The 143362-nt window shown below is 45.1% G+C and overlaps 4 protein-coding genes across 7 annotated transcripts in view; 3 read left to right on the forward strand and 1 right to left on the reverse strand.

The window, feature by feature from the left end:
• The window catches only part of LOC111141152 (glycine receptor alpha 1), an 82031-nt gene extending 75563 nt beyond the window's left edge, over positions 1-6468 (forward strand). The window contains exon 9 of one of the 2 annotated variants that reach the window (XM_022493512.1): positions 6154-6468. In XM_022493512.1, the coding sequence (XP_022349220.1) occupies positions 6154-6468 (315 nt within the window). The remainder of the gene's footprint in view (positions 1-6153) is intronic. The other variant, XM_022493513.1, reaches the window with a different exon arrangement.
• A 13415-nt stretch (positions 6469-19883) lies between these two features.
• Positions 19884-56998, reverse strand: LOC111140890 (G3BP stress granule assembly factor 1). Of its 2 annotated transcripts, none has more exons than XM_022493139.1 (12): positions 56892-56998; positions 44222-44334; positions 39652-39733; positions 38995-39168; positions 36676-36766; positions 35004-35097; positions 33619-33820; positions 32113-32214; positions 31566-31677; positions 31235-31363; positions 30398-30507; positions 19884-27053 (listed from the first exon to the last, which is right to left on the reverse strand). In XM_022493139.1, the coding sequence occupies exons 2-12, from the start codon at positions 44314-44316 to the stop codon at positions 26847-26849; spliced, it is 1398 nt and encodes a 465-aa protein (XP_022348847.1). In that variant the 5' UTR covers positions 44317-44334; positions 56892-56998; the 3' UTR covers positions 19884-26846. The 2 variants fall into 2 exon arrangements, with proteins under 2 accessions (XP_022348847.1, XP_022348848.1); XM_022493140.1 differs by lacking the exon at positions 56892-56998 and adding an exon at positions 56245-56333.
• Positions 56999-70445: 13447 nt separating this feature from the next.
• On the forward strand, positions 70446-82067 carry LOC111141070 (antioxidant 1 copper chaperone). The gene is made up of 4 exons (XM_022493399.1): positions 70446-70550; positions 75907-75982; positions 78922-79090; positions 81936-82067. The coding sequence occupies exons 1-3, from the start codon at positions 70446-70448 to the stop codon at positions 79044-79046; spliced, it is 306 nt and encodes a 101-aa protein (XP_022349107.1). The 3' UTR covers positions 79047-79090; positions 81936-82067.
• Positions 82068-118550: 36483 nt separating this feature from the next.
• On the forward strand, positions 118551-141867 carry LOC111141017 (secreted protein acidic and cysteine rich). Of its 2 annotated transcripts, none has more exons than XM_022493338.1 (10): positions 118551-118681; positions 128660-128729; positions 130017-130082; positions 130636-130723; positions 132231-132352; positions 134784-134904; positions 136780-136913; positions 137599-137747; positions 140051-140199; positions 140664-141867. In XM_022493338.1, exons 2-10 carry the CDS (start codon positions 128673-128675, stop codon positions 140690-140692), a joined length of 915 nt encoding a protein of 304 aa, XP_022349046.1. In that variant the 5' UTR covers positions 118551-118681; positions 128660-128672; the 3' UTR covers positions 140693-141867. The 2 variants fall into 2 exon arrangements, with proteins under 2 accessions (XP_022349046.1, XP_022349047.1); XM_022493339.1 differs by having other exon boundaries at positions 118609-118681; positions 130020-130082.
• The last annotated feature ends 1495 nt before the right edge of the window (positions 141868-143362 follow it).

Raw genomic sequence — 143362 nt, forward strand, 5'->3', positions numbered from 1 at the left:
CAACCTTGTGTTGTGATACTTGTTTCAGTACACCGTCCCTCTCAGTGGGCAAGGCAGACGTAAAATAGTGATGAAGTCCTAGAACTCCTAACTTCCTCTCCCACCAACAATGCCTTGTTGGGTCTGTAGGCAGTAAGTCTTCCAACCATGACACTATAGAAATGATCAGGTTATACCTGAAGACAGAACCGAGGGAGCAAATACTGATTGGCTGACATAATAACTAGCTGTGACCTGGAAGCTTGGCAGGCTGAAAGGTGGTTATTGGTGTTTTCTGCAAGGCGGCATTATTTCCAAGGGTTTGGTTCCAGAAAGGAAGTGCATCACAAAAGGTAAGATCTTTGAGTAGAATGGCCAGAGCCAGGCCTTTGCTTCCCACTTCCAAGAGAAGAGCATTGTGCAAGATGCTCCTGCAGAGTGAATTCTGTCACTTTATGAGGGCGTGAATAAAGAACTACTTGGCCAACCATCTATACGAAGTCACCAACATCTGTTAACTCAGAGGCTGTGCTCCAACCAGCAAATGCCACTGGGGAGAGTGCCATCTGTGGGAACAAACTGGTTGCACACCTTGGTCTATAAATATTTCCCCCAAAGTCTTCTCCCCTGGAGATCAGAGAACCTGCTTTTCTTTCCAACCTCATCTCCACACCACTTTCTCCTTTGCTCTCTGAACACCAACCACCCTAGTTTTTTCTCCTTTTGCTCAAACATACACATAGGACTTCAGATGTCTTGTTCTCTCCTGGAATGCCTTCCCAGGGAAATTTGTTTAGTGTTAACCAATCACTCATTTTCTGATTCTCAGCTGAGGCATCTTCCCTGATACCTAGGTGGAGGGATAGGTCCTGTAGTGAGGTTCTCATGCACAGCTGTCAAGTATGGCCATGCAGACTGTATCCTACACAGGTCCCCTTGCCAGTGAGGCACTATTCTCTAAGTCCTGCCTTGGCATGGACTGTATCAGCCAGAGGAAGGGATTCCAATTCCTATGTCTAGAAAGGAGGGATGCCATTTTTCTAATCTGCCCAAGGATGCTGTATGAGCTAGCAAAGGTCATGCTCTACTAAAGCTTAGTTTCCCTTCTTCTGAACATTCATTTTGATTTGTAATTGTACATTCATGATGTAGCTGTTTGGTACTTATCTCTTCCACTGAATTATGAACTCCATATGGGTGGAGACCATGCCTACTTTTGCTCGGCACTATGTCTCTGGTGCCTAACAGAATGCCTGACACATAGTGAACATGCTCTAGGAACCAAGAGGAGCCCTTCCGGTCAGAGAGCCTGCACAGGAGTTTTTCCAGCAACAGATTAGGGCAAACAAGAACCCATATATTATGACCTGTCAGGCCATACCACATACCTGCCACACACCAATGCCCTATAAGCTTTAGACCATCCTACTTCCGCTAGCCCCCTACCTAGCTACCATGTACTATGTCAATGGACCCTGTTTCTTTATCACTGGTTAGTATGTGACTTCAAGCTCTCCTTTTTCTGGGCCCAATTTCTCCATCTGTAAAGTGGACTAAATTGGCACCCTGGGGGACTGTGGTAAGGATTCAATCAGATTACAAAGTAGCTTTAAGTTCTGTTCCTGCCACAGAAGTGCCAAGGAACCAAATGATGACACATGCACATATTTCCATCAGTGTGTTTCTTAAACATCAGCAATCTGATGCAATTAACTTCTAGCAGTTTACCATAGGCAGGAGGCAGACATTTCAAGACGGAAGATGTCCATGGGAGTTCAGGTATAACCATCCTTCTAAATCTGCATTGAAAGAGAAAACTATCTCAGGTACAGCAAGCCAGACAGGATTTCTCAAAAGACTTCTAGTTTTAGTCCTCACTGCCCATTGGATACTTGGCCTCTGACTATTAAAATAATCTAAGCAAGGAAATGACCACACATAACAATCTTGGGAATTCATTATTTTTCCTTTTCCCACTGGCTAGCTGCTTTTTTGCATTTTCCTCTGTGAAATGAGGGTTAATACATTTGTTGAAGAGACACTTACTTAGGGAGACTATGTCCATGATATTTGACTAGCATCAGGCTACTAGACTGTGCACTGCACAACTCGAGGGGGCACTATTTGCAGAGACTAAAATGTAAATGGAGCCCTTGCAGACACATAGTATGGTGGGCCTACTATACCTCCGAAGGCTGCCTCCACCCTCACCATCTCCCTACCAGTTTACACACCAGCAGAAAACTAAACCTTCTCCAGGTGAAATGTAAATAAAGCCCTATGGGATTTGATCAGATATCCCTGCTCAGTTCCCACCTGGCTCTCTCACAGCATGTTAGAGCCCTGTACAGGGAATCCTGTCCTCTCCTCCCATGCCAATGACAACAGCAAGGAGGAGCAAGTCACTAGGATCACAGAGGTGCTGGTGGCAAAAGCAATGGAGGTGCTCAAGGTCCCATGGCTCCCACTGACCATACACCATCAGCTGCTTACCTCTTCACCAGTGTTTCTGTCCTGAAGCAGATAAAAATAACCCTGCTGTTTATTAGATCAAAAATAAGAACTGAGACTTACTCCCAGGCAGAGGTCAAAAACCAGTAGCCAGAGATGAAATTCAACATGCAATTGTCTTTTTTAATTTCACTAGCAGTGTCTTAGAAATCTAGAATAAGGTACAAGCATTCAAAAAATCACACTTTTATCTTCAAATAGTCATAGCTCTCTGGTCCCATTGGATTCACATCCTGCCTGATCCCAGGGCACTGGAAGAGCCTTTAGGTAGGGGAAGCATTCTCTGAGTCCCTTCTGACTGGAGATTTCTTCAGCCCTGGCTCATTTCTTCACTCACATTTCTCCTGCGTGGCCCCTTATGTGCGGTTGAATCAGTGTGACCTTGTTCCTAAGAGCTCTGATATTGGCTCAAATGTCAGAAACTACAAGGATGCAGGATGGGGTTCACCATAAAGCAGTGCTTCCTTTGGAGTAAACCCCTCTTCATGTGGCTTGTACAGCAACAGCGTATAAGCTTGGGCTGCAGAAACTTCCCTTCAGCAGGAAGTTTGCAGAAGGGGTTTTCAGACCCAGATGGTGAGTGAAAAGGAGCTACCTCCATGCCTGAGCTTCTCAGAGCCTGTGATCTTGGCCGGGGTCCTCAAATCCCACCATCCTCCCATGTTACCTCATTTGTTGGGCACAAAGCATCTGGTCCTCAAATTCCCTGGCCGGCCTCATTAGTCAGATTATTAGGAAATCTGCAAGCCATACTGGGCAGGCACACTCCCAACCTCCCTGGATTCTAGAGGAGACGACCGGATTGCCCCTGCTCCATCCGCAAGCTTTCATTTCCTGCCATCTGCCGGGGAGAACAGGAATAGCAAGCCTCTCTCCCATCATTTCTCGGGAATTTTCTTTCTCCTAGCTACCCTGTGAAACTGATGATCATCTAACCAGATGGGGCCTCCAGGCCACACCTCCACTCCTTCTACTCCCATGTTTGATTGATGAGAAAGGCAGAGAATAATTTGCCCAAAGCTGTATATAAAATTAATTTGGTGCTTCCCTTGCATAACTAGAGCCTGGTAAGAAAACATTTTCAAGCATCCCATCCTGCAAGGACAGATTTATACTGGTAAGCAAGAGAGTTGGACCCGGACCCCCTCCCAGGCACAGGGTCCAGTAATTTGAACAGCTGCCCCCAACTCCTTTCCTTGGTCCTGGCACAAACCCACTACTGTTGTCCTACTCACAGAAAAATATTTATTGAAATCTATTTGCCAAGCACATGTTCTTTCCCCCTTTCTGCAATGAGGCTGTTGGACCAGATTCAACAATTTGCCAATGATTTCTTTTTTTTTTTTTAAGATTTTATTTATTAATTTGACAGAGAGAGAGATCACAAGTAGGCAGAGAGGCAGGCAGAGAAAGAGAGAGGAGAAAGCAGGCTCTCTGCTGAGCAGAGAGCCCGATGCAGGGCTCGATCCCAGGACCCTGAGACCATGACCCAAGCCTAAAGCAGAGGCTTTAACCCACTGAGCCACCCAGGCACCCCTTGTGCCTTGATTTCTTGAGCATTTTTCACGTCTCAAATCCTCCTGATACCAGGAATATAACCCCATTAAAAAAAAAAAGAAAAAAAGAAAAAGAAAGCTAGGAGTAGTGAAGATATACTGGTAAACATTTACTTATTCAATAACTATTTACTGAGCTTTGAGCTTATGTCCAGAAACCCTGTTCATATGTTCAGTGTTGAGAGTGCAATGAACATGAATAAGACTGTGCCTTCATGGAGCTTAGCGCCTAGTGGGAGAACCACCACGTGGGGAGCCTGGGTGGCTCAGCCGGTTAAGAGTCTGACTCTTGACTTCAGCTCAGGTCACGATCTCAGGGTCCTGAGATGGAGCCCCGCACCAGGCCCTGAACTGGGCATAGAGCCTGCTTGAGATTCTCTCTCTTCCTCTCCCTCTGCCATTCCCCCACCCTGCTCTCTAAAAAATAAAAAGGTTTGCATGAAGTAAAGATTAAAATATATTTTAGAAGAAACATGTGATAAGAGCTTTAAAACAACAACAGAGAAGGAGGCACAGGGAGCTCATGAAGCACACAGCAGGGGCACCTTGTCTACCCTGACCCTCAGGGACGGCTTCTGAATCAGACGTTAGTTCAGTGAAAGAGAAGGCGCTGGAAGCAGAGGTTCGGAGTATATCCAGGAAGAGAGAACAATTTGAGCAGAGCCTGCAGTTAAAACAGAAGGAGCATGACACTTCTGAATATATGTAAATATTTGGGGGCGCCTGGTGCATACAATGCCAGAGAGAGAATGGCACAGCTGAGACTGGAGAGGCAGGCAGAGTTCTGGTCATCTAGGGCCTCGTTCACCACGTAAGGATGTTAATTATCCTGAAGCCAGCGGCAGCCCGTGAAAGAGTCCAAGCAAAAAATGACCCATAGGATGTGTGTTGTGATAACTCAGCTGGGTCGAGGGGGCCGGCCCGGAGACAGTAGGAAGACTGGGCTGGAAGTTGTCACCATAAGGCCATGGGGTAACCTAAGCAAGGGTGACAGGAGCAGAGCTAGCAAGGGGCTCCTACACAGTATCGCCTGTTCTCAGTCAGCCCTGCCCGACACAGGAACAGGCGGGAGACAGGTGGGAGGACAATGTGAGCTGCTCCAAATTCCCCAGAGCCACACATGCATCCACAGTCAGCGGAGCCCCTCGGTGCCACCGCAGGGCTCACATGGGAAGATCACAAAGCTAGACGTGATGAGAGCGGACAATGGTGTCTCCACGAGTCAGATCAGGAGATCACCAAGAACTGGGAAAGGAATTAGAAATTAGGAATTAGAAATTAGAAGAATACAGGCAGCAGGCCTGTTGGTGGTGAGCATAAGGGAGGGACAGAGAAATGCACAAGCGGTGACTGGCAAAGTGCAACTGACTGGCAGGTATGCCAAGCATAAGGTAAGGGGAAGGGCAGAAGCCTGTCAAGGTAAGTTGGAGCCATATGATAAAGGGCTTTGAATGAGCTATGTCTGAAGTTACAAGTGCCAGGGCTGTGGGAACGTGGAGAGAGAAAGCAGCTTTAGCTTCCCTGCAGCGTGTGAAACAGAGCTGAGGCCCACAGCGTTTGCTCTCTCCGGGGCCATTCGCCACCACCCCCAACCCATGCCCGAGAACACACCCACTGGGGAATGGGGTGGGGGAAGAGGGCAAGGAGGCAACAGAGGCAAAGCAGGGGATCTCTCCAAATTGTCCCCTTGGTTTCTAACAAAACAGCATTCAGAACGTCTGCTCATCTATAACCTCTGATGGTCAGAAGAACGTCTTGATGTAGTGGGGTGAATCTTTCCCCACTTATAGGAAAATATGAAGTAAAAAAAACCCTGAGACTCAAATAGAGAAGGGACTTACCTAAGGCCACAAGGCCAGGAAGTGACGGAGCCGAACTTAAACACAGGTCTGCAGACTCTCGGCCCCACTCCTATCCCCTGGTTTGCATCTGTGTCCACGTGCAAGTGGCGCCCCTCTATAAGGCATCACTCCCCAGCCAGCCTAAGAGCCTTCAGAAACCTGGAATGGTAGCAGCAGGGAGGCAGAGAGAACCAGATGGGCCTGGCCTGGCCCCCAGGGGAGTGCCTTGCAGGGAGGGTGCCCAGCCCCTGTCTTATTTTAAGTAGAGCCCCATGATGAATCTGTTCCAGGAGGATGAGGCCGGAGAGGGCCGCTTCAACTTCTCTGCCTACGGGATGGGCCCAGCCTGTCTGCAGGGCAAAGATGGCATCTCTGTTAAAGGCGCCAACAACAACACCACCACCAACCCTCCTCCGGCACCATCTAAGTCCCCAGAGGAGATGCGAAAACTCTTCATCCAGAGGGCCAAGAAGATTGACAAAATATCCCGCATTGGCTTCCCCATGGCCTTCCTCATCTTCAACATGTTCTACTGGATCATCTACAAGATTGTCCGCAGGGAGGATGTCCACAACCAGTGACGGGTCTGGGATGGAGGGGCGGGGGGAGGCTGGGAGAGGGCAGAGTGGGAACAGCACAGGAATCTGAGAGCCTAGGGAAGAGGAGGAGAAGAGAGGGCGGGGGCACACATACACAACTCCCTCTCTCTCTGCTCTCCGTGCAATAGCAAAATGCAGTGATGCATGAATCTTAGAATGTGGCACTATCTATTTAACCACGGGTGGGCTGCTGGGGGGGGAGGGAGGGGCTTTTCTAATATAGGAGCTGAGGGATCGGGAGGAAGGGGAGGGCTAGGGGCGGGGGGGTTGGGAGTTGGGGAATAACAGCTTTCAAAAATTTGAATCCATGGGCTGGGCAGTTTTCCTATTTGGAAGGAGTGCAGTCTGCCCCAGAGCAGAAGGAAAGCAATGTAATATATGATATATATTCATGCTTAATATTAATGCAAAAACCACAAGAACAAAAGATTTGTTTCTAAACCTATCAGCCTAGTAACTGCTTAAATTTTTAAAGTCACAGAAGTGATGGACAATTTTTCCCAGAGTGGAAACAGTCACAAATAAGCTTGCTCTGGTGTGTGTCCCATATCACAGCCCTCCAAATGCCATGCCTGTCTTCAAACGGGCCCGGGAGGACACATGCCAAAAAGCCATCCCACCTCTGCTTCAAGAGGGTAATGCAGCCTGGTCATGGGTGGTGGAAATGGGGAAAGGTGGAGAGAAGAGAGGGAGTGACTAAGGAGATGGGACATCTCAGAGGCCCAAGGATTGATAATCAAGACAACTCCACCTCAATCCTCAGGTCTCAAGGCTAAGGACCACACCGGCCCCTCTCCAAGCCCTCTCGCTTCTGTGCTTCAACACCACCCCACTTACCTTCCACTGCCACCCAGAAATGGCCGCCATGGTTTTCCCATTATATTGCCAATATGCAATCTTTTTTATGGTTTAAAAAAAAAAGTAATAATCTCAAGAAGTTATGCAGATAGACTGAGTATAAACAGATGCACTTTTTTCAAATGTCTATTTTTTTGGAGAGTGTCTTTGGAATTGCAAGTAGGTATATATTTGGGAAGGTGGGGTCAGTGGGCTGAAGTAGATTTATTATATAGTGGTTCTACAGAGGAAGTTCTAAGAGGTAAAAGGGTAGTAATGAGGCTGCTGCAGATCAGATACATATAGGTGGAAGGAGATAGTGATGTTCAGAAAGTCTGTTCATTATATTTTGACATTTCATATGCCACAGATAATGTGGAAAGCATGGGGGGATGACCCCATGATATTTTTATAAGTCTTTTTTTGTTTTCCTTTTTGGTGCTTTGCTTAGCTTTAACAGTTAGGGAAGTTAGACAAATATTTCTTTCCTTCCAACTCTGATATGCCAGAACTATCCCAGGTTAGCTAGGGCACTCCAGAAAAAAGGAGAAGGACTAGGAAATAAATGGTGAGGGGTGGGAGATCCTGCTGAAGGACACGGATGTTCACTGATGGAGGGAGGGTCTGCAACGGGGACCGCTACAGACAGGAGTAGTCTCCAGTAGCCTCGGTCCTCTCTGCCAACAGCATAATGCCTGAATCACGGCACCGCCGTCTGGGGCGTGCTCCCTGCCATGGCCTGTGATCAGTATACTGGGTTACATCTCTTCCTTTCCACTCCAGCGTCTTGGCATTGGAGCTAAGTAGTGATAAGATGGTGGGACACAGCGGACAGTTGGTTTGTCCTGAAGCCTGGGTTTCACGGTGTTAGAGTACCCCCAGCATGGGGGAGGGGAGAAGGGAGACAATAGGAGCCTAACTCTTCCCTAGAGCCTTCCCCAAGGGACATTTCTCCCATTCCCTGTGGCACAATAGCTAATACCTCTAGAGGCCCAAAACACCAAACCAAGACAAGGACCTAGAGTGATTTGGGTAAAGAAAATGCACTGTGCAGCCAAAAAAAGCATTTGGCTTTGAGGCTTGAATGAAAAAACTGTTTACATCCAGGGTCAAGGTTAGTAAGTCATTGCCTTCCCTTCTCTTGGCCTGTGTAGACCAGAAAATTAAGTTGTATTCTAGCCTTGGATGATGCGGGATCGAACCCAGAATCCCAAGTGGAGTCTCTCATCCACGACTATCCTTTTATCCTTTTCCCCAGCACAAACTGTGTCTAAGGGAGGAAGCGAAACAGATCTAAACAAGTACCGCCAGTTCAAGACTAGAGTATCGGTCTCTGAATTGCCATTAGCACGACATTCACTTTATTTAAGGGAGGACGTCCTTACTCCTGCAGTGGTGCCTGAGTCACTGGAGAAGCGATTTGCCCCTTTCACTGGCACTTTATTCACTTTAAGGGGAAAATTGTTTTTTAATAAAAAAAAAAAAAATTAAAGAAGCCCTTTTCTCTAGTTTACTCATTACTGGACGAAATTCAGAATGTCTGAAGTCTAGGTGATCAGGCAGCAGAGGCGTTAGGCCTCTGTCAGGGACTAAAGGCAGTACCAATTGTTCCAGCACATTCTGTCTCCACTCAAACAGCAGTATCTGCAGATTTCAAACGAGGCTCCTTGTATGAGGTGTCTGGACTCGCTCCGAAACAGAGAAATCACTGGGCCGTTTGCCCAACCTCTGCTGGGTCCTTGAACTTCTGCCACCATATTCAACTTGTGGGCCCACTGGGAGCTGCCAGGTCTAGTCAACAGTATCTGACAGATAATAGAATCATCTTTTTGAGACACAGAGAGGGAGAAGGTCACTGATATCTTTACTCCAATTATTCCAGACTTGGTATTCCTCATAGAAAATAAACGTGAGTGAATACATTATAGCAGAAAAGAATCCGAGTTTTAGTCCTACCACTAATGTGTTGGGAAAACTTTGGTAAATGATTTTGCTCTAGTTCCTCTACAAACACAATGAAGAGAGTGGTACAGATCTCTAATGGCTTCCAGCTCTAACTATCCCCTGTGCTTGAACACAGGAGGTTCACACAGAAATTGAATGTCACTTTGCTTTCTGAACCCTCATATATATGAGCCGTGCACATATATATATGCACATGTACATGGACCCACACAATCCTTGTCAGCAGTCTTTCTTCTCTGGAATCTTTGCAGATTTGTTCTTATTTTTGCTCTACTTTCTCAAAGATGAGCAGTCATGATAAGGAACGTCATGATAAAGTCAAAAATACCATCATGAATTAGAAATGGAGCATTCTCAAACAGAAGGCATTATCATTACTGTACAATGTAGAAAGGAGTTAGCCATGAATTACATGGATTTTATCATTATAAAAAAATCAAACTAGACAATTTAAGTCAAAAGCATTTTTTAGGTGCTCCAACAGACAGGATGATGCTTTCATTTCCTTTCTAGTCTGTGCACAGAGCCTATCACACGTGGGGGCCACGTATGCCAGATGTTTTGGCGGGGGGACCTGACAGAGGTGTGATGAGTGGTTTACTGGTTTTCAAACTCTCTCCATGGCCAGGCCAGTGTTTTTTCATGAAGGCTACTGGGAGAGAGCAGATAGTGAGTTCATCCATCTCCAACACCACAACTAACCCTAGGAGTCAGATTTAAGAAATATCAACTACGCAGACAGATAATAATACCAATACTTTCTCACCTTAGTTTACGACTTACCTAGATTCCTTTCAAGAGCAGCCACAGTAAGTAGCTCCACTCTGCCACCCTCTGGTCCTTTCAAATATTCAAGAGTCCAAACTTGGCTAAGGCAACAGGGAGTGACCAAGGACAGGAGTGATTAGAAAGATGCCAAGTATGTGTGAGAGAGACAGAGAAAGGTAAAAGAAGGTCATCTGACCCAAACTATTTCTTCTTCTAAACTGTCAACAAATAAGAAATGCATCCCTCTAAGAGGACTATCAATATTTTTCATAGACTATTTTTCATACAAGGGAGAAAACAAATATGACAGGAGCTGGTTCCTTCCCCTCAAAGTACACATTAAAAAATAAAAATGCAAAACAGAGGACACACTGTTACAGGCATCATTAACAAGAGACTGTGTTTTGTGAGGCTCCACGATACTAAACCACAGAGACCAGTGGCCCAGCTGCGGTGCCACCGTCACGGATAAGCCAGTCTTCTGTGCAAATGAGACTCCTTAGTTAACTGCACGACACTGAACCCGAAGGGAGCTGAGTTCTCGTCGTGTCTGCAGTGACTGCCCCTGAGTAGCAGCAGCTAGCGGGGAAGGGGCCTGCTGGTGGTATAATGTGTATCAGCTTGAGGACGGGGGTCCAGAGCAGAGATCGGCAACTTTTCCCCAGTCTGACTGGAATCCCAGCCCAGGGATGATCAGTACCATTCTGGAAGCTATCACATGTATCACCCAGGCACCTTTGGTACGTTCTGCCCACCCTCCACCCCAATGCTGAAGCGGCGGGCAAGGCCGGGTTTTCTCTATGGGCTGTGTTTCTCAGACTGACTAGAAAGCTTGCACTCGGAGGGGCTGGTAAGGCCTGCTGAGGAAGATCGAATGGGCCTCTACCCTCTGATATAAAGCTTCTCTAATTCAGAAACCAATCAGATCAAAAATTCTCTAAACAGCATGTTGTTAAAATACTATTGATCTTTTCTTCCTCCACTAAGCCCCTTCTCTCAGAAACCAACTCCAGAAACTTGAATTGAGAACCTTCCTATTTTCCTACAGAAATAGGAGCTTATCCTGACCAAAGGAAGGAGTAAAAGAAATACACCTTGTTTTGTTTGAGCTGGCTTTTTAAACTACTTGTATCAGTGTAAGGAAAAGCTCGTGATGGAAAGGCTTTGGTTTCGCAGTATCCCGAAATCCCAATAAATAAGGAGATATCCTTGGACATGTCGAAATCCCAGCAAAAATAAGAGAACTTTGAAAAATCCTGAACTGCCACCCTCCCAACCCAAAGAACCTAAAATCTTGAGGGCCCAGAATAGATGATGCCACTACCAAATCAGGATCCTGTTGCTTCCTTCAGGATTTCTCCAGCTGTAGAGACAGCAAAGGCAGGAGACAGGTTTGTTCAGACATGGTGCTATTACACGCTGTTTTGATGGAGCTGTGTGGTTATTTAAAGCAATAATTAAGGTGCTTTATCATTCTTTCCAACAGCAAAATGAGTTCCAAAGTAGAAATTATTGCCCAATAATTTTTAGGATCATTAAGGCTTCTTCAGCTAGCATCCAGACCATTACTTCTCCCTCTTATGCTTTTCCCCAACCTCCTCCCACTGCCTCCCTGCCAGCATATCCTGTCTCATCGGCTTGTGCATCTTGTTTTGTGAAACCAAACAGTTCCCGAAGATGCTGGTTTATTTCTGAGAGGGTGGGGGGTGGTGGTGGGAAGGACTAGAATGGACACAGTAGCTCCTGTCTCATTTGTTTTAAGGCCGCAATGTCTATTCTTCCTCTTGCCTCTGCATTTTGACATTTCACTGTTCTGGAAAATTTCCATTGGAACACTGGGTCGAAAAGCCAGAGTCTAGAGAATGGCAAGCCAAAAATATACCCTTCAAGAGCCCAGTGATGGAAATTATGTTCTACATAAGGCCATTAACCAGCTACAGAGCAGTACCAGCTAACTAACATGGGGACAAAACACATTTGCTGTCTCATACAGATGCAGGCATAATGGGTCCCCATTCCCACACTTGCCCTGCTGCACAGTTCCCTGCACGGCCTTGTTCTTGGCCTGCCTTTCTTCAGATTCCAGCTTTCTTAAGCAACTTCAGAGACTCAGTATCCTGTATAACCACACCTGCCTTCTGGGGTGGACAGAGTTCAAGAGGAAGTGAGTCCTTGTTCTGGTGCTCCATCGGGCTCACCATGGGAACACAGGTAAGCTACTTGGCTTTTCTTGGCCTGCTCACTACCCTACAAAAACAGGAAGTTGAAGGAGATTTTTCAAAGGCAAACCCTGGATACTTTGATGGGTTAAAGAAAAGGGTATACCATGTGTTAGAGAAGGTTTCATTAATTCCCTGTTTCAGTGTCAAGCTGGGAACCCTCTCAGGCCTTTTGGTGGTCAGGTAGGGAGAGGTTAAGAAAGAGGAGAATCTTGGCCCTCAAAGATTACAATCTTAATAGCTTTGTTTTGGTGTGGGGTTTTTTTGGCCATGGAAGAGAAGGTATTTCACAGCACTGACAGACTTGCCTCTCAGACTGGCTTCTCACCTGAGAATCCTATCAAACACCAGGACAACATTCCACTCTGGTATTTTAGCATGTATGTCCTGTGAAGGCTGTAACCCACTTCCCATGGCAGCTGAGTTCTCTCTGACAGAGCCTCTGGAAGAATCAAAGAGAAACACATCAGAGCAGAACTTGTGAGATACCCCTAGAGAAGTATCTCACAGGGACTCCGAGCCCCCTCCAGCCTGGTCCCCACACATACAACTTAATCATAACAAGAAACTTCCAGCAAGTTTTAAGAATATTTTCCCCTGCTTGTCCATTATGCTAGCTGCAGTTCTAGGCAGAGACTCCAGACCACTCAAGAGATTCATCTAAATTCATACCATTAGCTAGGCTATTCTAATAAAAAGAAAAAATACTATAGCCACTGTGGCTGGCCTGCTCACTCCACGCTGTACTGGCAAACAAAACCTCACGCTGGCAATGATGTCTCTGAAATTGCTTCCACACTCCTGTAGCTCCAACAAACACTCCTTATAATCAGAAAACACTGCTCCTATCTTTCGCAGCAAGGACATATTTAGGCTTTACATCAATGGAATCTCTTCAAAACGTTTATAGGTTGACATTATGACAAATGGTCTTTGCTCTCTCTTCACCTGGCCCTGGAATTAATGAGAATATTGCAGACTGAAACTTTTTTCTTGTTTCCAAGGTTAAGAATTAATAGACTTTTTTTTAAAAAAGGCAATATTTAAATTTCCCATAATAAAATAGAAACCACACTGTAAACCAGTCATTTTCTACCCTACTCTAGAATGGATTCATGTGTGATGACACAGCTACAGTGAAACAGTGATTGAATTTCTAGGTGGTTACTATATGGTCTCCGTAAAATTGCTGTTAAGATTTTATTTATTTATTTGACAGACAGAAATCACAAATAGGCAGAGAGGCAGGCAGAGAGAGAGAGAGGAGGAAGCCGGCTCCCCACTGAGCAGAGAGCCTGACGCGGGGCTCAATCCCAGGACCCTGAGATCATGCCCTGAGCTGAAGGCAGAGGCTTTAACCCACTGGGCCACCCAGGTGCCCCTGGTCTCCACAAAATTCTTACTATTTTCCCCTCCAAGCTTCAGCTTTCCTATCTGTACAAAATTACTGAATTCACTGAGCTTGAAGGGGTCCCCCCGCAGAAAAGTTTTCTGTTAAAGCTACTTCTCCAGTTGTCTTTTAGCTGCTGAAAAAAAACAAGAGCACTTCCCCCAGACTTAAGGGGGACCCACTCCTCATGCTACCCTCTGTTTTCCTCTCTACACACATTCGTGGTTTTCTAGGGTAGCAGAAAGGGCACTAGCTTCCAAGAAGGCAGAGATGCATCTACTCTAGGCAAGCAATCAGCTTCTTTATGCATTTGGGGACAGTAACGCCCACATCACAGGTCCCCTGTCTGGATAAAATGACACAATACGTGTTAACCCCACCCTCTGACAGTAAACAACGTAAAGCATTTATTATCTCTCAAAATTCTTACCATGTCTTCTTCTGTTTGCCAGAAGAGGTCATCCAAGAGATTGCTTTCAGAATGGAGGCTGGCTCCCCAAAAGCCCAATGTACCTGCCCTACAGAGCAGCCTATTCGGTAACATTTCAGGACAAGTCCCTCCGTGCTTACCTCAGAGTTCCTACATGCACTGAGGAGACCTGATTGTACTTATCAAGCATCTACACCCCTTTTGCCCAGGTATCTTTTGACTACCACCTATATAGAAAGCACGTATAGCTCTGAAAACAGCTGTTACTACACGGAGACTAGTAAAAGATTGTGAATGAACCCTGAATATCACAATACAGCTATTGGGCACCTAATATAAATCAATTTCTTAAATTACATAATTTAATTCCCACAGTGGCCCTGATCTTCTCGATTTATAGGGGAAACAGGCTCAGCGAGTTTATTAGCTCAAGTCAAAGTCTTGTCAAAGTTCAGATACGATTCTATAGACAGCAGGAAAGCTAAGTTTTGGAAAGAGACATGGTATGTGCTTACCTCTTTCACTTACCTGTTTCTGACCTTTAACAAACTATTTGGCCCTCTGTGACCTGTTACCCCTCCCCCTGTAAAAGCTTTATCTCCCCAAACTATTGACTATAAAATCAAGTGATTGATGTGGTAATTTATTCTATCATTTTTTTTAGAAGTATATAGGTGTTTATTAGTTCACTTTAACTTGAATGAATCTTGTAACTGGACACTTTTGCCTTGGTACATTCTACTTACACAAAAATTTATGCTCCTATAATCTGTTAAATGCCAAGGAATACTATCTTGTACTAGACTAGAAATCCAACTACTTCTTAAGAACCAAACAAGACAATCTGTGGCTTTCCTCTTCTCAGAACTTGGATATAAACAATACCAGCCCACCGTAAGTTGAGAGCCTACTAATCTAGTTTTGGCGTATGAGGGATTTAGAGTTGATATGGGGCAATTTTCTGGCTGTGAAATTGTGGAAAGAATAAAATGAGTAAGCAAGAAGGCCAGGTAGAAAACATGCTACTTGGAGGAGAGTGAGAAAACACTGGTTTGTAGTCCTGCCTGAGGGCAGTGGGTGCGTGGAATGGCTTGGATTTGGTCAGCATCAAGAGGAAGGACTAGACTTTTTCTGGAAGTCTTTCCGAAGTTCAGAATTCCTTTAAAACATCCACTCGACTAAGAACCTACTACAAACAATGCCAAGGCACAGGAATGAAAGATAAACACCATTCCTAACTAAAGAACTTAAAATTTAGTGCAGTGATATGGGATACGGATATGAATAACTCATTCAAGGGAAGATACAGTAACAGAGGAGGCAGTAGAGACAGAATTCAGACACATGATGTCTCAGAGGGACTATCCAAGGTCTCGTGGAGAACAGGATATGAGAACTAAGCTAAAACAAAAGGTTATTTTCCACAGCAGTTTGCTACCCAAATTTACGTTAACTGTGGTTTCACCCACCTTTCAAAGGGTTAACACAAGTAAACCACTTCCTTCAGGCAGGTATTCAGGTAAAGTGGGAGCATCTCTTCGTATGAGATACCATTGCGACAAGAGTATTAAAAATGGCAGGCTGACCAAATGTTCCAGTAAAGGAGGGCCTTCTAATGGTTCTTTACTTCCATCCAGGCTCTGGAAATAAAGTGGGAAAATGGAATTACAGGGAAATGTCTGGATATACCCTCCTCCCCTGCAAAAAATTATTCTAAGTAGAAACGGCAGCTTGTCTCCAAGTCCGTTTGTTCCGGACTTAATCCCCTGGGTAACTGGGTGTGAGCTAATTAGCCAGACAGGAGGTCATGAGCCAAGGCCTCTGCTTACTACACTTCCTAGGTCCCACTTGGCTTCATCTACGTCTCCTCAGCTGTATCCAGAAGCTACAGCAGTGACACCAGTATTGGCTTAGCTACTTCTCTGAGGACCAGGGCAGCTCCTTCCATACAGCCCTGGATGCTGGTGAGGAAAGGGGCACTCGGCATGGACCCTGTTTAGTGACCTCAAGTCAGATTCAGTGCATCTCCAGGTAGCTGCTATAGACTTGCCTTCCGATGACTTTTTGAAATGTCCCAGAGCCTAGAGAAAGCAGTTCAGCATTTCAAGGTCTGAGTTACAAGTGGAAACTCAAGGAACAGGTCCTAAAACCTAGTGTCAGGCCTAGAATATGTACGCTCCTTCCAGTCTATCAGCTTTGTTTTTAACCTCCCTTGCACCTGCCTATTTAATCTATTACGGCCAGGCAGTATGCCTTAAAAGCAGGGCATCCGAATGAAACCCAGCCTCTTTTCTGGGTTTCCTCAGTAGAGGAGGGGATGATGAAAGTGCCAAAATAATCACTCATGTGTGAGGCAGAAAGTATTAACAGAGAAAGGAGGGTGCCAGGGAGCAGGCAGAACAGAAGCCATGGAACATTTCAAGGCTTACAGGCCATCTGAGCAGTGGTACCTTAAAGAGGAGGCTTTGATGGATGGGGAGACTATTCAGCAAAAGGAACGTGAGTAAAAATATGGAGGTAAAAAATAAGGGGCATATACAAGGTACAGGAATTATCTGTTTGGCTAAAGTGTAATGAATGCTAGGCATGTTTGGAAAGATGGATTTGAAGTATATCATAACCACCTTACATATAGCATAAGGGATCAGGACTCTGGAACATGGCAGTTCTCAAAGACCAATCAACACAGTATCCCTTCATGGGCAGAACCCGCTTATTCTATCTTCTTCCCATGAGCTGACACTTCCAGCCTAATTCAGATTTCCCTGTACTTATTTAGGGAGAACTTATCTTTGCCTTCATCTACAAAGCAGATATGGTACCCTCTAGGAATTCATATCTTCAAGGGCATCGATCCAACCCAAGTAATTACTAAGCGTTTAGTTGTGTTAGGTAGGCACTAGGAAGGGGATAAGAGAGGTATGGTAAAGTCATGGTTCTACAGTGAGCTCACTATTCAACAGTGATTCTAAAAAGTTACTTCTAGTTTCAGCTTTGTCAGCTATCAAGCCAATACTTAATACAATGCACATGTTTCTAAAGGAGAGCTGTGGTCCAAATACTATTACCTTTTGTGATCTGAAATATTAAACAGAGCTGACCTAGAAGGAAAATACAGTCTAGCATGTTCTTTTTATTTCTTAGCTGCATCTGAAATGACTCCTCCCAACCCAGGGAGAACTTCCCTATTCAACCCATGAGATCATGTCCACAAAAAAAAAAGGGTATGGGGAGCAAGGGGGAAGGGTAGAAAAAAATACAGATGAAATGCCACTGGTTTTTAATCAAGTCATTGCTACTGGAAATATGTAAAAAGAGTAGTTTTTCGTTTGTTTTTTCAGAACGATTTACCTTTCTTAGGCAAATTCTTTAGAAAGAATATTATGGAGCAATAGGTATTACCTACGCTGTAAATGAAAGACTTCCCCAAATCTTGCTTAAAAGTAGTACTTAAGTATCAAATAGGCAGTTTACTAAAAACTGTTTCCTTATTAGGTGTATTTCTACCTCATTTAAAGGTGTATCATGCTCAACAGGCCTGAACAGCATGTTAAGAGCTAAAAAACTGTTATGTTCCTACAATGCACTTCGGAGCACTTGAAATTCCTATTTCATACTTTCACGGTCCAATCTTCCAGTACTTAATCCGCTGTAGTATTTTTAGCACTAATGACAGCTAAACTGAGAGGACTGTTAGTCCCCAAGGGTGCATCCTGCTACTTAGCATATTGGACACAGATAAAATGACTACCTAAGGAAAAAAAAAAAAAGGCAAACAGCCAAGTTCTACTTTCAAAACTAAGATACAGCAGGTACCTCAGAGGCCTCCAAGTAAGTTTTAAAAGCTGGACACGATATAGGTCTTCAACGGCTATAATTAGCCTTGAAATGTACAAAGCGAACCACAAAATGACCAAGACAAGAGGCTTAACACTTTTAAGCCCTCTAGGTAAGAACAAGACTGCCAAAGGATGTCCATGTCTCATTGTGTAGATCAGCATCACAACTGACCCGTTGGCGAAAATCCCTTTATCTATAACTGATGGAATTATTGCAGTGTTAACAGCTAGCATCATCTTGGGTTAAGAGCGGCTGGTGCATGATTGGGAAGACCAGTGAGTGCTCACTTCCCAAGTGTTCAAACACACTAAAGGGCTTCCAAATCAGTCTTTTGTCCTCTCAAGATAGGCCACTTCCAGAGACCTCATTCTCAAACTTGATGGGCCCAGGAAACCGACAGGAGGAGAATAAATTACCTTGCAGCCATACTGTTGTAAACATGCTGGAGCCATAGTTGAAAAATGGCAACAAAAAGGACTACTAGTGATTTCCAATTCACAGCTAAGATAACACTAATGAAAAAGCAGTTTTAGACGAATTTAAAACATTCTAAAGGAATTATAAATTATCAAATAAAGGCTCAGGCACTGGGAAAAAGGGTATTTTATTTACATAACTTATCTTAGACTTCGTAACCTTTTTACTCAAGATTTATCCACTCAGATGGGCCAATTTATGCTGAGAGAACCAGAGTGTGCACTCTTGAGGGTCATACCCCAACCTTGCCAAAGCAAATGACTTCTGCCTAACTGGAAGTCATCTCCAAAGGACTTGCCCATAGATTTTCCCCATTTCACGCATTTCAATATTTGCACAACAGACCTACCCTTTGTCTTAAAAGCTGCCTGATTTGATAGAAGAGCAAACCCCATGTTATTTTTCTGCAAGTGATTTTACACTTCCTTTTTTCCAAAAAGGAACTTAAAAGTATGTCATGACCTATAGGGGGTAAAAGTGTTAATTTTCAACAGGTCCAGGGGATGTTACCTTGAAACCTCACAATCTGGCTCATTAAACTTTAACTACTCAAAAAGTTATTTTAACCCCAAAGAACAGGCCCTGTGTAGTTCTTCAGGTCACAATGCCAGCATTGGCTGTGGAGCCTGTTACAGGTAAGACGAATCCAAGTTACAATTCCAACTGTGATTCCGATACTTTTGGGAGATGTAAAAAGATATGTTGCGCTGGGCAGTGTGAGTTAAACTACAAAGTGCTTCATCACCCATAATGGAAGAGGTTCAAAATGACTCATACTTCCACGTAAGAGACTACAAAAGTCACAAGCCCACATAAAAGCAACTGTCAGCTAGTCAAAGTAGAAGAGATTTAGAAGGAGCCTCAGGACATTTTAAACAATTAATTGGTCTGGAAAATTGGGTCAGAATTACTCATGAAGCTCCTCATCCTTTCCCACAAGAAAATGTGATAGTATGTCTTTTATATGGAAATTTCTTTGTATATATGTATAAACTTGGTATGGCCTTAATGCTGCAGTTCCTTAACTGTTTGGCTACCACCTTAAGCAGCGTGTTAAGCAATCGCTTCCTTAATGTAACATTTTTACTTCTTACTGGACTCTTCACCTGAAGCAACCAATTCCCTTGTACCCCTTACTCTTCCCCCTCTTTTGCATGAAATCATAAAAGTTATGGCAGTTATTTTTTGGCTTATTAAAAAACATCTATTTCCGCAGTTTGAAGATATAATGTAAAATTTCTGTGATACATGTATATAAATATATATTTATTGAACCATCCATATACACATATCCATGCTGATTCCAATGGAAAAAAATTAAAGTTTTCTGAAATTTTCTCTGTGGTTAACTCATAGTTGTTACTGTTTAACCAACTCTGTATGTGAAAAAAACTTCTGAAGTACTGTGATTACCTCAGAGAACCACCTACGTTTAATCTGAAAACATCATTTCACTTAAGACAAGGCTTTATGTTGGTTCATTCAAGAAATATTTATTGATAGGTACTATGGGAGATACAAAGATGACTCCGACACAGATCCTGCCCATTAGGAGCTTACAGTCTAGTAGGGGAGATAGAACACATACATGGGATACATGGTCAGAGCTATGTTTCAGTAAGATGAATCTAATATTGTGTTTAAGGTAGGGTGGGGGTCAGAACAGGTAAAGGAAGTTGAGAGGCCGTTGAGATTATCTGAGTGAGGAGGAAAAAGAAATGAAAGACTTGAGGTAGCACTGACAGGACTTAGCTGGAGTAAGAAAAAAAAACAGCAGAGGACTTAGACTTGTGGCATGGTGATGACATGAACTGAGAGAACAGTGGACTTGGTTTGCGAAAAGAAAGTTGGCACATAAAATTCTTCTGCATGGAACAAAGTGTCTGGATATAATGGGCACAGAAAGAAATGGCCTATCACCCAGACCAAAGATGGAAGTACCTCGGAATGACCAGTGACTTCCTCCCTCCTCTGCCCACCCCTCCAAACTCCCCCCAACAAATCCCTCCACTACGAATTGTCATAGCACCTACAATTTATTAAGTCCTATCTCTAGACATGCCTCACTTGTGAGAACGAAACAGAAATACATTTATTCAACCTAAAGAGTCATGTTTGAAGGACTCTTTCATGGAAGTCACTGTACCTTCTGGTGAAATAGAGGGATAATCCCCCAGTCCTTTTCCTCTAGGACCTTATGGTCTAATAAGGTAGTAAAACAGATACAGGTCATTCTATTTGTAGGTTGAAGGGGTAAACGATGAGCTAGAAGAAGGTATAAGGTGCTCTATGAACACACACTTTAAAAAATGAAGGTTGGGACAGAATCTCAAACAGGAAGGGACAATGTAGAAGGGGAAGCAGACAAGAATGAATTTGCTCCCCACTTCAAATTCTGGCCAAATCAACCCCAAAAAGGGGGCTCTCCACTCCTGCTGCAAATCTTTTCTCTTAGGAAAAGAAAAATGCTCTTGAACTGGGTCTTGAAAAAAGTGATTTTGATGGCAAGAGATCTGGGGAAGGGGGGACATAGATGCAAGTCTATCTTCAGGGAAGAAAGAAGGCACTTGAAGCCACAAAAATCAGCAAAGCCAGGCTTATTAGAAAAATTCTAAGTAGTTTAGCATGGCTGGAGCATCACACCTCCATGAAGAATGGGAGAAATCACTGGGAAGGAAGACCAGGACCCTGGCGCAGACACGGCGCCACCAGGCACTGACAGGTGCGCGCCTGAGACCAAACTGCCGCCCCTTAGGAGCTTACGGTTACGACAATACAGGTGGGGAAGCACCACAATGTACAGAATGCAAAATGCCGACGGATTTAGGAGAAAATTACAGCTGAGTTTCAGCTATTAACACATTAGGATACCCAATAGCTTTCGGACAGCTAGTAGTAAACCCATCCCTGAGGGGAGCACAACATCATGTCCTTAGACAAGAGGCCCTGGTGGAACTAGGCATTAAGATAGTTCTAAGAAAACAGAGAAAAACTGGGTATGAAAACTGAGCGACAGAAGCAACTGAATAAGCATATAAAATGTGGCTCCTTCCCTTTTCTCCCACATCCTGACCTCTAACAGTCCTGGCTTCCTACGGTGAACCTAGGGCAGAGTAGTGACCCTGAAAGGTACTTTATGTTACTTCTACAAGCCAATTTGGGACTCTGTGCTAATAAGCCATTCTCTGAGCCATCGATCTTTTGAAAAATGAAGGGCATGTACAAATTCTTTATTCCTTTCCAGCATTAACATTCTAGGATTCGAAGAATTCTAGGAGTCTCTCCTGCCTCTTATGGTTAATAATCAAAATGGGAAGAAAAACTTTAAATATCTGATGTTTCTCACTTAGAATTATGATTTTTTCCATATGAATCACAAACGATTATTCCCCCATCAGCTAGGTTCCTCCTCCACCCATTCTTCAAAATCAAACATCTACCTATATAGACTTATTTGTAACATGATGCGTTCTACATAATCTACTTAAGCATACACTGAATCTTTAAAGAATCTTCTCCCCTAACTGCTTTATGTCGGTTTTTTAGTATACTGTCTTCATTTAAAAGAGCCAAATCAGTGTATACACACTTCATAAAAACATTTAAGAATTTATACCAAATCCAAAGTCCAACAGGTGACATCAAAGCTTGGGGGGAAAATCAGTAACTAAGGTAGTTAATTATAGCAATAGTTAAAACTGCCTACATCCAGAATGAGAGATATAATCATCTCTCTAATTACTACCAAAAATATAGGCAAACATCCCATAAGCAGGTTTCTGAAAAATAAATACTTATTAAAGTCAATAATGAATTTTTGGTAAACATCCCTTAATTTGCTTTTTTAAAAGATAAAGACACACTAGATGGCTATAAATCCCTTAGGAATCTGACACTGGCCATATTCTGGAATACTCAACATGTACAGATTTCTGTAACTGGCCAGGTCACATGGTCTATGGAAGTGTAACTGTGAAACTGATTTCCCATACTACTTTCCTCTTGTAGGGAACTTAAAAACAAAACAAAACAAAACAAACAATAGACTACCAGGTTCAAGTGGAAACTGGAGAAGCAGAGACTGTCCAAGGTTTTCAAGGCAAGTCATATGATCAGAAAGTGGACAAGCTTAATTCTAAGCCAATATATAAATATAACCAAAACCAAAACCATGGGTTTTTTAGACCACTGCTAATCAACTTTTTACTCATTCAGGCCATAATGAGAGTTTCATAAAGCATGAGCAAATCAGACTAATTTCAGCATTAACCTGAGCTACATATTCACTAAGTAAGTTAGTTTTCTCTCATATGTGCTACCATTTCTTCTTTAATATAGTCTTGTAAGAGTTCATAAGCCTACCTATGGTCCCCAGAACCTCGATATCACAGTCAACAAATACAAATCCCAAAGGTATTACTACCTTAAAACCTGAAATCTTTACTGATCTAGTGCCACATGGCCTTTACTTGATCAGCAACTTCCCACACAAAATGTTGCTAAATTTCTAACACATTCTTTAAGATTTCTAAAACATTTGTGGAAAACTCTAATCGTCCACCACCCATCTGTGGTATATTATTAGGCAGTTATCTGGAATCCCATATTCAAATAAATGTTGAAGTTATTTTTTTTACAAGGTTCAAAATTACGAAGTCATCTCATTTGTATGCAGTTCCTGCAGAAATTCTTTTAAGTAGGAAACTTCAAGTTATCTGTAGATCAGTAGATTTGACAAATGCAACTATATTTACTTAAAAGGAACAAGCCACTCAGCATAAACAATGGTCTATAAATTTAAACCTCATAGAAAGATTATTTCCATATAGATTCTGTTTTCTATAAAGTGCCACGTTTCCCACTAAACTATTAAACTCTACAAGGGTTTTCAAATAAAGGGATGAAGAAAAGTATCAAGGATGGCAGTTATAAGAACAAAACACAACTGCTATAAATCCACCTGGATTAAGATATTATAAAAATATTGTTACCTTCTACATCCAGATTTCAAGGTTGTACTACACGTATTAAAACACAAGATGAGAAAATAACCTAAGAACAAGTCATTGTTACTGTGTTACCACCATCTATACAAATCAAAAGGAGCCCTGCAAAATCCGTTGTTTCCTTTTCTTGTTTACCTTAAAGGAAATGGAGAAGAGTAATATTAACTTGCCTCTGAATGTTTTACAGCCTCCAGTCTCTGTACTGTATTAACTTATTATGATCGTGTCCTATTCTTCAATATTATCACTCAAACGTAAATAGGTACACATTAGGGTTCTAGAGAAAAAGCATCAATTTTGGAGACCAATCTGCTCCTTGCTACATGGATCACTTCAAGGCCTAAAATTTAACCGTTCCGATGCAATTTCCTCACCTATTACTTTGGGGGAAAAAACAGCACCTAATCCACAGGGTAATTGTGAAAATTAGTTTTCCAACCTAAAACCAAAGTGCAGTTCAACCAATACTGTGGTAGTAACCTACCCACCACCCAAAGCCAATCAGTGATTTTTGGATTACCCTTTTCACTGTTCCCAGCAATAGCTCTAAAGTTGAGAGCACAGGAATACACAAGTAAAGCCCAACCTCACCACAAAAGGAAACAAATGTATTTTATTAAGGCCCAAGATCTTAAAAGATGAAGACGCATTGACCCAAACTAATCTTACTTAGCTAAAATACTCATGGGTGAAGGGTGTAAAGCTCAGCAGAAAATAACTGCACATTGGGTCATTCTTAGAGACAAAAAGTTGTATTTTAAAACCCTGAAAAGGTTGAATGTGATGAGCTGATGCTGCCTATAAAAAATCTTGCCCTAACCTGTTTTCACTTTCTCCATGTGTGAATACACAGTATCTAGGGTATCATGTTTATTCTATCAGCAATAATGTAAACAACGATACTGGGATTCTTCACAGTGTTAACCATGATGCTAAATCTGACATATAAAGTCCAATGCTATTTAAAACTCCACAAGCATCCCATGCTTGTGGGTTGAAATTACGTGAAGCAACCCTTTGTTTTCTAAGCTTAGGCAACAAGTTACAAGAAGCATCTAGCATATTGTTACTACCTCTTCAAATATTTCTTTAAAAACCACACATGGGTACAAATAAAGGAAAATGAGATTATCAATTCCCTGCAGATGTTACTTTAACTCCTGAAAGAGATTTCTATTTGCTAATTCATTTATCTGAGGCTATTTTTCATAGAATTGAGTCTTTACTCCAGTTGTCCCCATCCACCGCTCCATCCTCCATGTATTATAGGGAATGAGGAATATCCATGATCTCAATGGAGTTTGCTTTATTTTTGTGAAACATTTGAAATTGTCGGCCCCACCCACTAAAAGCCAGATGTAGGACTCCTCTTCCCTCCTCCCCAAATCTCACCCATTTCCGAGTGCCCTCTAGGATGTATTAACAGCCTGGGTTGAGAATCACTGCATCCAGTTGGTGCCCCTTAACTACTCAGTGGGAAAAAATGCCTAGTGAAATGTATGGATTAACATTTACTTGTGAAAAATGATTTCTAGGTTATCCATAATTTATGACCCTTACAGTTACTAAAACTTAGTATTTTTTTTTTAAAAACAACTCCAGCTAAGTTTTTTTTTTTTTTTTTAATTTCCACCACAGGCTTAATATAAGCTACAAAAGTACAAGCTGAATGTCTTCCAATTATCACTGGCCTGGGCCAAATGAAGTGGTTACCAAATAGTTATTTAAGCTGACCCAAAAACAGCCATGTGACTCAGTTACAGAAGTTTCTTTATGAAGGAGATGTTGCCAATTTTCAAATATTTTAGGTACTGAGGACTGATAATATCAAACTTCATTTTAGTTTAAGACTACACCCTTCAGCAAACCTAGAGTTTCCCAGTAACAGCAAAACAAACATTCCTATTCCTACTCATATACTATCCTCAAACAGTCCTAATGATGAACACTGTTAAGAAACTGTTAAGAAAATAAATAAGTTAAATTTGACAACCTTGTTGTCCTTCAATTAGTATGACAAGTTATCACACAAAGGCTTGCTTCACAAATGTGTAAACAAAACCTTCACCCACCTCACACACAGCACTCAAGAAATTAACATACTATGTAAAACGAATATTAGTCTATATTGCCAGGTTAAATTTTCTTCCAGAAATATTTTAATAAAAATTGGCCATTTCCAAGAAACACCCACTGCATGCCCATCAATAAAAGATAACCACTAACAAAATAGAAAATTTACCATATGGCTATGATTTAAAGAAAAAAAACGGGCACTCAAGCACAAAGTCCAATATTAAAGTCATATTCCTTTTTATGGGCTATGATTAGGATTCTGAATAGATACCAAAATAAAACTTAATACAAATGGTGGACTATTTAGGTCAAAGGACCTCTATAGAAGCATATCTGTCCTTTAAAGGCATTCCAGTTTGAAACTCAATTTTAAAAATAAGGCATAACAAATGAACAGAACACATACCAGGTGAAAGAGGGATTCTTCAATCCCCAACATACTCTACACCTGATAAAACAAATCTAGACTTTTTTTTTTTTTTGAATTTTTCTTTAAACAACTGCCAAGGCTGGAATCAAAGATAAAGAGAAGGCACAACAGTTTGCTCTGGTTTTGTGTTATTTGGATTTTGGGGTTTCTTTTTTGTTTTTTGGGTTTTGTTTTTTTTTTTTTTTTTTACAAATACAAATTAAACATGAAAAACACTCTACTTCAAAAGAAATCTAAATCAGTTGCATTCTAGACATTTAAAACCTATCCCACAATTTAAATGGTAAAAACAGTAGGCTTATCATTGTTTTGTGATCACATATCAAAAGGAAAAAAAATTCTACTAACACCTTTTATTCAGTTTTTAACCATACCAGCAAGAATCAAAACTGTCAATTTTTCTAATGGCAATTTCTACACACCAGAAGGTAGTTGTGACTCTCAAAGAAGAAACAATTTGGATTTTTCCTGCCTTCAAAATGTTTATCAAAACCTGTGTTTCTCACAGGCTTTTGAAACACATAGAAAATAAGAACTATTCCGATGAATGAAACATACCAAATGTCAGTAATAAGCCAGACACATTCCTTTGGGGAAACGGCTGTTAAAAAAAAAAATCCAGTCTGTATATGCAAAGTAAAGCAAGGAAATTCAGTCTTTTTCTCTTCTTTAAAAATCTGTTTTTCCTAAAATATCATTCCACAAAATTGGAAGTGAAGGACTAAAAGGTGAGGAAGAGGGAAGGGCAGGAGAGGGAGCACACATCATTAACACAAAAAGTAAAATTGTACAAACTTAAGCAGTTTATAACAGACTTGGGTCAAACTCCAGGATACCAAACGCTGGTGTAGTAAGAAATTCACCATTCTGCAGGAGCTAGTAGAAGATCTGTACTGCTGCGTGAAGATCAACGAAGAGCAATTCACTGCCTTGGCGCAATTCCCCTTCCCACTCCAAATCCTGGCTTCTGCACCATGCCTCCACGGGGAGGGCCTCTCATTCCACCACCCAGCCCACCTCGAGGGCCTCCAGGTCCCCGCAGGCGGTTATCTCGACGGTCCCCTTCCCGGGCAGCTCGGGTCTTCTTCTCCTCGACATTCAGCCGGACCTCACCTCTGAACATGATGGGCTGTAGGAATCAAGGTAAGCAGACTTACACAGGGCTTATGGGCTATCAACTACCAAATATAAAAGAAACAAAGCTATTACAAAGAACCAGCAGCTTACAATTCAGCTACATTCTCAGTTGTTTTTATCTCCAACTCAGAACAGGTAATATGCAAGCTAGTTCGAAAGAAGACAATTTACCACATGGCAGTACAAGTAAGTCTCATTGCACTTTTTAGAGCAAATCTTATTTTCCCACAGAATGACATAAACAGAGTAATATAAACAAGAACTGCCACCTTCCCCACGGATTTGAGGGCTTAGAATAATCTTCCATCATCACCTAAGGTGAAGACTGCTGTACATGATTTATGAGAAGTACATATCCATCTTGAAACATCATTAATTTCATCTAAACAGAACTGTAACAAAATGCTATTTGCGTTTACAAAATTTTGGGAAATACTGAAGACTAAATAAAGATAAGAGCTTAGCGAAGGTAAAAAAGATAAATCCACACTACGTCTTGGGCCTTCCTTTTAGCCAAACAGATCTAAAGTAGAAAACAAACAGTTACTCGAGATTCCAATGAACTCAATTTATGCTCTTCACTGGCATGCACTGGTTTTCTAAGTGACATATTTCTTTAAAGTATCTAACACTGCTTACTCTGCAAAGAATTGTTCTGTATAGTTCACACCTACTATCTCATTTAACACTCACAACCATCTGAGGGCTATCATTACATCTACTTGAGAGATGAGAAAACTAAGGGCCAGCAAGGTTAAGGAACTAACCCACAGGTCACAACATCATGAGCGATGGAAGCTGAATGTAAATGAAGGCATCCTTGGAGGCAAGTATACACTTTACACCACAACGCTACACTACAGCCTGTCAAACACCATAGTCATCAGTCTTACAGAAGCTATTTCTGTACAAATACAAAATTACCGAAGAGAGTATGGTAGGAGTGCCAACACAGTGAGAAGAGGGAAAGGCACGCTTCACCTGAAGCTCCCAAAGGACAAAGGAGTGATATGAAAGTACACATGAAGAAACCTGCATAATGGGAGGGAGGAGGAAGCTTTTTTTTTTTTTTTAAGATTTTATTTATTTATTTGTCAGAGAAAGATCACAAGCAGAGGGAGCGGCAGGCAGAGAGAGAAGGAGGCTCCCTGCTGAGCAGAGACCCTGGAATCACGACCTGAAATGAAGGCAGATGTTCAAATGAGCCACCCAGGCACCCCAAAAAGGCCTTTTTAGAACTCTAATAGTAACACATTTAAAATTTTGATTAGGGGTTCCTGCGTGGTTCAGTTAAGCAACTGCCTTCAGGTCAGGTCATGATCCCAGATCAAGCTCCATGTCGGGCTCCCTGCTCAGCAGGGAGTCTGCTTCTCCCTATGCCTCTCCCCCTGCTCATGCCCTCTCTCACACTCTCTCTCTCAAATAAAATCTTTTTAAAAAAATAAAATTCTGATGTATTTGTACTTGTACATTTATAAATATGTTAATACTACAATATTAAAAATATTTATCTAACTTTTTAATATTCACACTACATCAATCTCTTCACATATTAATCTGAAGCCCTGTTCCAGGCAGTATTCTATATACAATGAAAAAATAAAACAATATTAAAGTCTGAAAGATAAGGGGAGAGAGGTTGGGGCTGGGTATGTTTCAAAAGGTTGTAACTAAAGACATCTCTGAGGTGTTATCAAAAGGGCAGAAGCAATCTGAATGAGAAAAATGTACCAAACAACTCCTTTCTGAGTAAATTTTATTTCAAAATATTCTCATGCACAAAGATGCACGGGCTTATCTGGGTGCATTAAATGAAACAGACCCCTTACCTTGGACAACTAAGAGGCCAGTTACCAGGTCTGACCTCTTTTGGCCCACTGAGAATAACAGATCCTCTAAGGATGAATTCAAGCCTGCACCAAAAAGACTGGCCACTGGATCTTTCTTGCATGCTGAATAATGGATTTACACACAAAGCCTATGAGACATTTCCAAGTTCAGTATTCTGTGGCTATGCTAAGATAAGCCACCATTCTCTACTCAGGAGATGCTTCATAAAAACAGTGGTTGAAGAGTTTGAAAGATAAAATACACAGTCACAGATTAAGGCTCACATAATGTTAGAACCACCACATTAAACCATATACCATATATAACCATCAACACTGTGAAGAACATCAGATTCTGTGGAACCTCTGGGAAATAATGATCTACATGGTTAATAAAATGTGTAGTTTTAATCTGCAGAGACTGAAAGATTAGCTGTTGCCGAGCGCTGGGGAGAGAGGATACGGGAAAGGACTGCTTAATGAATAAAGAGTTTACTTCTGATGAAAATGTTTTCTAGCAAGACAGGTTGCACAACAACGTGTAAAATTAAAAGCCCTAATTTTACACTTTAAAATGGTTGATTTTATGTTATGTGAATTTCACCTCATTTTTTTAAAAGATTTTTTATTTACTTATTTGACAGAGAGATCACAAGTACAAAGAGAGGCAGGCAGAGAGTGAGAGGGAAACAGGCTCCCCGCTGAGCAGAGAGCCCGTTGCAGGGCTCCATCCCAGGACCCTGAGATCATGGCCTGAGCCGAAGGCAGAGGCTTTAACCCACTGAGCCAACCCAGGTACCCCATCACCTCATTTTTTAAAAAGTGAGATTTTTAAACTCTCACACACCCATCTCAGTAAATAAATATTTACACTTTTGTTCTTCTCTACTACTACTACTACGACTAATACTAAAAAGTGATTTTTTGCTAATGAAAGATGTGGGGGGAGGAAAGGGCTCCTTAAGAACTACACAGTAATAAGATTCCAATTCTACAAAATCCCTCTTATTATTAGAAAGTGACTGGTAAGAAGAGATCTGTTAATAAAAGTGGTTCCAGGCAGGCTGACTCCAACCTAGACAAGTCAGAGAATAAAAGGAGAAGCTCCTCATAGTTAGGCCCAGAAAACAGTCATTTATCAAAATTGCCCAGAGAAAGCTGGCTCCTAAGTTACCCCCGCTCAAAGTTAACACTGTATTTCATCTCCAAAATCAGAAACGCACTCAAGGAAAGAGATCTGCATAAATTTCAGTGCACTGGTAACTGTTAGTTATTTCAATCTTTTCATTCAATGGCTCCAAAATTAAGTTATTGTAGACAGAAGTTTTGTTAAACTTTCAGGCAAGTCTTTTAAGAGTATGGCCAATCATTATGGAATTTATTACCCAAATATGTGGGAACTAACTGTACTTTACTCCTAAGACACAGTTTGAAGGGTGAATACATTCAAAGATCCAAGATACTCTTGTCAAAATAAAGAAAAAAATCAAGATGAAAAACTGCTTACCCTGTTGCTAAGGACCTTCTGAACAGGCTCAGAGTCATCAAACACAACAAAACCAAAATTGGGTAATTTCCCGCCACTGTTAATGCGTAGCTCCACCACATTCCCATAACCTGCGAGAGAAACACAGATTCTCAAATAACTGATTAGAACACAATTCCAAATTCCAAAATAAGAAGTGCCATTAAGTATAATACACACTGGACTTCAAAGACTTAATAAAGAAAAACAAAATCTCTCATTTTCACATGTTGAAATGTTTTAGATACAATGGGTTAAATAAAATATTTAAATTCTCCAGTTTCTTTCTACGTTTTAAAATACAACCAGTAGGGCACCTGGGTGGCTCAGTTGGTTAAGCGACTGCCTTCAGCTCATAATCCTGGAGTTTTCAGGACTGAGTCCCCCATAGGGCTCCCAGCTCCATGGGGAGTCTGCTTCTCCCTCTGACCTTCTCCCCTCTCATGCTCTCTCTCACTCTCTCAAATAAATTTTTTTTTAAAAATCTTTAAAAAAAAAGAAAATGTAAAATATGTCCACTAAAAAACTTAATATTATGTATGTGTCTTATGTACTTCTATCGGACAACATTGCATTAGATGAATCAAGTGTTTAAAACTCAACCTACTTAGGGCATCTGGGCGGCTCTATCAGTTAAGCGTCTGCCTTCAGCTGGGGTCATGATCCCCAGGGTCCTGGGATGGAGTCCGAGGTTGGGCTCCCTGTTCTGCTTCTCCCTCTGCCCCTCCCCCGACTTGTTCTCGGTCTCTTGTTCTCTATTAACAAAATCTTAAAAAAAAGAAAAATGTATAAATCAAAAATAAATAAAACTCAACCTACTTTGAAAAAAATCTTTAAGCTCCGATTTGTCCACTTCATGTGGCAGATTGCCAATGAAAAGTTGGTGACTATCAGGGTGTCTCACAATTCTTCGGGGCTCAACATCACCTTGCTCACCAGCTTCACGGACTTAACAAAAACAGCAATGAAAGACAGAGAAAGACATTTTTCAGTGACTATTTCATTCAATAATTTTTTTCTCCACCCCTAAACCCAGGTAATTCCATTAACTCCAAAATTTTTTAAAGTAGAAAGTATCAACCACCCCTAAGAAACAAGCTCTCACCTCGTATTGCCCCCACCTAGAGAAGTCACCCTTCTGAGCGCTTACTTGGTCTAGGTCCCCTCTGGGGAGGAATATTTATTCGTTGTTCTCGCACTCTCTGATCCCTCTGAGGTCTCTGCGGTGGAATCTGAGATTCAGGCTTAGACTCCGGACGAGGCTGAAAAATGTAGAAGTCAACTTCTATGTAAAAACAAAGCAAGCTGACCTTTTTTCTTATAAAGTTTCTTCGCTGACAATTACGTTTAAAAGAGAAAATGACAGGGGCGCCTGGGTAGCTGTCAGCTGAGCATCCGACTCTGGGTTTCAATTCAGGTCATGATCCCAGGGTCCCAGGATGCAGCCGGATGCGGTGCTCCGAACTCAGTGCAGAGTGGGCTTGCCCGTCCCTCCCCTCGAGCACAAATGCACACTCATGCTTTCTCTCTCAAATAAATAAATCTAAAGGAAAAAATGACAATTCTCTCACAAAATTACTAAAAAACCACCTCTTCTCTACTCTGTGTACCAGTTCCAACATTCTCTAAACCTACAATGAAACCTGATGACATGAAATACAGGCAAATGTGCCTAATATACAAGCTTAGAAACTCACCTGTGAAGCTGGTACTTTAACAACATGAGGTGGTATCCCAGTAACTGGAACAGCTCCACTGGGTGGAAGGTTCTTACTGGTCACAGATGCCCAAGAAAATGTCTAAAGGAACAAAAACATTAGTTGATTACCCGTATCAAAAGAACATAAAAGCTGTTAGTTCTTCTTTTCTTATATATAGTAATCACATTTTCGCAGGTAGAATAGAGTAAGTATCTCAAGATTCCTTTTCTCCTTCTACTTACAAAATTTAGTACTAAAATTCCCTAGGACTAGTCATCAAGTATAGCAAAAAATCAAAGGTTTAGCATCTTAAGAAGCTCCTTTTAGGGCGCCTGGATGGCTCAGTTGGTTAAGCGTCTGCCTTTGGCTTGGGTCGTGATCCCAGGGTCCTGGGATTGAGCCCCACATCCGGCTCCCTGCTCAGTGGGAAGCCTACTTCTCCCTCTCCCACTCCCCCTGCGTGTGTTCCCTCTCTCGCTGTGTCTGTGTCAAATAAATAAAATCTTAAAAAAAAAAAGCTCTTTTCACTCAATTTCAGGTTTGTGAATCAAAGAAAATTCTTCCCTCCAAAACCAGTTCTTCCTCCCATGATTCCCCCAACTGATGGTACAAGCATCAATTCAATGACATCAACTTTCGAATTACCTTAACACCTTTTCAATCCATATCAAATTTACCAAATCTTCCTATTTACCTTGTATCTTCACTGCCACAACCTTAACCCGAGGTTATCAGTATTTCTCACCAGGACTACAACGGCACCTTCCCATTCCAGCCTACTTTTCTACCTGCAAGTTGAAGTCATTTCACATTTCTCTTTCCTACTCCCCTAATCACTGCCAGAGAGACACCAAGAATACTATGTTTTACCAATAGTTCCCATACCTAGAATAATGCCTATCACAGAAGCACTTGAATTAACTGATAAATGGCATACGAACCCTGATCCCACATATAAAGCATTAAAACATATTCCTTCATAGAGCATCAAATGCAAAGGTTCTGTGATTTCAGTTATGAGGACTAACTGCAAAGTTTCAAATTTTTGAAATCAAGTATTCTAATTAGAAGAACAGCTACATTTCACAGTTTCTACTTCTACTGTAAAGTTATCCTCAATTAGATTTCAGGAAAAAAGCAGGAGTAAGTCTATTGTGCCATAGTATTTTTCAAAAAGATACACTATCACTTACTGGTTTTAAGAAACAAGTTACGGTTTGAAACAAAATATTTAAAAAATAAGAGGTTAAGGATATGGTGATAAAAGAGCATCTGAAATTTCTGCTCTAATATAAAGTATTCAAGTTGCCTTGGGAGGGGAGGACAGTTACTTACATAAAATGATATGCAACTTACTTCTTATCTGAGGTATGGCTCAATATGTAAGAAATTTCCCTGAACCATAAAATGTGCCTACAAAAGCCAATGTAACAATAATAAAGGAAAAGAAAGATCTTTAAAAATAAACCAGAAACAGAGTAAGAATAAAGACACATTGCATACCCTCAAGTCTTCCTGTACTGTCTGAGTTATGTCTGTAGGTGCTGGGGAAGAACTCTTCTGTGCATCCTCAGGAGCAGTTTCTTCCAGTACTGGCTCAGACTTTTCCTCCTGGATTTCAGACACAGGTTCCTGTTCTTGTTCTGGTTCAGGATCTGGCTCTGGTTCAGCAACAGGTTCCTCTAAATGTTCTTCTAAGTCATTGCTTTCATAGGAAAATTTGAGAAATATCATTCTGCCTCTACTGATTTAGCAAGAAATTCCCAAGTGTTTATTAACTATAGAGACCTGAACCAAAAAATAGCTCCCTCTCTCCAAAAAAAATCTAGGAATTCCATATCTGAATATTAAAACAAGACAACTTTTTAGTAGAGCACTCAATGACCAAATCTTAACTGCAATCAGATTTGCTAAATTCTGATAAGCAAATACATCAAAATAAATCGAAATGAACCAAATTATGATTTCTGTTACAACACAAAAACCTCTCACAATTTACCTACTACATATAACAAAAGATTAATAGGCTGTAGGAAAGGGGGAAAGAGTTTTCCAAAGGGTATAGTTGTAGTTTTGCGAGATGAAAAGTTCTAGAGATCTGTTGCACAATTATATGCATATAAACATTACTACACAATTCACTTAAAAATGGTTAAGAAGGTAAATTTTATATTATGCAATTTTTACCATCAAAAAAGCCTCTCATTATAAAGAAATTTTAGTTACGATTCAGAATACTAGCTCTTAAAGCACAAGCAATGTTAATGTTGCAGTTTTTCCCCCTGAAATTCTAATTTGGCATGTTTGTGGTGGGACAATAGATTATTTTCAACTAGCAACCCAGGTGAGTAATGTGGTTATAGTCCATCACCACACCTTGAGAAATACATAAAAATATCCTTTAATCACGAAATACTAACACCAACAGTTTCATATCACATGGCATCTAGTAGATATTCATTTCTATTCCTATCAAACAAATTTCTGTTCTGGATACAGAGGAAAAAACACAGCTTAAGACAGTCACACGTTTAGTGTCTGAGTTAATTAATGAAACTAACTGCTATTTAATTCATGTCTGAATTTTTATCAATTTATGCCTGATCTTTAAGTCCTTGAACAAATTTATGCCCCCCAAAGCACTTAATCCAATGCCTTCATGTATTAAATACTTGATAAGAAATCCCAAAACCTATTTTTCACTTACTGCCAAGCAAGTTATAGCATTTTTCTCAGCTCAGATAATCAAAAGCAAAACCTTTTTTCTAAGAAATTACTGTTCTATTCTGACATAATTCTGAGAGAATATGACCCCCCTCTAACAAAGGGGAAGACAAGACAACCAACTTCTCATGCAGCTCCTGACAGATGAACAAAGTTTTTCTTACCTGACGGTCTGATCATAGAAAGTTCCAGAATCATCGGGTACCACCTCAGGTGTCTGCTGTCTTTCTTCAGGTTCCTCTACCTCTTCCTCAGATTCTATGTAAGAAAACAAAATTCAAGTAATTAGTGCTTATTTAATTCTCAAATAGAGATGACCCTTGCACAAGAGGGTTTGAGCTGTGCGGGTCCACTTATACGCAGATTTTTCTGGACAAATATATACGCTACAATACTATAAATGTATTTTCTCTTTCTTATAAAGGTTTTTAAATTTTATTTATTTTACAGAGAGAGACAGAGACAGCTAGAGAGTGTACACAAGCAGGGGGAGTAGAAAAGAGAGAAGCAGACTCCCTGCTGAGCAGGGAGCCCGACTCAGGGCTAGATCCAGGAACCTGGTATCATGACCTGAGCCAAAGGCAGACGCTTAATGACTGAGGCACCCAGGCACTCCCCCTTATAAAGATTTTAACAGTACTTCCTTTTCTTTACCTTAAGAATACAGTATATAATACATATACAAAATATGTGTTTATTGACTATTTGTTATCAGTAAAGTTTCCAGTCAACAATGGGCTATTAGCAGTTTAATTTTTATAGAGTGAAAAGTTACACTGGGATTTTCAATTGTGGGGGGGCGGGGGTGTGGAGTGCTCCTAACCCCCATGTTGTTCAAAAGTCAGCTTTCTATTTACTTTCACAATGCTCATCATTATCAAAAAAGTAATGAGGTGGGTGGAAGAATGGGTTAAATATGTGTTGGGGATTAAGAGGTGTATATGTAATGAGCAATAGGATTATATGAAATTATGGAATCACTTATCTTACATACGAAACTAAAATAAAAAGAAGTAATGAAATAAATAAAATAAAGCAAATGCTGCAATTTGGTGGTATCATGGCAAAGGCTCTAAGGACAGAATTAAGGCTATTACAGTGTTTGGGTTACGAACATGGGAGTCTGAGGTCATACTGTCCATAGTCCAATGCAGGCTCCACCACCTAACTAGCTATACAGTATCAAGCAAATTACTTCTCGGCATCTCAGTGCCCTAATCCATTAAATGAGAACAGTACTTAAAGTACTTACTTATAAGCCTGTTGTATTACACAATAAATATAAAGCACTTAGACTCATTTCAGCCATATAGAAAACACTAATACACTGACTATTATTAGTGTTTAGAGACAATTCGTCATGGCTTTCTCATGTATCTGCACATCTTGTTACGAACTATCTTTTAAGAACATTTATACAGCAAACAGCCTCAGAAAAATAGTGTCTCCCTCCAGAGCACAGGGCAGGTATGTTTACTGCCCATTATAAAGATTTTGATTCCTTAAACTTAAGGTTCCACTCCTATAATGAACCCCACTCCAATGCAGGTATCATCTGGACTTCATGGTGTCCTGTGGAAATTGTGGCAAAAATGCTTAACACTGTTGCAGTGAGTAATTACCTATTATTAAGGAGTTTTAGGTCTTCCATGAAAAAAGCTAACCTATCAGTTCCACATAGGTTCAAAAACTCAGACCCTTCCTCCATCTTGACAATTAGAAGTTATTAATGAAGAATATAGACTGTAATAAAAACATTCAAGAAACCCATACTCTCTTCAAGTCAACCTCATGCCATCAAAAAAAAAATAATAATTATTTAGACAATTAACTTACCCTCCTGAGGCTCAGTTACAAAGCCACCAAAGACCTCATCTTGGTATCTGAAGATATCATTGTGAACGTAGAATTTATTTGCAACAGAGCCCTGCAATGCCAACAAAAACTTTTCATTTATTCAGCAGACTTTCAAAAAGCCAAACCACCCTACACCAGTGATTCTCAGCTACGGAAAATATGCACCAACAGAAGACATTCGACAGTGTTTGGAGAGATTTCAGTTTTCACATGGGGAGTGCAACTGAAGCTTGAGAAGAGAGCAAGGGTGCTGCTAAACATCCCACAATGCACAGAACAGCCAGCCACAAGAAAATTATTTGCCCAAAATGTTAATAACACCATGAAAAACCCTGCTCTACATTACAGCCATTAAAAACCACAGTCAAATATATTGCTTCCTTAAAATACCACCAGACGAATATCCAAACATTAGTAAAACTCTAAGTATATAAGATGCCACACACCTCAAATCATTTTTTGAACAATAAATACATACTACCAACCGCAGCAGGTATTTAAAATTCCCTTAATCTGTATCCAACAATATTGATATAAGCACTCAATGATGGTACAGCTGAAAGGTTTGCCCACACTAGGCAGAAGACACATCAGAGTATAAATCCAACTATGTCATAACTAGTTACTCAGTGTCTAACACTGTCTCATTTGTTCAAAAAAAAAAAGATACCATCTTACAGCTTTGAGTATTAGTATTTGCTTTGAGACAGTTCATGTAACAATGCATCATACTAAGATAATGTTAGATTCTTCCTCTTTAACAGGAGAAGGAACTTTAACTGGAAATAATTGGTAATCATATCCCACATGATTCTTTGTATAGTTAGAAGTCCATCAAGTTTTACTCTACAGGTAATCTAAGCCATCCTCTAAAATTCATGACTAAAAACCTGTAATTTTTCAAAAAGATAGTAAGTATATTCTAAGAGTAAAAAGATTGGGGCTTTAGATTCATCATTCCAGACAGAAAATTATCTTAAGGATAATGCTAGAGAAAACATCTAATCACTACTGAGCCACTTCCACATGCTTATGGAGATAGGTGCCCTGACTCTATTCAGTCTGCACCAGTCAGAAAGACAGTACAAATGTAATTACTCAAATAAACGTGTGGCCCTTTCGTGACAAGCATGGTTAACTAAAAAGAACCAGGACTCCTTGAAGAAATAGCAGATGCCAAACAGGAGCTGGGGCTGGAGCAGGGAGAGTCCAAGATGAGACTGAAACATCTTGTTTCACAAAAGTTATGAAGTGGTCCCTTTGCCAAAACAAATAACAGAAGCCAGCTTGAAGGAGCTCAGACTTAATAGACCTGGGGTATTTTAGACATTAACTAGTGGTTCACAGACATTAATTAGTGGTTTAAATCCATGAAATAAACAAAGACTCCACAAATAACAGCAAACAGAAGGCAGAGTACTGTAAAATGCCAACTAATGAATACCAAATGATAGAAATAGATAATCACCATTTATTACCATCAGAGTAGCAGCTGACTCCAGCAACAATGATGCTAAAACTAGCAAAGTCTGATGAAGAACAAGACAGTCTCAAAGACAGCAACCACAATTTACTAGTAAGAAAAATAAAAATGCTACCTTCACAGTGGCAAAACGTGGTGACCATCACCTTAACTTAGTCATTAATTATTAACATCACTAATAGATAGGAGTAAATGACATCCAGTGCCTTCCTAATGTGAGGCACTAAAAGACTAATGTGTGTATAACCTAAATCTAATCATAAAGAAATAGACAATTCAAACTGAGGTAGTCTGCAAAGTACTTTGCGCTCTTTAAAAATGTCAATGCCATAAAAAACAGAAAATTAAAGAATTATTGCACGTTAAAGGAGACTGAAGAGACATGACAGCAATATTATGTGTAATTTTGGATTGAATCTTGGACCAGGAAAAAAAAATACATTGGATATTCCTGGAACAAACACCAAAATTTAAATATGGGCTACAGAATCCTAATTGTATTAACATCAGTACTTCCTAAATTGTTAACTGTACTGTGGTTATGAAAGAGTATACCTTACACTTAGGAAATGCTCACTGAATTATCTAAGGATGACTAGGCTTGATGCCTCCAACCTATTTTCAAAATGATTTTGAATTAAAATGACAGGTAAACAGAAAAAGAATAACAAACATATAGGCAAGTGCTGGCAGTGGTTCTAGGTAAGGAGTATGAATTATTGTACTATTATTATAACTTTTCTCTAAGTTTGAAATTCAAAATGAATAGTTTCTTAAAAGATATGCACAAACTTTCATTGTTTCTTTTTTCATACCTCAGGAGCAAGGACAAAAGTCTGCATGAATCTCCTCAAAGCCTGGTTGTTATTAGAGAGCAACCCCATCACCTGGACCACTACACCATCATTCAGAGTGGCATGAGCATCAACATGGCGAATCTTAGTGTGGCAATTGGTAAAGTTTTGTGACATCACTTTCCTATGGATCTCCTAAGGAATCAAAGCAAGAGTTAATGACTTAGGTAACATTTACACAAATTTCCAACAACAAAGAACTTCCTGATACAACACAAGTAGAGTTAATTTGCATACTTAAATTACAAACTACACAGCCCATACTCTAAATTTGCCTTAAAACAGTTCATTCCCAGTGACCACCTTGAACTTTTTAAAACTGTTAAACTGAATTGACATACCTAAAAAATGTTTAAATGAATGATCCTCATGCTAAAATAAAATAACCTCCTAAACAAAAAACCTTCAGACTACAGGATTCAAAATGAACAAATATGACGCTCTAAGCTTTCCAATGGCTATATTTACCAAATCATTACGAATACCAAAATTTCTAAAAAAGAAATTTGGAAATTTGATCTTTAAGTATCAGTAAATCTACCAAATACTTATCTGCCTCAATTGTATGGGTTATTTTCTAGTTGCGTTAACAAGCTGCAGAAAGCCTGGGATGCTTACTTTCTGTCCATAGACAGCATCTGCTGGCTTTCCATTTGAATCCAATCCCCCATGGACATAAGAAGAGTTCTTTCCATAAAACCTGAAAAACAGACAATTTTCTTGTCAGTTTCAAGTAGCCAAAACTAGATACTTATATTTTGTTTGGTACCCACTTGCCTCAATGGCAGACTCCTGAAAGCAAGATGTGTTTTCTTTTTCATCTCTGTATAGAATCATAGATCTACCCCCTTACTTCATGTCACTCAAGATTTGCTGAACAAAACAGATTTGGTCAATGAGGCAGAACACTTATTTTACAAGATGTAAGCTCCAGATTTCAGAGTAGGATGACTGCACCGGCAAAGATCTTTTAGTTCATGTCAGGACGGCTACTTACTTAGAATGAAACAGAAGTTTCTGTTTTCACTCTAGAAGCCAACAGGCAGTTTGGATACAGGTAAGGCCATCTATACCCTCTCATAGGCTTGGAGAGTCCAATCCTTCTATAGATCTGAGAATGCACGTGAGGGGTTTCCATGAAAAACCCAGTTACTAGACAGCTGCGTGGCTCAGTCATTTAAGTGCAACTCTTGATCTCGGCTGAGACCTTGATCTGGGTTCTGAGAGTTCAAGCCCCACGTTGGGCTCCATGATGGGCACAGAGCCTACTTAACGTGAAATAAAATAAAAACCCAGTAACTCACGCAGTTGAGGTTTAAAAGTAATTTAACAATTCTGCTGATGCATTAAGAACTTCAAACTTTAAGTTCCCATAGCTATAATTCATCTATACCCTCAACTGTTTTGTTTTCATTTTAATACTGGATCAGGAAAACCTGACACAGACATAACCAAAAGTGCCACAATGCAGAGATAACTGCTATTAGGATTTCTTGATAGCTACACTACAGGTATACAACTTTTCACAAATGAACCCATACATGTCATTCAACATCCTGATTCTGCCTGCCCTCCCAAAAAGAAAACAGATTTGGGCCCACAGTTACCCCAAGTATACCCTGAAAATTTTAAAGTTATAAAAGGCTGTGAGTCAGCCAGTGAATCAGTTCACTGATGGCTAATCCACTTTTCCCTGTCAGAGAGGGCACACACAAGTAGGGGGAGAGACGGGCAGAGGGAGAGGCAGACCCCCTCCTGAGCAAGAAGCCCAACGCAAGACCTGATTCCAGGACCCTGGGATCATGACCTGAGCAGAAGGCAAACACCTCACCCACTGAGCCCCCTAGGCGTCCCTGGCTAATCCACTTTTCATTACAGGCATTATCTCACAGACATTTCAAGTTCGGTTCCAGACCACAAGGAAGAGAATATTGCAATAAATAGAGTTGAAAAACTTTTTTGGTTTTCCAGTGCATATAGAGTTATGTCTACACTATAGTCTATCAAGTGTGCAACAGTAATTCTATAAAAACAGTGCACATACATTAAAAAACACTATACTGCTAAAAATTGCTAACCATCACCTGTGCTTTCAGTGAGTCCCAATCTTTTTGCTCGTGGAGGCTCTTACCTCAATGTGGATGGCTGCTGACTGATCAGGGTAGAACATGCAGAAGGCTGGGCGGCCATGCCAATTTCTTAAAGACCACAATGAAGTTTCCCCCATCAATTGACTCGTCCTTTCACTAACAATTTCTCTACAGTGTGTGATGCTGTTTGAAGCATTTTACTCACAGAACTTCTTTCAAAACTGGAAGTTAATCCTTTCAGTTAATCCTGACATTGCCTTAACAACTCAGTTTATGTAATAACCTATCATGTTGTCATTTCAACAATCTTCACAGCGTCTTCACCGGTAGATCCCATTCAAGAAATCACTTTCTTTGCTCATCCATAAGCAGTTCCTCATTGGTTCAAGTCTTAAAAGTTACCGCAGCAATTCAGTTCCATCTTCAGGCTCCACTTCTCATTCTCATTCTCTTGCTATTTCCACCCCATCTGCAGTTACTTCCGCCACTAAAGTTGTGAACCCACGAAAATCATCTATGAGGGCTGGAATCAACTTCTTCACTCCTGTTCTCTTGATATTTTGACATCTTCCCATGAATCACTTCCAGTAATACAAGGCTGTTTCATCTACCCTGAAAATCTGTTGTGTGGTGTAGCCGCCTTCATTAATTCCCTTAGCTAGATCTGAAGAACTCGCTGCGGCTTCCACATCAGCACTTGCTGCTTCGCCTTGCACTTTCATTTTATGGAAAGAGCTTCTTCCCTTAAACCTCACGAACCAATGCCTGCCAGCTTCAAACTCTACCGCGGCAGCTGTGTCACCGGTCCGCCTTCACAGAACTGAAGAGTAAGGGCCTTGCTCTGGATTAGACTTTGGCTTAATTTCCATTAAAATAAATTTCCATTATGTTGTGGCTTGTTCAATCTTCAAACTACTCAAACTTTCTCCATATCCACAATAAGGCTGTTCTGCTTTCTTATTACTTGTGCGTTCATTCCAGTAGCACTTTTAATTTCAAAAACTTCTGCTTTGCTCTCAGAACTTAGCTAACTGGTCCAAGAGGTCTAGCTTTTGGCCTGTCCTAGCTTTCAGCATTCCCTCCTCATTAAGCTTACTTGTGGCTTTTAAGGAAGAAACATGGGACTCTTCCTTTCACTTAACAGTAAAAAGCAATTGTAATAAGGTTAAATAACTGGCCTAATTTCAATATTGTTGTGTCTCAGGAAACAGGGAGAGAGATGGGATACAGCCATTGGTGGAGGAGTCAGAAGACACAAAACATTTATTGAACATTAAGTTCATGGTCTTATATGGATGGGCATGAACCCCAATATAACTATAATAATAACAAAGATCAGTGATCATAGATTACCATTAACAAATATAATAATGAAAAAATTTGAAAAATATTTGCAAAATATCTGCAAAGCACCATAAAGCAAAACACAATAAAATGAGATATGCCTGTGTATCTAAGCTGTACTTCAGAGATAAAATGTGAAAAAAGAGGTGCTGACGTCAATATACATCAATATTGACAAGAAACATATTGACTCATTTAATTATCTTTCAACTCCTGCTCCTTTTCAAATTTCCAAACTTATCTAACCTGAGGGCACAGAATCAAATTCTGACATAAAACATAAAAAGAAAAAAGGAAAAAGCTTTAAAACCTGTTCAATCAGTTAACAGTCATGTCAACACCAGCAAATTTTTAACCCCTTACCATCTTTATCTGAAAAATAAAGCTATCCTAACAATGCTTTACTAAAGGTTTTTGTAAAGACCTATAAGAAACACGTAAAACTGGAAAACTATAAAGCCTTAAAAGAATATGAGGTATTTTCCATTTTCAGAGCAAAATTCAAAACAAATTTATAAATTTCCTTTTGCACCCAATAAGCATGTAGTACCTAATACGCAAGCTCGTCAACGTATAGAGGAAAATAGTCTGGTCCAGCAAATACACATTTTAGGAACTCTAAGAAATATTCTAGGAGCGCCTCAGTGGCACAGTTAGTAAATGTCCAACTGCTGGTTTCAGCTCAGGTCTTGATGTCAGGGTCATGAAATTGAACCCCACATCCAGCTCCACACTCAGTAAGAAGTCTGCTTAGGACTCTCTCTCCCTCTCCCTCTGTCCCTGCCAAGCACATGCACACTCTTGCTCTAATAAATCTTTAAAAAAAAAGAAAAGAAAAGAAAAGAAACAAGAAATCATTCTAACAAGTCCACGTAAGTAGACATATTTATAGTCCTGTATAATGCAAGACTGTTTGTAAGAGGAAATAATGGAAGCAACCAAGAAAAATTCATCAGTGGGGATTAAAGTATGCTACATCTCTATAAGATGCTAAAATTAATGTTAATACATGCAGTACCCTTAAGGAGGACCCCAGATTATCAAGTAGAAAAGCTAAAAGACAGTATGTAAAAAATCTGCATATAGAGAAAAAAATTGCAAATATGGTTTTTACTAAACTTTCCATGTTTACTTCATAAACTTAATTTACAAGCCTATACCATTTCCACTGAAGTTTCCCCAATTTTCAAAAGCACATCAACACAACACAAAAGTATTATTACAGGAACAGTCTTCAACACATTCACTAAATATTCAAGATTCATCAAAAACAGCACAAAAAAACAAACAAAAGCATAAATATACCTTTATATTCTCAGACACTATTTTTCTGATAATGGGTAAGTTTAGGTAACTTAGTCTAATTTCTTTCTACTTGTATATTCTATTTAAAATTATGATTTTAGGGATACCTGGGGAGCTCACTCAATTAAGCATCTGACTCTCGATTTCAGCTCAGGTCATGGTCTCAGGGTCGTGGGACAGTCCTACCATGGGCTGCACACTCAGCAGGGAGTCTGCTTGGGATTCTCTCCCTCACCTTTTGCCCCTCCCCCTGCTAGCACCTGTGCAGGCTCACGCCCTCAAATAAATAAATAAATCTTTTAAAATCTTTTTAAAAAATAATTTTAACAGAAATTATTTACTGGTTCTTATGTACCAAGCACTATTATGCAACAGCCCTACAAGGTGCATGATGCATTAAGAGACTCTAGTAGTATTAAGTACTCACAGGGTAAAAAATAATGTCTTACCTGTGTAGCATGTCTGGGGCCTGGTTCAGCAGCGTGTAATACTGTCTCACAAATTCCCGCCCGACCAGCAGGGGACTAGGCTTCTCCATAACCATTGCTTTGGTCAATTCAACCTGGGGGGAAAACAATGTCAAGTATGTTCAAAGTGAAATATCAAGTACAAGGAGGAAAGTGGCAGGGGAGGAAATATAATCATTTAAATAAAACTCGGGGGACACCTGGGTGGCTCAGTTGGTTAAGTGGCTGCCTTTGGCTCAGGTCACGATCCCAGCATCCGGGGATCGAGTCCCACATCGGGCTCCTTGCTCGTCAGGGAACATGCTTCTCCCTCTGCCTCTGCCTGCCTCTCGGCCTACTTGTGATCTCTCTCTCTCTTTCTCTCTCTGACAAATAAATAAAATCTTTAAAATAAATAAATTAATTAATTAAATAAAATAAATAAATAAATAAATGAAACTCGGGGTGCCTGGGTGGCTCAGTGGATTAAAGCCTCTGCCTTTGGCTCAGGTCATGATCCCAGGGCCTGGGATCCAGCCCCGCATCGGGCTCTCTGCTCAGTGGGGAGCCTGCTTCCTCCTCTCTCTCCGCCTGCCTCTCTGCCTACTTGTGATCTCTGTCTGTCAAATAAACAAACAAAATCTTAAAAAAAAAAAAACAAGTCAAAGTACAACAAGGCACAAGAACAGCTCTTGGTTTTAAAAAATAAAAACCATAAGAACAAATAAAACCCACACAGACAGGATTTTTAGTCAAATTTATTGCAATGAGATGAATAGTAAGGGGAAGGGGACGATTCACGATAAAGAATTCATTATTCCCAACAGTCAATTTCTTCAAAATGAATATAAGAAAATCAAAGGTACATATTTCTAGCATGCACCCTATAGTTAACTTCTCCGTATTTTTAAACCCAATTAAGAGTGTTCTGGTTCTAAGATTCCAAACACATTCTTTTTTTTTTTTTTTTTTTTTTTTTAGGTTTTATTTATTTATTTGTCAGAGAGAGAGAAAGAGCAAGTGAGCACAAGTAGGGAGAACAGCAGGCAGAGGGAGAAGTAGGTTCCCCACAGAGCCGGGAGCCCTACGTGGGACTCGATCCCGGCATCCTGGGATCATGACCTGAGTGGAAGGCAGCTGCTTAACCGACTGAGCCACCCAGGCGTCCCATCCAAACACTTCTTATTTGTGGCAGTATTAGATTCAAGAGTGATAAATTTTGACACAGAGGCATATATGATCACATTTTTAGTCTAACTAAATCAGAAAATTTTTTAGTATCTTTAATCAAGAACCACAAAATCTAAAAATTCTGAGCTTACTTCATGATGACACCAAAAATAATCTGAAAATGGGTGAGTTAAACAAAATGTTATTACTCAACAAAATAATCTCAACACCTCAAAATCATGATGATTTAAAGTTAGTATCCTTATTATCTGTGAGTATTAAGAGAAGCAGCTGGCACACACACAGTAAGTCCTCAATTACTGTCAGTCATTTTCAAAACAAAACTTTCTGGAAAAAATATCTGGCATGAAATAAAATCCAATTTTTCATTTGAGGAGATAAAATCATCCTGAAGTTAAACACACAGGTAAACAGAGACATGTACAGATCAATTTCAGTATAAAAAACAGGCAAGAAATTTTACTTCAGTTTTCTCAAAGGACGGGCAAAACAGACTGGTCAAACCTGAACAATTTGTGGAGATCTGTTTATCCTTATCTAGTGCATTGTATTATTCTTCACCAAAATCTAAGCAATTAGTTCAAGGCTAGTCTGTATTTTCTCCAGATTACAGGCACTAGATCAATACAAAATACTTTCCCAGTCATACTGGAGACCAGTTTACCTGTAAGCATGGTTAAGAGAATATCAATAGCAAGAATCTGGATTTTAGGTCTTAAACTAATGTACTTAGACTAAGGCAGAATGAGAAATTGTTCTATTTCTTGTGTGGCTCAGAGTCCCAAAGGGGAAAAAAAAAAGGTAATTTCAGATGTTCTTACTGATCCTTAATTTTTCAGAACTTCAAAGCTACGGATGGACAGTAGAAGGTACTAACAGTTATCTAAGCCTATGGTTTTCAAGTTTTAATATTTCCCATTACTTCATACAAACCAGAGCAACTGCGCTTTTTAAATATATTTTACAGTTCCCATATAAATTTTCCTTTCTTAAAAGGGATTGGCTACTCTGAAAATCACTAACATCTGACCCAACCTCAAATAAAAGGAAAAATCCAATGTGATTCCTTCACACTCCCAGATCCCACTAGTCTCACAAATGGAAGATAGCTCTCCCAATTTCTCAGAAACCGGTAGTATCATTTTCCTTCCATTAAGTTGTGCTTGCATATTTTCTAATACATAAAGAGGCTGAACAGAAAGTTTTGCTTCCCTCTATTATCCAAAATACATAATACATCCACACTATAAAAAGCAATTTAAGGGGAACCTTCACAAGACAGACAAATCAAATACAGTACACATTAAGCAAACCCCTATTTTTCTATTCCAGTTGCACTTACTTCTCTTGAGCACCATCTGCTCTTGAAGCCAGCGGCATTACAAGTGTCACTCCCAGACCAGTAATATCACCTAACCGCGTCCTTAGACACTGCCAAGCAGTCTCATCGTAAGATAAATTACTAAAAGACATTTTACCAAATATTACTTTCTCACCCAGTATTACTATGCAATATAATAAAAATCCTCCAGATTATGTATCAAACAGAAGAAAAATTATAATCTGTAGACCACCTCTAAAACTTCTCTTTTTTTCCCCTCCTTCGAGATTACCTATGTAATTCAAATTAAAGGAAAAAAGAAAGCTTATTGGCTTGATTATACCATTACAAATATTTTATTTCTGGTTATCCCCCTAAAGCTAAGAAAAAAGTAAAGCTAAAAATTTATATGCTAAATTGATCTCCATCTCATTTGTAGATTTTTCTTAACAGTTATTAAACTGAAGACAATACTAAAATCCCTATCATTTACCAAGTTTCCAACATTTCCTTTATTATCTTAATGGTTTAACATAATTGAGTATTTGGAGACATACATTAGAGAAATGTATGTAAAGCTGACCTCAAATACCCACCCTCCCAGTTAGGGGCAGACACCCACCCCACCCACAGTTGAAATTCCATAACTTTTGACACCCCAAAAACTTAACCAATAGCCTACCGCTGACCAGAAACCTTAATCAGTAACAATCCAATTATGCATATTTTCTGTTATATGTATTATATACTGTGTTTGTACAATAAAGCTAGAGAAATGAAAATATTAAGAAAATCATAAAGAAATAATACATTTCCAACACCATTCTGTATTATTAAAAAAAAAAAATCCATGTACAAGTGGACTCCAGAATTTAAACTCATCTCGTTCAAGGGTCAACTGTTTCAGGGTGATGATTATAAATACACAATAGAAAAACTATCCAAGCTGAATCTTGAAATTTCATAATTACATCATCTGTAAATTACAAGTCAAAAATTCTATATAGAAAGTGCTTTCAGGAGTGCCTGGGGGGCTCAGTCAGTTAAGCGTGCAATTCTTGAATTTGGCTCACATCATGATCTCAGGGTGATGAGACTGAGGCCTGCCATCAGGCTCCCCACTCAGTGCAGGGTCTGCTTGAGATTCTCTCCCTCTGCCCTTTCCCTCCCCCTGCTTACAGGTATGTGTGCACACCGTCCTTAAATAAATAAAATTTAAAAAAGAAAAAGAAATCCTTGAGGGTAAGATACTAAACATGACCTTCAGTTTGCCAGTTTTACTGAACCATCCAAGTCTAAGGAAAATCTGAGTGCTCTAGTTTAGAATAGTGAAAAAATATTGAGATACAATAAAAAGAACCCCCCTAAATTTCTTTAACCAATTTTCACTGTGAAAAATTCTCCAACATCATTCACTTGCTTTGCTCCTGGGCTATAACTTAATCTCTGTGCCCCCAGTTCTTTCATCTGAAACTGAAATTGTAACAGCAAGAACTGTCTATTCAATAGTAAGCACTGAATGTGACCTATTAATATAAAATTAACTCTAATTAAGGAAAGCTTTTCCACATTCCACCCTTTTCTGTCCCCGGAAGACTAAGTATTCTGCTAGCAGTACTAAAATACAGGATTCCTGTGAGAATAAGAATTTTTGTACAGAGTACCTTAGATGCCCAAGCACTTAATGTAACAATAACTTTTCAGAGAATTTCTAAGTTGACTTGATGATTTTTTTCAAAGATTTTATTTGTTTGACAGAGAAGAGAGAGCATGCACAAGCAGGGGGAGCAGCGAGGGAGAGGAAGAAGGAGGCTCCCTGCTGGGCGGAGAGCCCAACCTGGGTCTCAATCCCAGGACCCTGGGTTCATGACCTGAGCCAAAAGCAGAAGCTTAACCTGCTGAGCCACCCAGGCGCCCCTATTTTCCTTTTAAACCACACTATTTTATTCTAATGCTAGGTAAACAAGTTGCTGAACTAAAAAGATTTCTGAAACAATCTTTACTCATCAAAGCCATGAGGAGTATTTCCCTTGAGAAAAGCTACTAGAAAGTAAGTCAAAACGTTCATCTCACTTTAATCCCAACACTAGCAAAATAAAAATAGAGCACTAACCGTATCTGGGGTGGGGGAGGGTTAATTTTATCTTACAGAACTACCCATGCATAAACTGTATTAAAAAATTAAAAAATAGCAAGACGTAAAAAAATTTTTTTAATTTAAAAATTAAAAATAAAAATAAACAAACATAGCAAGGTGTAAATATGCAAAACAAACAAATATAAAAACATACATAAATGAAAGGAATAAGAAGTACTCACCTTTGTAATGTTATGGGAAGTTACATTCTATATAATGTATATAATGGAGTGCTATGGTAAAAACAATAAAATTGGGGCGCCTGGGTGGCTCAGGTCATGATCCCAGGGTCCTGGGATGGAGCCCGGCATCCCCGCAGCATCCCCGCTCAGAGGGAGCCTGCTTCCCCTCCTCTCTCTCTGCCTGCCTCTCTGCCTACTTGTGATCTCTGTCAAATAAATAAAATCATTAAAACACACACACACACACACACACACACACACACACTAAAATTCATACACCTCTGTACTGCTGGAATGTCCTGGGGAGAATATGCATTATTTTTAAAGTAAGAAGAAAAATGTGACAAAAGGTACCAACATCCAATAACTAGTGGCACATTAGTTACCTTAGTTATCTTACCTATTTTACCTCTCTTGAACAGATCTTTAAAATCAGTTAGAACTGTAATTTCATAAACTAACTCCACTCTGTGATTTTTAATTAGTATGAGTGGGCTACTTCACAAATCTGAGGACCATACAACATCTCCCTCTATTTACTAGCAGGCAATATGGATGATCCAATTTCAACTTTTTCATGTGCAAGGAGTTTTATCTGGTTACTTTCTCAGAACTTCAGGGCTAATGTCTAAGAGCTAAGCATTCTCCTAAAAAGTTCTTAGCTTCACCTTCAAATTGGTCTTAGATCTATTTACTTTGTTGTTGTTGTTGTTTTTTTTTTGAAGATTTTATTTATTTGACAGATCACAAGTAGGCAGAGAGGCAGGCAGAGAGAGAGGGGGAAGCAGGCTCCCCGCTAAGCAGAGAGCCCGATGTGGGGCTCGATCCCAGGACCCTGGGATCATGACCTGAGCCGAAGGCAGAGGCTTTAACCCACTGAGCCACCCAGGTGCCCCAATTTACTTTGCTTTTTTAGTGGACTGTATCAGGGGCACCTGGGTGGCTCAATCGTTAAGAGTCTGTCTTCAGCTCAGGCCATGATCCCGGGGACCTGGCATCAAGCCCCCCTGTTGGGCTCCCTGATCACCAGGAAGCCTGCTTCTCCATCTCCCTCTGCCCCTGCTTGTGTTCCCTCTCTCACTGTATCTATCTCTGTCAAATAAATAAAATTTTTTAAAGAAAAGATGTCAAAGATTCTTTTTAAAAAAATAACAGGGGTGTCTGGGTGGCTCAGTCAGTTGGGCGACTGCCTTCACCTCAGGTCATGGTCCCGGAGTCCTGGGATCGAGTTCCGCATCGGGCTCCCATCTGCATGGTGAGTTTGCTTCTCTCTCTGACCTCCCCTCTCATGCTCTCTCTCACTCACTCTCAAACAAATAAATAAAATCCTTTAATTAATAAATAAATGAATAAATAAAGGATTGTATCAGAAAACTTTCTGTTGAAGTTTTCCAATTTTAGGAAAGAATTCACTTTTGGCTTGTAACACTATCATATTTCCAACAACACCATTTGGTGTTGGCATTCAGATTCCTCAGAGCAAACAATGAAAGCGTGATTATGGTACAGTACAGAAAAAAAAAAAGTTTAAGGTAACAGAATTATTAGTTACCTACATGGAATGAAAAGTTCAATTTTCATCCTTTTCTTACCTGATCCGAAAAGCACGTAACACCACTGATAAATGTTACAGTAAAGTACCACTTAATGGAAATGTCAATGATCTCTCAGATTAACATAATCACTGATGAATATTTTTGTAGATTGACCCTGATTGCTGAATTACTCTTAAATTTCAAAATGTCTACTTAATCCCAAGTTACCAAATTGCATGACAATTTTAAAGAAATTTCCATCAATAATTTTGCTAAAGTTCACAAAGAATGTCAAGTGTGCTTCCTTTAACCGAGTCTAAAAAGCTGTGAGCATTTATGTTCCAAGAGCAGGGAAGCATGAAGACCAACCATAATCCACCTCGATTAATAGTACAGCTTACTCTGGCAAAAATCAATGATCTCAGGGTCACGGGATCCAGCCCAGAGTTGGGTCTCCCACTAGGTGTGGAGTCTGCTTGAGATTTTCTCCCTCTCCTTTTGGCATTTTTTGCACATGCTCTAAATAAATAATCTTTAAAAATAAATTTTAAAAATTAAAAATAAAAAGATAAAATTTATCACTTCACACGGAAGATCCCCAAAGTATTAAAGTATCAGTGGGTGGCTCAGTGGGTTAAAGCCTCTTCAGCTCAGGTCATGATCTCAGGCTCCTGGGATCAAGCCCCTCATGGAGCTCTCTGCTCAGCAGGGAGCCTGCTTCCCCCTCTCTCTCTCTGCCTGCCTCTCTGCCTACTTGTGATCTCTCTCTGTCAAATAAATAAATAAAATCTTTAAAAATAAAATAAAATATCAGTCAAGAAGACATGGGCCTCCTGGGCGACTCAGTTGGTTAAGCGTCTGCCTTCAGCTCAGGTTATCTAAGTCAAGGTCCTGATATTGAGCCCTGCTCAGTGGGGAGCCGGATTCTCCCTCTCCTCCCAGCGAGGATTCGCTCTCGCTATCTCTGTCTCTCTCCCAAATAAATTAATAAAATCTTAAAAAACGTGTATCAGTCAATATCGAACACCGGCAAGAAGTCGGGAAAAGAGAACCTGTGAAACTGAAGGGAGTGTCAACTACTCCCACTACAGGGAAGAACAATTTTGCAGTTATCTTATAAAATCCAAAATTTCAATGAATCTAGCAATTCTCTTCTAGATTTGTACACGAGAAACTCACCCGTATACATAAGACATCAACCTGAGAAATAATTTCTCAAATAATTAGCCACCTTATCTCTAAAACATAAGACAACAACCTATGTGTCTGTCAAACAGGTAATGGATTAAGGTGCAGTTTATCCCTAACATTCAAACTTCTCTAACATAATCATATGGGGCACTTAGAAGATTAAAAAGCAGTACTATTTATAATTACTCCAGGTTAACTGGAGTGAATTAGGGCTGTCCCTGGGAAACCAAGACATAAAGTCATCCTATTTATAGCAGTCAAAGTCAGCATGAAATAGATCTCAAAAATATTACATTAAAAAGTTAGTTGCCAAATACGTACTGTATGCTTCTGAACATGTTTAGAAGTGTTTTTAGTATACACAAAAACATCAGATATTGTTCACTGGTACAATTATTTTTAAAATAGTCTAGATGTAAAAACAGACAAATAGAACCACATAATAGAATAGTTATGAAATATACAAACACATATATGGACAACTAGGATTTTCAACGTTAAATGCAGATAATCCAATAGAAAAAGGATATTCTGTTCAACAAATGGTGGAACAATTACACATCCATAGCTACAGAAAAAAACGAGCCTTACTTCATGCATCACATCATATTAAAATTTAACGAGGTGCCTGGGTGGCTCAGTAGCTTAAGTGTCTAACTCAGCTCAGGTCATAATCTCAGGGTCCTGGTATCAGAGCCCCCAAGACCTCAGGAGTCAGGCTCTCTGCTCAGCAGGGCGTCTGCTTGTTCTCTGTCCTTCCCCCTTGTCATGCGCTCGCTTGTATCATGGTCACTGGATCTACTGTTCAATCTATTCTCTAAACTCTTCACATTTACCACCTGTCACTTCCCTTCAAAATTCTTCATGGTAGATCTTTGGAGAAACGGTTGACTCTAGGACTGGCAAAGGCAAAATACAAGTGAGCCTTAACTGATAAAGAAAATGCTAAAAACAACCACAACAACAAAATAAGAACAGGGAACATGAAAGGACACAAGGGCCAAAACGGGAACAGTGTGAGCAACAGAATTAGTAAAAAAGCAAAATAAGTTAGATACCCCTGGATTGCAACCCAAAGAATAAAATAAGCATGACTCACTCCATATATGGACGAAGCAGTACCGTGCAAGCCAGAGAGTCCACACACAGGGCATACTTGAGACACAGCCTAACAAAGCGTGGAAAGTTAAGTAGTTGTCACACTCGTACCTTCCAGATTCTAAATCTTTCAAACTTTTCTGAAAAAGGAAATAGCTAGCAAATAACGGTCTACAGCCCCCTAATACATACAAAAGCTTTACAAAACAGTTTAGACAACTACTTGGGTTTCAGAGCTTCAATTCTTTTTATAAGCAAAAACATAAGATTACTAAGCTATGTAAGAGCACTTTTAGAACATTAAAGAACTATACAAATACACAATGATGCTGTTACACAGCCACTCAAATTAAAAGCCACAAGGATGACAACCCTACAAAGTAGAAGTGTGTCCCATCTAGGAAGCCCCTTTCTCTGAACCATCTCTTAACATCTACTTTAATAATTATTAAATACCTGGGGCACCTGGGTGGCTCAGTCAGTTAAGTGGCTGACTCTGGGGTTTTGGCTCAGGTCCTGATTTTGGGGTGTGAGACACCAAGCCTGAGTGGGGCTCCACTCACTGTGGAGTCTGCTTGTGACTCTCTTTCTCTCCCTCTGCCCCTCTCCTCCCCCTCCATGCCCCCAGCTCACTCACACTCTCTAAAATAAATAAATCTCTAAAAATAATTATTATAAAACAACTGAAATACAGCTGAACAGCTAAACAATATTACAACATGACTAACTACCAGAAGACAAAACAAGAAATCTATCAAAGTTCTCTAAAGACATTTACTAAGGCCACAACCTGTGAAAATTTTTTAATTATTTTCTGTCTTATAAAGCCCCCTCTTCATGCGCAGATTATTCCTAGCTCTTTACCACCTGGCTTGCAATTCAGCTTTCCCCACCAAGGCCAAATACAAGGTCCAAGAATACTTAAAAAAAGGAATAAGGTGACTTTTGAGATTTAAAAATATATAAACCTAACTAACCACCAGTATGATCACCAACTACAAGTGCGATTACAATTGCTGAGTCTAAATTTAACTCCATGGCTAGAAGGACAGTGTTGCAACTAAGGTTTTTCCCACTAGCTGTTGGTAAGTAATTTTACTAAACTGGCAAAAAAAAAAAAAAAAGATTCATCAGGAATTCAGGTTTTATATTAAATTTCATCTTTTATTTAGCATTGCTCCATCGATCCTTTGAACCCTATACAATTCACAAACATATAAAAACTTAAACTGGGCGCCTGTGTGGCTCAGTGGGTTAAGCCTCTGCCTTTGGCCCAGGCCATGATCTTAGGTCCTTGGATAGAGCGCATCCCCCTCACCCCCCCCCAAAATCGGGTTCTCTGCTCAGAGCATTCCCCCTCTCTCCCTCTGCCTGCCTCTCTGCCTACTTTTGATCTGTCAAATAAATAAATAAATAAATAATTTTTTAAAAACCACGCCTTAAACTAACCTCTACCCTTTACTTTCAAGGCAAAGTACTAAGATAACTAAAATCAAATTACAAGAAAAAGAACTACTGCGAAATAGGTCAGCAACAAACATTACCAAATCTTCTGATGCACCCTTAGCAGACTGTCAGCTGAGAACAGCAAACAATGTGAGTTAAATAAAGAACAAAGAACTGCCAACTTTTCTGTTTGAAGTACAAAAACTTAGAAATGATTTAATAACAAAAATAACCTAACGTGGCTAGGCAGAAGGAAGGCACACCAGTCTTACATTATTACAGTCTGCTTCATTTGTTCTTAATAAATGCATGCAAAGGAGATATGCCAGGCTACCAAATGTAAAGTACCACAGTTTTCATATTCCTACCCAACTGATAACCATTCACCTGAGGGAAAGAACATGCTAAGAAATATCTGAAAAGGAATCAAAATTCTATTATTGCACAAGGAAATTTCATTCTGATGTATTTTACTTTCTGACATATTTTACTCCAAGCAGTAACACCATTAGTGGACACCAAGTTAACAGTTTAAACCTATGTCATTATGTTTTAAAAGTTGAAGCCTAAAATGCTAAGTCAATAAGGTAATCCATCTAAATAAACATAACTAGAATTGCTACATGAAGGCCAGGTAAAACAATGTTATATTCTAAACCAATCTGTTATTTATGGCAACACCAACTGAAGAACTTGGGCCACTGAATATTCTGATCCCTAATCTATTGCTACTTTCTGTTAAGAAACATGGAAACTACTGGGTAAATGGAAACACTTACAAATATCAAGCTTCCTTGTAGTTTTTTAACTTACTTGCAAGGATGGAAATTTTGTGTTCCCTCTGACTGCAAAAACTTCTTAAAAAACTAATCCTAAAGGCTCTAAAAAGAAAAAAAAAAAGGTTGAAAGCCAAACTAATTCAGAAGAGCTAGTGCCAAAACTTCTTAGTTTTATCTCAAGTAGAGACATTTGTGATATTAAGTAATGTCCTGGACCTGCAACGATTTTCCAAAGCCAGGGAATATACTGGCTTTTAAAAATCGCAAATATATGCTTATCTTTGAAGGTATCTTCCATACTCGTATATACAGAGGAGCCCAACAGTAGACTCGAAATAACTGAACTGAATTGAATGTGGAGAGGCTTTCATCCACAGAAGATCCCAACTGCCCTAAAGGAAAGACTTCCAACACACGTCATCACCTGTAATTCACCTAGCATAAGCTCCAGAGCTTAAAATTTATATTGTAACTGGGCACCATCCCTTCCGTCCCAACTTCACATCTCAACCCACACATGCCGGCGAGATCTGAAACTCATCGCTCTAACCCGCTTTTTCTCCAACTGCAAAACGAGGAAGTTAAACTATCCTCCCAAAGGTCTTTCTCAAGTCTGCCCCGTAAAGGAAAGACGGGAGAAAAGGTTTCAAGGTGTAAGAGCAGAGCCTAACTTGCGGCTGCCGGGAATTTCCCACCATCGCGCCGAGCATCAAACCGGAGAAGGAACACCGTCCACGTTCATCTGCACTTATTCGTCTTTCTACTTTTTCCGGAAGCTCTGAGGGCGGCACATCCATCAGCTTTCCGTGCGCACACTCGTAAAAAGGAAGCCCAAAGCCCTTCGTGTCCTTTGTCACAATCCCACTTCCAAGCCACGTCTCCCTGGAAGCCCACAAGTGGCTCAAGCCAAATGCCGCCGCACTCCGCCCAGCAGCTGGCCTCTTCGGGCTGATGCCGCTACCCCCGGGGACCCGTGCTTCGGGGGCCACGGCGCCGGTCCAAGGACGGAAACAGGCTAGGGGCCTAGCAGCCACACGACCTCGGTTCCACCCGATACCTGCCCCTTACCGTCGCCGTGCCTCTGACCACGTTTCCCCACCTCTGGACGTCCGCAACCACTGCAAAAAGCAAAGTCGCCGCACCTACCTCCCCGGACCGTTGGGGGGGCACGGGAGAGCCACGCAAGTTGCTCTGCACGGCGCCTGGCACACAGCGTGGGCTCAGGACAAACAGCAATTATTACTTCCACTCATCATCCGTGGCTTGGCTGCTCCCCCTTTACTCCCTGTAAAACCGGGAACAGCACCTCTGCTTCCCGAACCCAAAACCTCCTCGGGTTTTCGTGTCGCCCCCGCTGCTAAATAAAGCCTCCTCCCGGCCGGACCTAGCTGGAACCCGTCGCCGGGGCAGGAAAGGATCTGCGGGCGCGCGCGGGGAGGAAGACGAGCGGGAAAGTCCGGCGGGCGGGCAGCGCGGGGCCCCGGGATCCCGCGATCGCCCTGGGGCCCGGGCGGCGGCCGCGGCTCGCTCTCGCCCCGCGCGGCCGTTGGGTGTGGCACGCGCACGCGGGGGACGCGGACACGGCCACGCGCGCCGGCCGGTGGGAGCGCGGCGAGGAGGGGGCGGGGAAACTCCGCGCGCCCGTGCGCCCGCCTGCGGCCGTTGGCGGGGGGGGGGGGGTGCACGCCTAGCGCGGCGGCCACCGCCACGACCGCCGCGACTTCTCTCGCTCACACGCGTCCCAGCTCCTCTTCGTCCCTGGGCCGCCCCGCCCCGCCCACAACCCGGCATACCTGCGCGGCTGAGCGGGAGAGGAACAAGCTTTGCTCCACAGCACGGCAGAAGGAAAGATCACCTCACGCAACTGCGTCCGCACACACGCGTGCTCCGTCGCCGGTCTATATAACCGCGACTCAGCCTAACTTGTTGCGGCCAGGTCGAACAAGCTGGCGACCAATCCCGACTGCGTCCTCTGGGCTCTTCGAGCAGCAATTGGGTAAGGACTCAGGATGAAGGCGTGGCTCTTGATTGGCTTTGACTCATGCCTATGAGACTGTGAGGATCTCGTTTCCCTAGTAACGGATTGGCACTGAGAGCGACCAATTACTTAAAGGGACGTCGGAAAAGAGGGTAGGAAGTTCTTTGACCGATATTCATGGTAGCCAATAAGTGTGCGAGGCGGTTCCCATTCGTTAAAATGTGTTCCCTTGGGCGGAGATCCGTTTTCCATACAGGAGCGGTTGCTCCACAAGGTGGGGCCCGTGTACTTTGGGGAAGTAAACCCCAAGCAACTAGGAGGTGGGCGCCAGGGAGGCCAAGGGAGCCCCCGGCCAATGGCAAAGCGAGAAGGATCTGATTGACGCGGGGGTTGGACTGCGCCAAGGAGACAGAGCCCCAGGGCCGCCGTGCCCTCTGGGGATGTTCAGAGTCTCTTCTGGCCCAGGCTTCCGTCCTCTTTCCTTTCTTTCCCTCACTTGTTGGGTCTAGGCCCTGAGGCCTTTCTCGCACCTTTTCTGCAGGTCGGTACCCGGGAAACCAAGGGCGAAAGTTCCCGTTTTGGTTTTTTTTTTCTTTCTGTAGCAACTTTTTTATTTCCATGCGGCCACCTAAGAGCACTTGCTGGCTCTCACCATTAGTCAGCACTATTGTTGGACGACAGTTTAAGAGCAAGCGAGAGGGGAGAGTAGCGCCCGTCGTGTACCTGCGATCGTGTAAAAAGGCCGCACGGGGAAGGTGCGGTTGAGTTTGAGAACACGGAACTCGACCCTGCTGTTCGCGGCCAATGGCCGGCTGGTGGGAGCCCGCTGAGTTCTTTCCCTTCTGTTGCTGCCAAGGAACCATAGCCTGTAAGGTCTCCGCTCCGGTTGGTCCTTAATGCAACATCCTGTGCGTCTCCACCATTGCCATTCAGTGTTCGTGTGGCTCGGGGTGTGGGGGCTGCTTTCGCGCCGTTACGTCTTTAAAAGGTTAATTTGTCAAACTCCTACACGCATGCCCCAGAGGTTTCCCGGAGCACTTCAGGGGTTGAGTGGCGCTCCAGCCCGGTCCTGTCCACGTCTCTCGGTGTTTTACTGGGCCCTCTGTTGGTCACCACGAGCATTTTGGAAGGAAATGGTCGGTTCTCATTCCAGGCATGTGATCTCCCGTTAAGTTTTGCAGAGAATTGGGGAGGGAGCACCTGGAGCGTCTGTCGGGGGAGAAGGAGCACCGGCAGCAGCCTTCTGGGATCCGGGCGCGTCCCCTCTCATTCCCTGCGCGGGGTCTGGCCCCAGATGAGACTCGCGGCCGCCCCCAGGAACCTAGTGAGAGCGTCCTTCTGGCCCCCCAGGTCCCACTGCCCCAGCTCATTCAGCATTTATGAAACTCCTATTAAGGGCTGGAATCAGAGATGATCTGGATGCCATCTCTGCTCCCCGTCACCAATTCAACAGACTGGGGCACTTTGCTGGGCCAGGAGCCCCGCAAAGAGGCGAACAGGCGTCAGGGACTGTGAAGGCACCAGATGGAACTCAGCCCAGAGGAGAGAGTCCGCTAAAGTTTTCTGGGAGTAAAAACACCCCCCACCACCACCACCCCAAACCCCGCAAGGATCGGGTCAGCTTTGCTAAGGAGTTGGAAGCTTATTCTGACGGCAGAGAACGGCCCCTGGAAGGCTTCTTAAAGGGTGGACTCGCAGATTTCCTTTTATAAGAAAACTCTCCAAATTGAAATGCTAAGGAGAGCAGATTTTCAAAACTTTAAATTTACAGATTGGTAATTTAACCCAGATGGCCCGTGATAAGAGTCAAGGCTATTCTTAATCACATTTGGAGAGAATTTTAAGTGATAACAGCTCTTTGGTGAGGTTGTTTGGCAGTCACTATTAAAAATTGTGTGTATAGGGGCGCCTGGGTGGCTCAGTGGGCTAAAGCCTCTGCCTTCGGCTCAGGTCATGATCCCAGGGCTCTCTGCTCGGTGGGGAGCCTGCTCCTCTCTCTCTCTCTGCCTGCCCCTCTGCCTACTTGTGTTCTCTGTCTGTCAAATAAATAAATAAATAAATAAATAAATAATATTTTTTTAAAAAAATTGTGTGGATCATTCAAAACAATAATAGTACTTCTTGGTTTATAGACACACTTTTTCACCTTTTTTTTTTTTTTTTAAACGAAGCATATACCAGCCTGTGCAACTGCAGCATTGTCAGCTTTGTTAGAATACTAAAAAACTGGGGCGTCTGGGTGGCTCAGATGGTTAAGCGTCTGCCTTCTGCTTAGGTCCTGATCTCCACGTCCTGGGGTGCAGCCCCATATCCAGCTCTCAGCCGGGAGTCTGCTTCTCCCTCTGCCTTCCCCCCCTGCTTGTGCTCTCTCTCTCTCTCAAATGCATAAATAAAATCTTAAAAAAAAAAAAAAAAAGAATACTTAGAACCTGAAAATGTAATTGCTCATCAGTTGGCAAACTGACTAACCAGTCGTGTGCATGTAATATAGGATACCATGCAGCAGCTTAAAAAAGAATGAGGTAGAATTATGCAGATATTGATGGGTCCCCATTTGTTATTTGGATTGTTAATTGAAAAAAAATAAAGTTCAACAAAATGCACAGTGAAATCCCATTTAGGATAAAAAAAGCAAAAAACAAAACTCCTGATTTCTGTATGTTAAAATCAGTATGTAAGTGCATGGGAAGAATTCTAAATTTAAAACAATAGTTATTCCCCCTAGAAAATCCCCTAGGTTGGGAGTGAAGAGGATAATGTATTATTTGAAAGCTGTGCAATGAGACTGTGTTCATATGCACTGTGTTGCGTAATGGGAAATAGGAAGAAAGAAAGGAAGGAAGGGGAATTGGGATTACCAGAGGGAGAATGAGGACAAGAACCCTCACGTGGCCATTCTTCCATTCTTCCACGGGAGACAGCAAGCACTGGTTCTAAGGCAGGGGAGTCAGGGGAGATTTTCCCCCAGGAGACTTATAGCGTCAGTCACAACTGAGTAGAGGGACTACAGAGTGGGCAGAGACCCTGGATGCACAGACTCACAGGAGAGACACCCTCCACCCTCCCCACACCACACCCCAGCCATGACAAAGGTTTTCCGGCCAAAAGCTTAACAGTGCCAAGGCTGAGAGACCCTGATCTGCTTCCTGAGTCACAGAGGAGAGAGTCCCTAGCCTCCTGCTGGTCTTCCTCTCCACTGGCAAGCAAAGGCTGCATACCCCTCCTATATACTACTTTACCCCCTTCTCCTTCTGCCAATTCTTCCCAAAGCTACGAGAATCAGAGTAGGAAGAAACCATGGCCAAGACCCCAGAAAACACACTTTAGTTGGGGGGTGGGGGGTGGCGGGGAATATTAGGTAAGGAATGATCCTAAGACTATCAACTTGATCAGTGTTTCCCAAACGCAGCTAATCATTTATGCAGGTTGCTTAAAAATATGTGCCTGTATGCGTCTTTAACCATTAAACTCTCACCAATGAACAAAGATCTAGTGTAATATTCATGACAGCACGGCTTGTACTAGAAAGACAGGAAATGACCCAGGTATGGAGCTGTATGGAACTGCTCTCACAGCGGACTGTCGAGCAACTGTAGAGAAAATGAGGTGGATCTATGCGTAGCTACAGAGTGATCTGCAAAGGGCAGAATCATGGAAAGAGTAAAAAGGGGGGAGTGATGCCATGGGGCAATTATTTCTTTAAGGTGTACTGAGTTGCCGTAGTTGTCTCTGCACATTCCGGGATGGTTTTGCTGTGCAGGCACAGGTTATGTCTGGAAGGAGTCACAAGAAACTGTTAATGATTGCTAATGGGGAGGTGAACTTGGCCAGGGTAGAACAGCTTAGTTTTCATTCATCCAAAGTACACTTTGGTACTGATAATTTCTTTAACACGTGCATGTACTGTTTTTCAAAAGAAATTCAATGTTAAGTGTATATGTGAAGTGTAGGAACTACAAATGTGGAAACTTTGATCTTTAAAAAACAAATTGGATAGGGATTAAGAGTATACTTACCTTGATGAGCACCAAGTAATATATAGATTTGTTGAATCACTATATTGTACACCTGAAACTTATATAACACTGTTTGTTAATGACATGGGAATTGAAGTAAAATAGGGGTCCCTGGCTGGCTCAGTTGGTGGAGCATGTGACTCTAGATCTCAGGGTTGTGAGTTAGAGCCCTGCACTGGGTGTAGAGATTACTTAAAAATAAAATCTTTAATAAAAATAAAGTAAATTTCAAAAAGAATTCCCTTAAGGTATATGAAGGATTTTGGAAATGAAGCATCAAAGTTTTAATCAGTCTGCCTACCAGACTACTAACATCTTTTCCTTTTGCTCCTTACCATACAAAAATCTAAGAGACCCTTTACTGGCTTAGAAACACATGCCTAATCGGAGTCCTTCATTTTTGGCATTGACTGTCTGCAAGCATATCACCTTCCTGAAACGCTATGGAATGCTGGCTATGAGCTAGATAACCTGAATGTTCTCTATAAAGACAATCTCATTTAATGTTGACCACAACCATAGTTCTCATTTCTCAGAAACAGGCTCAGAGAGGGTAAGCAGCTGGCCCAAAGTCACACAGCTGGGGCTGGAAACTAGGACTCTCTGACTTCAAGCCCATGTTCATTTACCTACTTGTCAATATTACCCAGGGAAGAAGAATATAGCCCCGAGTAAGAAAAGGGGTTTGGCCTCCTCAGAAATCCCTGAAAGGCTGGAATAGTCCTTCACGTCCTCAAACATGCCATCAGGTGATACTACAGAGACAGTTTTCCAGGTGATCTGAGAATTCTGGGATCCATGGCAAATCCTAGTAAGCAGGATTTAAAAATTTTTTAAATATGTATTACAATAGTACCCATATATAACATAAAACCCCAGAGGATGTAGTTTATTGAAAAGAACATCTTAAGAATTATGACAGTATGTCATGCATGCTTAAAAAAATACCAAAAACTTGGGGTGCCTGGATGGCTCAGTGAGTTAAAGCCTCTGCCTTTGGCTCAGGTCAAGATCCCAGGGTCCTGGAATCAAGCCCCGCATCAGGCTCTCGCTCAGCAGGGAGCCTGCTTCCCTTCCTCTCTCTCTGCCTGTCTCTCTGCCTACTTGTGATCTCTGTCTGTCACATAAATAAACAAAATCTTAAAAAAAAAAAAAAAAAAGCAAAAACAATATATGCATATGTGTTTACCAGTGTTTGTGAAACCACAGACCAAGGTCTCGAAAGAATGTATAGCAGTTGGGGCACTGGGGTGGCTCAGTCAGTTGAGTGTCTGCCCTCTGTTCAGGTCATGATCCCAGGGTCCTGGGATTGAGCCCCAAAGTCAAGCTCCCTGCTCAGCAGGGAACTTGCTTCTCCCTCTCCCTCTGCCTCTCTTCCTGGCTTGTGTGTTCACTCGCGCTCTCTCTCTCTCTTTCTCTCTCTCTCTTAAATAAATAGAATCTTAAATAATAAAAATTTAAAAAAGAATGTACAGTAATCTGACAGTACTTCTCTTTGGAAGACATGGATAATGAGGGTTTGAAGGAAACTTTCACTTTATCTGAATTGTTTAAAATTTATTAAGAAACTTTCCATGTAGGGGTGCCTGGGAGGCTCAGTTGGTTAAGCGTCTCCCTTCAGCTCAGGTTATGATCTCAGGGCCCTGGGATTGAGCCCCACATCGGGCTCCCTGCTCAGCGGGGAGCCTACTTCTCCCTCTGCCTCTACATTTGCTCGTGCCCCACCCCCAAACAAATAAATAAATAAATAAAATCTAAAAAAAAAAAACTTTCCATGTATTATATAATTTAAAAAGTAATGGGGGGGGCACCTGGGTGGCTCAGTGGGTTAAAGCCTCTGCTTTCAGCTCTGGTCATGATCCCAGGGTCCTGGGATCAAGCCCCACATTGGGTTCTCTGCTCAGCGGGGAGCCTGCTTCCCCCCCTCTCTCTGCCTGCCTCTCTGCCTACTTGTGATCTCTGTCAAATAAATAAATAAAATCTTAAAAAAAAAAAAAGTAATGAGGGGGGTGCAACAGGGTGACTCAGTTGGTTAAGCATAAGACTCTTGATCTCAGCTCAGGTCATGATCTTAGGATTCTGAGACTGACCCTGTATTGGGCTCCTTGCTCAATGCAGAGTCTACTTGAGATTCTCTCTCTCCCTCTCCCTCTGCTCCTCCCCCTGCTTTTTATCTCTCTCTCTCAAATAAAATATTAAAAGAAAAGTAACTTGGCACAACCCTAAGAGTGGCTTCTGCGTACTTACTATATACCACGCACTGAACTCAACATTTTATGAACATTGTCTTATTTCTCACAATAATGCTAATTATTGAGATAGGTCTAATTATTGTCTTTCTCTTCCAGGGAAAGAAACTGAGGTTCAGAGAGGTTTATTGCCCAGAACAGCCAGGAACTGAACACAGTTTTGTCTAGTATCTCTCATTAAATAGAAAGAGCTTTAAGTCCCTGACACCTAAGAAGTCTGACAGAGAATAAAGGAGTCAGGGGACAGCATGACACATGTCCTCTGATCTTTGGGTGCGGTGCTCAGAGCACCCTAAGGTGCTAGCAAGATTTCATGCCTTATCTGAAGAGGCTTGGGTGGTCGTTTGTATATATATATATATATTTTTTTTTAATTGAAGTATAATTGACAATTGGCAATGTCATATTGATTTCAGGCACACCACATAGGGCTTCAACAATTCTATACGTTACTCAATGCTCACCGTGATAAATGTCACCATCTGTCACCATACGATATTACAATATTATTGACTGAATTCCTCTGCTGTTCTTTTCAGACTTATTGTATTGCTTTTTTTGACTTATTGACTTTTTATGACTTATTGTATTGTTTTCTAACATAGCTTGTTTCCACTCCTTCCAGGTGCCTGGCAAGATTATTCTGTCCTGCCCCCTTAGAGACAGGCATGACCACATGCCCTACTTTGGCCAACACAATGTGAGCAGAAGTGACCCATATCTTTTCCAGGAAGAAAGGTCTTTGGAGCCAGTGATTATTTGCTGAGGTCTTCCCTCTCCACACTAGCCCCCATATTCAATATCATTCCGTTCAGAGAATCTCCCTCAACCTGGGTCCCTGAGGAAAAATCATTTGCACAGAACCAATCCTCCAAACTGCCCAACCGGCAATGGTCATATGCCATAAACAAGGAGGAGAAATCTGTTGTTTTAAGCCTTTGAGGTTTTGTGATGTTTTGTTGCCATAGCCTTAACTGGCCTTTCTTGCCAGTTACAGATAAATTTCCAGATCTACCAGTGTTTCAGCAGACACTCAAAATCTGGATTACTCACTATTCTTTCTTAACATTTTATTAATGGTATAAAAGTGTTTGGTCCTCACTTCTTTTTTTTTTTTTTTTAATTTATTGATTTATTGGGCGCCTGGGTGGCTCAGTGCGTTAAATCCTCTGCCTTCGGCCCAGGTCGTGATCCCAGGGTCCTGGGATCGAGCCCCACATCGGGCTCTCTGCTCAGTGGGGAGCCTGCTTCCCCCTCTCTCTCTGCCTGCCTCTCTGCCTACTTGTGATCTCTGTCTGTCAAATAAATAAAATCTTTAAAAAAAAAAGATTTATTGATTTATTTATTTATCTGAGAGAGATAGAGCATGCACACGCGTGGAGGGAGGAGCAGAGGGAGAGACTCTCAAGCAGACTCCATGCCCAGCATGGAGCCTGATGCGGGGCTCAGTCTCACCACCCTGAGATCATGACCTGAGCCAAAACCAACAATGGCCGTTCAACCGACTGAGCCACCCCAATGCCCTTTGGCTCTCAATTTTAAATTTTTTATAATGAAAATATTCTAAGAGGACTATAGTTGGACACCTGGGTAGCTAAGTTAGTTAAGTGTCTGCCTTCAGCTCAGGTCATGACCCCAGGGTCCTGGGATAGAGCCCCAGCATAGGGCTTCCTGCTCAGCAGAGAACCTGCTTCTTCCTCTCCCCTCTGTTGCTCCCCCTGCTTGTGCACACTCTCTATCCAATCAATAACTAAAATCTTTAAAAAATAATAAACAAGAGGACTATAGTTGAATTTATTTTTTTAACTTTATTTGGAATTTTTCATAAAAATGCTTTTATTAAAAAATGCATTTCTTGGTCTTATAGGCACAACTACATTTACATGTCAGTCTACAAATAGATTTTAAATTGTAGTAAAATATACAGAACATAAAATTTACCATTTTAACCACTTTTAAGTGTACAGTTCCCTGGCTTTAAAAGTACATTCACGTTGTTGTGCAACCAAACTCCATGTTTGTAAATGTTGTCAACTAATCAAAATATATTTTGAGCACTTGAGGAACTAAATAAAATAAGTCTTCAGTTCAGCATCACACTGTCTGCTACGATGCCTCATGCCAGGCCGCCTGTGCCAAGCCTGCACCCCACATCCCCTGCACTTTGCAGCCCACGCTCTTCCCTTACATGTGCTTCTCCAAGGGCCCTTTCAGCTCAGAACCTTTGATCCCAAGCTGAGGGTTCCTTGGTGGAGAAAGCAGTGAGGCAGCTAGCTTGCGCCTGTGTTATAACACGACAAACAGATCCTTGGCATTCTGGAGGGAGTAGACAACAGCTAACAAAGGCCTTTCTTTGCAGAGCTTGACCCCAGCATCTGCAGAAGGGCCTCTCCAGTAGGTGAGGTCCAGGGAGAAGGCACCACCCCGTCGTCTGTGAGCCTGTCATCTACACATGATTCCTGTCCTCACAAGAACACTGCCTGCCAGAAAGGGCCCATTTCCCAGCCCTGTGGTTTAGTGATAAACTGACTTATCCAAGTTTACAAGGCTACTAGGAGACTGCTGGGTGGTCTAGAGCTCGGAATTCCTGAATCCTGCTCCTTAAAAATATTTTTTTCTGTGATTCCTAATACATATTTAATATAGAAAATATGGCAAAGAGAAGTAGAAAAACAAATAAAAACCACCTATAATATATATTGGAATGGGTCAGAGTAGTACACATAGATCTGAAAATATGAAAACATAGTTCATCCGTCTTTGAGAGGCAAATTGACTCTATCAAAATTGAAAATGAATAGCCATTCCACAGAAGGAATTCATTCTATGTAAACTTATAAGCAAAGATCTATATATATGGACTGTCATTACATCATCATTATTAGCATGAAAAGATAGGAAGCCACCTGTATGTCTATCAGTGGGGGACTGTATCAGGAATGTGTCAGGGGCAAGTACCAGGAAGTCTGAGTAGCTGTCGCTGAAATGAACATGGACTTACATTTCTCACCTAACAAGTCTGTAGCTGGCGTCGGCTGGTGAGCACACCAACTGGCATCTCTGTGATTCTCCTGGCATTTCCCTCACGGTTGTACTCTAGATATCATGTCAGTATTCTCAGCAAGAAGGGGAAAGGAGTGGTATCTGTTCCCCTGGTGAAGAAAGCAAGAACTTTCCAGAAACCTTGTAGCAGGTTTCTGCTTCTGACTCCTTGGCCAGAGCCACATCACATGGGCACACTTGGCTGAAGGGAAGATGGGAAAGCAAATACTGAGGGTACTTAGGGATCTGGCCTCTACAGTAGCAAGAGTAAAAAGGCTGGGACTGAGTGTTGGATTAGCCAACCAATGGTATCTGCCACAGGGCCTGGTGAAATAAACTATGGTACAACTGAAAAATGTAGAATTACGTACCACTGAGAAGAATGAAGGGGATATGTATAAGTAAAGAAGAAGCTCCACAATATTTTATAAAGCGAGGAAAGCAAGGTGCAAAATTCCGTATAGATGCCTTTGGTTTGAAAAGGGGTAGTCAGGGTGGAAGGGAGACTGGCTTTTCCCTCTACACCCTTTTGTGCTATTAGACATTTTTTAAAAAGTATGTACATAGGGAGCCTGTAAGCCTGCATCCGTTCCAGATAACCTCTGTGTTAACAGTTGCTGTAGCTCCTTTCAGGCTTATTTGTATGTAAATAACAGGAATTTATACAGACATTTGCATACAGGAACTATAACCCTGCACATTTTCCTCTTTCCATTTGTCATATCTAATGAGTTTCCATAACGCTGCCTGTCTCTGCTTCACCTCCCCTCCTCCCCCATTCTCTAGTCTCTCTTCCTCTCCCTTTCCTTTAATGCCCCCCACCCCTTACGCCCCTGCAGCGATCTTGCTTTCCTAATCCCAGTACACACTTGCGCCCAGTGCTACCTGAAGGTTGAACCTTGCCTTCACTTCACCTAAGGAAATGCCTGGCAGGTGGGAAAGAGGTGTGAAGGGTTAAGGGGTGAGCATTTTGCCTGTAGGGGAGGAGTCAGTGGCAGGGAAGCCAGGAGTGATTCCAGCAATTAGAAGAGTTCTAATATTTTTTGATGCCTATCTTGTGCCAAGCAATGTTTTTAGGGAGTTTGCCTACAGCCTCATATATATTCTTCCCAATAATACCACAAAGTAGGTTTCTTTGAGGAACCCCTATGTCCTGGTTCGCCTGTTACAGTCATGCTGTATGCCTACTGTCCTGGCGTCCCCTCCCACTCTCAGGAGGTTTGGATAAAAAAATTATAGTCACCTTAACTATCTCTGTTCTCTAAGTGAGAACAGGGATATTAAGGCTTAGAGAGGTAATTGGCAAATGAGAGGGCTAAAATTCAACTCTGCTCTATATGGTTCTATATGTTGTATATGGATTGAACTGTTGAGACCCTAACCTCCAACGTGACTGTGTTTGGAGATGGGCCTTTGAGGAGTTAACAAAGCTTAAATGGGATCTTAAGAGTGGGGCCCTAATCCAATAGGGCTGGTGCCCTCATAAAAGGAGGAAGAGATGCCAGAGTTAGCTCTCTCTGCTATGTGGACGCAATAAGGATGCAACCATCTGCAAGCCAGGAGGAGGAACCTCACCAAGAACCGAATAGCCCGCACTCTGACCTGGACTTTCCGGCCTCCAGAACTGTGAGAACTGTGAGAAATGTGGTTTATTTCTCCCAGTCTGTGATATTTTGTTATAGCAGTCAGAGCAGACTAAGATAGGCTCTCATGCCCATCCTCCTTCCGCTCCCCATGCTGGACGTGGGCCTCTTCATTCAGGGCCAGTGTGAGTCAGCGACTGGTCCTGGCCTAGATTTAGCCCTTCCATTTTGTGTTCCTTGAGCCTAGGCCAAGGGTGGATCCATCAGCCTTTTCCCTAAACTGAGGTAGACAGCTTGTGGTCACTCTCTGTATCAGTGTGAGTCTAATCAGGAGAGGGAAACCACACCATAAGTTGAACAAGGAGAGTTTAAAGGTTATAATGAGTCTGGGATAATGAGGCAACAGCTAGTAACAGAGCTCTAAAGACTATAGAAATAGTAGAGATACAGGAGGAGCCACTGCTGGTAAGGCCAAGATAGTCCATAGAGCATTCAAGGAAGACTCTCCCAACCCCCACGCTAGGCTGGGCTCCAGGCCTCGTGGCCCACTGAATGGCAGAGAAGTGGCTGTGATGCCATGCTTGTGGAACTTGCTAGAAATCCACCCTCTGGGCTGGAAAATTTCCCTCTAGGGTGCTGGAAAAAGCTATCCACAGAGGCACCTCACTGAAGTCAGTCTGCTATGAAAGTACACGAGGGAGGACAGATGCTGGAGGAAGCTGCTGGCTGGTAGGTGCTGCCAGTCCCTGTGAACAGCAGGAGCCTGGTGCTGAGGAAGCCATCCTCAGAAGATGGGCATGGGGCAACGGCCCACATGGCAAGGGCCTGGAGAGTGAGCACACTAGAACCAGGAAGGAAAACCTTTCCCCCTCCAGTGTGTCTCCAGGACCTCTATTGACAAGCAAGGTTCAACATCCTGCCAGCGGGCAAAGGAAAAAGAAAATATTGAACGGGTCCAGATTGGGGCACCTGGGTGGCTCAGTTGGTTAAGCTTTGGCCTTTGGCCCAGGTCACGATTTCAGGGTCCTGGGATCGAGCCCCACCATCAGGCTCCTTGCTCAGCAGAGTCTGCTTCTCTCTCTCTCTGCAGCTCCCCCTGCTCTCTGTCAAATAAAAATCTTTTTAAAAAAATTAAAAAGGGTCTAGATCCATTTTCATAGAGCAAACGTAAAGGGTGAATTGGAAGTGAAACAATGAATAATGAGCACACTTTCTCAAAAAGCTTTCATGTATTAAAACTACAGTTTTCCTCAACCAGTGGTTCCCCAAACCAAGCAGAGGAGGGGTACTAAAAGTATACCTCTAGAGTAAGGGGCAGTGAAGCGAGGGCGAAGCCTAGAAATCTGGGTTATTAATAAGCTGTTCAAGCAGTTCTGTTGATTCGAGCTCTCTGAAACTACTGACTCTGACCGGCAGGTTCCTTGGACTTTCCAAGGAGAGCACACCGCCGCGATGCTCCCGTGTAGGGAGATGCGGGTATGTGTGACTGCAGGCCTGTTTCTCTGTTAGTTTCTTAGAGCACCTCTGCCTTCATTGTCTTCCCCCATGGCTGTGGAGATCATATCCTTGTCTCTTCATTTCTCCACCTCTCTTTGTGCCTGCCTCTCAAGCCCACTCTTGTCTCCCCACTCGTGCGCTTGCAGTTCCCTCTGCCGCCCTCCTTCTCAAATAGCTCCTCTTCCTTCTTCCGAAGAACGTGTACTCTCCACCCTTGACTCAAATTACCTCCGCCCGGAACCGCCTCCTCCGGAACCCTGTCTCCCGCCCCCAACACACTCCAGTCTGAGTTAGAGATCCTTTCTCTGCTCCCAGGATACAGCCCTTCTAACAACTGTCTTTTCACCGCCTGCTTCCTCGTCTCCCGACTGGGGGACGTCTTTTTCACGAGGGCACCTTGGATACCCAGCCCCGCGCTGGCTCATGGTTGGGACTCATTTACCCGAGTAAATGTGATTGTCCCTTTAGGGAGGGGCGGAGTCTGTCGTCTTCCCTACGGGGCCCTTATATTCCCAGCAGGTAAGACGCACCTGACACGGAGCACGTGGTCTAAAAACGACCAGTAGGGGCACCTGGGTGGCTCAGTGGGTTAAGCCGCTGCCTTCGGCTCAGGTCATGATCTCAGGGTCCTGGGATCGAGTCCCGCATCAGGCTCTCTGCTCGGCGGAGAGCTTGCTTCTCTCTCTCTCTCTCTCTGCCTGCTTCTCTGCCTACTTGTGATCTCTGTCAACTAAATAAATAAAATCTTTGAAAAAAAAATTAAAAAAAAAAAATAAAAACGACCAGTAGGTGTTGGAGGCTGGCCGAGCGGGCGGTGCGCGAGGGGGAGTCTCCGGCACCCCCCGCCCCCGCCAGGGCCGCCAACCGCTGCCCAGCGGCTCCCCGCCCGCGGGGCCAGGGGGCAGGGCCTAACTGCCGGCCGGCCGATGGGGGCGGGGCCTGGCAGGAGGGGCGGGTCCTCCCGGAGCCCAGCCCCGGAAGCATGGCAGCGCCAGCACTCGGAGCCGGCAGCAGTGAAGCTCCCGAAGCCGCAGCCGCCGCCGCCACCGCCACCGCCACCGCCACCACCCCTTCCACAGCCATGCCGGTGAGTGCCTCCTCGCTACCGCCCCGCGCAGACCCGGGCCGCCGCCGATCGGCCACACGTCGTTCTTCAAGGGCTTGGGCCGGAGCCGGGGCTTTTGCCTGCCCCTCTTCTCACTCTTTCCCCATCTACTGCCAGCTTCTGCGACCCTCCAGAAAATCCGATCCGAAAGGGGTTTTATGTAGGAGTCAGGCCTCAGAACACTGTAGCTGCAAGGCCTCCAGGGGTTACAGGCCCAATTCTTCCCTGCATAGACGGGGAAACTGAGACCCAGGGAAGGGCAGAGTCGCCGAGATCACCCAGTGAGCGGGTGGCGAGCTGGAACTGGGACGTCTAGTCCCCGCGCCTTCCCGGTTTGCCCCTGTCTGCGGTAATGGCTTGAAAGGGAGAATGGGGGAGGGGCGGGTGGCTGTTGCCTCCTGGACCGGGCAGGTTTTCAGAGGTCCAGGTTTTCAGAGGTCCGTGGTTTTCCTTCCTTCCCCCTGCCCACTCTAGCCCATTTCCGTTCAGCCCTGGGCGACGCTGAACTTTTCCTACCGATCACTTTCTGAACCTGAACCCATGAACCTAGGAGACGCTAAGGGACCTGCTCAAAAGTTGCCAGTCGCTCAAAGAGTGTTTGAGGAGGAATGAGCAGGTCTTAGGTGCCTTTGCCACTCACTCAGTCTTAATGCACATACGTGGTTGCTCAGGGTCTCGTTTTGTAGATAGGAAACTAAGGACTTCGGCAGATAAAAAGAGAAGAAGCCAGTAACTTAAGATCTAAGGAGGTCTCCTTTAGGCGTTGGGTGGAGTCAGAATTAAGCCCCTTATCTTCAGGCTCCCATCTCTACAGGCCTGACCACTTGGGAAATAAATGCCAGACAAAAGTAGTTCTACCGGATTGAGAGTAAGCTGTGTTGCCAAGTACATCCTGTAGATCTCGGTCGGGGTCATGTGGTGTTAAGCAGTTTCCCCCAGGGTGCCTAGTTTATGGCTCTGCTTCACATGGATACCCAGAGGTGTCCCTCAGATGCCCTGTGTCTTAGCAGCCTAGCTTTCGGGAGCTGGCAGGTAACCCAGAGGCCCCCTGGGCTGAGTCACAAACATCTCAGGTGTCATTTCTCTTGGGCCTTGCCAGGTGCCTTGAGACAAATCCTCAGACAGCACAAAGTTTGGACAAAGAAGCTGACATTATCAGCCCTCCTACTTGAGCAAAGCTGCCTGTGGCAATGTTAGGAGGACAGCATTAACCGGCCTGCGACTGGGATAGTTGAGGTCACAAGGTTTTCGGAGAGGGTGGCAGTGAGAGAAAGGCCAGCTTCAGGATCACTCTATTCTGTGTTCACTTCTGGGGATTTGGACAAGTGACCCTCCAGAGCAGATGGTCAGAATGAAGAGGGCACTTGGCACCGTATCACAAGATGAGCAATTGCAGAAAGGAGGCTATTAGTCAAGGGGCTGTGGTCAAAACTGGTCAGAGTGTCACCTGAGAGTTACTCAGACAAAAATTTGGAATCTCAGAAGCCTCTTTGAAAAACCTGTGCCCTTGCTTCTCACCCGGGTGACCTTGGGCAAGCCGCTTTACTTCTCTGTGCCTTTGTTTCCTCATCTGTAAAATGGGGGGGGGTAAAATCTGACCTCAAAGGACTCTTAGTATTACTTGGAAAAACACCAGTAAAATACGTAGCATAGCCACTAACCTAGCTCGTCCCCAAGAAATGGTAACTCTGGTGTCGACCTAGGACAAGTGGGGTGGAACTAGAGGCGGGCAGGTGCTAACCCCCTTTTAACAAGGACCGCATTTTTAACAAGTAGTTAAAAGTTTAGGCTCTGAAGACATTTTCAGTCTCGACTTGGTTCCCTCACTACCTGTCACCCCCAAGCAAGTGACCTAACCTCTGAATCTCAGCTCCCTTGTCTGTCAAGAAAGGATAATAATGGCCATCTCATGGGAACTTTGTGATGATTAAACAAAGTAATGTGTGCAGAGTGTTTAGAACAATGCCTGGCACGCAGTGCATTCAAATATTAATATTAGTAAACTCCTAATCGACTTTGTATTCAAAGACTCAATATCCTGGATATTTGAGAAAGACTTCCTTCTCTGGGAGGGAGCCAGACAAGGTGACCCCACTGCATTTCGTCCTTCTAGTTCTGAGATTCTGTTAAAGAATTGCACAGTTCACTGAACTTTTTCATTGCTTTAAAGAACCTTACAGGTGACAGGCCTGTCTGAGGGGCTGAGGCAATAGGGGGCTGGCTTGGGATTCTCTGTAAAGAATGGATTACTCTGTCCTTAAGTAGATTTTCTGCCACCCCCAAATTGACTTGAGCAACCCCAAGTCGAGAGGAAGAGCACGGAATTGGAACATTTGTCCCCCAGAAGCCGCCTCCTGGCTTCTGACCTCTACTGTGGAGGATGAAAGGAGACCTGCGCTCTGTAGGCCGCAGCAGAAGGCTTCACGGATGTGTTGACATTAGGTTCTTGGGCACCTATCCCTGTGCCTGTTCATGAGGTGTCCTGCTGCCCGAGCTCCTGCTGAGAGTCAGGGTCACAGGGTGGCCCCTGGCAGTGCTATCGGTTGCTCCATGGCTCACAAAATGTCCCTGGAGCCAGGAAGGCCTGGGTTCACATCCCTGCCTCAGCACAGACTCACCCGTGACTGTGGGGAGCTCCGTGAACCCCTGGGAACTTCAGTTTCCTCTGGAGTAAAACAGGGTCTCTAGCTCCCTTTCCAAGCCGAGGGAGAACTGAGATTCTGTGTACAGAGCATTTGGCGCACAGCAGCTCTCAGTATTTAGGTCTCATGTAGGTCTTGCAAGCCCTTTAAGTCTTTGGGTGGGCATCCAGGTGCAAACTATTGACAAATCTGGATTGTCTAGTGGTTATTATAGAGCAGGAGTCAGCGCACTTTTTCTTAAAGGGCCAGGTGAATTTTTTAATTTTTATTTTTTAAAGATTTTATTTAATTTATTTGACAGAGAGAGACAGGGAGAGCAGGAACACAAGCAAGGTCAGTGGGAGAGGGAGAAGCAGGCTTCCCACTGAGCAGGGAGATCCCGTTGTGGGGCTGGATCCCAGAACCCTGGGATCATGACCTGAGCTGAAGGCGGAGGCTTTGAGCCACCCAGCCGCTCCCAGGTGAATACTTTAAATGCTATAGGCTTGAGGAACCAAGTGGTCCCTTTATAACTACTCAGCTCTGCCATTCCATTGTGAAAGTAAGCCTTAGCAGTGTTCCAATAAAACTTTATAAAACCAGCTCACAGGGGCACCTGGGTGGCTCACTGGGTTAAGCCTCTGCCTTGTAGTCATAGAATAAGCTAAAGGAATAAGAGGTATTTAACATAGAAGAAAAGAAAAACTAACCATTTTCTTTAAGGCACGTTTTGCAGATTTGGCCTCAGTAAAAGAGTGAAAAAACCAAACTCTTAGCTTTTGGTCTTAGTTTCCCCTGGACAGCATGATAATAAGCCAGACCCAAACATGTTCTGAGACTTGGAAAGAGCTTGAGAAGCCATTAGTCCAGTTTTTCTCAGGTGTGTGGCCTTGCCTCCCTATGTCTCCCCAGTGGGTTAAAATTGGAGAGAGCCCCAGGGCCTAGCCCAGAGCCTCAGAGCTGATAGAGGCAGCTGCTTGCTGAGTTCTATGTCCTCAAGTCCCCAAGGGATACTTCTGTGCACTGAAGTTGAGAGAACTTGAGTTGGCTAATACTTTTTTTGTAAGATAAGGTGACTGGGGCCCTTAAGGCAGAGGGATTGCTTTTTTCCTTTTTTTCTTAAAGCACGGGGATTTTTGCCTGAGGTCTTTCCAGCAAGAACCATTGCTATGTCCAGAATTCCAGTTGAGGTAACAAATCTGGAATATTTTGGAATGCTTGGGCACCTGGGTGGCTTCATCAGTTAAGCATCTGCCTTTGGCTCAGGTCATGATCCCAGGGTCCTGGAATCAAGCCCTGCCCAGTGGGGAGTCTGCTTCTCCTTCTCCCTCTGCCCCTTTTCCCACTCATGCTCACACACTCTCTCTGTCTCTGTTTCTCTCAAATAAGTAAGTAAAATCTTAAAAAAAAAAAAAAAAACACTTTGGAATGCTCCATGAAACATGTAGCCATTGTGGTTTGAAGTGAGAGAAAAGAGGGCTGTGAAACAGGTTAATAATAACCTAATGGAGAGTACTACCAGGCTCCAAGCTCTCAAAGTTTGTTATCTGTTGCTCCTGAGTAATGACCCCAAACCTCGGTGGTTGGAAAGGTAAACATTTATTAATTCTTAGTTTCTGAGAGCCGGGAATCTGGGGGCAGCTCTGTGGGGTGTCCTACACAGGGTCTCTGATGAAGCTACATGAAGATGTCTGCTGGCTGTGAAGGAGCATCTGCTTCCACAATGGCTCCCTCTCAGGGGCTCACCATGAGCCTCTCTCCGTAGGATTGCTTGAGGTCTTTAGGATGTCTTAGCCAGCCTCCTCCAGAGAGAGAGCAAGGAAGAAGCCCAAGACCTGACCTCAGAAGTCACACAACATCCCTTCAGCCATATTCTGCCAGACACAACCCAGAGCTCCTCAGCCAGCTGTGTCAATCATTTGCTCACACAAGAAAACATGTAGTAAGCACCTACTGTATGCCAGCCGCTGCTCAAGGCTCGGGTTGCAGCAGTGAACTGAACAACGCTTGCCATTAGGCCCTTGAAGACTGTAGGATGTTGAGCCCAGAGGAAGAGTCGAGGAGTCTGGTGCCCTTACTGGCCCAGCCTCCAACCCACTGGGAGCCTAGGCAGATCCCTTCTTTCCCAGGACTCAAGGTGCTGCCCCTGACCATGAGGCACATGGTTGAGAGCAGTGATCTCCGTGTATCAGAATACCAGAGACACTTATTAGCCGTGACAGATGCCCCAGCCCACACTTGTTGATGAGAATTTGTAGTTTTTCCTGGGTGGTTCTAATGCAGAAGATGATCTTTTGATGCATGAATAAGACCAGATCAGCATGGCTCAGAGTCCACGGGCCCACCCATGTCAGAGTTACCAGTGGTCTTGAGACCACCCTGTAGCTCAAGAATCAAGATCTTGAAGGTAAGACTAGAAATAGCATTTTTTTAAACTAGCTTCCCAGGTGACTCTGCTCATCATGTGCTAGACACTGCTGAAGGCCTTATAGGGATTATCTCATTCAATACAACAATGTATGAGATGGAGAAACCCTTACTTAACTCCACTTTGTAACAGAGTGGGGCTCAAAAACAGGCTAGTGGTGAGTCTGATGACAGCCGGATCTTGCCCTGTCTTGCTGCGCTCTGTCTTGGCCCCTGGGTGGGCCTGTGTGCTGCTGTGGTGTGTGGATCATGCCGCAGGACTGGCTCACGGTCCCCTTTGTTCATTTCAGAAGCACGAGTTCTCCGTGGACATGACCTGTGAAGGCTGCTCCAATGCGGTCAGCCGGGTGCTCAACAAGCTGGGAGGTAAGTGAGGGGCCCTTCGTTAGGGCTTAGGTGGGAGAGGCCAGTACGGGCAGCCACGGAGCCGGAGAAGCTTGAGTTGGAGCTGATAATAACAGGAAAACTAACATGTACCAAGTACATACTTAGCATGTGCCCAGTACTCTGCTTGGTGGCTCTGTGGACCGCATCATCTGTTCCTCACCAGAGCCATTTAGGTGGCTCCTTGGACTGTCTCCATTATAAGCGGGGGGAACTGAAGTTCAGAGAGGTTGAGCGACTTTGCTGCGATCACACAGTCAGTAAGCGTCAGAGCTGGGATTTGGCCGCACGGTCCTGGCAGCACCAGTTAATACGTTGGTGATCTTTGGTGATCATTTTGGATACAATACATTGGAGTGTCATTTTTCTGCTAACGTTTAGAAAATTGTGGTAGTTTTAAAAAATGAACTTTGACTCAAGTCGTGTGCAGAAGTCCTAAAGTGCTTCTTCTGGACATATTTAGAAAACAGTTATTCTCATCCAGCCCCCTCAGTTCCCAGCTGGGGAAACTGAGGCCCAAAGAGGGCTGGGGTCTGGCCCTGGGGCTCTTTGAGGTAATGACAGCTGTGATCAGAGTTCTGGGAGTGCTGGGCAGTCAGTCTTCTAAGGTTTTTCACATTTAAAGCCCTAGATAATACCCAGATTTCCGAGGGCTTCCACGTGGATGTGATCCCATTAGCACTGGGAGCATTCCTCTGAGCTGGCCTTTCCATCTGTGGGATGGGGGCGTTGACACCAGAGCTTGGGAGGGAAGGGACTTTCCCAAAGTGAGTCAGTGGTGGCTTCTAGTCCTGGAAACTGGAATCTTAGTTTGAAAGCATCTGAAGCAGTAGGAAAATCCTGGCTACTGACATGCCATGTGACTGTGGCCTCGTCTCCCTGGGGCCGGAGTCTCCCTAGCTGCATGTAGGCATGTCAGCGTACGTCAGCTTCTGCTGTGACACTCTTCTCAGAAGCCCCTCCAAGTATGACATGACATGTTCTGGATGAAGTGAGGGGTGACGGCCAGCCTGCTTTCGCTCTTGATGGCTTGAGGACACCCAACTGGGAATCTGGGCTCAAGGAGCACAGTTTGAAACCCACTGGGTTAGATGATCCCAGACTTTCTTGCAGCTGTATGATGCCACCAAAATATATATCCCAAAGAAGAAGGAGATACTTCGAACCAAAAGACAAAAATCCAGTGTGTGGCGAGGACATGATACGTTTTTTTTCCCCTCAGTTTCTGTCAGATAGAAATTCAGACATTATGACTAAATCTGTGCCATGGGCTTTTGAAGGCTCTTTGATGTTTGGGGATCTCCCTTTGAACTTGGACGGTTTCTCCCCATCTTTCACAACTGTCCCCACTTGGGTGGCCTCTTAAGTTGTGTCGAGAGGATTAGTTGGAGACTTAGATGAGCAGTGCTGGGCCTGAGGAATCCCAGCTAATGGCATATGTGAACTGGAGAGACCATAGGGGCTGGCCACCCCCAATTCTGTCATGTACAGATGGGGAAACTGAGGCCTAGAATGGGCAGGATCCGCCTGTAGTCATCCAAGTCGGTGGTGAAGCCAGGCCTAGAACCTGTAAGGGCTTTCCCTCCGCATTCCATTGTCTCAACCAGACACGTTCTAGGTATTTCCATGGAGTGCTCTGGGGGGGAGGGAGGGTGCCTTGAAGTTGGCACACCCCTTTAGGAGGGTGGTTTTACAATATCAGCATTTAAAATGTGCCAGTCCATTGCTCACCAATTTCCATTCTGTAAATTCATGGTATAGAAATATTTTCACAAGTTTTATATGTTCTGGTATATTTACTGTACCATTGCAGCAGGGGACCAAGTGGATGTACGGGGTGCCCACACTTTGGAATGTAGTGTAGCTGTTAAAGAGAGAATGCTGTAAGTCTATATGTACTGAGATGGCAAGATCCCCTGGACACTGGAAAGTGAAATATAGCAAGACTGGCGTATGTAGTACGATGCCATTCGGGGGAATTACTTTTTACTTGTCTGTCTGGAAGAAGAACTGGGTAGATGCCATGCTGTTTTAGTGACTTCTGGAGGCCTTCTACTTTCTGGTTTTATTCAGAAATATTTCCTTTTTTTTTTTTTTTTAATGGTGTGTCTGTATTAATTATTATTTTTTAAAAGACTTTATTTATTTATTTGACACACACAGAGAGATCACAAGTAGGCAGAGAGGCAGGCAGAGAGAGAGGAGGAAGCAGGCTCCCTGCCGAGCAGAGAGCCCAATGCGGGGCTCGATCCCAGGACCCTGGGATCATGACCCGAGCCAGAGGCAGAGACTTTAACCCACTGAGCCACCCAGATGCCCCTGTATTAATTATTTTTGAAATAAAAAGAAAAGAAAACTTAAAAGAAGCCCCAGTGTTGAGCAGGGATTGGCAAACTATAGTCTGTAGGTCAAATGTAGCTCACAGGCTATTTTTGTACAGCTGAGAACAGTTTTTACATTTTTATTTTATTTTTTTATTTTTTTTTTTAAAGATTTTTTAAAAATTTATTTGACAGACAGATCACAAGTAGGCAGAGAGGCAGGCAGAGAGAGACAGGAGGAGGAGGCAGGCTCCCTGCTGAGCAGAGAGCCCGATGTGGGACTCGATCCCAGGACCCTGAGATCATGACCTGAGCCAAAGGCAGAGGCTTTAACCACTGAGCCACCCAGGCGCCCAGTTTTTACATTTTTAAAGGGGCATAAAAGCAATACACAGAGAGAGAAGACCATGCAGCTGAGTCCATGTGGCCCCAGATGCCTAAAACATGACTCTGGTTCTTTATAGGAAGAGTTTGCTGATCCCTGGCATGGAGGAAAGGGGAAGGTGGTTGTGAGTCCAAACTCTGGAGCCTGAACTCTCTGGCTCTGACTGGGAAGATCTCTGCTTCCTCCCCACATACCCCACTTCCCTTTTCCTGCAGGAGTTGAGTTTGACATTGACCTGCCCAACAAGAAGGTTTGCATCAGCTCTGACCACAGCGTGGACATTCTGCTGGAAACCCTGGAGAAAACAGGAAAGGCTGTTTCCTACCTCGGCCCCAAGTAGCAAGGGCCCGGATCCCTGGGCCCAAGATGGACCAAAGGGAGCAGGTGGGTGAGGCCCCAGCCCTCATGCAACATATTTCATTATCTGATGCAAATCTCGCATTCAGGGAGTCCTTACAGCCCCCTGAGAGTATGCAGAGCACTGTGTTATGTCTCCCAGGGTCCCTTTCTTGACTTGGGGAGTGCATCTCATGATCATCAGGGTTTAAGTGCAGAGTATATGACACTAAGCATTCCTTTGATAAACTGTCGCATCCGAGAGGACACCTGTGCCCTGGACCTCATGCTTCTGTGCAATGACCAGGTAAGTTAATTCAACTTGGCCTCTCTCCCTGCTCGGAACCGCCGTCGGCTTCCTGAGCATGGCCGCAGCCCCGATGGTACAGAAGCAATCCTCCATGTCCAAGCTGGAGGACACGTCCCCTTTAATTGTCCACAGCACAGAGGCATGCAAGTGTGGCACTGTGCTGGACTGTTCACTATGGGACCAGGACAGGCCTCATTTAGTGATCTAATACCTCTTCAGAATCCTTCACGGCACAGTCCTCCCTGGCCATCACTGCCCTTGTCCTTCTCGAATCGCAGTGACTGCCACATCCCTCCTGTGGTTCGGCGCTCAGTGCCATTGAGAAACATGAGGCCCGGAGAGGGGAGGGGACATAACCCAAGCCCCACACAGTAGAGTGGCAGAGGCAGGATGAGAGGCATCCTGAATCAGAGTTCTGTCATAGCCAGTGGCCTTGTCCCCTGTTCATGGGCCCACAAGAGCCCCCCAGGCAGAGGCCAGCTGCAGGGGACTGGTGGGCTAATGGCCGTGTCCTGTGTATGGGGTGACGTCACATGAAGGTCATGTCAGATGCGTCTGTGTTCCTCATGCTCTTTCTGTCTCTGGACACAGCCCATGGTCAGGGATGAGCCCAGGATGACTAATGATGTCCTCATTTCACGCTGTGACTTTCAATTCTTCTTACATTATGGAGACTCTTCCAGCTGTAGAACAGGGCCACAACCTCTATCCTATTTTCCTGCTGTGTGGGGGTTACTGGGAAATCCTTCTGAAAGTGAAGGCCGACCCTCAAGGAGAAGATAATGTTTCCATCATGCTGCGGATCAGTGCTGGTCAATGGTTCCTGCATCCTGAGGGGTTCTGCTGGAGAGTGTGGGCGGCGCTCTGGGCTTCTCTGCCTATCCCTGGTCACCCGCCCTGTTTCATACGGGGCCTCCGTGTCAGGTTATAAGATTGCGGTTGATGAAAGTGCTCTGAAGAGACAGGATGGAGGGAAGGAAGAGCCAGAACTTCCTGAGTAGGTGAATCACACGGGGGAGCCCCAACACAGACCCCTTGCATTGGAGACTCCTGGCCTGAGCCTGTGAATCTTGTTCAGCGAAAACAGTAATGCCTGCCAGTTGTAAACCGTGGGTAACTTGATGGCGTCTTCTCATAGTAGTTTTTTTTGTTTTTTTTTTAGATTTTATTTATTTATTTGACAGACGGTGAGAGAAGGAACACAAGCAGGGGGAGTGGCAGAGGGAGAAGCAGGTTCCTTGCTGAGCAGGGAGACCCATGTGGGGCTCTGCGGGGCTCCATCCCAGGATCCCGGGATTATGACTTGAGCTGAAGGCAGATACTTAATGACTGAGCCGCCCAGGTGCCCCTTCTCATAGTAGTTTTTAAATTTATTTTATTTTATTTTATTTTTAAATTTTATTTATTTATTTGACAGAGATCACAAGTAGACGGAGAGGCAGGCAAAGAGAGAGAAGAGGAAGCAGGCTCCCTGCTGAGCAGAGAGGCTGATGTGGGGCTCGATCCCAGGACCCTGGGAACATGAGCTGAGCTGAAGGCAGAGGCTTTAACCCACTGAGCCACCCAGGCGCCCCAGTTTTTAAGTGAAAGTCACATAACATTATTTAGTGGATTCACTACATTCATAATGTTGTGCAACTCTGGCTTCAAAGCTTTATCACCCCAGAAAGATACCCTGAGCCACTGTCCACTGCCCTGGGAGTCGCTAAGCTGCATCTGGCCTCTCAACTTGCCTCTTCTGGATGGTTCATTTCAAGAGAACCACACGATTTCACTTAGCATAATGTTTTCAGGATTCATCCAAGCTGTACCACGGATCAGCACTTTATTCCTTTCCATGGCTGAATAATTCTTATAGTTTTTAATAAATTTATTTATCTTTGCTTTTTTATTATGGAATTTTTAAACATATGAGTAGCAAAATGAATCCCCGTGTACCCATTATCCAGATCCACTGATAAATCTGCTCTGTTTCATCTCTGCCTGTTATTTTGAAGCATATTCTGGATACCAGCTAATTGTATCTAGGCAAGCATGTCAGCAAGCACGTGTAGTACGGAAAGGCTCCCGCAGACTCAGATGCACAGTACTTGGTGAGACTCACCCGTGGAGCTTTCCCCCACACATCCCCGCAGCATCTCGTCTCTGTTTGGTTTAAGACGCTCCCCAGTGATGGGTTTGAAGCCAGGCATGGGAATCAGAGAGAGTTTCTGGGTCATAAAGTCGTCTTGACTATTTGTTCATCAGCAGATTGGTTTGCTTGTGATTTTGTTCACTGACTTCCCAGTGTGAACTGAAACGGGAGAGGAGCACCATCCCGGGTGCCCTAGAAGTCCCCCAGAAGAAGGCGTTGGCAGAGATCGGCTTTAGTGAGATTAGTGGGTTCCAGCCTACCGGAGTATGACAGCTGTGGTGGGAGTAGAGTGCAGGGCAGAACACTGGGTGCCAGTTCTGCTCCAGCGTCTGGGTTTCCCACATCACCTCCCACAAGCGCCCCTTAGTGAAAACTCTGCCGCTTTTGCAATACCTGCACATGCACAGCAGATGGCGCTTTCGTTCCACTTAACTTCTCGTCTCTTCCAGGCTGCTGATCTGCCTTCCAGACAGACCGGGGGCCTGGCAATCCTGTTCGGCGACGGCAGTTCTTGCAGAGACCCTCACTTGCCCTGCTCCTCTCTAGCTTCCCTGCAATAAAGTTGAGCCACTTTTGTTGGAGGTGTTGTCTCTTGCAATGTCTGGATGTTACTTGCTTACATGCTACGAAGGAGTTAATTACGACATTTACTTGGGTGGGGGTTCTCAGGGCTCCTCAGCGGGAGCACCAGGCCTGACCAGTGGTGATTCTTCGCTCTGGGTTCTTGGGCAAGTCACTTCCCTCTCTCTGTACATCACCTTTCCCATCTACTAAGTGAAGATGCTGGGGCAGATGGGTGATTCCCCTTTGTTTTCAATATTTTGAAAGACTTCTATCATCAGGTGCATTGCATTGCATTGAAGGGATGTTAAATCTTTTTTTTTTTTAAAGATTTTATTTATTTATTTGACAGAGAGATAGATCACAAGTAGGCAGAGAGGCAGGCAGAGAGATGGGGGGAAGCAGGCTCCCTGCCAAGCAGAGAGCCCGATGGCAGGGCTAGATCCCAGGACCCTGAGATCATGACCTGAGCTGAAGGCAGAAGCTTAAACCACTGAGCCACCCAGGTGCCCCGAAGGGATGTTAAATCTTATAGCAGTTAGGATAGTGGGTAGAGCCTGGAGGACAGACTGCCTGAGACAGAGTCCAAGCTCCAGTACCTTCCAGCTGGGCCACTTAATTTCTTGGTGTGCACAGGCATAAAATGTAATAATAGCATCTCCTATAAATGGTGGCTATGTGGAGTAAATGAGGTGACATGTGTAAACCACTTCAAGTTGTGCTTACCAGTTAGACAGGAAACACTTTTTTCACTCATTTGTGTGTATTTCATTAATCATAAGTCTACAGAAAATGACAGAATTCCAGTCAGCCTAAAAATTAGTGTCTCACAGAGTTCATCCAATTTTGTCAAAACAAAGGGAATATTTTATTGTGTGTAGCTTTATTTTATTGAAAAATATATATTTCTTTAAACCAGAAGATCTCAAACTTTTATTGTCTTAGGACACTTTCATACTCATAAAAAGTATCATTGTGTATCTCAAAAAGCTTTTGGTCATGTAGGTTATGCTTTATTAGAAATTAAATTTTTGAAATGCAAGAATACACGAGCACACATTCCATTAGCCACTGGGACCGGATGAAGCCATTGCACATCATTTAGATTCTGGAAAATTTCACTGTATGATCCTAAGTGAAAGGAAAAGATATCTTATGAAAATAGTTTTCCCCCCTTTGCCTTCTGAAAGGATTTTGGGTGCCCCACGTTGAGAATCGCTTAATCCACTTATGGGGCACTGATGGGGGACCAGCGCTGCTGGGCTTGGATGCCACCCAGCTCTGCAGCTGTGACCCAGCTGTGACCTTAGAGCCCTCACCTCATCTCCCCAGAGGCAGCTTCCTCCACTGCACATGGATAACGCCTGCACCTCCGGGAGCCAGAAACAAGACTTTGTTCCAACTCTAAGCTGCATGCTAGCATAATTTCAGTCCCCTTATGAAAATATTAACTCTCAACTGTTTCTGCCTTTGTGGCCCTCAGCAGAGACGCTCCCAACCCTCATCTGACTTTCTTGGCCACCAGATGGCGGTGTCCTTTGGGTTTGGCCATCAGGAGACTGTTTAAGACCAGTCCAGTGAGTTCTGGGAGGATGAACCTGAGGGTTTTCCCATTTTCAGAGCCTCCCGGGAGGGCTGGTTCAGGCTGGTTGGCCCACTGAGAACGCCCCAGGATTGAGGGACTGGTGCCGCTTGGGACGATTGGGCTGGGGAGGATTACCCCCACCCACTCAACCCCCCATCTGAGTTTCCAGCTGAGGCGTGGGTTCTGTTCTTTGAGGCTCCAGAGGGGAAGGGGAAGCTACCACGCCTACCCTCAGCGCAGCTGGCTGCCCACGGAGCAAGTGAGTTCACCCGGGGAGCTTCTGCGGGGGTGGGAGTGGGGAGCCCACGTGTCCACGCACTGCTCAGGGCCTCCTGCAGCGCCTGCGCAGCTGCAGCCAGGCTGCTCCCGTGTCCCCCAGGTATTGTGCTTTTGGCCGTGCTGCCTGCTTTAACTGGAATGTTCTCTGCCTGCCTCCCACCACCAGCCTGTCTCCATGCACAAATTCCTTTCCCTCCCTTACATCCCACAGCTTCCATGAAGCCTCTCCACAACTGGAAGTAATTTATTTCTTCTCCTGGCCCTCACAGCACTGATCGCACCAGCCTCAGGGGTAGGACAAAGCTCTTTGTCCACGTGTCTTTCCTGTCCTCCAGCATCAGGCCAAGCACAGAACAGGCACTGAGGGGATATTTGATGGGTGTGTAGTAGGTACCATTCGAGGGGTGTTTATCGTCCGTCATGCCCTTACACTGATGTCGTTCTATCCTATCCGGTCCCCATGGGACAGTGGACGAGGACAGATTCTGGAGCATGGTAGGTGCAAAGTAGATATTTGTTGTGAGAATCTTTTAAGAGGAAGAGATTGCCTGGTCCAATCCTTTCTGGAGGCTTATATTTTTGTCAAAGTTCCCTGGTGGTGAGTACAACAGCCTAGAGTGACCTCTAGGGTGTTCCCAATAACTGTCATTGTCACTGTTTCTGGGACTGATGGGGTAAAGCTCCCAGCCACTTGGCCTCTGTCAACCATCCATCCCGTGACCAGAGCCTTGGTTTGCTCTGTGCTGACAGAGCCCACAGCTACAGAGAAGCTGTCTGCCCCTCAAGGGGCTGGAGGTAGAGCCTGGGGGCTGGACGTGAGTGAGGCTGCACCCCCCCACCCTGCCCCGCCCCATGGCGGTCTGGGTACCAGAGGGAGACCCTCCACGTGCTGAGTGAGCTGAAGCTAGTCACCTTCTCTCTTGACCTGTTAAATCCAAGATTTTTATTTTTGAGTTTTTAAAACAGCTTTATTGAGGTATGATTCCTTCCATTCAATAAATTACACTCCAATGTATGATTTTTAAAGGCACAAACAAACATACTCATGAAATGATCACCACCATCAAGAGAGTGACTAGATCACCTCAGAAAGTTTCCTCAGGTCCCTTGGTAATCCTTTCCACCCCTCCTTTCATCCCAAGCAACTACCATTCTGCTGTCACAATTAGTTTAAATGTTCTAGACTTTTATATAAGTGCAATCATACAGTATATACTCATTTCTTGTCTGTTTTTTCCCACTCAACATGATTATTTTGAAATTCATCTGTTATTATGGGTAGCAACAACTCGTGTCTTATTATGATCGAGTAGTAAGTGTTCCATGGTATGGCTCTACTACACGCCATGAATGGTTATTCATTCACCTGTTGATGGACATTTGATTTCTTTCCAGGGTTTTATGCTGCTCTCTGGGACTGGCCAGGTTCCCCAAGGGTCTGCCCTGCACAAGGGAGAGTCTCAGTGGGCTGGACTCTTCCACCCCAACACACCCAGACCCAAACCGAGGCAGCTCAGCTGATAGTTCTATCAACTTGGCTTTCTCCTTCGGCCCAGTCCTACATCCTTTGGACTTTAGCAGCTCTGGATTCAAATTCTTCCTTCACCACCTAATAACCGCAGTGACTTGGGAAAGCTTGATTCTTTTGTGCAGCTCGGTTTTCTCCTGGAAGTTGGGGGTCATACATGTACATACGCCATGGGGCTATTGTGAGCCTTAAGATCCTCACGTGCCAGGGCGCCTGGGTGGCTCAGTCAGTTAAGCTCAGGTCATGATCCCAGGGTCCTGGGATCAAATACCACATGCTTCTCCCTCTCCCTCTGCCCCTCCCCCGCACTCGTATTCTCTCTCTTGCTCACTCTCAAATAAATAAATAAATCTTTAAAAAGTTAAAAAACATCATCACATGCCAAAATATTTGCTGATTGTATTCCACAAATGAAGCTTTTTGTTTGAACAAGAAGTTTTACCATCATACAATTTGAAGTTCGAAAACCAAGGGGCGCCTGGGTGGCTCAGTGGGCTAAAGCCTCTGCCTTGGGCTCAGGTCATGATCTCAGGGTCCTGGGATCGAGCCCCGCATTGGGCTCTCTGCTCAGCAGGAAGTCTGCTTCCCTCTCTCTCTCTGCCTGCCTCTCTGCTTACTTGTGATCCCTCTCTCTGTCAAATAAATAAATAAATAAAATCTTTGAAGTTCAAAAACTGATATTTGGAAAACTATCTGATCTCCATCGTTTTGGCCAGGGCAGACTACAAAAAGTACAAATGAAATGTCAGCATTGCTCTGTGTGGGTGTGAGCAGTTGGTTTGGGTCACGGTCCTCTATTGCGTTCTCTCTTGTGTTCTCCTTTAATTAGTGCCAGTCACCTAGAAACCTCAAGTCTGCAATTTCTAGGGAGTGTCTGTCAGAGCTGATTTTAGATTTCCATGTCCTTAGGGGCTGTGGCTACTCAGTGTAAGTGGACAAGATGAGTTTCCTAATCTGCTACCTAAGATGGGGGAAGTCTGCAAATCTCATGACTGCCTTGAAATCAAGTATGGAAGTCTCTGGAAATAAAGCTCTATGTCCTCTTGGTCTGCTTATCATGGGTTCCTAGCATCCTGACCCTTTTAGAATGGTTGATCCCAGACAGCTAGAAGCAGGCTGTATCTTGAATAAGAATGCAGGCTCTGCAGACAAACGGGTTCAGTCCCAACCTGGCTGTTCACCAGTTGTGTGAACTTGGGCAACCTGCTTAGCTGCCCAAGATCTCACTTTTCTCATCTATGAAATAGGAATAATAACAGTACCTTTTTCTTAGAGTGAAGTGAGTAATGCACACACACAAAGGGGGCTCCGCTTGGCTGTCATTATTATCGCAGGATCCTAGGGAAGAAGACCTAGGTGGTCATCCCACCGAATGTCCACGTCGCCTCCCTCTGATGGATGGCCCCAAGCTTTGAGCTGCAAACCACCCCTAAGAGGGAGCACCACTAGCAGCTTGCTCTGCCTTGGACAGCTCTGTGAGGGAAGGATCTGGTGTTGAAGCCATCTTTATGTCCCTGGCACTTCTCCTGACTGGGCTGGGTTAGTCCTGCCACATGGGGCATCAGTCTATCCCTCCCCTGTGGTGGCTCCTCAGAGGCAGAACATGCTTTTCCAGGGCACCTGGGATGCTCAGTTGGTTAAGCGGCTGCCTTTGGCTCAGGTCATGATCTCAGGATCCTGGGATCAAGCCCCACATCAGGCTCCCTGCTCAGCAGAAGCCTGCTTCTCCCTTTCCCTCTGCCTGCCAGTCTGCCTACCTATGATCTCTCTCTCTCTCACTCTCTGTCAAATAAATAAATAAATAAATAACATTAAAAAAAAAAAAAGAAAAAAAAAAAAAAGAACTGGCTTTGCCTTTCCTATCCCTACCACCCCTCCCTGGCCTACCTCACGAGGAGTATCCCAAATTCTTTCCTCAGCCTTTCAGGGACAGAGCTGGACCTCCTGATCACTAGCCTCTTTGTTGATGCCTTCCTGACAGTGGGACCTGAGAAACATGGGAAAGGCCAAGCAGTTTTGGACAACCCCCTGCCCCCCATCCCAATCCTATGCCAGCCCACATGGTTCTTGGCTCAGCATGGAAAGAGCTGGACGAGTCCCTCAAGCAGAGGAAACCTGGGCAAGTTACTCCATCTCTCTTCATCTGGGAGATGTGACTCCGGGTGGCACCTAGCCCACAGGTAATGGGCACAGAGGGCCCAGTGTGTGGTAGACGTTTAATCAGGGCATCTCAAAATTCACATTTCTGAGGACACGTCCCTGAATCAGAGCACTCTGTAAGAGGACCGGCCTGCCCACTCAGGCCACACCCACCAGCAGCCCTGTCCCTGACTGTGCTCAGTCACTGCCCCTCCCAGGATCCAATTTGGAAATAGCCCTCACCCAGGCAGTCGTTTGTGGGTATCTCAGTCCTTTTCTGCTCTAAACAGAAGCTATGGTTCCCTCTATGTTTCTGGTAATTAGAAAGGCCAGAAAAGCCACTGAGATGGTAGGAAGGGCTAGAGGAAGAGGGGAAGCCTCCTGGTCAACAGCCGGCTATTAATAGTTACATGTTTTTGGAGAGTCAAAAGTTAAACGAAGATTTTCAGGGCGCCTGGGTGGCACAGTCTGCTGAGCGTCAGACTCTTCGTTTCAGCTCGGGTCTGACCTCAGGGTCATGGGATCAAGCCCTGTGTCAGGCTCCATGCTCAGCACAGTCTCCTTGAATTTCTCTCTCCCTCGGCCCCTCCCCACTGCCCACTCTCTCTAAAATAAATAAATCTTAAAATAAAAAGCTATACTAAGATTTTTGAAGTACGCAGGGGTCAGGGCACATGGGGGGTCAGTGTCCTAATCCCCATGCTGTTCACCGTCAACTGTATGTACAAGGAAACAGAAATGGTTTCCCCATCCATAAATTAGAGATTGTTGCATTTATGTCACAAGGCAGCTCTGATAATCAAACAAGATAATCCAGGTAAATCATTTACTACAGTCGCTGGTGTGTAGTAGGCATTCAATGAGCATTAACCATTTTGTTAGTATCTGTGTAACCTGCTTCTTTCACTAAGTTGTGAATGGTCACACCTTCATCTCTAATGTCTGTTGTCTGGGGCTCCATCCGCACTGCCCTGGCCAAGTTGAAGAGTTGCAACAGACACCATATGACCTGCAAAACCCAAAATGTTTACCGTTGTGCCCTCTACAGAAAAATTCATTGATTCGTGGTCTAGATCAGTGATTTTGAGCTATGTTCTATGGAAATCTAAGGTTCCATGCTGGTACCTCAGGAAAAAGAGAGCAGTAGATGGTGGGGCACCTTTCTACCAAGACTATTCCCCTTATTTATTAAAATTACTTCGTTGTTCTACCAAACACTTATAAAGAAGAAATTATACCAGTTCTCTACAATCTATCTTAGAGGATGAAAACAGAAGAAATGCTAATTCATACTATAAGGCCAGCAATACCCCAACACCAAGACCAGCCAGATATTACAAGAAAACTATAGACCACAGATGGAAAAAGCCTCCACAAAATACTAGCAAATCAAATCCAGTGATGTATAAAAAGAATTACACATCATAACCAAGTGGGATTTATTCTAGGTATGAAAGCCTGCTTCAACATTTGAAAAATCACTTAATGTAATCCAACGTATCGGTAAGCTAAAAAAGAAAAATCACCTGATCTTATCAGTAGATGCAGGAAAAGCATTGGACAAAAACACCCATTCATGATAAAAACTGTCAGTAAACTAGAGCAGAGGGGAACACCCCCATTTGATAAATAATATCTACAAAAACCTATAGCAAACATCCTACTTAAGAGTGAGAAACTTGAAATGTTCCCACTAAGATCAGGTCCAAGATAAGGATGTCCCTTCTCACCACTGCTTTTCAACGTTGTACGGGAAGTTCTTGATAATGCTATAAGGCAAGAAAAGGAAATAAAAGGCACACAGATTGGGAAGGAAGAAATATAACTGTCTTTATTTGCAGATGAGTGATCATCCATGTAGAAAACCCAAAAGAGTTTGGGTTCAGAGAGCTTCCAGGTTGGTGAACACATCCACGTACTGGGTGGTGCGCCCCAACTTCACAGAGACAGAAGCACCTGCGGTTGGGGCTCTCCCAGCCCTTGCCCTATGAATCTCTTCATCTGGCTGTTCAAATGCATCTTTTATCATTTCCCTTAATAAACTGGTAAATGTAAGTTTTTCACTGAGTTCTCTGTTGTAGTAAATAATCAAATCCGAAGAGGAGGGAGTAATGAGAACCTTCGATTTGTAGCCAAGTCGGATAGAAGTTGTAGGTAGTCTGGGGGGCTATCACAGATCTACTAAGTGGGACTGGCATTTGAGTAGGGGGAGTCTTACAGGACTGAGGCTTTCATCTGTGGGATCTGACACTATCTCTGGATAGATGTCAGAATTTAGTTACACTGTAGGACACTCAGCTGGTGTCACAGAATTGCTTGCTGTGGAGGCAAAAAACCCCAACCAAACAAAAAATACAAGACCCCACACATTTGATGACAAGAAGTGTCCAAAGTGTTCTGTGTGAAAGTACAGAAGAAAGACAAGAAGGGAGCTGCAGGGTTTTCTTGTACAACCACATATGGCAAAATATTACAATTTGCCAAACCTGCAGGTAGATACAAAGGTTTTTGTTTGTTGTGTTTTGGTTTTTATTTATTTTTATTTTTTCAAGATTTTATTTATTTGTTTGACAGAGTGAGAGAGAGTAGGGGGAGCAGCAGAGGGAGAGGGAGAAGCAGGCTCCCCACCAAGCAGGGAGGCCAACGCAGGGCTCAATTCCAGGACCCTGAGATCATGACCTGAGCTGAAGGCAGACACTCAACCAACTGAGCCACCTAGGCACCACTGTCTTTTTGTTTTTTTAAGCAGGCTCCATGGAGACCAACACAGGGCTTGAACTCACAACCCTGAGACCCTGAGGTGAGATCAAGAGTTGGACATTTGACCAACTGAGCCACCCAAGTGCCCCAGTACAAAAATACTAACTTTATTATTCTCTGTACCTTTTTGTATGCTTGACATTTCATAAATTAGAAGAAAAAGAACTTGATCTATAAAAATGGAAAATATTGCCAACAGTTCAAAAGGCCATACAAATGGAAAATAAGGACAATGTTTATTTTAGGTCTGTGATCCTCCCCCTTAGAGACACTGATTATCACCAATTTCTTTTTTTTTTTTTTAAGATTTTATTTATTTATTTGACAGACAGAAATCACAAGTAGGCGAAGAGGCAGGCAGAGAGAGAGAAGGAAGCAGGCTCCCCGCTGAGTAGAGAGCCTGATGCGGGGCTCCATCCCAGGACCCTGGGATCATGACCTGAGCCGAAGGCTGAGGCTTTAACCCACTGAGCCACCCAGGAGCCCCAGATTATCACCAATTTCATATGCATCTTTCAGGGGCAGTCTGCAAATGCAAGCTTTTTTTTTTTTTTTTTTTAATTTAAATTCAAGTTAGTTAACATACAGTGTATTGTTAGTTTCAGGGGTAGGCAAACGCAAGCTTTAATATCCGGAACCACTGCTCCACTGGGAAGCATACATACGCACATACCTACACCCTTACACATCTTGATGTCTGATTCTACTCACTCATGTGGGAAGCAGGCCTGGCCTGCACACTGAGGCCTTCCATTTGGAAAGTCTACCTTGTGACCCTTTATTTTGGACACTCGCTATAAACCACTCTTGTTTTCTCTGTCAGTGGACCTGAATCCATATTGTAGTGTCTTTCCCAATTGGTGATTATATGGGCCTCTCTTATTAACCATGGTCAGCTTCTCTAGAGAATGACTGCTTATCTCTTTGAAGCATCCTTCTCAGACTCCTTAGAAAGAAGTTTCCAGGGGCGCCTGTGTAGCTCAGTCCTTAAGTGCCTTCAGCTCAGGTCATGATCCCAAGGTCCTGGGATTGAGTCCCACATCCGGCTTCCTGCTCAGCAGAAAGCCTGCTTCTCCCTCTCCCGCTCCCCCTGCTTGTGTGTTCCCTCTCTTGTTATCTCTCTGTGTCAAATAAATAAATAAAATCTTTTTAAAAAGAATGAAGTTTTTCATATGCCAAAAAACCCATATTTTAAGTCAGATCATCCCAAACATGTCCTTAGAATTTGGTGAAAATCAGTCCATGGTACACTAGTAGAAAAGAAGTCACAAACTTCACTTTATTACATGAATAAATCTCCCGCTGCTCCCCTGCTCTGACCTTTAAGGGGAAAAGAGATAGAGAGACAGAGAGCGAGAGAGAAAAAAAATTAGGAAATGCGAGTACACTTGACTTTCATACCTTGCCTTGTGTTTCTTACTTATCATATATCATGAGATCGTTTTGTGTTTCCTATCAGTCCACACATTTTTGCTTTTGTATTTAAAGTATAAATACTGGTTCGATTTCATATGTGAATATACAAATATACTTGTACCTTTTCTTTCTAAAATAAAGTCTTAATTTCTGTTAACTATAGGGCAAGCAACTCATCTTTTTGCCTGGGATTTTGCTCAGTTTTATCAAGTCCTGTGTCCCAGAAACCCCTCTTTACTTTTGCCCTAAAAAGAAATCATTAACCAAATATTGTCCATCTAGAATAGGGACTTTCCTAGGACTTTTGGCAGTGTTGGGGGCTGCCCACGCTATTAGGTGGCTGCATAGTATTCCTGGGTATGACTTTACCGTAATTTTATTATGCCTGCTTGCTACTAATGGACATTTTGTTTCTTTCTAGAGTTTTGCTGGAACAAATAAGTCTTCCATAAATGTCCTTGCTTATTTGTTCTATAAACTGGTAAATTCCACATGATAATTTGTTTTGAAAATAAGGCTTTCCTGCTAAAAACAAAACTCAAAAAGCCACAAGATTAAAGACTCTTTCGTCTTGGGCTCCTCTGTGAAGTCTCTTTTCTTCAGGTGACTGACTAGGCTAAGGATGAGTTTAAAATGCGTTGGCAGCCAAGGTCTGGGAAAGGAGCCCAGGCATAGGAGAGGTTTCCTGGGGTGCACGAGGAAGAAAAACAGTCCAGTGCTGTGCTTCCCAGTGTGGAGGTGCTGTTTTTCAAGGCCAGTGGGAGAGGAATTGGCCAGACTTCGAGGGGTCCAATGTTGGCCAGGAGTAGGCCTGAGAGACTGGAGCCATTCAGCTGTGTTCCAAAAAGAGCAGGGAGAGGAAGGAAAAACAAGCCCAGACACACACTGGGTGGCTGCCGGCTGGCCAGGGCTCGGGTACAACAAGGCCGGTGCCAGGCGGTGAGGCCCGGCCAGCCGTCCCCCGGGATCCCACCCCAGACTGGGCAGGGTTAGGTCAGTTCCGCAATTGCTTCTCGGGGATGTAAGGAGTGGAGTTTTACAGAGTAGGGCATAATTCAGTACTTTTCCAGAGAGATGGGCTACCTGGGCCAGAAAGGGGATTTTCTACGCATGGGGTATGTGTGATACATGTGTATCAATGCATCCATTATCCTTCAAAGGAGCTGTAGCATCGGTCACCAAAGAGTTCTATGCAGGATGCTATTAGGGAAACACCAGATCCAAAAGTCAAAAAAGTTCTGGAAAGGGCAAGTCAGTCAAAATCAAGCAAAATTCCTCAGTGCGTGAATTCTCAGAGGGTTCACTATGCTAGCACTGCACTTCCAGACTCTTCAAAAAGGAGATAAAGTATACAATGTTTCCTAAACATGTGTCTTTGGAATATCCCTTGCCTCCTCAGGGAACACGTAATAACATCTTTACTAAATGGTGTTTGCTAATTCTAGTCCATAGGAGAAGGGAGAAGCCAACAGGTCCCCCCATAAACCATCCAAAAGTCTGGGACAGAGGGACCTATGGAATCTGGCCAGTGAGATTAGGTTCTGTGAGCTATCAGGTTCTGCCGTGCCCTACAACAAAGTGTGATGGGCATCTTTCACAGCAGAAAATAATTGACTTTCATGAGCATGGGCGATTCCTCTGGAATTGAGTTAGGAGCCGCCCCACACTGGTGAGAATGGTTGAGTGGATATGATGGAAGAACTCAGGCTTGCTCCAGCCTGCATCTCTGCCTCTCACTTCTGCTGGTCCCAGAGATTCAGCGTCATACTTGACCGCAGTGATCTCCGGGGCCCATGTGTGTCAGGCGCAGCATGCACAGCACCATGGGAGAGAGGCCCCACTGCACCCAGTTATCATCTCCATTGTGTGGCCTCCATCTGTGACTCCTCTGTGACTTTTGTGGGTGCATTTTTTTAGGTTAAAGGGCAAAGCCATATGGGAAGAACCACTGCCAAGGTCCCTAAACAGCCTCTCTGCCCTGAGATCTATGTGGAAAGAGCCAGATTTGGTGTTGGAGGATGGAACCCATAATAGAGGGTGTGTTGGCAATTCTTCTCCATCCCTGAGTCACTGGATAAGGCTGGTACCTTGTGTCTAGGGTCTTTTCTTCTGGAAAGAACTAGAAAATGAGATGCTACAGAGTCAGAGAGAACTTGAGTCTTAGTTCACTCTGCCACCAATTTGCTGATTGATACTAGAAAGTTTTTCCTCTCCCTAAGCTTTATATTCTTCCTCTGTAAAATGAGGTGGTCAGACCATTTCAGTAGTTTTCTAACTTTCTGATCAGAGTCAGACTTCTGTCAAACAAAGTCTTAAGAGTCATCCCATCTAGGGTGCCTGGGTGGCTCAGTCGGTTGGGAGACTGCCTTTGGCTCAGGTCATGACCCTGGAGTCCCGGGATTAAGTCCCACATCGGGCTCCCTGCTCTGTGGGGAGTCTGCTTCTCCCTCTGACCCTCCCCCTCTTGTGCTCTCTCTCTCTCATTCTCTCTCTCTCAAATACATAAATAAAATCTTAAAAAAAAGAGTCATCCCATCTAAAATGGATAAAAGTGCTCTCAATCAAAGTGTTTTTAAGGTAAAATCACATCATTATATTGTGAAGTATTTACTATAAAAGTCAGGAGAGAGGTTCTTTTAGGAGCAATTAGTTTGTTGTCCCTGGGTCAAGGCACAGAGAGGGCATCTGCAAATTTCTTGACCGGAGTGGGAGTTACAAGTGGTGTTTTCCTTAGAATCTTTCCGTAAACTATAAAAATGTTACTAATACGTTATAAAGTCAATCACTGAGAACACAACTATGTCAATTAGGTTTAGCTGCAAAAGGCAAAAAATCCAAAAATAGAAGTGGCTTAACAAGATTGAAGTTTATGTTTCCTTCATATAGATGAAGACTGGGGCGAGCCATTCAAGGCACTCAGTGTGAACAGGGAAGAGCTCAATGGTCATCGAGGACCCAAGGCTCCTTCTCTCTTTCATCCACCATCTTCAACACAAAACTTCCAATCCAGAGTCCAAAATGGCTGACTGACCTCCACCATCATGTCCCCATTAGATCCAGCAAGAAGAGGGATGAGAAGAAGGGCATACCCTCTCAATTTAACCCCTAGAAGTTGCACTCGCAGCCTCTGCTCACATCCCATTGACCAAACCTTAATCCCAAAGCCTTAGCCAGCCACAAGGGAGGCTGGGGAATGTAGTCTTTAATCTGAGTGGCCATGGACCCACCCAACTGTAGTTTCCACAACAAAGGTAAAAAAGAAATACGAGATTTAGGGGATAACCAGGAGAATCTGCAGCAGAATCTGCCACAATATATTAATTAATATTAATGGATTATGGTTTCTGGTGTGTTGAAATTAATGTGTGACTAATGTGGGTGTCTTTGCTGTTTTTCAGTCACAGCTGTAAATACAGCTTGAGGTATACAAAATGAGATGAATATTAACAGTTTATGGCCCTGCAGAAGCACTCACAGAACACAGCTTAAAACCCCCTGAACTAGAAACTCCCTAAGAGCTTCTCCAGCTTTGACATTCTAGAATTCTATGAAAGCCCTGCCCCCTTCCATGAGCTTACAGAGGGCTTTCTCTCTGGGGACTGGCAGGGAACTTCTCGTTACCCTCAGGACCGAGAATTGTGTTCACTGTTTCTTCTGAGTCAGCACACCCTGGCCAAATGTCTTGAAAAGCGCTCTGTCATTCAGCTGCCTTCCCTCTCAGGCCAGGGCTTCCCCAGAGGAGGTGTCCTTTACTGAGGCATTGAAAACTCAGCATTTCAAAACAGGAACTGTGTCTTATTGGCTCAGACTTCCCTTCAAGATTTTCAGAGATCCTTACAGTAGAAGGGCCCAGCTTTGGTTCAACTCTCATTTTTTCAGAAGAGGCACAGATCCAGAGAGGTTGAGAAGATTATCTGAGGTCACCAGCAATTTCTATCAGGGCAGGGCCCCACGCCCACTTGGCCTGATGCTCTCCGCCACCACTAATTACAATAGCTCGGGGGCACCTGGGTGGCTCAGTGGGGTTAGGCCTCTGCCTTCAGCTCAGGTCATGATCTCAGGGTCCTGGAATCGAGCCCCACATCCGGCTCTCTACTCAGCAGGGAGCCTGCTTCCCTCTCTCTCTCTGCCTGCCTCTCTGCCTGTCAAATCAATAAAATAAAAAAATTTAATAATTACAATAGCTTGAATTTAAAGTACACGTCCTACGTACCGGGCTGTGGGCTAATAAGCACATCACATGCAAGATCTCATTTAATCCTCGTGAAAACCCTGAGAGATAGGTACAATTTTTTTTTTCTTTTTTGGCCGTTTTATACGCCTGTTACTTGCTGTTACTTGGTGTTGGATCAGAATTTGAACCTAGGCGGCGCAGCTGCAGAGCCTGCTCTTCGACCTCTTGCGAAGAATGACTGCCTTCCACTACTGTGCTGGGAGTGGGGAATGGAGCATCAGGACCAACAAACGTCCTGACCCTAGGTGTGGGGACACATCTCACCACCTCCCCCATCTCTGCACTGTCTCTAGACCTTGCCCAAACACCTGTATCAGGTCGCCCTCTGTGACAGCTTTCAGCATTGGATACAGAGGCACTGCAGCCCCAAGGCCTTTCTGCCTGCTATCACTCACTTTTCCCCTGGGTAAAGGGGCTGAGAAATTGTGTAGTTGCTGTGGAGACCTGAGCGGTTTAGCTCACACAGCTCTTAAGGCTTTTCCTTGTCCTCCAGCACAGGAAGCTTCTAATCTGTTCCAGAGGCCAAGGAAGGATGATGGGATGAGGTAAAGGACCTGAGAGACTTCATCTTAGAGAAGGTTCTAGAAAGGTCCAGGGGCCAAAGGTATTGTTCTTGTCTTTATTCTGACCACCTTTCTGAGAGTTGTGTTGGTGGTGATTGGGCATGCTGGGAACCCGTTCAAAGGACAGCGGGGGTTGGGACAGTGAAAGGCCATCAGCATTGCTGACCTGCCCCTGTCAAGAGCGTAACCCTGGAAAGTCCCAGAGGTTCACATGGCCCAGTCTGCGCAGAGTCCCAGGGGAAGAAAACAAAGTCCCACCATCACAAGTCCTTTAGAAGCTCTATAATCTTTACTTCTGTATCTCTAAGAGCATTAACAGGGATCTAATTAATAATCCATACCAAACTCCATTTCTGTTCCATCAAATTCCTTCGTCTCCTCATTCCTAATGCCCGACTGCCGGGAAACTGCAAAACCCCACACTTAGGACATGTTGATTTTTGTCTCTTCCTTCCTTCCTATTAATTAAAAAAAAAAAATCTCTTTAGAACTTCTTGTTTCGAACTAGCCACTGATGACCAGAAGTTGAAAAGACAGTAGTAGGGGCACCTGGGTGACTCAGTGGGTTAAAGCCTCTGCCTTCAGCTCAGGTCATGATCCCAGGGTCCTCGGATCGAGCCCCACATTGGGCTCTCTGCTCAGCAGGGAGCCTGCTTCCTCCTCTCTCTCTTCCTGCCTCTCTGCCTACTTGTGATGTCTGTCAAATAAATAAAATCCTTTAAATAAAAAAGAAAAAAAGAAAAGACAGTAGTATTCAGGGGTCCCATGTACCCTTTACCTAGTGTCCTGTAATGGTTACATCTTACATAGTTCTTTCCTATTAAATTTTAATTATAGCTCATCTAATCCTTGCAACAATAATGATCTCCATGAGATCACTATTCTCATGACCATTCTATGTAAGAAACTGAGTCCCAGAAAAATTACATAAATTGTTCAAGATCCCCAGGAATTTGGTGCAGAATTAAGACTTAGAATCAGATTTCTTGACTTTAAAGTTTGTCCATGCTTACCTTAATTCTTTTTTTTTTTTTTTTTTTTTTTTTGTTTAGAGAGAGAGCACACACATCAGTGGAGGGGGGAGAGAGGCAAAGAGGGAGGGAGGTAGAGAGTCTTGAGCAGGCTCTACACTCAGCGTGGATCCTGACGAGGGGCTGGATCTCAGGACCCTGAGATGGTGACCTGAGCCGAAATCAAGAGCTGGACACTTAACCAACTGAGCCATCCAGGTGCCTCTGCAATAATTCTCATTCTTCCCCCATCCCCTCCCTCCCGATCCTCTCCAGGAAAGAGGAAAAATTCTGAAGCGGCCCAGCCCCTGAAGGAATGCGGTTCTTCACAAGCCTCAGAAGAATAAGGGCCAGAGTTTGCTGAAAGCTGGAGGAGCCATCCCTGCATAGCTTGGCTATGGAGTCATCAAAATGATGCTTGTGACCCAGACAGCAGTTCCAGACACTGCTTCAGCTCCTTTCCGAAGCTGGAACCAATTTTCTCCTCCCCTTAAGGCTGCTCCTTGCCTGGTGTCTTTCTTCCTCTCTCCTCTGCCTGTTTTGATGTTTCTTTGAAGCTGGGGGCGTGGGTGGGGGGGTATGTCTCCTCCACCACATCACGTCATCTCCTTTCTCTTAAAGGTCTGGCTGCGGTTCACCTTGTCTCACAGACACGAGAAATGGCTGTATGCCTGCTGAATAAACGTGACCTTCTCAGAGCCAGAAATCTGGTTTCTTCTCTTGAAAGCGACAGAAAATCCAACCCAGGAGAGCAGAAGCGAAAGATCGATCGGCTCCTGTTGGCGAGAAGGCAAGGAGCAGGGTTGTCTGCCACACAGGGATTGCCCTAGGCTGTGTGTCCCAGAAGCTTGATTCCAAAAGCTTTTATCTCACTTTGCAAAGCACTCTTGACCATCCTGGGACGCTGCAGAGTAGGAGACGTCCACGGTCTCCTCCCATCAGTCAGCCCTGGTGGCCTGTGCGCTCCTGTCTGTAACTCTAGAAGGAAGGGGACACTGAACGAAGTCTCCTTCCCTCCACAGCCTTCCCCAGAAGTCCAGGCCCTGACTTCTGCTGCAAGTCGTCAGCCAGAAGCAGGTCACATGGCCTCCCTGCACTGCCACAGAGTCTAGGAAGTGGGGTACTTGGGGTTGGACGTAGAGCTCCCTGAGCAAAACTGAGGGTCTGTTCATTCGTCAAAAGAGCAGACAAGTAGCAGTGTCTGCCCCAGGCTGGTTTAGTGGCTCAGGCCAATGTCCCAAGGCCAGTCTCTGTCTCTCTCCACTTTGTCCTCCTTCTCATGGGCTTCTTTGCTCACTCAGGCCTCTGTATAATCTCAGGAAGGCTGCTGCTACTTTGGGATCTGACATTCACTCCTGGTCCAACCCAGGAGGAAAGGCCAGATTCTGTGTTGCACTCCACCTCGTGTTCCTCCCTGGAACAGTTCCCGTGGCCGTGGAGAATGGGATGGCTTAGCTAAGCTGGACTCACAGTGCAGGAGAAGGTATTACCTGAGAAGAAAATCAAGGCATGGTTCCCAAAGAAGGGGAAATGGATGCTGGTGGCCCCAAATTAAACCCAATAAATCATAAACAAATATTCTCCTGCTGAGCCTCAGGCATCCTTATGTTTAGAGATTCTTAAATCATGAAGGTGTGGAAGAGCTTCCTAAACATTTGATTAAAATTTCATGTTTTAGAGGAGTGGTTCTCAAAGTATGGTCCAGGGTACCAGGGGGTCCCTTTGAAGGTCCAGACTGTTTTCATAATACTACTAAGATGTTGTTTGCCTTTTTCACTTTCATTCTGTCACAAGTGTCTAGTGGAGTTTTCCAGAGGTTACATGACATTCAGCTCTGACACTTGATGCGTTTGCATATTCTTGTGTTTTAAAAAAATCTTAGCTTTAATTTCTAAAACATTAAATACTGATGTTTATAGTCCACTAAATGAAAGTTCTTTTTTTAAAAATTGTTTTTATTAACATATAATATATTATTAGCCCCAGGGGTACAGGTCTGTGAATCGTCAGGCTAACACACTTCACAGCACTCACCATACCACATACCCTCCACAATGTCCATAACACAACCACCCTAGCCATACCCTCCTTCTCCCAGAAACCCTGTTTGTTTTGTGAGATTAAGAGTCTCTTATGGTTTGTCTCCCTCCTGATCCCATCTTGTTTCATTTTTTCCTTCCCTACCTCCCAAGCCCTCCATTCTGCCTCTCAAATTCCTCGTGTCAGAGATATCATATGATAATTGTCAGAGAAAAACTGATTGACTTACTTCACTCAGCATAATATCTTCTAGTTCCATCCATGTCATTGCAAATGTCAAGATTTCATTTCTTTTGATGGCTGCATAGTATTCCATTGTATATATATACCACATCTTCTTTATTCATTCATCTGTTGATGGACATCTAGGTTCTTTCCAGAGTTTGGCTATTGTGGACATTGCTGCTATAAACATTCGGGCGCACGTGTCCCTTTGGATCACTACATTTGTACCTTTAGGGCAAATACCCAGTAGGCGATTGCTAGGTTGTAGGGTAGATAAGCAACAAGAAGGTCACCCTCCAGGGCAAGCCTGGGAGTTGCTTTCTGGGTCTGTTGAGCTGGACTGCGAGGACAGGAGGTACTGAAACAACTGCCTTTGAATGAGCCTTTTTCATGCGCCAGGCATTGTGCTAACCTTTTATGTGAATTATCTCCCCGAATCTTCTTCACTGCTATATGGGGATAGATAGCATTATCCTTTCATACAGAGGAGAAACCTGAAATAGACAGGCTAACACATTTTTTTTTTTTTTTGACTGATTCTTATTGACGGGGTTAGTTAGAAAGCATAACTGGATTTCTTTATGTTGTCTCTTCTTAGAGGAGATAGGAAAGTTCCATCTGTTTATTCGAGCAATCCCGGTGAGATAGGAAAGGCAGTGGGGCTTGACCCCTTCTCCAGTTACAGCACCTAAGTTTTCCCCTGGGGGCCCCTCCTCCCATCGTCACACCTGTGTGGGGTGGGAAGGCCCTTCCCCTGCTGCAGGACCAGAATGCCTCCCAGTGTGGCCGATCAGAGCATTGCATGCCTGGTGGCAGGGGGGCAGCCCCTGCTCCCTCGGCTGTCCTGAAGCACGGGCCATCTGAGGAGGAGGTCAGGACACTGAGAAGGCAGGAGCTCTGGGAGAAAATGGACTCATATTCCTTCAAAAATGTACCACTAGGGCAGTGTCTACATTCAGATGAGTTAACATGCTCTTGCAAATGGTGGATTACAGCTAGACCGGAAGCTCTGGGAAGGCAGGGACCAAGTCCAGGTGCATCACAGCACGAAGCACAGTGCATAGTAAGTGTTCAGGAGATGATTGTGGGTCCACTGGTGGCCCTGTTGGACACCTTGATCACTTTCTAAATCACAGCTTGACCTGATTGGAGGGATCCCAAAGTCTCAGGCCTCTCATCTTGCAGAAGAAAAAACCAAGGCAAGGGGATTCCCAGTGAGACCAGCACTGAGAGGGAATTGGGTCCTGGGCTTCCCAACCCTCCGTCCAGGGCTGGCTTTGTAATACCAGAGCTTCTCAAGGTTGGGGTTTGCCACATTTTGTTTCCAAGTGTATTTTAGCATGAAATTGCACTGAACCCACAGATAAGTAAATTATCTCCTTTTAAAATCTTTCCCAAGCCAAGCCTTCCAATCACATGAAGGAGAAAAGTCTCCCTTTGGAGCTATTGAATTGCTAACACCTTTCTAGCACTTCCTAATCTTTGTTTTAACAGTAAGGGAGTCAACCTTGGGCTCCGAGCCCTCACAAGGAACAGAACTAATTTAATTTAATGTTATCTTAAAGTTTCATGGAAATATTCAAGCATGCTTCAAAGCAAACAGAATAATTTGTAACCTCCCACATGCCCATCACCCAGCCTCAATGGCTCTCCACATTTTATCAATCTTATTTTACGTACTAACTCCATCACACACTGTTTTTCAGGAGTATTTCAAAACAAATCTCATATGTGGTATCAGTACACCCATAAATAGTTCAGTATGTGTCGCTAGCAGATAAGGACTTTCTTTTCAAACTTGCAACAATTCCTCAGCTCACCTAACACTGTTGAAAGTAACATCCTAATATCACCCCAATACCCAGCCTTTGTTCAAATTTCCAGATTATCTAAAAAATGTTTGTTTATATTTGGTTGATGTGATTAAGATACAAAGAAACCCATACACTATGCGCTATTCTTTTTTTAAAAAAGATTTTATTTATTTTATTTAGAGAGAAAGAGCATGCAAGCAAGGGGAGGGGCAGAAGGAGAGGGAGAGAGAGAATCCCGAGGAGACTCCCCACTGAGCACGCCACCCAGGTGCCCCTACACTTTACTTTTTTTTTTTTAAGATTTTATTTATTTATTTATTTGACAGACAGAGATCACAAGTAGGCAGAGAGGCAGACAGAGAAAGAAAGAGAGAGAGGAGGAGGAAGCAGGCTCCCTGTTGTGCAGAGAGCCCGATGACTCTGGGATCATGACCTGAGCTGAAGGCAGAGGCTTTAACCCACTGAGACACCCAGGTGCCTCTACACTTTACTCTTATGTCTCATTTAATCCATTGGAGTTCCTCACCACCACACATTGCTCCCCCCCAACCTATTTTTATGCCATTTATTTAATAAAGAAACTATGTTATTTATCCTGTAGAATTTCCCACATTCTTGATTTGCCTGGTTGGATAAGTGTGGGGGTTGGATCTTGTGGTGATTTTATTTTTTTTTTAAGATTTTATTTTTAAATAATCTCCACACACACCCAACGTGGGGCTTGAACTCACAACCCTGAGACCAAGAATTTCACGCTTTACCAACTGTGTCATCCAGGCGACCCCTGTGGTGATTTTAAGGATGTTCATCTATCCTTTTCTATTTCCTGTAGAGTCAGATTCAGATTGGTACTGAAAGTGGCTCCTGAGGAGCAGAATCTTAAGGATGGGTTATCTGAGTTGATTTTCTGGTTGGATTAAGGGCACATATGACGTTGTTTACAGTGCTAAAGGGGACACTTGTAGTCCATGGCACGTGGTGTCAAAACAGTTACTCAAACTATTAGCTATAGGTTCCTGTCATCAAGTACCTAGAGAAGGCAAGGCTCTGAGTAACTGAATATTTGCTGTCCTTGAATGTCTTAGTGAGAATAAGGAGTGTGATGCAGTGGACTGGTTGCTTCTGAGGGTGCTGGAGAAGGGAGGGAAAGAAAATCCTGAGTTCAGGGCTGCTGATTTCCCAGCTCAGGTGACTGGAGGGTTTCATTTCATTTTTTACTGTAAAATTGATGTCTCAGGCTGTAAATGTTTGTTGCCAATGATATTAACACAATTTATTTATAATACATAATTAGTTTATCTTATTGTTTCAAAATACTAAAATTAATACTAAGAATAAGACTATTTTATATATATGTATATATTCCTTAGTATATATCTCACTAAGGATGAGTGTCTAAAACACTGTTAAATTTGCTTGAAATAATGATTCTCAGGATGATTATGACCCTAATGTGGTGTACAATTAGGCTCATTTGCTTCTGTACTTTCTTTAGAAATTACTTTATCTCTTTGATATGCTTTAGTATTTTTAATTATGTAAAACATTTAATAGTTTCAAATTTAGAGCTGTATAACAAGATATATTCAGAGAATAAGCTTTTTAAAAAAATTTTTTAAAAGATTTTGTTTATTTATTTGACAGAGAGAGAGAGAGATCACAAGTAGGCAGAGCAGCAGGCAGAGAGAGAGGGGGAAGCAGGCTCCCCAATGAGCAGAGAGCCTGATGTGGGGCTCGATCCCAGGATCCTGAGGCCATGACCATGGCCTGAGCCAAAGGCAGAGGCCACTGAGCCACCCAGGCGCCCCTCAGAGAACAGCTTTTATAAATAAGGGAACTATTTCTATTAATTTTTGTTTCTCTTTGAAAATATAAGCAAATACATATACGGTTGACCCTTGAACAATGTGGGTATTAAGGGCACCCACCCCTACACAGTTGAAAAGTATAACTTTTGACTCCTCCCCAGATTTAGCTACCAACAGCCGCTGTTGACAGGAAACCTTGCCAATAAAGCAAACATTCGAGTAACACACATTTTGCACACTGTATGTATTGTACACTGTATTCTTACAATAAAGTAAGCTAGAAAAAAGAAAATGATATTAAGAAAACTATAAGGAGGAGAAAATACATCTATGGTGCTGTACCGTATTTATTGAGAAAAATCCACGTATAAGTGGACCCGTGCTGTTCAAACCTGTGTTGTTCAAGGATCAACTCTGCCTATTTTCATTTCTCTCTCCCTTGCATTCTAAACATTGTTCTGCAACTTGTTTTTTATTGTTGATTATTTTTTTCACCTAATATATCCTGAAGATCATTTTATAACATTATGTAGAAATTCTTCCTCATTCCTTTTTACATTGAGTTAAAATTTGATAGCATAATTTTTATTAGCACTGTGTCAACTGCTTTCTACTTATGAAAAGTATATCAGTCAGGCGCCTAGCAGGGACAGATGGCACTTTCAAAATGAGTTATCTGGTAAGTGAATCAAGGGATTATTCATACAGATGTGGGCCCCATGGGGGTAAACCACAGGGATGGTGCAGTTTCTCTGGGCCAGCAAAGGCAAGGGGCCTGAGGGGCATGGGGAGAAGTGGTTCCTCGAACCAGACAGGGATCATCCGACAGGAGTCAGGCCCTGGGGCTGAGGAGCACAGCCAGCCTGTGCTGATCCCAAGGGATGAGCTGGGGGAACAAATATTCCACCAACACTCTTCTTTCTTTCCCTACCCTATCTCCCACTGATGATCCCCGTTGACCAGTCCCAAATGGCAACTGAGACCATGGGAGACTGCTGATGGGGGCTTCCGGTCAGCCTCTCTGCTCCAGAGCAGACAGGAGTGGTGGAGAGTGGATCTGAGGGACAAACAGGACACAGCCTGCACAGCAAGTGATTATTTTTTCCACTTAATAGTGATAAAAGCTTTCTTTAAATTCAACATGTTTAGGTTTCAAAAATAAGTTGAAGTAAAGCAAATAATATGATAGGTGTTATGAGGCTGTGGCAGAAAAGGGAACACGGTGCCAGGTGACAGAAGTCTGGGACCACACTGCCCTCTTGTATTTTAGGTAACGGCCTCCTCTTCCTCCTGGCCCCTCCCTGGCCGCCTTTCCTCTGGACCTTTGAGAGTTGCTGAGAAACATTAGGGAAAGGATATTTTTAATTGGAAAGAGCAGGAGAGGTCCTGGGAGGTCACAGGGTGAAGGAGTTTGAGAGCCCCTGAAATGGACACATGCTCTCCTGGGTCCCCCCCACCTTGCAACCCACTCCCTTGGCCACCCTCCCAGGGAGCACAGGCACTTCTTTCTTATTCCTTGAGTAATGACCTCAGAGAAGCTTCGGTTTCTCTCCAAGAACCCAGGGAGGCAGAAAGCTGTACAATTGGAGGGACGGGAGGGATAAAAGAGACAGTTCTAAAGGGAGGCATTTCTCCTGCCTGTCCACACCTCCATCTCTAGATACAATCGCCCTCACTCCCATGAGTGACTGAGCCCTTCTTCTGTGCTGGGGGCTGTGCAAATGCTGGGGACACAATAGGGACAAGGTCTATTTCTCCATTTGGAAATTCCCAGTACAGTGGGGAAAGACAGGTGAATAAACAGTTACAGAGCCCGTAGGCCAGGTGCCTGATCCCGAGGCTGGGGAGGCCGGGTTATGTGGGGACTTGCAGCCACCTGACGGAGCTTGTAGGGTAGCCTGCAGGGAATGAAATGCTCAGGCAGGCAAATGACATAATCACATTTGTGTTTATGAGACTCCTCATAGTACCCTAGACGTAGCTCTCAGCTTGTCCCCACATTTCTATCTCTACCGTCCCTGGACCTCAGCAATAGCAAGTTCTCCCTCCTGAATCCCCCAGCAGGCTGTGCAGAGGCTCTAGGTGAATCTCTCCTTCCCTTGTTTCTTTCTTCATCCCCTCCCTCCTTTTTTCTTCCTTCCTCCTTCCTTCCTTCCACCCTCCCTCCCTTCCTCCCTTCTTTTCTTCCCTCTCTTCTTTTTCTTTCTATTTCTCTCTCTCTCTCTCTCTCTTTTTCTCTTCTTGTTTTAGTGATATATAATTCATGTAACATATGCTATAGGCTGAATTATGTCTCCCCAAATCCATATGTTGAAGTCCTAATCCATAGTACCTCAGGATGTGATCTTATTTGGAGAGAGAGTCTTTAAAGATGTAATTAAGTTAAAATGAGATCATTCTAGTGGGCTCTAATCACACACAACTGTTGTCTTTATAAGAAGAGGAATTTTGGAGGGAAGACCGAGTGAAGACACAGGGAGAAGACAGCCATCTACAAGCCAAGGAGAGAGGCCTCAGAAGAAACCAAGCCTGCCAACACCTTGATCTCAGACATGCAGCCTCCAGAACTAGGAGAAAGTACATTTCTGTTGTTTAAGCCCCCAGTCTGTGGTACGCTGTGTGGCAGCCCCGGCCAAGTCACACATCATCCTGCTGACCCATGTTAAGGTGTAAAATTCAGTGCATATTCACAGAGTTGGGCCACCATCACCACAGTCGGCCTTAGGGTATTTTCTCACCCCAAAAAGAAACCCCACACCCATTAGCAGCAATTCCCCATCCCCCTAGGACCATGCCCCCCACCGCCTTCCCAGCAACCACTAACCTTTCTGTCTCTATAGATTTGCCTGTTCTGGACATATCATGCAATACATGGTCTTTTGTGCCTGCCTTTTTCACTTAAGCATAGTGCTTTCACAGTTTGGTTGGACTACTTTCCTTAGTGTCTTTAAGCTACGTGTACGTGTGCTCTTTCTCACCCATAAAGATCAGTCCTCCATGAGCACAATTCATGTCTGATTCATGACCTTATCGCCCACAGAACATACCTGCCGTATAGTGAATTCGTTTTTCTGTGAGATCATTTTCAGTATAAATAAGGTTTAAAAAAAGTACATTAAAAATTAATATACTGTCCTTAGAAAAGATTACATTGTGTGACTTTGCCTATAGTTAAACATCAAAGTAAAATCCCAGTTAACCCTACCATTCATTAGCATAAATTTCCTGATACTAATTGTAGCATTAAGCCTTAAAGTTTCTAACCTTTGCATCGATGAATACTGACTTTGGTAAATGGTAATAAAACAAACATAACATAAAATTCCTATGGTGAGTTCCTGATGATGGAAAAATCATCACTGTCAAACCAACGTATGTCTTGCATAAAGCACAAGGGCTGTGTCAATGACCAAGACAGATAAGGTCCTTGCTCATGTGGCTCTTAGATTCTGGGGAGCATGAGATAGAGAACAAGTCCATAATTAAACACACAAATTCATCTGATCTTGTGATTAGTGCTATAAAGAAAATACTCCTGGGCGGTATGGTAGAATGACTGGAGATTGCGGGTGGGTAATGAATTCTGTCGAGATTAGGTGCCTAGTGAAGTTTTCTCTCAAGAATTAGTTAAGCTGAGATCAGATGGATGAGAGGGAGGGAGTTGTAGCTTGTCTGTGAAGACCAGAGCTAGGTGCACTCCAGGCAGGGGAATAGCAAGTGCCAGGTCCCTGAGGTAGGAAAACAGCCATCATGCTTGACATAGAGAAGGTATGTAAAGAATATGGAGCAAGGGAGAGAGTAGCTGGACCCGAAGCCTGATAAGCTGGGGCCAGAGACGGGTCTGGGCCTGATAAGGCTTTGAGGGTCAAGAGAAAGCATTTGGATTTTATTCTAATGGAATAGAAAGCACTAAGGGTAAATCAGTGAGAACTAAGTTTGGTGGCAAGTAATAGAAAACCTCAAAATAATAGTGACTTAAACAAGATAAAAATTATTTCTTTCTCAGGTAGAATTCCAGAGTTGATATGGCAGCTCCTGGCCATCAGGCACCAAGCTATTTTTTTTCTATTACCTTAGCTAATGGCTTCCATCCTTAAGGTCACTTTGTGGTCCATAATAGCTGCTGGTGCTCCAGCCATTGTGTCTGAATTCCAGGCATCAGGAAAAAGGAAGAAAAAGAAGGGCAAAAGAAGTGGACTTCTGCATGCTAATCAAAGTATTACTAAAATTAACAATAATTCTGTCCTTTGGAGTCCCTTTCCATCCCACCAGAAGTGAGTGTTTGCCATCTTGGGGTGGAGAAGATATGAAGAGGCCCAGTTTAGTCTGCTCTGCCTGCCAAGAGTGAGCATGAGGAATCTGAGGAGGAGAGTCCACAATAATTGAAACATTTGGATTTAGCCAGAGGCAGAGCTGCTTCTAGGGTGCACATTGCCTTGGCCAAATTTTTTGGTGGGTGGAGTGGAGCCCCTATCTATATAAACAATTTGATTTATTTTATTTTGTTATTTTTTAAACAGTTATTTTTATTTTTTTTAAGATTTTATTTATTTGACAGACAGAGATCACAAGTAGGCAGAGAGGCAGGCAGAGAGAGAGAGAGGGAAACAGGCTCCCTGCTGAGCAGAGAGCCTGATGCGATCCCTGGACCCTGAGATCATGACCTGAGCCGAAGGTAGAGGCTTAACCAGCTGAACCACCCAGGCGCCCCTGAGCTTCTCCCTTTAACTGAACAGAAACCTATAGGTTAATATATACCTGCAGAGTCCTAATCAGTGATAAGTAGCAAGTCAAACAACAATGTGTCCCTGAGAGGGGCAGGTGGTCCCCGGATGGGCCTGTCAAACCACGCTCCACACTGATGTGGCAGAGATACACAGTCACTTTTCTGTGTTTCGGCTAAGTTGGAGGTAAGTTTCCCCCACAGCTGTGTCTGTCTGTGCCTGTCTCTTCCTGTGTCTACCTCTTCACTTCTGTGTCTCTCCCCATCATGACAGAACACAGGTGTCCTTCTCTCTCTCCCTTAAGCTCTACTCTTCTGTCTTGATCTCACCAACTCATTTTAGCCACCTTGGCCCAGGAGTCAACTATGTGCCAGGACCTGCACCGGCAGCTATGGGGAGAGGACAGAGCTGAGTCCAACAAGCCCTTGAGCTCTGTCTGCATTTCTTTTCAGAACTGGAAGGAAATCAAGTGGAAATTCTGAGCACTTGGAGGAGAGGAGGCTGAGGGTGTGGGACGTGGCGGGGAAGGGAGGGCCCTCCAGCTGCTGTGGGCTGTGAGCGAGCTGCCGGCTTCAGCTGGCTGGGGCGGAGATGATTTCACACCACAAAAATGTCTGAATCAGGAGAATAACCCAACTTGGGATGCGGCTGGGAGGCAGGCAGTGAAGTAGGGGAGTGGGGGCTGGAGATGGGTGTCGGGACCAGGGGCCAAGATAGGTGGCTGTCTACAAGTCATTGTGGCCCTTGGGTTTCCCTCATTGTTCTAGGATTTCAGGAAAGAAAGGCTCTCTTCTTTCATGTTGCAAGGGAAATCGCAGAGCCTGGCCTTGAGAGAGATAGCAGGTTAGACTCAGGGTTGCAACACGGAAGGATCATAAGCTCTGCTCACAAAGCTGAGGATCTGAGCAAGCGATCCAAGAGAGGGAGACAGAAGAGAAACAGAAGAGGAAATACCGAATCTAAAGACTGGAAGGCCTTCAGTTAAATGACCTAGGGAATTTCAAGTTGCATTAGCTGCAGAACTCTTTGGTCACATGAGAGACCGCTACTAAAATAGCCAAACAACAGCTCCCTCTGGGGATTCTAGGGGGAGAACCTGAGCCTCTTGGTCCTCTTGGTCCCCATCATCACTGTTTGGAAATTATGACCTAATCCAACACCCTCCTTTTACAAATGAGCAAACCAAGACCCAGAGAGGGGAGAAGACGTGCCCAAGGCATTTACGGAGTGGGCAAAGAGCCTGGGTCTCTTGACTCCTTGCCCAGTGCTCTTTTTAAAAGGATGGGAAGGACAAAAAGAGGAGAAGTCCAGGCAGAAAGAAGGAGAGAAGAGATATGAGACGATGAAAGAGAAGAGGAACAGATTAGGAAAGAGAAGGAAGCAAGAGGCTTGGACTCTTTCAAGTTTTTCAAACCAGGAGGTTAAGGGCTAGCCGTTCTCCCAGAATAATACAGAAGAGGGATGGTTAATTTCTGTAAAGACAGGTGAATCCAGCCCCCATAAGTAAAGATACCAAACTGGTGGCGCAAGGGGATATTTCTCTCCAGCACATGCATTTTGTTTGAGGAGAAAACCTTTAAAAGGGGGAAGGAGGGATCTGAAAGCCTCTGGGTGGGGCATATTCTCTCCAGGTGGGCTCAGGCCCCACTGGTATAGTCTTGGGGTATTTCTTAGAAGGGATGCTCACAACTGTCTCCTGCCTGTCCCTGAGGACACTGAGCTTGCCTGCCTGGTAACCACCCCGGTTTGTCCTCTAGAATGTACCGGATAGGGGAGGAGGTAGGCACCACCAGCTGTCTGCCCAAGGTGAGCAGACTGCACGGTTCTGGGGAATGGGTCTGACACCCGCCAGGGCTCACACATGGCTCCTGGCACCGGCCCCTTCCCACGGCGCCCAGCAGTGTTTGTGTTTGTGATACTGTGTGTCCTTGGACAGCGGACCCTCTCCACATGCGCATTGTTTCTTCGCTGGTAGAGCCGCTGGTCCAAAAAGGAATTTGTGCATTTCAGGTTTTTGTTTTGTTTTTTTTTTTTTCCCTTAAGTAGTGAAACCAGGGGCACCTGGGTAGCTCAGTGGGTTAAAGCCTCTGCCTTCGGCTCAGGTCATGAAGTCAGGGTTCTGGGATCAAGCCCCGCATTGGGCTCTCTGCTCAGCGGGGAGCCTGCTTCCCCTCTCTCTCTGCCTGCCTCTCCGCCTGCTTGTGATCTCTCTCTGTGTGTGTCAAATAAATAAATAAAACCTTAAAAAAAAAAAAAGTAGTGAAACCAATATGTCAGTAGGAAAATAGTTCTGGTGTAATCAGGAATGAGCTGTGGGCCTGGAGATCTGCCCCCTTAAGGCTCCTGCTCAGAGCTCCTAGAGTGGCACAGAAGGCAGTCTGAACACCATGGACATGGAGCATCACGAAGCTTCCTTACTAGAAGGTCCTGTCTGAGGAAAGCTGTCAGATCCTCGAGCAGGGAGAGAGCACATCCTGAGGCAGTGCTGGACCAGCCTCAGAAGAGGGCAATGAGGCCTCTGCCTTGGAAATGGTGGGGAAAAAGAGATCACCGTTGGAGAAGAGGGGTAGGGGCTCAGCAGCTCAGTCCAGCTCTCCTTCCTCATCCCGGAAGCTGTCCCCTAGGTCGGCTGAGTCACCGCTGCCACGTCGCTGGGCTGGAGGGCCGTCCGCGCTCCTGGTTGCAGAGCTACTAAAACTGAAGGGAGGTTTGGTTTGCGGGCCACGTCAGGCAACAGTTAGGAGCTGCCACGTTGGAGGGTTGAGTTATTGGGCTTTCCCCCTCCTTCAGAAAAGACTTTCAGGCGTGTGCGGTTTCAGAAGAAAATTGGTGCCTGCGTGTGAGTGTTCCCTGGACCTGGACCAGCCCCTGCAGTGGGACAGAGCCAGGGATGGGAGCAGACAGAACCAATCCACCGCCGAGCTCCTCCAACCCCGCCCAGGCCGCGGGGAGCTCCGCACCAGCAGTGGAGGAAACAGAACCCAGGAGAAAGGCTGAGGGACCTGCCAGTTCCACACAACACTGTACACATCTTTTAACATTTGGGGACTGCGTGTCCACATCAGTAGCAGAAGGCATTTTTCTCAGCGTAGTCTAATAGAAAGAGCAAGAGGCCAAAGAATTCATTAGGTTGGGTCCTGCCCAGCTCTGCCATTTACTGGCCAGGACAAGTCACTTCATCTTGAAGGACTTTAGTTTCTTTTTAAGACAAGGGCTTTGGAAGGGGCTCCTGGGTGGCTCAGTCGGTTAAGCATTTGCCTTTAGCTCAGGTCATGATCCTGGGTCCTGGGATGGAGCCCCACATCACCTCCCTGCTAAGTGGAAAGTCTGCTTTTCCCTCTCCCTCCGCCCCTCCCCTGCTCATGCTCTTTCTCTCTCTCTTTCTCAAATAAATAAATAAGTAAAATCTTAAAAAAAAAAAAAAAGACAAGGGCATTGAATCAAATAAACTTATCCCAAGGAGTTCTTCACGGAACACAAGCTCTGTGGGATGGAGTCACAAATTCATGAAAAAGATGGATCTGTGACCGTTTCAACAGAGTTCAGCTGGTTTCTCTTCTGCAGAACTTCTCGGAGGCTTTAATGTTCCATCGTGCCTCAGGGATATCCATGAGCAAGGCCACAAATGCTCCATTTCCCGAACTCACCAGAGCCAGGGTGCCCCTTTTTCCTGACGACTAATAGTTTGTGGAAGACACTTTGGGAAATGTTGACTATCTCATGCTTTAATGATAAGAGAGGGAACATTGATGGGCAGCTCAGGATGTGCAACAGTGAGCCGAATGTGTGACAGTGATGATCTCATGACTCCTCACAAGAACCCCGTTAAGTGGGGGCTGATTCTGTACACTTGAGGAACTGCAGCTGGAGGTTAAACAGCATGCCCCAAGTGTCCAGAGCTCAGTAACTTGCCATAGAACCCAAGCCCAGAGATTGGACCCCACAGCTGGGCCTCTTACCGACTCTCTAAAACCCATGCTCCCTTGAATATTATGCTTTACACCCGGGAAGGTCAAGTGTGATCATGCTCATTTTACACATAAGGAGAGCCAGGTGGAGAGGAGAGATGAGCTGCTCAAGGACAGACTATAGGCAGGGCCTGAGGACACGGGTCCTACTAAGGACAGAATCCAACTGGGAGCTCGGGTTATCACTTCTCCTCAGGTGGGTTTGTGTCAACATGAGAAAGGGCAGCGATGTGTCACCTCAGTGAAGAAGGGGGCTCTGTGAGGTATGCCTCAGCAAGCTCTCCCTGGAACCCCAGGTAGAAGCAACAGGTGCCCTGGAAGGAGACCTGGGTTGGCTGTTAAGTTTGGATGTTTCATTTTGGCTCCACCATGGGCAGCTGTGTGATCTTGGGCAAGTCCCAGGGGACACAGCTCAAGCCCAACATGTGCTTCGCACATCCTGACTTTCCTACCTTACAGACCAACTGTGTCACTCAATAAGATTGTGGGTATAAAGTCCTTTGTGGGGGCGCCTGGGCGGCTCAGTTGTTAAGTGTCCGACTCTCGGTTTCACTCAGGTCATGATCTCAGGGTGGTGAGATGGAGCCCAGCTCTGCACTCCGTGGGGAGTCTGCTTGAGAGTCTCCCACGCTTGTGCTCTCTAAACTAATGAATGAATGAATGAATGAAAGAAAAAATAAAATCAGTAAAGAAATTTGAAAGTCCTTTGTGAACTGCGAAGAGCTGAGGGAAAAAATCTGAAGCCACTTGGTGGGAGTGTTACAGATGGGGAGAGGGCTGAAGTGAAATTTCATCGTGCTCTCTGTTTGGCCTTGCCCCGGTCAGCAGCCACTCTGCCCAGGGGACGGAGGGCCAGATGACAATGGGGTTTTTGTGCCCTTCAGCCAATGGAGGGCCTTTCTGGGGAAAGATATGGTGACAAGACAACAGGCTGAGTCAGTCTCTATGCACTCGGGCCTTGCTAGCTCTGCAGCCTTGACTTTGAGCCCGACACACAATGAGGGTAATTCAGAGTTTTGATACATAATCTTCAGCCCAAAGGGATCAGCAGGTCCAGTGCCTGCCTCCAGAGACTTGGAGCAATCAGAGCTGGTCTCAGCCTGGGCCTGGAGTTGGGACACCAGGGCTCCAGCCTGGTTGTCCGCACTGTGACCCTGGGGGCTCTATGATGCTCGCATTCCTCAGCCCTGTAGGGAGGATGTAGGTTTGAGTAGGGCTTCCAGGCTTACTAGCTCTAAGCGTTGAAGAATAGGAGAGATTCAGCCTGATCTGGGGCAGGTTTGGGACAGATGGGGAAAGGGAGGCAGCCTCACCAAAAGTGTGGCATGGGCAGAGGTGTGTGTACAGAGGCAGTGGAGAGTAGGGGGTCTGGACTGGAGCTACAACTCTGGGGCTCGGAGCAAGTGATTTAGTTCTCTGAACTTTTGTTTCCTCATCTTTGAATCTTTTTTTTCTTCTTTTAATCAGAGAGTGAGAGAGAGAAAGTGAGCCCAAGCAGGGGGAGGGCAGACAGAGGGAGAAGCAGGGTCCCTGCTGAGCAAGGAACCCAATGCGAGACTTGATCCCAGGACCTTAGGATCATGACCTGAGCCAAACGCAGACACTTAACCACTGAGCCACCCAGGTGTCCCTGTTCCCTCATGGGAATAGTAATTGTACTTACCTCAGGGAGACCAAATGATAGACTCCCAAATGTGTCATTGTCCCACTCCCCTAGTTGTAAAAATGTGATCTTTCATGCAAAGGGACTTTGAGGATTAAGGGTTTTGAGCCGGGAAGATTACCCTAGATGAGCCGATGGGCCCTATGTAATCCCAATCTTTATAAGACAGAGGCAAGAGAGGCAAAGTCCAGAAACAGATGTGATAAGGAAACAGAGGTTGGAGTGATGTTCTTGGAAAACGAGGACAGGTCACCAGCCAAGGAATGCAAGTGGCCTCTAGAAGCTGAAAAAGGCGAAGAGGCGGCTCTTCCCCCAAGCCTCCAATACCTCGATTTTAGGACCTCTGACCTCCAGAACTGTTAAAGTAATGAATGTGTGTTTTAACTCACCCAGTTCGTGGTAATTCACTACAGCAATAAGAGGAAATGAATACACCACCTGAGTGTATATATTAAGTGAAGATTAAGTAGGATAACGGGTATACGATGTTTGGCCCAGTGTCTGCATAGTCTTACTGGAATTATCATTTTTCTTCCTCGTTAGTCATTATTGTTCCTTCAGGACCTGGTCCCCCAGGGGCCTTCAGGTTCCCACACACGCAATGTGTCAGTCTTCCTCCCTGCAAGGCCCACTCAGGATTTATGGCCTGGAGATCTGAAACACAGATTCTGATCCTGTTTCTGATGTAAGGCCTTAGGGGGTGTTTCTTGGCACCGTTTTTATTTACTTAACTTTCTGCTTGGTTGCTTTCCTTCTTGCCAGAAGCCAAACCAACAGAGACACCCTGATCTACTCCCAGAGTTCAGACCTCTTGTTCCCTGTCCGGGTACAGCTGCCCATACCTGGAACACTCGTTGCCCACTGGACCCCAGTCCAGCTCCCAGAGATGGCCCCCCAGTGGTTCAGGTGATAGAGACTTTGGAGTTACCCAGCAGAAAGACAAGCAATTCTTGGTGAGGTTGAGAATCTGCATCTGAGTCAGGGGTTAGGAGACCTGGCTCTAAGCCCCAGCTCCCCTGGATGGTTGGGGCCTCGGTTTCCCCATATTTACAATAGAAGTTGTGAGTCTTACCCTGACTCCCTCACCAGACTACTCTGTCACTCACTGAGATATTATGCAAGGAAGTAACCTTAGAATGGCTGAAAGGGTATAAAAATTGTAGGAATGGAGAGGGGAAAGAGAAAGGAGAAAAGGAGGAACTGGAGAAGAGGGACCTCCAGTGATTGGCAGTTCTAGGCACACTTTCAGATACTTGAAGAGGCCAAGCTCTCCCCCTCCCAGGGTCTTGGCATTTATTCTCCCCCTGCTGGCAATGTCCCCCCTGCAGCCCTTCTCACTGACTCACCATCAACTCTTCTCTCCAAGTCCGCCTCTTCTGAGAGGCCTACGCTAACTACGCTCTCTGAAGTAGTTCCCCCATCACGTTTTCATTTCATCCTGTTTCTCTCCTTCATAGAATTGGTCACAACCTGAAACAGGTTCATTACCTGCCTTAGCTATTGGAATGTCTCTGTCCTACTTACTGCTGCGTCCCCAGTGCAGGAGAGCCAATAAACAGATGAGGGAGAGAGCTGATGAGCTGATGTTCTAGACATGTGGGGAGCCCGGATGTTGTGCACATGTGGGCATTCCCAAGACAGTGGCTGATAAAGCCTCTTCGAGTCCTCAGGCTGTAGCCGGACGCTAGGGTCAGGAAGGGCAGGATCGAGGTAGAGTAGGTAATACCTAGAGAGCAAAGCTGGAGAGTGGCCAGACGGGGTGGTGGCAAGGCAGCAAGGATCCCGAGGTACTGACTTCTCATTTTGCAAGCTGATGATGGGTAAGCCGCATTCTCAACCAAGAAGAGGGGGACCAAATGGTTGTGTGGTCTCGGGTCCACAGATGTCAGAGCTGGAGGGAAAGTTAGGGGGAGGCAGAGTGTCGTGGTTGAAAATTTGGGTCCCTTAACCCTGTCTTTGACTCTCTGAATTGCCATGTGCTGGGTCCATGAGCTTGGGTATGCTACTGCTCTGACCTGAACCTCATCTTCCACATCTATACAATGGGGATAATATGCGGCGCCTGGGTGGCTCAGTGGGTTAAAACCTCTGCCTTCGGCTCAGGTCATGATCTCAGAGTCCTGGCATCAAGCCCCACATTGGGCTCTCTGCTCATCAGGGAGCCTGCTTCCTCCTCTCTCTCTGCCTGCCTCTCTGCCTACCTGTAATCTCTGTCTGTCAAATAAATAAATAAAATCTTAAAAAAAAAAAGAAAAAAAAAGAATGGGGATGATAAAAGTTCCTATTTCATAAAGGTTAGATCTGAAAGTATATACAAAAGATTTAGTTCAGTGTGTTTAGTAAATTCTGGCTCGTAATACTACTATGATGCTGTCCATGCATATTACAAATGGAAAAGTTGTAGTTCAGGTGGGCATGAGCCCAAAGTCATTCGCTGTCTCAGTGGCAGAGCAGGGACACACACCCAGGTCCACCACACCTGGCCCAGCTTCACTTCTTTCCCTTCCTCTAAAGCCCTTGGAGGTGGCAGGAGGACCGCCTTAGTCCTGGCAGTTTCCCTTCCTAGGTCAAAGTTATTCTTGCTTCCGAGGCTCCTGCTTCCCAAAGGGTGGTCCTACCCTAGATATGAAATCTACCTAGTTTTCCTCAGAGGGATCCCAGCTCAAGGTATCCTCACGGGGGCCCACGAGTCACTCCTGAATGGGACCTCTGTTCCAGGGTGTTAGCCTCGCTCCAGCCAGCTTTCCAGTTCTGGAAAAAAAGGCCACATGGAATGGTTCCATCAGCTCATTCTCATCAGAAACATTATCTTAGTTTATGAAGAAAAAACACAACGCTGAAGTTAATTTTAGTCCCCGCGATGCCTGGGAGCTATAGCAACCAATTGTATAAAAATATGCAGCTGTCCAGATGGCGAAACTTATCGGAGTCTGCCAGGAGCCTGTATTGAATAGCCAAGACAGAGCATCAGCTCTTGGCCCCCGGATCAGGGAGAGGTTTTTGGGGAGCACGGAGAGCAGAGGTCCTTTCTTGGATTCCTGATTCATGCCTTTGAGAACCTGAAGAAAGCCATGGGCCTTCTCTGCAGAAAAATGCACGGACACCCAAAATTTTATGATCAATTTTTGTAAGTTTGAGGGCCTTTGGAAGACTAACGTTGGGCATTATTCCAGGCTGGAATGCCATTAGAAGACAACCCCCTCATTAAGTGAATGCCAGCTCTGGGCTGGCCGCTGTTCTAGACACTTTGAATATTGCAGCAAATGTGTCACATGACCCCCCTGTCCTCGTGGATCATTCGTCTGGTGGGGGAGACAAATAGTTTCTGAGCAGGACAATTGCTAGGAGGGAAGAAAGACAGGGTAAGTCGGTGAACTCTGCCTGTGAGAGAGGCAAGGAGGCTGAGTTCCACTAGGTGGTCAGCAGTTGGTGGGGGGCGGGGGGAAGCGGCTCCTCTAGGAGATAACAGAGACCTGGTGGGTGAGGAGAGTCCAGGCACAGGACATCCAAACAGACGACTGACCCTGGCAGGGGTACAAGTAAATGCAAAGAACCAGGGGTAGGAACAATGTTGGGGTTGTTGAAGAACTGAATGGAGGCCAGTGACCTCGAGCAGATCGAATAAGCAGGAGAGGATGGCAAGAGAGGCAGGAGCCATATTATGTAGAAGTTTATGAGTGTGTTCTCCGTCTTCTCCCTTTCCATGTTGTTCAAACCAAATCCATGCTTCTCGAGCCACCTATTCCAGCAAGCCTTCTGCACTGCCCCGGTCCAAGCATCCCTCCACTCTGAGCCCTGGGATAAACCTCACAGTCTGTACCACTCGTGGGAGTGGATGTCTGCGTAAGGCAGGCCCTCTTGGCAAGCTCCAAAGCTCCTGCAGGACAAGGACCAGGTATTAATTCTTGTATCCCTCAGAGTTCTAGGAATGCACTCATGGACGTTCAACATTCATCAATATCCTCATAAAGTTTCAACCAAGACCTGTCGCACCGAGAAGTTCATATAGCACAAGAGTGAACCAGTCCAACGGTGGTGGACTCAGCCTGCCCAGACCCCGGAAAGCAGGTGATCTTGGGCGAGTGACTTAGCCTCATTAGCCTCTGTTTCCTTATTAGTAAAATGGGCACAGTAACTATATCTAAGTCAAGGGGTTGCTGCTGAAGACTCTGAAGTCTCTGTAAGCCTTGGCTGTTGTTACTTCTAAGATTATTATCTATTCTATACTTATGATACAGACTCCCCAGCTAGAAAGCAAATCTCTTATATGTCTATTCCTGGTGCAACTAGAGTCAGAGTTCTTATTTTTAGATTGTATTCCCCATCTTGTCTGTACAGAGGCGAGTCTTGGCTTTGCCTTTGTCACAGATACAGTCCCCTCGAACTGGCAATGCCCTCCGGCACATTTCCTAATCTTGTAAAATTCACTGGTCAGGAAGTCAGGACACTTGGGCCTGGTTCTGTCCCTGGGGGCCTTTGGGTAATCCCTGGCCCTTCCAAGCCTCAGTTCCCTTCTGAACAAGGAGGAGGTGGTTGCAGATGATTCCTGTGGACCCTTCCAGCCCTGGCACTCCATGAGTGTACAGGCAGCAGCCCGGGAACCCATGAGACAGGCAGGGTTGGGAACTCTGGTCAAGACAGCTCACCACAAGGGGAGGAGGAGAGAAATGGAAGACCTAGTGGGCTTCGGAGGTGGGGAGAAGGGGGAGGGGGAGAAGGAGGAGACAGAGGAGGAGGAGGGACCGAGGGGTGGAGGGGAGACAGACCCAGCCCAGAGCTCTGAGTGGTTTCCTGTTGCTGGGCTCTAAACCCTCCACATTCCTGCAGACCTTCACACCGCCCGGAGCGCGCTCTGCCAGCCACCTGCCTGCCACTGAGGTACGCACAGCCCCTGCCCAGCCTTTCCTTCCTCTGGGTGCTCCATCCTGACCCCCTAGTTTCCTCCTGAAGTTTGTGTACAGAAAGAGGAGCTGTGCTGGGAAGTGCTGGGTCAGGGATGGGTACGCCTCTCCTTGGGGCACCATCACTGCTCCCACGAAGGACAGGAGCTTGGACTCACTGCCTGTTGCTTTTCAGGTGGTATAACTTGGTCTCCCTTTCAGGTTTGCAGAAAACAATCTCACTGTGTCTTTGGGAGAGTGTTTTCTCTCTCTCTGTCTCTGTCTGCGCCTGCCTCTCCGGTTTCAGAGGCTGCCGGCTTAGCCTCTGGGCTCCCTTTGCAAATGTGGCAGCCTGCTTTCCTAGGAATCTGATCTGGTCACAGCTGCACGGGGCCCGCTGGCAGCCTGGGTCTGTCCTGCTCCCGATTCCAGGAGAAGACTCTTCCTAGACTAGGTTTTCCGTCAGGGGTTCTGTTTTCCAAAAGGAACTTTGCATGAATGATAAATTGAACCCTAGAAGGCAAACGGAGGGGGGTGAGTGTCTCGATCTCGACCTCGAATCAGCCCCTCTGGGAAGGTTCCCGTTTCCCTGGAATTCTCCCCCATTGACCCCCTCCCCCCAACACAGGCACTCCGAAATAGCACCGTCAGATAGTCACTCCCGGGTTAGGCATTGTTCCCATCCTGGGCTGCCGGGGTGTAAGCACAGGAACTTACTGGCAGTAGCCCTTAGTGTACGTAGATCTGAAGACCCCAGACATCTGATATCATCCAACCAAGCCTCTGGGTCCTATGGGAGGCTGGGTGTGGTGGGAGATGCTCCAAGAAGGGGGGTAGGGGGAAGGCAAGCCAGAGAGAGTCCCTGGGCAACTCTCTCACACCTCCTTGTTTGGAAAGTCCACACTCTACACAGAAACGGTGTCTAGCCTTTTAGGATGTTAAGTCCTCTTTGGACACACTCTTTCTACCTTCCTTGGCTCTGTTGGCTGGTTGGTGAGTGGACTTCCTGGGGTCTGAGGAACACTAAGGGAAAAGGGGGCACTGAGATGAGGCATGTCTTCAAGGAAGCCCAGTCTGCCCAAGAGAAAACAGAGAGGCCCGCATTTTCCTCCAGAAAGGACAGCATTCTACGCAGAACACGGGGAGAATGTTCTTACTAGCAATTCTCTAGGGTTAAATTTCTATCTTCTCCAAGTGCCGATGGGAGAATGAGAAGCAAATAAGAAGTAGGTTGGGAGCCTTAAGACACACATTTTATGTACTGTCTTAGGTAAGTCCTTTGGACTTAGTTTCCCTATCTGTAAAGTAAGAAGGTTGGACATGATGGTCTTTGGGGAGCCTGATGTCATCTGAGACTTTCAAGGGGAAGTCTCTTAAACCAGAATCCATGGACTGGCCTTTGAATGGGCTTGAAGACATCTGCAAACCACTTAAAATTGTATGTATAATAGTAGTAGTAGTAGTGTGTGTGTGTGTGTGTGTGTGTGTGTGTGTGTGTATGGGAGAGAGAGAGAGAGAGACTGAGAACAAGAACAAGAGGCATTCACAGCCTTTAGTGTTAAGATATACTCCAATGGATGTACTACTTCCCAAAGGGCTGGAGGGCATGATGATGTGGGAGACGGAGTGTGGGACTGGAAGCAGATGTATATTCGCAGGGGGATCCACAATTTTGAAAGGGAGTGTTTGGGGAAGAGAGGGTTAACTCACAGTGCTCCACTGCCACATCGACAAAGCCCCAAGCAAAGGGAGGAGGGAGGGGGGAGGGGGGGATGGGGTGCCTGGAGAAGGAATCAACTTTTGAAACTTTCTCCAAGTCCCACCCACAGAAAGGCTCTTCTTTGCCATGACTCATTCTGGGAGGAATGTGAGTTGCCACGGTAACCTTTTTTTCAGGGTCTCTGCCTGCTGGCTGGGAGGGGACACTGAAACACTCAGAACCTCAGGCTCCATCTGAATGTCCCCCACCCCACTCAATCCCCAAATATCAGGACAGCAAACTCCAGGTCCAGCCCTACAGATCTCCCAGGATCCCAGGGCTGCTGTGGGGCTGTGATAGCCTCCTTGATCCGCTTTTGAAGACCTGAGTTGCACTGCTGTTCCTTCCTTCGGGAGGTGCCATTTGACCTTGACTTAATGGATTCTCTGTTCTGAGCCCCAGTTTATCCCTTGGTTAAAGAGTAGTAACAACGGTCACCTCGAAGGGAGATCATGTAGAAGAAATGAGATGCTATGCGGGAAACACTTGGTACACTGTGGTCCCCCAAGCCCACCATGCAGCGGGGTTTTTCGAACCGATAAACTCAGGGCATGCAAAGACTTGGTGAAATCATTTCCAGCTGTTTTGGTGTGGCAGCTCTATCATCTTGGGGTTTGCTTATAACTTCTCTTTATTGAAAGTGCTAACAGGCACTTAAACAAAATAAATGTTGTTTAAATCCATTTTGATTTGGGCACCTTTGTATTTCCCAATACAAAGGTTGTTGTACCCTCCAGTGTGAAAAGAGCATTGGCCAAGGGGATGGCACAGGCGAGTCACAACTCACAGTGAGTGACATTGGGTAAGACCCTTCCCCTCCCTGGATTTCGGTTTCCTAATCTGTTTAATGGGGAATCTAGGTGGTCTCCAGGGGTCCTTCCAGGTTCAAAGTCCTGCAAACCTAGATCCCAGAGGTTGCTTTCATGAGAAGAAATAGATGGCCTACATTTTTAACCCCTGAGTCCCTAGCTGGAAAGGAAACAAGAGAGGAGGGGCGAAGGGATCTTGAGTTGCGTAACAGTCCTGCTAAAATCTTTGTCCATCTGTAGAGACTTGTCAACCAAGAGCATGGCTGGGGCTTGCTATTTACAAGAGCAACTTCCCTTGATATAAATAAACTATAAATAGGAAAGGACGGTGGAGAAAAGTCAAGAGCTCAGGATGTGAGTTAAACAGGAGAATATTTGGCCTTCATGTCATTTAGCTAGGTAGCCAAGTGTGCAGAGATCAACAGGGACGGACGCAAACCCACAAGGATGTGGACTGTAAACATCGATTTTACCAACAGGCACCCACTGGCATAGCTAAAAATAAATGCTTCCATACGCGGGCCAAGACAGAAGGCCCCGCTCTCACACGCCTCCCCCTGAGGCATACATTGACTCACAGACAAGTTCCAGGTATACAACCTGATGCACGTACAAACCCGGGCGCTGACCTACATGGGCCCCAACAGACAGATGCTGAGCCTGGCGGACACTCACACATACACAGCTTCACGCAGGTGTCCTCAAGGCTATAGGTCACCGTGATAGACACACTGCCAGGTGTGCAGATGCGACTGCCACTTGTAGCCACGCGCTGATGTGCATAGCCAGACATAACTACGGGTTACAATGAGGGGGTAGACACGTTGGACACATACAGCACCAAATCACTGGCCGCGCTTTACAGGGAGAGAAAGTGAGGATCAGAGAGGGAGGATAATCACTGAAGGTCACACAGCCAACTGATGTTTGAGCCTAACTTCCAGAAGCTCAGAAATGTCCAAATGTTCACTTTCCACTCTCCTTTCCTTCCTTCCGTCCTGCCTTCCTTCCTTTCTAATTCTTTCCTTCCTTCCTTTCTTTGTTGGTTTCCAAGTGGTCACTTTGGTTTCGCGCCTGTGCACCTCCTTCTACAGGCAACAAGCCCTGTGGATGATCAGTGACGGTGATACTTCCTCTCTTTGTGGGCCAGTGTGGCCTATCCCAGCCCTCAGGGCTTTGCCATGAGGCCCCCAAAATGTGGCTAATACTATTTCTCCCTTTACCCGTCTTTAAGGGAGGAAAGAGAGGGCTGGAGCTGAGCTCTCAGAGAACCTGGGGATTAATGAAGCTACTACCTTTTCTCTACAGCATAGAGCCCAGATCCCGACCCCAACCCTGAACTCCGGGATGCCTGAGCTGGGCAGAGCCAGGGCCAGCAAGCAGTGACTTGGCAGAATTATTTAAAAAAGCAGCCTCCTCTTATCCAGGAGAAAGAGATGTCTTAGGCAGGAAATTAGCTCTACCCTCACTCTCAAGTGATGGAGCTTGGTGTCTATAGAAAAAAATATGGATAGAAATAATCAACTCTGTCCAGAACTGGGTTCTTTCAGAAACTTGATGTTAACCTTCTCATCTGGGGATCCCTCTGGGTCATCTCCTGACAGTCATAGCATTAGGGTCCCAGACTGATCAGATGAGAAAAGAAACAGCCAAACAAGGTGAACATCTCGATGTTTCTGAACATCTGGAAGTTTAGCATCACTATCAGCCTGCTGAGTGAGTTATGACCCTTGAGTGGGTTATTTTCCCTCTCTGAGCCTCAATTCCTCTATCTCTAAAATCAGAAGCATGGCATAGAGGATTCTCCAGTCCATTGGTAGTGGCTGCCAGAAGAGCTGTATTCAGGATTCAGATGCCACTCTGCCCTTTGGGGGAAGAAAGCATGTGATCGATTAGTAATGTCTGCCACATGCACCCGGCAGGAGCATGTGGAGACATTTCCACCATGTATTTGTTATCTTTGGTATGTGACAGCCTGGATTCTGATGTTCTTTCTCATCCCCTCCATTTGTGGTCACCGTGATGCAGCAGTGGCCCCTAGAGGGAGCCAAGGAAGAGAGCCTGAAGCTCCACCCTGGGCCTCTCCTAACCACCAGGAAACAGTGAAACGTGGCATCTTAGATGCCTTTATGGAAACTCAGTTAGGCTGATTCTAGTCCCGAATTCCAGGGCTGCTTTGGAGTCACCCCAGAACCACTTCACTGCTAGGCTTGAGCACCCATAACACCCTAAAATTTTCCCCTAGCTTCTTCCCTTCCAGCAAGAAATATTAAAATTGGAAGCAGAGTCAAAGGACAGGTTTGGGGGGGGTGGGGTGATACTCCGAAAGGCTTCTGCCTGAGCTGACTTAGAAAGTCAGGGCTGAAAGAAATCTCAGGGATCATCTTGCCCCAGGGTTTTCAGACTGTGTTCCTAGGAGAACCCAGAGAGGCTCCAGGGCATCACAGTGGCGTCTGAGTGGGGAGGACTTTCATCCCCATCTCAATTCCTGCGGACCTGCTGTTGTTTTTTTGATTTCAAGCTGATTCGTTGAACAGATTATAGTGAACTCCTGTTTCAACAAATGCGAAAGGCTTTTAGCTACTTCAAATATTGGACTTCCCAGAAGACCTCGTTGAAAGAGAGGGCTTACATAATTTTGAACAGCTCCAATCTAAAACAACCTCCCCATTGTGCAGATGAGCAGGGCCAGCTGTGGTCCAGGGGGGAGAGGAGCCTTCTCTAAGTTTGCACAGTGAGCTGGGAGCAGCACTGCCAAGACGGCATCCCGGGACTCCCGACGTGCTTGTCACGAGACCACCTCCGGGTGGCTGTGCTTGCTCCCAGGCGGGAGCCAGCCAGTGTGGCCGCATCGGCGCCTCTCTGGCCTGGCTCGGACCTCCTTCCAAGTCTCAGCTCCCTGGCGGGCCTGGCTCACAGAGGGGGTTCCTTTATTAGCCTCCAGACTTGTTTTTCTCTCTTTGGGCTTGTTTACCAGGAACGTGTGTTTTTGGAACCCTTGTTTCCAAGCCAAACAGTGGGAGAGAGATGCTTGGTTTGCGTCAGCAGCCCAACTAAGAGGCCAGCCTGGGGCCCGACTTCGTCACTGGGTTCTCTGGAGGCTGGGCTGGTGTCCCCTTGACCAAGAGGAGCAATGTCTCCTTTGTTCCACCCCAACACCCTTTCTCCCTGGGCCGAAGACAAAGAGCCTGGATTCTTGCCTTGGATTCTTGAGGCGGATGGAGATCCTGGGATCTGTGGGTTTACGGTGCTCTTCCAAACAACGTTGCTTACTTCTTGTATTCTCTCATATAAATCACGCATGAGCCTTTCAAGGTAGGTGTGTTATTTCCATTTTACAGATGAAGAAATGAATTGAGGCCCAGAGAGGGAGAGTCCCTTTCTGAAGGTCACACAGTGGCTAAGTGGCAGAGTGAGGATTTGAATCTGGACATTTTGTCTCCAGAGTCCCTGTGCTTGCCTTTATGCTACATTGCATAACCACTCTGCATAAACACTGGTTACCTTTATAACCACTCTGATGTGGTCGCCACTAGCCCCATGGGGCTACTTAAATTTAAATTAATTAAAATGAAATCTTATTAAAAATTCAGTTTGTTTACACCAGCAATATTTCAAGTGTTTGGCAACCACATGTGGCCAGTAGGTCTCATAGTGGACGATGCTGACACAACAAATTCATCATCTCCAAAGGGTTCTGTTAGACTGCACTGCTCTGTAAACCTCTTTCTACTCAAATCGGATTTGATGATTATAACTCAGATTCTGTGCTTCTCGTTCTTAAGAGCCCGTGATTCCAAGACTTGCAATCTAAAATTCCATGATTCTGAGATTTCCCCCAGTTGTGACATTCAGGGACTTTTCAGTGTCCAGGGAGAGCTCGAAGGAGGCCCTTTATATTTTGAGGGAGATGAACTGGGGGGCTGGCTGTACTTTTCCATCCCCAGAGTCTTTCTAAAGAAAGAGAAGTGACCTCGGCTTCGGGTCCTGCTGGCAGCCAAGGACGAGTTTTCAGCCATCTCCAGAGCAAATAAAGGCAAAAGGAAGGGACTTGATGTACGGAACAGGGGGAGGAGGCGGTGATGGGGTGGGGGTGAGCAGTGTCTGCGTTTGATGACCACCAAGCCAAGGGAAACACACCGTATGTTCCTGCCCCGGCCCAGGCTTCTTTCCCTGGACCTCGGGCCAGTTCACAGCCCAACTGGGCTCCATTCAGGTGAGCACCTGGGAGGGAGCAGCTGCCAAGAGAAACTGTGAGATGAAGAGCTGGCCAGTGGTGGAACAGGGCTGCCCGGGTCCTCATTCAGCCCTGCCACTCAGTCCCTGGGACTCTCGGAAGATTTCCTCCCCTCTCCAGGCCTCAGTCTTCTCACCTGCACTGCGGGACAAGACACACCTTGAGCCTCCAGCGGGATGCTCGAATGTCAGAACACTTCGGGAAGGATAGACATAGGCATCCTCATAAACTAAAGAGATATGAAGGAAGGAGTTTTCATTTAATACTAGTGATTTCTACAAAGCTGTTGAAATTTTCACTGAGTGTACCAGATCTAGGTTTGATTGGCAAAGGATGTGTTCCAAATACTGGGGTTTGATTCCGTGTTCTGGCCTCCTGGGGTTATGGCCGCCCCCCATGACTGTGCAGGATGGGCGCCAGACCCATTTCAGAGAGCCTCAGGGAGGGCTTCTATACATGTAGGAAGTATGGCTGTGCAGGAAGAACCGTCCAGCTGTGGCCCTTCCCTCTCATCCCACCATCTGGAAGGAAAGGGTTCTAGGACTGGCAATGGAGCACTGGGCACTGGGCAGAACCCCAGATTTGGAAAATAACTCTTTCTCTAAGATTTTGGCTCTTTTTAAAAAAAAAAAAAAAAACAAACAAAAAAAACACTGGTGCGTTCTGCCTTTCTCCTCCACTCCCCCACCAGATGGAACATAGTCCCTATTAGGCTCAACCTACCTCCATGAGAAGGGGCTTAGTCAAGGCAGTCCGACTTACAAGAGGCCTGAGTGTTGCACGATTTCTTACTTTCAACCACAGGCTCATCGGGAAAGTGGGACTAAGGCCTCTCCCATGCCTTTTCTGTGTCCATGGGATGTGAGGCCTTTAAACACTAAAAGCACTATAAGATTTAGAATTATTTTTCAGTTCTGGCTGTAAAACCAGCAGCAGAAAGTGTGAGTGTGCCACTGGGAAAGAAGTGCAGGAAGTGGGGGAGGCAGGACAGACAAAAAAGCTGAACTGACCTTTCCTTGGTCAGAAAGGGGAGCGTAGTTGCTCCGTTCAGATGAAGGATGCAGACCCCGGTGATGTTGGTTTTCTGGGCTCTTCAACTGGAAGGTTATTGCATTTCCAGTCCTAGCATGGACTAGTCAAGTCCCTGACACGACTTCTGTCACTGGAGCCCAGACAATACCTTTCTGTGTGTCTAGCTAGCAGTCTCACTCTGCCCCTTTGACTTCAAACAGTCTCAGACAAGTCTTCCATTGATGCTTTCTCTTCTGTTCCATTCATAAAATCATAGGCCGGGGTTGTCTTGCTTGTATCTTCCAAATGGGAAAAGAAGCAGGGAGATTTTTCCACCTCTAGGCCTGGGAGGGAACAAGCAGACAACTGTATGGGGCAAGAACATTCTAATAACTGCCCGGAAAGGGAAGTCAGAGCCAGGGTGAAGCGATGCCAGGCCCCCAGGCTGATTCCTCTAGATTTCTGTTAGTTTTATTTCATACACATGCCATGAAGTAAAAGGTGAGGTTTTGTGTCTATTTTAATACCATAAAGGGCCAGTATGAAGTCTACTCTTCCTCTGCCTGTTTCTACTGCTTGAATACTGTAATCCAAGTGAAGAAGGGTTATACCATAGGTGATGACACAGGCCAAGACCAGCATGTGCTTGCAACATTTTAAGGGCATTTCAAGAACCCACCCTACAACCTCAAACTTACCTAGTCTAACCCTCACAATAATGGAAGTGGACACAAGGTCTAGAGAGGACAAGCCATTTACCAATACACCCAGATAGTTTTGAGGCAGATCAAGGACCCCTGGCACTGATTTCCAAGCAAGGGTTTTTTTTTTTTTTTTTTTTTTTTTTTTCCATGATGCCAGCGTACCTGCAAGATGCTTGGTCAGTTGGAAAGTTTTGGAAAGAACTAGGGATGATGAGCCCAATATAGAAATTTGTGTGGGCAAAAGAGGGAAGACATGGCTACAGCTCACCTTGACTAAAAGCTACTCAGGGCCAAGGGGGGCACTCTTGTTTTGTGTAGCCACGGGAGGAAGAACAGAGTAGACCAGATGTTTGAGGGAGGCAAATTTAGATCCTTACCAGAGAGAGCTTTCTAAAGCCATTTGGAAATAGAAGGCCATCTAGTGAGAACATGAAATAAAATATCCTCCTACTGTTCCTCTGTGAGAGATGGCATTTTGTCAGGGAACCATCAGAGAAGAATCTGCTCCCAAGTCCTTTGTAGTCATGAGATTTTTGGAGTAAAGAGCTCAGCATCTGGAGAGTAAGGTCTCAGCAGTGATCAGGGCAGGAGAATATTCTAGATCTCAGCTAACATCCTTTAGCTCTGAAGGGAAAAGAGGAGAAAATATGAGCACATCCAAGTGTTTGGATAATTTCCTTAGAGGATCCAGAGAGGTCCTGTCCCTTTGGGGTAGAAAAATGTGGCTACCCCCAAGTTTCCACTGGTCACACTCCAAGACTATTGTTCTTTGTTTTAGAAGGTAGATCTCATTGTCTCAAATTGGCAGGAGGTTTCTGCTTATTAACTCTGCCCATCCCCCTCCTTCCTTCAGAGGGAGTAGGAAGGAGGAGGAAAAGGAAGAGGAGGAGGGTAGGAGGATAAGAAAAAAAATAAAAAGGAATCCTAGAACATCAGGGATTTAAGGGTCCTTGAAGGCGATCTGACTCAGTATTGTCCAAGCTTGACTTAGTTAGCCAAGCACCTTTGTTGAACCACTATTTAAAAACTTCAATAAATGTACTGACAAAAGACACTCCATATCCTAACCATAAATGGAAAAATCTTTGTCTCTTGTCATAAATGGGAGGAAACTATAAAAATAAACACAAAGAAGACAAAACAACTTCGTTGGAATTCCAGCTGGATATAGTTTCCTGTGGAGCCCCTGAGCCAGAGGCCTGTTCTCTGTTACAAAGGAGATAGATAAGTGCTTGGAAGGTATTTAAGACATCTTAGCCCCGAACCGAGGTTTTCTCTTCATACAGTCGGGATTGGAAAAGAATTGAGTAGAAGCAAATTTCTCTTACATCTTTCACTATAACTTAACATGCACCATCTAAAATGACCTCGCGTATCACAGGAATTCAGCGTCAGAAGGAGCTCTCCATCAAGAGGACGCCCACTCACTCAAATCTCATTCTCTGTCCCCTCACAGGGTACCCAACACCATGAGGGCCTGGATCTTCTTTCTCTTTTGCCTGGCCGGGAGGGCCTTGGCAGCCCCTGTAAGTACCTGGAGAGCATATCTGCTTGGTCTTCCACCACCAGCTTCATGGCACTGGCCCCTGGTTGCTTGGAGGGGTCAGGGACTTCCCTATCTCATTATTTCCCTTATTTTTTAAAAAAGATATTTTCGTACACTGGTAAGCACGGGAGAAAAATTGAAATGGCCACCACTGGATGGAGAGTCCAGGGACGAGAGATTTCCATGTAAGGAGAAGGTGAACTTTTAGCATCCACAGAGTGGGCTGGTTAGTTTCCAGATCAGTGAGGACTATCCGGTTGCAAGCCACAGGCTCCCATCTGGCCAAATGGGGGGGGGGGGGTAGGGGAAGGTTACAGGGGTAAATTGTAAAGTCAAAGGTGTTGGGGAGGACTGGAAAAGGGTAGGTTCAGGATCTGGGAGGTAAGAACGAAGAGTGGTATTGGAGATGTCACCATCCGAATGGACCTGCTCCAGCGGTTTCGTGTCTTGCGAAAATGGGTCAAGAAGACTTAAAAACAATTCAAGGAGAACCCATCTGGTTGAGCTTGGGTCCTGGCCCTGCTTCTTGGCCAGGGGAATGTGGAGCACCCTGATGGACAGATAGTCCCTCCAAGACTTGCATGCAGGGGGCCAGTAATGGTCGTCCAAAGCTAAACAGCAAGCCATTACTGGAAGAGGGAGGAAGCAAGCATGTGCAGACAGTTTCTCTCAACCCCTGATCCCCCATCCTCTCTCCACTAGGAGGTGTGAGTGATGCTAGATTCTGGCAGGTGGATTCTGCCGAAAGATTGGGCAGGGTTAGCATTACTTTTAGAAGAAGCCCCAGGCGGCCAGACACCTCAGAGCTGTATATTATCTTGCTTCTTCTTACTCCAAGCTGACATGGCAGGAAGGAATCACAAAATCACAATAGTATCGTACTTGTGGGGAAGATAATGACTTCTGTTAAAATGCATGATGTTCCTGCCCGTGGGTCTCTGTGGGTCCCACTCTAAGCTGAAAGGGGTTGGTTTGCATTAGTGGTCTTCAGATTCATAGGAGTTCAAAGCAATGGAAATGCTTCTCCAAGCTAAATCTTTGATAGACACCCCAGATATAAAATATAGAAAGGGGGGTGCTCCAGAGTTCCATAGGGCCCCTGTGTTTGGCTTCTCTTCTGTCCTTATCACCCTACCCATGGCAGCCCCTGCGGCACAGCCGTGGGGCTCTCCAGTGAGCTGCTCTCCTAGCTCCCCTGGCTGGAGGCACTTCAGAGCCAAAGCTGGCCTTGGCCTTGACTTCTCTGAAACACATTTTCTCTTCCCAGCAGCAACAGGAAGCCCTGCCTGATGAGACAGAGGTGGTAGAGGAAACCGTGGCTGAGGTGGCAGAGGTAGGTGGCTGGGGATCCCAGACTCCACCTTCATTCCGTGGAGAAACCAGATGAGTGCTGTGGGGTCTTGACCCTGGAACAGAGCATTTGCCCCTTCCCATGAGCACACACAGCACAGATGTGAATCCCATGTGTCCCCCAATCCTGACGCTCCTGAATGCTTCCCAAACCTTCCACGGCACCCTAGAGTTGGGAACTATGATTTTGAAAGTTTTAATTTTTAAACTACGGGACAATTTTTCTTAGGTGGCTACCCATAGTCTCCCCATACACAAACACAAAGGGAGAGCTGCAGTGGTGCGGCTGGCGGGGGTGGTGGACTTGGTACCCCTCCTACCCCAACACCCCTGGTGGCCTCTGCAGCATCTCAGTGGGCCTGTAAGAGTCCATGTAAATTCTGGACCCTGGCATTTGTACTCCCCGTGCCCTGGTCCCGGCACGACTTTCCAGCTTGTCTCTCCTCTTGTGGGACCTGAAGCTCCAGGCAGGTCCTCTCCGGTGTTTACCCTCAAGGGTAGGAGCCATTGGACTCATCCTTCTCCCTCCACCCCAGGGACCTGTGGGAGCCAACCCTGTGCAGGTGGAAGTAGGAGAATTTGATGAAGGTGCTGAGGAGACTGAAGAGGAGGTGGTGGCTGAAAGTAGGTCCTATTCTCCTGTCTTGTACCTAGTCTTTGCCCTCTGCCAGTTGAGCTTGGGGCCTGCGGATAGCCTATGTGAGGTTCCTTCCCAAGGAAATTCAGGGTGGGCTCCTCCCTGCAGTGTGGGCTGTTGGGAAGAAACAGCATGGACTTAAAGGCTGGGCATCATCTTTGGAATTTGGGCATGATCTGCGTATAGCCCGGCTGTCTATGCTCTGAGTGTCAGGAAGGGATGTCCCAGGCTGGAAATGAACTTCTCCCTTCACAGCTATTTGCCCTGATGCCAAAATTGGGTTTCACATTCCCACTGAGGGCACAGGTCCCACGTGGTCACTGTGCTCCTTGACGACCTCTGTCTCAGCCCATGCCCCAAGTGGGTGCAGACCTGAAGGGACTCTAGGAGTTTTCACACTCCTTAGCTTATTTGATCTGCATACAGCCACGAGGAAATAAGGCCTGGGAAACTGATAGAGCTCATATAATGCTACGCTTGGAGTTGGTGCCAGAAAGAGAGAAATGTCCTAGGGCTTCCACCTCCTGCCCACCGTGCTGGCATCTCCATCCTGCAGAGTGGAGAGACGTCATACCCGAGGGGGTTAACAGCATGGAATTAGGAAGCAAAGCCACCTAGGTTTGCCTCTAAACTTGTTGACTCCTGCTGAGAGTGCCCTCTGCCAGCCTGCTTAGCTGCTCTGAGCCCAGCTTCCTCGTCTCTAACACAGGACTGATGAAGACGGTAGACCCTCACCCCACGGCTGTTGGGGGTTATGAGATGAGGCATGAGATGGCCCAGTGCCTGGCAGGGCAGCCATCCAATAAAGAATGAATCAAGTACCCCACATCACACATAAGGAGGAAACGGCTCCATCTGGTCAGCCCGAGGGAGGGCGAGGGTGCAGAGTTTTTGCTGGAGCAGGGGGCCATCTACTGAGTCTGTTCCTTCCCTCCTCCAGGCGCACCCTCATCCGGTGTTTACCAGACACAGCGGGGCTCTATTGTTCCGTGTGGGCCTCAGGGCGCTTCTCCCTTTTCCTTTACGACCACTCAAGTCTGTTTTGCTTGGCCTCTCAGCTCCCTGGCTCCCTGACAACAGCCGATTGATTTTCCGAGTCATTCAAGAAGGTTTATTTTATTTTATTTTATTTATTTATTTTTGAAAGTTTATTTTATGATCCAAAAATGCCTCACTATCATTGAGGAACAGAGAGCTGAGAACGCAATGGTTGCTTCGGTCCTCAAGGGAGTTACATGGTATCCAGTGCTCCTGGGTCCCAGATTAAGCCTGTGGCTCCCCAAAATATGCCTGACCCTGACCTTGACCTCACACTGAATCTCTAATTTCCAGACTGAGCCAATTTCTCCCTTAAGCGCCAGCTGCTGGGCTCAACAGAAGAGAAAGGAGGACTGAGGGCTGCCCAGAGCAAGGAAGGAGTTCTGCCCCAGGATCTATCTGGGTGGGCTGGGATGGACCCAGTAGTGCTAACTACATGCCCTTGTGCTCTACCAGACCCCTGCCAGAACCACCACTGCAAGCACGGCAAAGTGTGCGAGCTGGATGAGAACAACACTCCCATGTGTGTGTGCCAGGACCCTACCAGCTGCCCTGCCCCCATTGGCGAGTTCGAGAAGGTAAGGCCAGGGGGCTGGGGGCTCGGGCCTTTGAAAACATGAGTGGCTACCCAGAACTCTGGTGGCTCAGTGGTTCTATGGGGCAGTTCCAGTCTCAAAATCCCCTCACTAGATAGTCATAGTAGGAAAATGGAGGTAAGGCTCTGCCTGTCACTGGGTCCCTCCAGCAACCAGCAAGAATTTATTCGGCACCAGCAGGTTCCCCGCTGTGCACCAGATCCAGAAAAGGAACATATCAAGAACATCAGGCACTGAGATAGAGGCTTTCTCGGCTTGGGAGCAGCCTAGCAAAGCATCGGATCCAAAAACGTGGGTTCTGGGGTCTGATGGAAGGTTGACTTCAAATTCCATCTCCGCCCTTGTTAGCTGTGAGATCTTAGCCAAGTGCAGAGCTTTTCCAAGTCTCAGCTTTCTCATCTCTAAAGTGGGGGTAGAAATGGTCTTTATTTCCTAGGACTTTTGTGGGGATTTGTTAGGTAGTACTTAGTACTTAGTACCCAATATATGCTCTATTTTTTAAAAGATTTTATTTATTTGAGAGAGAGACAGAGAGAGCATGAGCAGTGGGGAGGGACAGAGAGAGAAGCAGACTCTGCACTGAACAGGGAGCCTGATGCAGGACTCAATCCCAGAACCCTGGAATCATGACCTGAGCTGAAGGCAGATGCTTAATGGACGGAGCCACCCAGGCATCCCCAAATATATGCTATTAAAAAAAAAAATCTTTCAAAACCCATCCATTCTGCCTCCAGTAGGGCTCCTCCATCCATCCATCCATCACATCTATCCATCCATCTATACAATTATTTATTGAGTGCCCACTCCTGACAACCAAAGTGCTCATGATGACCGAGCTCAGGACAGCAAATCTGGTATCAGCACTGCTCCCACAACTTCCTGTCTGGGCTTTTCATCTTCAGTCTCTCTCCAATATAACTTCTCCTCTGGGCTCCAAATTTTAGCATCATTGTCAACTCTTCTCTCCTCCTTACCCCTGTTACCCCCATCCCGCTGGTCACCAGTGCCCATCCACTCTCCCTCTGCAGTGATATATAAGCAATACCAAGTAAGTGTGTACGGGAGGTATGATACAAGGCTCCCTGGCTCCTAACACAGATACTTACTGCCACTGTCCTTGCTCAGCCCTCGGTACCTCTGCTTGGCCACCCCCCTGGACAGACATCCTTTAGGAGAACTTGCACGACTCAGTGCTGGGCTGTATTCACAGCCAAGACTTACTACAGTGACATGTTAAAGATACACAGCTAAGGAATAATGGAACAAGACATAGGGAGAGTCTGAAAAAAAAGGGGAAAAAAAGATAAAAAAAAAAAGACATAGGGAGAGTCCGGAGGAATCCACGTACAGGCTTGCTTCCTTTCTCCGCCGCATGAGGCAGTCTCACAAAAGGCTTTCTCTCCCCAGCTACGAAGATGCAGCCACATGTGAGCAATGTTTCTCCTCAAGGAAGCCCATTATTTGACTCAGCACTCAAAGTTTTCATTGAGTGCTGCCTAGCACGTCCTCAAATTCCTGACTCCCAGAAGGAAAGCAGACGTTCAGCGTGAACCGTGTTGTTTGTACAAGCGGTCTAGGCACAGTGAGGCGTCCTTATCATCTGTGGAAAGTTTTACAGCTGTGCAGGGACTTGGTTACCAGCCAAGAACGCAAGCAGGCCTTTCTAAGCATACCAGTCCCAGGCTTGCTGTGTTAACTTTTTCCTGTAAACTCTGCCTCTTTGCCATCCCCATCTTTATTTTTAAAGATTATTATTTATTTATTTGACAGAGAGAGAGATCACAACTAGGCAGAGAGGCAGGCAGAGGCAGAGAGAGGGAAGCAGGCTCCCTGCTGAGCAGAGAGCCTGATGCGGGTCTCGATCCCATGACCCCGGGACCACGCCCCGAGCTGAAGGCAGAGGCTTTAACCCACGGAGCCACCCAGGCGCCCCAAAGATTTTATTTATTTACTTGACAGAGATCACAGGTAGGCAGAGAGGCAGGCAGAGGGGGGAGCAGGCTCCCTGCTGAGCAGAGAGCCTGACTCGGGGCTCGGTCCCAGGACCCTGGGGCCACGACCTGAGCTGAAGGCAGAGGCTTTAACCCACTGAGCCACTCAGGTGCCCCTGCCATCCCCATCTTTTTAATTCATCCTTTGCAGAGATGCCAGGTTTGTTTTCCCCTAGCTCAGCCTGATTCGGCCGTGCCTCTGCTCAGAGACCAGCAGGGGCTCTTAGCATGGGCTGCACATTGGTCTGGGAGCCCAGAGAGCAGGTCCTTATTGCAGCCTCACCACTAACTCCCTGTGTGATCTTGGGCTAATCACATTCCTTGCTGGCCCTTTGTGTCCCCCTCTCTGAAATGGGCAAAGATGGTGGTACCCACAACGGGCTTTGGGAATGAAGGCGAGGTGCTCTATGCTTTGCCAACAGGTATGCAGCAATGACAACAAGACCTTCGACTCTTCCTGCCACTTCTTTGCCACCAAGTGCACCCTGGAGGGCACCAAGAAGGGCCACAAACTCCACCTGGACTACATTGGGCCTTGCAAATGTGAGTCTATCCTTGGGCACTTCCAGCCTCCCAGCCCACAGAGAGCCCTGGGCTCCCTGGACGCTGGCTCTGCCGCCCTCATGCTGTGTGACACTGGGCAAGTCTCTTCCCCTCTCTGGGCCTCTAACAGGATTGCCATTTATAAAATGAGAGGATTGTCTAGGAGTAGCTTCCTCTCAGCTCTGTATTCAGGACCCTTCCCAGAAAGGACTGAACAGTTGTAGAAGCATAAGACCAGGGAGGATTTTTCATTAGCATCAAAGACAACTCATTCTGTTTCTTTAATGATCAGGATGTCTTCTACAGGGCTAACCCAAACTTTTACTGCTTCAACATTGTAAAGCAAAAATGATGTTCTGTCTCGGCCTATAAAGTGGTTTTTGTTTTTAATTTTTATTTATTTATTTATTAAGTAATCTCTACACCCAATGTGGGGCTCGAACTCACGACCCTGAGATCAAGAGTCGCATGCTCTTCTGACTGAGCCAGCCAGGCACCCCTGGGCCTATAAAGTTACTTAAAATATTTGAATTTGAATGCTTTAAAATAGGAGGCATGCCTGTCAGTTCCCTTTAGGCCCTGTTACTCAGTGTTGCCATATTCTTGGCCTTTTTACTCCATCACATTCCTATCTGTCCACTTAAGGCACATGATTAACCACCCTCTTCTAGAAACCCGGGGAGTCAGGTGTTGGGGTGAAGGGATGCTATGGTATTGTCTAGCTTTTTGTTGGTGATGCCAGGTACAGATTCCATGGGCCCAGGTACCTCCTTCAGCGTTGGCAGTCTCCTTATCATTTGAAACAGCCGAGGCCACATCTGGTTCCCCTCCAAGATAACATCCATGTTGTGTGTCTGGTACGCTCTGGCACCAGATGGCACCGGGGAGAGCCACTCACCTACCTCAGGTGTGTAGAGTGCAGAACAGTGGAGGAGAAAACCAGGTTCTCCTGTGGTCAGCCCCACTCTCCCAGTTATGGGGCCCGGGGTGTGAAAGAAGGCCCAGGAAGGAGGCTGGGGAAGGAACATCGATAGGAACCTTTACGCAGTGAGACTGAGTATGCCAAGGCGCCTTTTACCAAGTGGCCCTTGCTGTCCTCTGGGGCGCATTGCTCACTTGCTCCCATTCCTAGTGTGTCCCCCACAGATGGTCCAGTCCCTTCCACTCCCCGGCTGATGGTGGAGAAGGAAGTGGTCCTAACCACAGAGGGAAATTTCCCTAGGCTTAGGATGAGGGAGGGACAGGCCTCTAGGCTCCGGGACAGCCACATGCCCTGGATGGTGGATGAGCTCTGATAATGTGGCCTTGAGCAAGCCCCTTCTCCCCAAGCTGACCTTTGATAAGTCCAGCAAGAGGGTGGTCTTGGTCCGACATTCTGGGATTCTAAGTTCCAAAGACTAGGAGGGACTCATGAAGAACGTTCTGGTGGCTGAGCAGTCCTGACCTCCCCAACCTCCCCACCCCCGCCAAGCTGGGCCTATGGATAGATGTTACTCCTGAGCCTCACAGCTTTGAACCCCTCCTAATGGCTGGCAGCACCAGCATGGGATGGGCATCTGCTTTCAGGCCCTATCACCTAGAGAGATGCAGGAGTCACTGGGGTGACCCATTTCCCACAGCAGCTCAGATCAGGCCAAGGGGAGAGCCTTGTGTCTCCCTTTGCAGAGCATTCTTCCCTCCACAGAATCTCCTATGCTCATTGTGGTGTGAAGAAACTGGCCCAGAAGGGCCAAGCCACTCACTGTGCCAAGGCCACTGACTGAAGCAGCTGTGGGAGGAGGCCCCATGGTGGGAAGCGGGGCCTGGCCAGCATGTAGGCCCTCAGGCTCGGAGTGTCCGGGTCGGTGCTGACAACTCTTGTGTTTTGGACTCCAGACATCCCCCCCTGCCTGGACTCTGAGCTGACTGAATTCCCCCTGCGCATGCGGGACTGGCTCAAGAATGTCCTGATCACTCTGTATGAAAGAGATGAGGACAACAACCTTCTGACCGAGAAGCAGAAGCTGCGGGTAAGTACTCTCTTTCCAGCCTGTACCAGTGTCCCTGCCTGGCACCGAGATGGCTCCTGGCCCCAGGCTGCTAAGGCCCACAGTCCTGTTCCTAAAACCAGGCCCCTAGGTGTAAGCCTACACCCCTGTTCTGATGAGCGCCTTTAACCTGGGTGCTGGACACAGACTTCTCATTGTCTTTGGAGGCCAAGGGTATGCATTCACTTCTCAAAGACTCTGAGAAGTCCTGTAATGAAGAGACCTGCTCGCTTTGTCCAGCCCCCAGCGACAAACAAAAGGGACACAAACTGCCCTATTTCTTTTCCCTTCTGAGTCTGTGGACCTTAAACTTGACTGGATCTGTCAAGCACTTGAGTACGGATAGAGTGCAGATTCCTGAACCCCACCTCCCGCCTGCAGAATGAGTGTCCCTGAGAAACCAGGCCCAGGAAGCTGCATTTTAACACACTCTCCCTCTGAGTTTGATGGGACAGCTCTGTGGAGACAGAGCCCTTTGAGATCACCCCATGCCTCCACTTCTGCGGATGAGATGCTGCTACCCGTGTCTGCCACTTCCTTCCCTCACTTTGAACCTTGGCTGTGGCTGGTCTGTTCCAGCTCTGGCCAACTGTCCAAGGTAGAGGGGCCCTGACTGGCCTGGCCCATGTCCCTTGGACCCTTCGTCACACCGCATCTGTTCCCACAGGTGAAGAAGATCCATGAGAACGAGAAGCGCCTAGAGGCTGGAGACCACCCTGTGGAGCTGCTGGCCCGGGACTTCGAGAAGAACTACAACATGTACATCTTCCCCGTGCACTGGCAGTTTGGCCAGCTGGACCAGCACCCCATCGATGGGTAAGACCTCCGGCCCTCAGGATCACAGGGGGCCGCGCTGGCTTGGCGTGGGAGTAGATGGCGTCACCGGTCAGGGCTGGTAGGCGCACTGGTTCCGGAAAACCTCTCAGCAGCCTCTGCTGCTCCCAGCCCTGGAGCCCACAGTCTGCGTGGGGGCCAAGGCAGGAGGACGGGGCATAGGAGAAAAGATGCACACCCGAGGGGAAGAAAGCCACAATACATTTTCATGCCAGAAGAAGCAGAAGTCGGTGGGAACTGAAAATCCCCCCTGACCCCTGGGCTTGCTGGCCTTGGGTGTTCATGAGTTGTGAGAGAGCGAGCTAGGAAGGAGCACAGAGACTCCATGGAGCAGCGGGGTGGAGCGGGGGACAGCCTGCATAGGCACAGTCCTTCAGCAAGACCAGAGACCCAGGCCCAACAGGGTGAATGGGCCCTGGGGGTTCATAATAAATCCACAGAGCTCATCCCATCCTCATTGCAAGCCCTTGGTTTAATTGTTCTTGCCTCTTGTCCGAATGAGTTCTGAAGTGTCGTGGACAGGCGGGCAGCTGTCAGCCAATGAACGCTGCCTGAGCATCTACTATGTGCTCAGTGCTATTCTAGGCGGGTGGGGGTGGAGGGTGGGGGTGGGGTGGGGTGTTTAATCAGGATTGACACGGTCCCTGCCCCTGGGACACTCACACTGTGGTGATGATCTGCTCTCACAATCGAAGGAAAATGTGAAAAGGCTCCCAGAAGGCACAGGTGGTGGCTTGCTGCGCGGGAGGCCGAGTGGTAGTGGTCAGGACCCTCACGTAACTTTCTGGTCTCCTCTTGCTTGTGTTTTCGGAGGAGCATAGGAAGAAGGGCCATCCTGTGTATGTGCCTGGGGGAGCTCACTCTCTACAGGGATGCTCCTCTCTGGGGGCTCACCCCTTATTCTTGGTCCAGGCTGTGTGCCTGGAGCCCGCCCTCCCTGGTGGCAGTCCCCCTGGTCTGGGGTCTCCTGAGCTCTGGGAAACTCCCTGCTGCTTCTCTCCCAGGCTCTTTTCATGGCTGGGATCCAACTGAGTCACTCGTGGTGGAGGGGGGAGGAAAAGTCAGGGGGACATCTGGACCTCAGGCTGAGCAGCTGGATCCCACCAGGATGAAAGCACCAGGAGGGAGGTTTCCAGCTGGGGCTACAGGGACTGCACATCTGGGAAAGTGCTCCAGCCTGGGCCAGGGGATCCATCCGCCCCCTCTTCTTGTCCCAGAGCTGCCTGAGTCCCTGACCCTCTTGGGACCTCAGTTTCCCCACCGATATACTATGTTAGGGGAAGGAGTGCTCCTTCCAGTTCAAAACTGTGTGGTTCCTCCATGAGCTGGGGTGGGGAGCAAGAGGTCTGGGGGTTAGAGAGAAAACTGGTCTCAGTGTGGCCCCTTGGGGAAGACTGTTTTGAGGACAACTAGTTGAGGGCTCTGGGAAATAGGGAAAAAATTCATACATGTGCCCTGGAGTCAAGGCTGGCTGGAGGAACAGGAGAGGACAGTGGGAGAGAAATGAGACGGCCTCCCTCTCCCACATTATGTTATTAAAAAAATTAAAGCTCTATGAAGGTTTCAGTTCTTCTGGCCCTCCCGCATGTTCCAGTCCTTTCCCACTTCTCCCCAGAAGGCAGCAAGCACTCTTACCATTTTGATGTGTCTCTTTTTACAGTTTTTTTTTTTTTTTTTTTTTTTTTTTAAGAGAGAGAGTGGGGTGGGGCAGAGGGAGAGAGAGAGAATCTTAAGCAAGTTCCATGCGCACATGGAGCCTGACGTGGGACTCGATCTCACAACCCTGAGATCATGACCTGAGCCGAAATCAAGAGTCAGATGCTTAACTGACTGAGTGTCCAGGTGCCCTTGGACTCTTTTCTGTGCATTTGTAGCTACGTAAATCTGTGTCCACCAGAAACATGCATTGTTTCATAGCCGATGTCGATCTTCCGATAGAATATTTTCATTTTAAGTTTCTGTGCCCTGATTCTCAGCCAATTAAGAAACAGTTAAATGCACCAAGAGACCTGTCTTATGAATCGATGGGATCTCAGAACTGGAAGGGCTCTTAGACATTACGGTCAACTCTCCCTGCTTTGCTGGAGGGGAAACCGAGGCTCAGAGTGGGGCGGTGCCCCAAAGTGCCACTAGGTCCCACAGCAGGTCAGCGGTATACCGAAGAGTAGACTGGGATCCTGGCTCCCTGTTCTGTTTGCACGCCCCTTCCTTCTGCCCTGTGGGGCAGGCTCGCTCTCCTCTGTCTCTCGTGGAGTGTGCTCAGGCCTTCCCCCTCTCGCCCGCAGGTACCTGTCCCACACCGAGCTGGCCCCACTGCGTGCGCCCCTCATCCCCATGGAGCACTGCACCACCCGCTTCTTTGAGACCTGTGACCTGGACCATGACAAGTACATCGCCCTAGATGAGTGGGCTGGCTGCTTCGGCATCAAGGAGAGTGAGTGTCTGAGCAAAGGGGCCACCATCCTCTTCCCACCTCCCCTCTGCTCTCTCTGTCATCTGTGTGTCCATCCTCTTGGCCCAGCTCTTTTCTTTGTGCCTAGTTAACTCTTTTCTCTGCTCTCCCTGTCTGGGTGGGCCTCCCTGTTCTCTCAGGTGGCTTCTTGTCCATCTGCTTTCTCTTTCCCTTCCTCAAGCGTAGCCCTCGGTCTGTGCCTAGTGCTATTTTGGGAGCTGGCAGGCACCCAGAGAGGGACAGGAAGTAACTTGGCAGTATGTGGAAATGACAGGACAGGCCAGGGGCAGGGAGACCAAGGTCCTCAGTCCCCAGCTTCCTGGGTGACCTTGGGCTAGTCCCCTGACCCTTGCCCGGGGATGGGTGGGACCCACCAATTCCTGGGCTAGAGGGTCTTCCCCCATACAGGCCTCATTCTAATTCTGTTTTCTTATCTTGCTTTGCAGAGGATATTGACAAGGATCTGGTGATCTAAATCCACGCCTCCTTCTGCAGTTCCAGATCCTCCCTCTTTGATCTTCCCCTTCTTGTTTCCCCTAATGTTTAAAATGTTTGGATGGTTTGTTGTTCTGCCTGGGGATAAGGTGCTAATATAGATTTAAACGAATACATTAACGGTGCTAAAAATGGAAATTGTAACCCAAGTCATGACATTCTTAATCATAACACGGCTGTCGATGCCTCTTGCTCACCCACTAACGGTCCCATTCTTCTCTCACCATTTGCTGTGCTGCCCCGTGTCCTAGTGGCGTATGGGTGGGAACTTTGATTTGCTCAAGTCTGCCTTCAACACATCCTGCATTTTCAGATTTTCTCTCCATTTCTCTGTTTGAAAGTAGTACTCACCAAGTTAGTTTTTGTGTTCATTTTATTTCAAGGTATTGGCTGCCAGGGGGTCATCCCCACGTGGCCTGAAGGTGGGCAAAGGGAAGTAACAGGCACGTGATGCTGCCAAGGATGTTTCTGGAACTAGGGGACTAGTGTGAGAAAGCCCTGGAGAACCCACCAGCCAGAACTGCAGATACGAAGGCTGTCACCAGAGAAAGGACCTGAGTCTGTGTTAGGAAAACACATTAACTCTCACATAAGCCCGTTCCTCACCATTCTCTACCCCTTCATCTTTCAGTGCCCTTTATTTTCATGTTAGACTGTTAGTCCAAACTTCTGGGAGCCGGGGTGGACCATCAGCTCTCTGGAATCCGCCAGGTCCCTGGGGAGTGGATCACCACACCCTGCCGGGCTTCTCCCTTCCTAGATGTCTTTGGGAAATGCAGGACTGGGAGGCTGTTCTGACCAGGAAGGCCAAGGTCAAGAGCGAGGTGTAGAAAATTGCAAAGTAGAAAAAGTGGAGTTGGTGAATTGCTTTTGTTTTGTTTTGTTTTGTTTTCACATTTGGATAGCTGTCATGAGAGGTCTTTCCCTCGGTTTCTAGCATGTTCCTCCTTTTCTCCCTCTCTCCACCTTTTTTCCTTCTATTAATCAAGAGAAACTTCAAAGTCAATGGGATGGTCGGATCTCACAGGCTGAGAACTCGTTCACCTCCAAGCATTTCATGAAAAAGCTGCTTCTTATTAATCGTGCAAACTCTCACCACGATGTGGGGAGTTTGACAAATCTTTCAAAATAAAAAGTAACGACTTAGAAACTGCCTTCCTGAGTGATTTTGCATGCGTCTTGATCTTAGACACCTCATTACCCTGACCTGTAGACACAGGGACGGAGGCGTCTACACACAACTGCACAACGGCAAACCTTTGCAAACACTACTATGCTTTGGTGCACACACAGGCTTCTTTATACAAAGGGGGTGTATTTGTACACAGGGTATGTATAGTTCCTATAAGCACAAATTTAGCTTATTTTTAACACTATTTATTTATTTATTGAGGAAAGGCAGAGGGAGAGGAAGAGAGAGAATCTCAAGCAGACTCCCCACTGAACATGGAGCCCAACATAGGGCTTGATCTCATGACCTTGAGATGGTGACCTGGGCCAAAACCAAGAACTGGATGTTTAACCTACTGAGCCACCAGGCACCCCAAGCTTACTTTTAATTTTATGAACTGTGTGCTGAACTTCTTTCATTATTGCATTTCATTATCAGAAACACCAGGCTAAGCAACTATCTCCTTCCACCACCCATCCATCCTCTTTTTAACCCCCCATACCTATTTATTTATTTCAAAATTTTATTTAAATTCTAGTTACCATACAGTGCAATATTGGTTTCAGGAGTAGAATTTAGTGATTTGTTACTTACATACACACCCAGTGCCCAACACAAGTGCCCGACGTAATACCCATCACCCATCTTGCCCATCCCCCACGCACGCCCCTCTATCAACCCTCAGTTTGTTCTGTGTCTTTAAGAGTCTTTTATGGTTTGTTCATCCATCCATCCATCCATCCATCCATTCACAGAGTCAATAAATGTTTATGATAGAGCCATTAGGCACCAGGTCCCATGCCAGGTGATGGAGACTCTACTGTGGCAAAGCAGGCAAAGCATTTGTTCTAGAACTTCTAGTCTAGTAGATTAAACCACTTTACAACTAGGGGCCCCTGATTGGCTTGGCAGGTAGAACATGCAACTCTTGATCTCAGGGTTGTGAGTTCAAGCCCCATGGTGAGTAGGGAGATTACTTAAAATAAAATATAAAAAAAGCAATTGCACCCCTCAATATAAATGACAAGAAGTGGGAAGTGCAGTAAAGGGAGAGTAAGAGAAACCATGAATATGTACAATGGGAGGGTGCAGCATTACTCCAGAGCTTTGCAGTCCACATGGTAGCCACCACACTGTGTGGTTACTAGATTTAAGTTTAATTAATTAAACTTAATTAAAATTAAGACTTAAGTTCTTTAGTCACATTAGACACTCTTCAAGTGCTCATTAGACACATGTGAAGAGTGGATACCTATTGAACAGGGTAGATCTAGAGCATTTTCATCATCGTGGGAGGTTCTATTGGAAAGGGCACTTCCATGGCTTCTTTGGGAAAATCAGAGCTGAGTCACAAAGGAAAAGAAGGGATTAAGTTTGTAGAGTAGGCAGAGAGGAGGGAAAGAGCATTCTAGGCAGAGGGAACAGCATGTGCAAAGGCCCTGAGATAAGTGGGGAGCAAGATGAGTCCCAAGCTGGTAG

This window comes from Enhydra lutris, unplaced genomic scaffold, assembly GCF_002288905.1.
Source record: "Enhydra lutris kenyoni isolate GAN:26980312 unplaced genomic scaffold, ASM228890v2 scaffoldscaffold5, whole genome shotgun sequence".
In the NCBI taxonomy this organism is placed as follows: Eukaryota; Metazoa; Chordata; class Mammalia; order Carnivora; family Mustelidae; genus Enhydra; species Enhydra lutris.

Coding starts and splice junctions, on each gene's coding strand:
- LOC111140890 (XM_022493139.1), bottom strand. CDS start 44,316: ATGGTTATGGAGAAGCCTAGTCCCCTGCTGGTCGGGCGGGAATTTGTG. Junction 35,098..36,675: donor TGTAACTGAGCCTCAGGAGG/GTAAGTTAATTG, acceptor TTTCTTACATAG/AATCTGAGGAAGAGGTAGAG. Junction 33,821..35,003: donor TTCTATGATCAGACCGTCAG/GTAAGAAAAACT, acceptor TTCCTATGAAAG/CAATGACTTAGAAGAACATT.
- LOC111141070 (XM_022493399.1), top strand. CDS start 70,446: ATGGCAGCGCCAGCACTCGGAGCCGGCAGCAGTGAAGCTCCCGAAGCC. Junction 70,551..75,906: donor CCCCTTCCACAGCCATGCCG/GTGAGTGCCTCC, acceptor TGTTCATTTCAG/AAGCACGAGTTCTCCGTGGA. Junction 75,983..78,921: donor GGTGCTCAACAAGCTGGGAG/GTAAGTGAGGGG, acceptor CTTTTCCTGCAG/GAGTTGAGTTTGACATTGAC.
- LOC111141017 (XM_022493338.1), top strand. CDS start 128,673: ATGAGGGCCTGGATCTTCTTTCTCTTTTGCCTGGCCGGGAGGGCCTTG. Junction 130,724..132,230: donor AGAGGAGGTGGTGGCTGAAA/GTAGGTCCTATT, acceptor GTGCTCTACCAG/ACCCCTGCCAGAACCACCAC. Junction 134,905..136,779: donor CTACATTGGGCCTTGCAAAT/GTGAGTCTATCC, acceptor TTTGGACTCCAG/ACATCCCCCCCTGCCTGGAC.